General features: G+C 36.6%; 7 protein-coding genes across 12 annotated transcripts in view; 6 read left to right on the top strand and 1 right to left on the bottom strand.

The window, feature by feature from the left end:
* The first annotated feature begins 19682 nt into the window (after positions 1 to 19682).
* Positions 19683 to 24155, top strand: LOC306874046 (short coiled-coil protein A-like). Its single transcript, XM_079423765.1, has 4 exons — positions 19683 to 19880; positions 22312 to 22383; positions 22496 to 22576; positions 22782 to 24155. Exons 1-4 carry the CDS (start codon positions 19817 to 19819, stop codon positions 22922 to 22924), a joined length of 360 nt encoding a protein of 119 aa, XP_079279891.1. The 5' UTR covers positions 19683 to 19816; the 3' UTR covers positions 22925 to 24155.
* LOC306874045 (calnexin-like) lies at positions 24044 to 34917 on the bottom strand. 4 transcript variants are annotated; one of them, XM_079423761.1, is made up of 17 exons: positions 34489 to 34917; positions 33738 to 33911; positions 33494 to 33567; positions 33102 to 33160; positions 32800 to 32941; positions 32637 to 32718; positions 32254 to 32446; positions 31794 to 31983; positions 31416 to 31529; positions 30091 to 30247; positions 29679 to 29894; positions 29465 to 29581; positions 27410 to 27572; positions 27221 to 27327; positions 25104 to 25169; positions 24476 to 24530; positions 24044 to 24251 (listed from the first exon to the last, which is right to left on the bottom strand). In XM_079423761.1, exons 2-17 carry the CDS (start codon positions 33909 to 33911, stop codon positions 24148 to 24150), a joined length of 2013 nt encoding a protein of 670 aa, XP_079279887.1. In that variant the 5' UTR covers positions 34489 to 34917; the 3' UTR covers positions 24044 to 24147. The 4 variants fall into 4 exon arrangements, with proteins under 4 accessions (XP_079279887.1, XP_079279888.1, XP_079279889.1 ...); XM_079423762.1 differs by having other exon boundaries at positions 27419 to 27572; XM_079423763.1 differs by lacking the exons at positions 24044 to 24251; positions 24476 to 24530 and having other exon boundaries at positions 24946 to 25169.
* Positions 34918 to 38381: 3464 nt separating this feature from the next.
* LOC306874093 (N-alpha-acetyltransferase 15, NatA auxiliary subunit-like) lies at positions 38382 to 57199 on the top strand. 2 transcript variants are annotated; one of them, XM_079423849.1, is made up of 20 exons: positions 38382 to 38642; positions 44879 to 44963; positions 45358 to 45462; positions 46321 to 46478; positions 48211 to 48345; positions 49358 to 49511; positions 49697 to 49816; positions 49916 to 50011; positions 50098 to 50204; positions 50288 to 50360; positions 51538 to 51707; positions 51877 to 52029; positions 52120 to 52248; positions 52344 to 52557; positions 52980 to 53173; positions 53342 to 53450; positions 53590 to 53688; positions 53867 to 54010; positions 55082 to 55179; positions 56188 to 57199. In XM_079423849.1, exons 1-20 carry the CDS (start codon positions 38589 to 38591, stop codon positions 56386 to 56388), a joined length of 2598 nt encoding a protein of 865 aa, XP_079279975.1. In that variant the 5' UTR covers positions 38382 to 38588; the 3' UTR covers positions 56389 to 57199. The 2 variants fall into 2 exon arrangements, with proteins under 2 accessions (XP_079279975.1, XP_079279976.1); XM_079423850.1 differs by having other exon boundaries at positions 38393 to 38642; positions 50101 to 50204; positions 56188 to 57187.
* A 148-nt stretch (positions 57200 to 57347) lies between these two features.
* LOC306873514 (ras-related protein Rab-33B-like) lies at positions 57348 to 64813 on the top strand. Its single transcript, XM_079422856.1, has 2 exons — positions 57348 to 57903; positions 63490 to 64813. Exons 1-2 carry the CDS (start codon positions 57691 to 57693, stop codon positions 63958 to 63960), a joined length of 684 nt encoding a protein of 227 aa, XP_079278982.1. The 5' UTR covers positions 57348 to 57690; the 3' UTR covers positions 63961 to 64813.
* Positions 64814 to 70647: 5834 nt separating this feature from the next.
* On the top strand, positions 70648 to 90813 carry LOC306873362 (serine protease HTRA3-like). Its single transcript, XM_079422601.1, has 10 exons — positions 70648 to 71355; positions 75215 to 75314; positions 75576 to 75798; positions 83416 to 83610; positions 83717 to 83749; positions 88320 to 88434; positions 88645 to 88704; positions 89618 to 89675; positions 89868 to 89963; positions 90127 to 90813. The coding sequence occupies exons 1-10, from the start codon at positions 70938 to 70940 to the stop codon at positions 90293 to 90295; spliced, it is 1467 nt and encodes a 488-aa protein (XP_079278727.1). The 5' UTR covers positions 70648 to 70937; the 3' UTR covers positions 90296 to 90813.
* A 15278-nt stretch (positions 90814 to 106091) lies between these two features.
* LOC306873393 (G-protein coupled receptor 26-like) lies at positions 106092 to 108852 on the top strand. The gene is made up of 3 exons (XM_079422655.1): positions 106092 to 107123; positions 107215 to 107328; positions 108205 to 108852. The coding sequence occupies exons 1-3, from the start codon at positions 106453 to 106455 to the stop codon at positions 108464 to 108466; spliced, it is 1047 nt and encodes a 348-aa protein (XP_079278781.1). The 5' UTR covers positions 106092 to 106452; the 3' UTR covers positions 108467 to 108852.
* A 1519-nt stretch (positions 108853 to 110371) lies between these two features.
* The window catches only part of LOC306874419 (carboxypeptidase Z-like), a 10409-nt gene continuing 8229 nt past the window's right edge, over positions 110372 to 112551 (top strand). For both annotated transcript variants that reach the window (XM_079424456.1, XM_079424455.1), the window contains exons 1-2: positions 110372 to 110525; positions 111342 to 111371. In XM_079424456.1, the coding sequence (XP_079280582.1) occupies positions 110390 to 110525; positions 111342 to 111371 (166 nt within the window). In that variant the 5' untranslated portion in view covers positions 110372 to 110389. The remainder of the gene's footprint in view (positions 110526 to 111341; positions 111372 to 112551) is intronic.

The raw sequence follows: 112551 nt of genomic DNA, 5'->3' as shown, positions 1-112551 counted from the left end.
AGTGCCCTCCAAAAGTATTGGAACAGTAAAGACAAAATTGTTCTGTTGGCTGTGGAGTCAAGACATTTACAAATATGATTAAAAGATGAATATGAGACAAAACTACAGAATGTCACATTTTATTATTGGGTGATTCAACACATAGATGTTTTACCAGCTAAGAAGTTCAGCACTTTTAGAGTTTCATCCCTCTATCTGATGTGAGCATAAGTATTGGAACAGTTGCCTCACAGGTCTTTCTAAGTGATCAGCTGTGTCCTGTTGCATTAATTCTTCAGATATTAAAAGCAGGGAATGTGTCGTATCAGTTATATGCATTACTTCTGCATTCTGAATCTTGTATTCGATGATGACACACACAAACCAGGATGAAGACGAGGGAGCTGACTTTGAGAGAAAAGCAAGCAATTTGGATGCTAAAAGAAAAGAGGAAGTCAGTTAGAGCTCTAGCAAAAACAAAGGGCATGGAGAAATCAAGAGTTTGGAAACCACCAGCGACCAACAACTACCTGATCGGCTGAGAAAACAACAGTAGTTGATGACAGACAAATCATAAAAGCTGTGAAAATGAACCCTAAAAGACGTGTCTGTAAAATCACCAACAACTTCCAGAAAGCTGGGGTGATGCTCTGACAATCTACTGTCCTCAGGAGACTTTGACACAGAATTACAGATGCTACAGCAAGATGCAAACCTCTGACCAGCACCAAAAATAGAAAGGCAAGATTAGAGTTTGCAAAAAAGCACAAAGGTGAGCCAGAAGAGTTTTGGAACTGTGTTTATGGACTGATGAGACAAAGATGAACCTTTAGCTAAGTGATGGGAAAGCAAAAATGTTGAGAAAAAAATGGAACTGCAATGATCCCAAGCATACAGCCTCATCTGTAAAGCATGGTGGAGGTGGTGTCATGGCATGGGCATGCATGGCTGCCTCTGGAACAGGCCCTCTCAACTTTACTGATGACTTAATGTATGATGACAGTAGCAGAATGAATTTGGAAGGATACAAAACCATCTTGGCTACCAATATTCAAGAAAATGCCACCAGATTCATTGGGAAGTGCTTCATATTGCATCAGGACAATGACCCAAAACACCCTGCCAGTTCAGTCAAGGAATTTATGAGGGCAAAGAAATGGAAAGTCTTAGATTGCCCAAGTCAATCTCCAGATTTAAATCCGATTGAACATGAATTTCACCAGCTGGAGAGGAGAGTAAAGGCAGAAACTCCCCAAAACAAGCAACAATTGGAATTGGCTGCATTACAGGCTGGAAAAAGCATTTCAAAGGATGAGACCCAGAGTCTGGTGATGTCTATGGGTCACAGACTCACTGCTGTGATTGTGCGCAAGGGATCTGCAACTAAATAATAGCTTTTAATCTTTTATATCTGCCTTATGCTCAACTGTCCCAATACTTATGCTCACATCAATGAGTGGGATGAACTCTAAAAGTGCTGTTCTTTTTATTTGGTAAAATATATAGTATATGTAGTTTTGTCTCATATTCATCTTTTAATCATATTTGTAAATGTCTTGACTCCACAGCCAACAGAGCAATTTTGTCTTTACTGTTCCAATACTTTTGGAGGGCACTGTGTATATATATATATATAGTTACAAATTAAATACTTGTAAAATATTGAAATAAAATATATTTTTAAGTATTATTATTATTATTAATAATATAGCTTAAAACTAAGGTTCTTCTGTGGGTTTTAGGTTCGACAGTTAGTGATTCTTTGGAGTTTAAAAGTTACATGGCAGGTTCCTCTGATCAGAGTATTGTTTACTGTGTTCTTTAACGTACAACATATATGGTTTTCTAAAGAACTGGAAAAGCAGCTTTCTAGAACCCATGACACCTGACTGTAAAGAGCTGCTGTTGTTTTGTTTTGTTGTTGTTGTTTTTGGTTAATTTTAAGAGTGAGAAGTGTATAATGCTATTCATTCATTCATTCATTCATTCATTATTCATTCATGCCCTTTTCCTTTCTTAAACAATATAAATGATAAAAAAAACACACCCTGTAGTCCACGTGTTTGCTTTGAGGAACATACACTTGTGCTAGTTTTCACTGGCTTTATTTTCACAGATTGTGCACTCAGCTATTACCAGCGAGAGCTCTCTGCATTTCATAGTTATCTTTAAAGGTATTGCCCTTGCTCTTGAGCAAACTTTTTTTATGTGGCGTGTGTGCAGAAGATAATACACACATCTTAAGAAGTGACAGAAGAAAGTAACAGGATCAGGTGAGGCCCTGAAGCACTGGCTGCAGTCAGTAAATGATGATAAGGGGGCTGGTAGGTTTTGTAGGTGTGTGTGTGTGTATGAGTGTGTGTGTGAGTAATTGTGAAAAAGTGCTGCTGCCCAGTCTGGTTTGCTGAGTGAGGCTAAAACGAATTGCAAACACATTCATTCTTGCTCTTGCTCTCTCTCTCTCTCTCTCTCTCTCTCTCTCTCTCTCTCTCTCTCTCACTCTCTCTCTCTCTCTCTCTCTCTAGCACATATACACAGATATAGTCAAGGCCAAAAGTTTGTGAACACCCTGTATTTTGCTGGGACTATTCTGGACCTGTTTCTCTGGACCATCAAGATCAGCATTTCTCCAGTTTTAATTGTATATAATAAAGTGTGCCAGACAGACTCTTTTTGTTTTGTTTTTTGTAATTATCTTTGATCAAACTAGCAGGCGTGTTAGATGTTTTTCATATATTTTAAAAACTCAGTCTTTAGATGAGACCTGAGGATGTTTACTGAATATTTGAATTGGCTGAAAATTCATACGTAATTAAAGTTTTTTTTTATTGTTAGTAATTATAAATATGGTATCACAATGGTCTCACTCTTATTTGTCATTTTTGATGCACAAACAAAACAACACATTTCTAAGCAGTTTTTGGTACTGCATTAAAAAAAGGTGCACTGAAAATGAAATCAAGGGAACAGTGTGTTTATGGGAAGATTCTTGTTGGTGAAGAATAATATATGAGATGGCCCAAGAACCAAATGTTTATTTGCCCTCTTGTGTCCATCAAGGAAACGAGTGAGTGAAATGCTCTTGGTGTAAATCTCTCACGGAGCAATTCTTGGAAAAAAGCAGTAGGGCTATTACTTTCAAAATTCTAGGAATATAAATAAGACATCCACCCAGGTTTGGGACTCTCTGTACTCTCTGAAATACTGACACTAGTAGTTGGAACTGCTCTTTAGTGTTTGTGCTATACTGGTTTGTTTTTCTTCTGGATCTTTTACTTGGTCTAACAGCTACAGAACTCAATCAGATCTGAACAAACAGGTGTGGTGAACAGTTCACCTTATCTGAAACATGTTTTACACCATGCACTGTGCTTATAATAGACACAGAACAGCATAACTTCTGTAAACATGCATTTTCTTCTAAGGTTTAAAACCAGGTTGCTACTCATGTCACGTACAAACAATTCAACAACCATTACCAACAACTGCTTTTGTTATGTAACGTTTACAGAGATACGAAGAGTTATTATTGTTGAAATAGAGCTGTTTGATCACCATAATATTTTATGAATATGTAGAAACACTGGAAGCAACAAAACAAAAGCACCATGGAGCGATGTTGCTGTTAAGTCAATCTCTAATGGATTACAAGCTGTAACATTTATGAATCACCCTACAAATATAAAATGTGACCCCTAGGCGCTTCTCCTCCTACAACACCCACGTTCATCAGGAACTATTTTTACTCTTAATCTATTTCCTTCTTCTTGAATCTCTATAAATATCTTGATTATTTTGATTATCTTACAACATTACAACATCTGTTCAAAATTTAGCAGTCAGTAAGGTTCTTTTTACATAAAATTAATACTTTTTTGCAGTAAGGAGGTATTACATTGATCAAAAGTGACAGTAAAAATGTTTATCATTTACAAAAAATATATATATTTCAAATCAATATTGTTCTTTTGAACTTTTGTATTCATTAAAAAAATCAAGAAAAAAATGTTTTCACAAAAATATTTACAATATGAAATGTTTCTTGAGTGCCAAACCAGCATATTATGATTTCTGAAGGATCATGTGACACTGAAAACTGGAATAATGGCTGCTGAAAATAGCTTATAAATAGTAATAAATTACATAATAAATAAAAAACAGTCATTTTTAAACTGTAATAATATTTAAAAAAATATTAGTGTTTCTGATATCATTATAGAAATAATAAATGCAGCAGTGCTGAGCAATAGAGTTTTTTATTTTATTTTCTTTTACAATTTTTGAACAGTAGTGACAACTGCATGAGGGCAGTTAGAGGGCAGAGAGAAATAAAATAAAATTTAAAAAACAAGTTATGTCTTGTTTTCTGGTATAAATATTTCAAAATCCTTAATATCAGAGACATTTTGTTATTTTCAGAGAAATTAAATGAAATTATTGAGTTTTTAAAAAAAAAAAACACTCAAGTTTTCACAAAAATCACCCTACTTTAAGGTTTTTCGAAAAAAAAAAATCCAGATTACTGAATTGAAAACAAAAATACTGAAAGTGGTGTTAGTAGTATTATTTTCAGTACATCAAATGTATGCGTGAGAAAAGGGGATGGACATTGAATCAGAAAAATTAACGAGTCATATGGTCCACGTTTTCTGTGATGTTGGGATGTTGTGAAACATTGTAAATATTTAATGTGGTCACCCATCCATTAGAGTGCTGATGAACAGAATCAATGGCGCTGATAGATTGACTATCCATGAAGAGACCGAAAGAGAGAGAGAACACACAAGAGAGGAAGCATTTTGCTCTCTTGCTTTTAATAATCCACAAGATTAATAGTACTATTGAGGGGCTAGAAGTTTATTTTCACACTGACTCTTTTGAACATGTTTACATGTTGGTGAGGAAAAGCCAGGGATTCAAGCATAAGAGTGTGACAAGATATGGATATGTACATATGAATACATGACTCCACTGAGTAGGTGGTGTGTGTGTGTGTGTGCTTTTTCTTGCAGGCAGCTCCGTGCTGGATAAGTGACTTCCTGTGTGTAGTAACTGACATTTGTGTTAGTGTGTGTGTGTGTTAGGAGTGAGGGGGATCTCTGACTCATTCCCTTGGTATTCAAAAAAAGGATCCAATCTCTCAAGAAGAAGAATTAATGAGAGTTTTTAGGACAAGAGGTTGGAGGACAAAAGGGAAAGGCATGCGCGTAGGGGAGAAAACTACAGAGACGAATTACAAGAAGAAAGAGAGAAGAGAAGCCCTGGCAGGTGAGCTGGCAGTATGCAGTGTCGTGGATCAGTGGAAATGCTCCTAGTCACGCATCCAACATGCAGCCACTTAATGTACAGAGGGAGGGAGGTGTGTGGGTGTCCTAATTTCTGCAGTCATGACTCCACACCGTCTGCTCCGCCTTGTGACCGGCCTTAAATCATGACACTTCCTACAGGCCTTAAAATACTCAAAGAGACAACTGAGTGTCTATTATATTTGCAAAGGTGTCATTATTTTCTTTAGTTGGCAGTTGGTCGATATGTCTTTCAGCTTGGACCTAGTGGTGTGGATGCAGCATCATGCAAAAGCAAACAATTGAACTGTGGAAATGTGCTCTCAGCAGTCAGCAATAATTAATGATTCTATGTGCAAAATTATTTGGCTGGTCCTGTGATCTGTTGGCTCTCATGGGGCAACCAATTTCATGTGAAAGAAAACTCATAAATAAATAAAACTATTTATTTATTTGTTTGTTTGTACATAAATATATGTCTTGTAACACCACTATAGTTATATGCCAAACTTTTATTGTAAATCTACCATAAAGTGCAAATAAACAAACAAATAAATAAATGCTATTGCTTTTATTTATTTATTTGTTTATCGATTTAAATAAATATACATCTAGTAACACCACTGTAATTATTTCCAAAATTGTGAAAACAAACTTTGCTATTGCATTAATTCACTCATTCATTCATACATACATCTTGTAACACCACTGTATTTGACCCCAAACTGTAATTGTAAATCTGACATAAAGTGCAAGCAAGTAAATGAATGAACGAATGAATAAACAAACAAACAAAAAATAAATAAATAAATGCTGTGGCTTTATTTATTTATTTACACATCTTGTAACACCACTATAATTTCATTAATAATTATTATTATATTGATCATATGTTATTGTAAATCTGCCAATAGTGCAAACAAAAAACTAAAGCATTTAAATCTCTAAAGGGCATTCAGGACTTTTAATATGTTATGGTACACATCTGAATCAAAAATATGACAATTGTAAGTCTAAAATTAGAAAATCTTTTTATACATGCATTTGAACAATGAAAAGAAGTGCTATAAAAAAATCAGTTGTATTAAATGTATGTATTTTTCAGCAGCTGCTATTCTAAATCTGTTTCACTGTCGCTTTTACTACAGCCAAAGCATGTTTACAGTGAAGTAAAGACAACATGTGTTGCGCATACACTCTCTGACCTGTGTGGAAATGCACATCGCTCCAGGATCTTGGCTGGAGATTCAATGGCAGAACAGCAGACTGCAGCAGACAGCAGAGGCGAGCAAACGATTGGCCTGTGCTTTTAACCACACTCTTGTTTGCTGCATTTTTCCTCTTTTTTTATTTTATAGGAAACCAAAAATACAAAAAGACTGCATTTATTGCTCCAAAAAAATGTGAAAAACCTTCTCAAATCACTCAGCATTTCAAACGCAGAGGAAAGGCTGCGTGGATATTGATTAAAAAGATCTTAAATTTGAGGCCATACTAAATAAAGAGAATGTATCACATGACATTAAGCATCAAACAAAAAGGATTTGATAAGTATATTGCATTTAATCTTACCAAAACCCCAAAGTCAAGTCAAGTCAAGTCACCTTTATTTATATAGCGCTTTTAACAATGTAAATTGTGTCAAAGCAACTGCACAATATCAAAAAAGGAAAATAGTGTGTCAATAATGTAAAATGAAAAGATTAAAAAAAAGATTTTCAGTTAAAGGCATTTCATTATTGAATTCAGTGATGTCATCATCCAGCTCAGTTCGGTTTAAATAGTGTCTTTGCAATCAGGTCGATGATATCGCTGGAAATGAAATGTCCCCAACTAAGCAAGCCAGAGGTGATAGCGGCAAGGAACCAAAACTCCATTGGTGACAGAATGGAGAAAAAAACCTTGGGAGAAACCAGGCTCAGTCGGAGGGCTAGTTCTCCTCTGGCCAAATGAACCGGCAGTTCAATTCAAACTGCAGCAAAGTCAGATTATAAGGGCTCAACTGATTCCAGTGGTCTTTCCCGATGGCTGTCTAAGTGGCGGGGTCCTCACTGGGGATCTGTCTCTGGCACTCATCCCGGTGTCCTGGTCTCCGCTGACGTTCAGTGCTGTAGAGGGCGTCTCTGGGTGCTGATCCATCTGATCTGGATACGGACTGGATCTGGTGACTGCAGTGACCATCTGGGCTGGATACAGACCGGATCGCGTGGCTACAGTACAAAGCACTACGCAAATACAGTGCCTTCCAATATGAAGCAGAGATGTATATTGCTAACATCAGATTGACTTAGCTTGCAGTTCTCCTACAGTTGTCATCTTCTACAGCAGGAAAAAGAGGTACAGCATAAATGGCAACAACATAACAGAGACAGCTCACATGAGACTGAGCTCTGAGATCTGTCTAGGGTCTTTACCATAGTTTGATTGCACTGGAAAGACAACCTTTTCCCCAGAATACTAAAACAAAGACATTGCTTTTCCCAAAAGAACAGATTTATGCATCTTTTGTCATCTTGTGCTAATCATACTAACTAAAGAAAATTAGATGCATGGAACAGTTCCCAAGATTCAACTGTCCACATGCCAATTTAATTGGCATACAGTATGGTGCGAACTCCAACATGCTTTAAATGTCTGTTTAAAATTCTGTGATAGAATAGTCATAACAAGTTTCCAAGATTACCAAAAAACCAAATGCAGATCTGTGTCAAGTTGGCTACTTACTGTATTCCAAGTAACAGTATAATTCATGATTTTCTTTCTTACTTTGACTTTTTAGCATGGTTTAATGATACTTTTGCATAATTTTTGATGCTTGAAAGTTTTAGCCCTATTTATAGTAATAGCGTGAAAAAGGATGACATTATTTTCTGCAATATGTCTCCTCTATGTTTTGATGGATGACAAAATTTTCATTTTTTGGTGAACTATTCCTGTAATGGGGGTTAAAGAAACCTTAATTTTGAAAACAAAATTTTGTTTTGACAACTTTGTTTTCACATACATGCAGTCACAGTAATGACTGTCCAAACCACTAATAGCAGTTTGGTTGGCCAATTAGCATTGTTATGTTGCAACCAGGTGTTTTCTCACTGACATGTAACCGCTCTGTCTCTCTGTGTCTCTCTCTGTCTCTCTGAGTAGATGGCATTAGATGTAGACCTATGTGGGCAACATGTACCAAAGAGTGTAAAATAAGAACATGACCTCATTGTTTGTTTACTTGGTCAATCTTAGATTAGTGTTTTTCACATTTGACAAGTCATGCTGAGACTTGGACTCCTGGACTGCCTTTGGGCGACTCAATGACTAAGCATATTTTAGTACATACAAGACACAGCCTGAATTCTTCATAAATGAATAAATGAGCACTGAAAGAAAGTGATTAACGTTCAGAAAATATTGACTGTCAACCTCAGGAGATCAAGCTAATACGAGCTTTGTATACTTCTAGCAAAATATGTAAATTAATGGAAGAGTTCGCACAAAAATAAAGAAATTACTAAAAATGTTTGCCTCTCCCCTCAGGGCATCCAAGATGTAAAATTGCTTTTTTCTTCATCAGAACAGATTTGGAGAAATTTTGCATTACTTTCTCACCAATGGATTCTTTTGCACTGAATGAGTGCCGTCAGAATGAGAGTCCAAACAGCTAATAAAAGCATCATAAATGATCTAATTTCTAATATCTAATAAATAAATAAAAAGGGCCAATACTTTCCAAATATGACAGAAAAGACTACTGTATTCATATACTTTGAAAATACAGAGGTGGTTTTATTAGACAAACAAATTCATGTTTACAAGGCAAATACAGTGACAAAAGGGAAAGATTGAGAGAAAGGTGACTATGTGAAACTCATAATATAACACTAGCACTTTACAAAAGACTTCAGGTCTTTGTAAAACATGAAATGGAGTCACTGACATGTGAGTTGGATTTTGGTTTGACCTCCAAAGAATGCACATCAGATGTGTCTGCTTATGTGAGAAGAGGATAGCTTTAATATCATTACTAAAAGTAACCCATATCTTCTGTGATCACTCAAACTCAAGGAAGCCCACAGATCTAATCCATGATCGAGAAATGTAACTAAACCCACATGCATTATCACGCACATATAGTTAGACCAACTGAGATCTGTTAAATATTTTAAAGCCAATTCCATTAGTAAACTGAATTACACAGTAAGATAGACAGGTAAGAAAGACACACAAACACACCTATTCATGCACTCACAATATGTTCATACATCATTTATGTGCACATCTATTTTTGTCCTGTTTAGAGACACAAAACACTGATATTTATATCTAACCTTTTTTTATTATTGTTGTTGTTATTTAAATTAAAGTAAAAAAGTTGTGACGTATTGTCAAGTATGGTGACCCATACTCGAAATTGGTGCTCTGCATTTAACCCATCCAAGTGCACACACGCAGCAGTGAGTAGTGAACAAATGCGCACGCGCGCGCGCACACGCACGCACGCACACACACACACACACATTGGGGGTTCGGTGCCTTGCTCAAGGGCACCTCAGTCGTGGTATTGAGGTGGAGAGAGCACTGTACATTCACTCCCCCCACCTACAGCCGGGGACTCGAACCCGCAACCTTTCGATTACGAGTCCGACTCTCTAACCATTAGGCCACGACTTCCCCTAAATTCACAGACACAAAAGAAAGCCTGTGTGCTAGTACTAAACAGTGTTAGACATTGAAAACTCTGGTGATTAGCTGATCATTTCAGGACATGAAAAGTTGCAGTCAGGACACTGACACACAGAGAGAGGGAGAGAGCTAGAGAGAGAGAGCTCAGATTAAATTCTCCCACTTAAAGTAGACATGTTCACATTTACTAAGGATCACTTCTTTTCTATTTTATACAGTGAATACAATATTCACATCAAGTGTTATAGCTGAATTGTTTTGAACTATGAATCATGTGCTCAGAAGAATGTATACAAGGACAAATCAACTGAAGATTAAATAAAGGACACTTATGACATAAAATCATAAGAATAGTCTAGACCTACTTGGTTTGAAGCATGTCTCTGAGTATGTATAAATGCTTTGTGTTCATTATGAAATGATTATGTAATGAAATCCACTCTTGAGTCAGCTTCCGTGAATGTTTTGGGAGATTTACAGCATCATTATGCTCTGGTACAAAAAAAAAAAAAGTATTTTGGTCTGTGCTTGTATCCATCTGTATGTTTTGGAGCACTTTAACATTCTACTGTTAATTTATATCATGCCTTCTTTTAGTGGCTGCCAATGAAACCTTTGACTAACTGAGTCATGCTATCTATCTATCTATCTGTGAGTACTACAATTTTAAATTAAAGGATGGAATGAGAGACCAAGTCAATTGGAGAAATCAGGACTTTAGACAGAAAGATGGATGATCTTGAGTGAAGAGGTGAGAAGAATGAATTGGACTATATTTATGAGCCGGCAGTGTGGAAGAGCGAAACATGAAGAGGAATGAGTCGAGCTGAACTATGGAACGTGAAACTAGGATTGCAGATTAAGGAAAGGTGAATTTCCAAGAAGGTCATTCAAAATGTTAAGCATCTTTGACTGATTAGAGGGAGGGTTGATAAGATTGTGCTAAACTGTTCTCATATGTTGGTCCTCTTCGAAATGAAAGAACAAATAAGAGAGAATAGCAGTACTGGAATATCAGTCAGAATATTAAGACTCATTGAGAAACAGAGCAGGAGGTTTTCAACCATCAACCTTATTAAACATTAAGTAATTTTATTGTTAATTATTATTAAAACGAATACATTTTGAAATATATAGAATATTTATAAGATAATCCTTCACAGACCACCAGTGGTCTGCAGGAAAAACAAAAATCAGAGTGAAAGCCAGTCTATAGAGCTGGGATGCTCAACCTTTTTGACTCCAAGACCCCTATTATCCATAGCAATATTCAAAGGCCCAATATTTACTTTATTTACTGGATAAGGATTTAAAAATATATATTTTTTACTCTCAATTTTTACCTGTTAAAAATATTTTAGAGCTAGAAAAATATAAATTCTTTATGAAAATTTTTATAAATGTACTTTACTTTTCCAGGTCTAGAAGTCACATTTTAAAATGTAGTCATATTCATATCCAGTCTTTATTTTTTTATGCCTGTTTCGTCTAATTTTAAGTCATCTTGAGGCCCCCTTGGAAGTTTGCTGAGGCCCCCTAGTGGGCCTGGCTCCCTGGCTGAGAACCACTGCTTTAGAGTGTTCTTGTTCATAAGTGCAGCCCAATATTTACTTTTACTTTACTTTTACTTTTGTCATTTAGCAGACGCTTTTGTCCAAAGCGACTTACAAATAAGAAAAAGTAACTAAAACTAAAAAGTTACAACTCTATAAATACTATCTACCCACATATTGAAGAAAATAAAGAAATTAAATAAAATTAACACATGCATATAACAACAACATTTCAATAATAAACATATCAATGAAAAAATTAAATAAAAAGCTACTACTATCCCTTGCCGGTGTCCCTGCCCGGTGGAGTCGCACGGTAGAGTCGATGGTCTTTACACTCTTTACTTTTTTACTTTTGTCATTTAGCAGACGCTTTTGTCCAAAGCGACTTACAAATAAGAAAAAGTAACTAAAACTAAAAAGTTACAACTCTATAAATACTATCTACCCACATATTTAAGAAAATAAAGAAATTAAATAAAATTAACACATGCATATAACAACAACATTTCAATAATAAACATATCAATGAAAAAATTAAATAAAAAGCTACTACTATCCCTTGCCGGTGTCCCTGCCCGGTGGAGTCGCACGGTAGAGTCGATGGTCTTTACACTCTTTACTTTTTTACTTTTGTCATTTAGCAGACGCTTTTGTCCAAAGCGACTTACAAATAAGAAAAAGTAACTAAAACTAAAAAGTTACAACTCTATAAATACTATCTACCCACATATTTAAGAAAATAAAGAAATTAAATAAAATTAACACATGCATATAACAACAACATTTCAATAATAAACATATCAATGAAAAAATTAAATAAAAAGCTACTACTATCCCTTGCCGGTGTCCCTGCCCGGTGGAGTCGCACGGTAGAGTCGATGGTCTTTACACTCTTTACTTTTTTACTTTTGTCATTTAGCAGACGCTTTTGTCCAAAGCGACTTACAAATAAGAAAAAGTAACTAAAACTAAAAAGTTACAACTCTATAAATACTATCTACCCACATATTTAAGAAAATAAAGAAATTAAATAAAATTAACACATGCATATAACAACAACATTTCAATAATAAACATATCAATGAAAAAATTAAATAAAAAGCTACTTCTATCCCTTGCCGGTGTCCCTGCCCGGTGGAGTCGCACGGTAGAGTCGATGGTCTTTACACTCTTTGGTCTTCACACTAAGAGGGCTTCACACGACGACTGCCGCGACCGCGGTATAATAACCTTTATTATACCAAACCAACAAATGATCATTATACAATATTTACCATAATAGAATAGCCAAAACCAACATGGTGACATGAATACACAAAATATACAAGTTAGATTAAGATAAGGTGATTATAATTTCATTACAACAACAAATGCATATAATCTATATCCTGCTAAACCAGATTGATGTCCAAGGGGTTCCCTGTTGATTGTTTCTCTGTTATTAGCAAAATTTGCATTATATTCTGTGATGGCTGATATTTTGAAATGAGTATTTGGAGGTGCAAACTGCAGATAATTAGAAATACCATGACTTCAATGGATCTTACAAAAGAGGTTTTTTTTTTTTTTTGCTTCCGTCAGGCGAGGAAGATGACGTGATAATGTCAAAGAGACCATCTGCATAGATGGCCCTGGCACTCCACCACGATGACAGCTTCTTCCTGTAGTGTCGCCACAACAACGCCTCACACTCCCCTTTCTGAAGCCTCTCTAGGGCCGGCCCTCCCAAATTCTCTCTTACACACTCAAATACATCTCATACTCTCAGCATGAGCATCTAAACACGTTAACAAATCATTATACTGGAAATTAAGTGATGTGCTTTGTAACTAGCATTACAAACTATCTTCATTTTCAGTGTCACATTGTTTTTTTCTGCATATGTGTCTGTATCATTGCATAAAAAGCAGGACCATTTACAAATTTGAGATTCCTTTCTTGTTAAGTATCTTATAAGGGGGATTTCATGCACTACACAGAAGGGAAGTGATGTGGAACATGTCTTCTGTGCCTGGGTTTAGTTGTACTGCATCATTTTGCAGTGCAGGCAGATTGAACCTCAGCTGGATGTCACGCCTCAAAGCACTGGAGCCAGGTTCTGTGCCGCCTCCTCTTCCCCTGGCTTGGCTGACCAAAACGTTGGCACAGGGGCACCTTCACTCCCTGGTGTGTCCTATGGTCTGGACATGCTATGTTAGCATATTATCACTTGTAGGTCACCGGCTATGTGATTTCTGTTGATAGAACTGCTTGGTGGGTAAAAGAAAGAGAAAGGTGGAATTGGTGTGAAAAACAGAAAACCACATGCAGTTGTGTACTGTACTGCCTGGTATTATTAAAACAGAATATAGGCCTAGTATATTACAAAGCTGTTTGATTGGCTGATGTTTTTACCAGTAGGTGGCAACAAGTAACTGCTTTTAAGAGTATGTCATTTAATTAGTCTATTTTTTTTAAACACTTCTTAACTGTTTAGAAATAAAACAAGTGACTGGCTCCATCAGAAATGGCATGTTTTCTGAGTAGGTGTTTCTTTTGAATATGTACTCACATTGGAACCTTTAATAAAGTATGCTCTATAGTTTGAGCATGAATGCAAGTTACTCGATATTACCTTCTTGTTTTTGGAACAGCTATTTAAAAGCTCTTCTTTGTTCACAGCATTGCATTTACATTATAGTTGTTCTGGCTGTACAGGGAGAGATCCTGTCGCAGCACGTGTTTGGTAACACGGTTAATTACTGCTCTTGCACCAGTCAAAAAATAACATTAATTCTCATTGCTCTGCTGGTGTTCCTAAACCCAAAGCTGATTTGGGTCTGTACAGGATTGATTGTTGCTTGTGCTTATGCACAGTACAGATGGGTCGAGCCTCCTTTACAAGCATCAAGAGAGCCACTGCCAGCCGTGGGCATCTGTTAACTTTGCAGTCAGAAAGCAACGAGAGAGAGAACGAGAGACTGCCTATACATCTCCATTAGTGTTTATGCTTCAATCTGCCCCTCTGTCACTTATTGTGCCATTTTCTATCTGTCAAATTCTTATCTCCTGTCAATAAATACTTTTGTTCCTTCCTTCCTTCCTTATTTAGCTTACTTCATCCCAACCTTCATAATCCTCTCTTTACAATTTCCTTATTCCTTCCTTTTCATTCATTCACTTTTCTCAAATTATATTTGTTGATTTGAGCTTAAACTATTTTTTTTTTTTTTTTTTTTACAAATTTTAAAGGAATAGTTCATCCAACAATGGAAATTTGCTGAAAATTTACTGAAGTTATCCAAGATTTAGATGAGTTTGTTTCTTCATGGGAACAGATTTGGAGAAATTTAGTATTGCATCACTTGCTCAGCAATGGATCCTCTGCAGTGAATGGGTGCCGTCAGAATGAGTTCAGAACAGCTGATCAAAACATCACGATAATCCACAAGATTTCCACACGACTCCAGTCCATCAATTAATGTCTAGAGAAGTGAGAAGTTGCGTGTTTGTAAAAAACAAATCATTACATCATTCTAACTTTATATTACTCTTTCTAATATGAATCCATAATAACATTTCCTGCAGTGAAAAAGTCAATTCCCTATTGTCTTTTGATTAGGCTTGTAAATCTTGCATTAACTGTTTCTCTGTCTTGTAAACGCTCAGGCTTCCACAGATGTATATAGCTGTCATATAAAACTCCTAACCTCTAAAAAAAGAACTGATTCATAGATCTTGGCAATAAAAAAAAGATTATTATTTGAAATAGCAACATTTTAAGCTTGAATAAGCTTGGAACATTTGCAGGAAATGATGTGTTGTTCAATTACCTTGAATATAATCAAAGGTAGGCCTACAATCTAAATGAATCACATCAATTAGTCTAAAATAAATTAATAAAAATGACTGTGCTGTCACTTTAAAGATGAATCTATGGGAGCCATATTGTTGTGTAATTGATGTTGCTAAGATTAACAACACTAGCTTCAGCAATTATGTAGTATTTGTAAAGCTGTAAAGATGTTTTTCCCTGACTATAGCTGTCATATTTATTATTAGGGCATTGCACATTATGTTTATGCTTTAAAATTTTACATTTATTAATGCTAGGCTAGGCCTACTACACATTACATACATATTAATATTTTATTTTTCATATTAATTTTAATATTTAATAGACAGAATTAAAAGCGCAAACAAACATTTAACCTAATTAACAGGCAGCTATGATGCATAAGTATGTTTATTTATTTTGACAAGTATTACATCTGTGTTTCATGAGCACAGCTAGAGACCAACAGAGACGATGAAAACTGTCAATTTCTCATGTAATTTATGACAGGCTTTAGTTTAACCAGTAGGAGGCAATTCACACATACTTGTCAGACAATTATCAAAGCTTTCTTGGCAACAGACAGACTTTATTGTTCCTTATAACCAACCGGATAAAGACAATGTGATTATGTACAGATGATCCTTGCCAAAAATATTAATATCATAACATTTAATATTTTATTCCACACAAACTTTATTCCATGCAAAGCCATTCCCTATAGATAGATAGATAGATAGATAGATAGATAGATAGATAGATAGATAGATAGATAGATAGATAGATAGATAGATAGATAGATAGATAAATAGATAGATAGATAGATAGATAGATAGATAGATAGATTTTTGTCTGTAGAGGAACTATTAAAATCATTTACATTCTCACTAGAGCTTGTCCATTTCTCTCATTAAATGAACATTCTGCCAAAAAATGAAAATTTTCTAAAAAATCTACTCACCCTCAGGCCATCCAAGATATAGATAAGTCTGTTTCAGATTTGGAGAAATGTATTATTACATCACTTGCTCACCAGTAGATCACCAGCTCTCTGCAGTGAATGGTTGCCGTCAGAACGAGTCCAAACAGATTATAAAAACATCACAATAAAACAAGTAATCCATATGACTCTAGTCCATCAGTCAATGTCTTCTGAAGCAAAAAGGTGTGTATGTAAAAATAAATAAATAAATACATCCATCAGTAAGCTGTTTCAACTTTAAACCGTAACTTCAGAGTACGAGTTCGTAATCCAAAATTGATTCCTCCAGTGAAAAAGTCTATCCCCTGTTGTCCTCTCATATCAAAAGCAACTGACATATTTGTTCGGAACTATTCTGGACTGTTTTCGCTTGTAAACAGTGCTTGATTTTAGCATATTTCTTTCCTGATTCAGACAAGATAACTTTATTGATAAAGGACCAGTATTTTAACCAAAAGCAACGGTTTGAAGATAAAATGTCATAATGATAGGTTTGTTTATTACAAACGCAACACTTCAAATTACAACCCGAATTCTGGAAATGTTGGGACGTTTTTTTAAATTTGAATACAATGAAAACTAAAAGAATTTCAAATCACATGAGCCAATATTTGATTCACAATAGAGCATAGATAACATAACAAATGTTTAAACTGAGAAATTTTACAATTTTATGCACAAAATGAGCTCATTTCAAATTTGATGCCTGCTACAGGTCTCAAAATAGTTGGGACAGAGGCATGTTTACCATGGTGTAGCATCTCCTCTTCTTTTCAAAGCAGTTTGAAGACGTTTTTTGAGTTTTGGTGCTGGAATGTGATCCCATAGTTGCCTGATATGGGTTTCCAGCTGCTGAAGAGTTTGTGGTCGTCTTTGACGTATTTTTCGTTGATGCGCCAAATGTTCTCTATAGGTTAAAGATCTGGACTGCAGGCAGACCAATTCAGCACCCGGACTCTTCTACTACGAAGCCATGCTGTTGTAATAGCTGCAGTATGCTGTTTTGCATTGTCCTGCTGAAATACACAAGGCCTTCCCTGAAATAGACGTCGTCTGGAGGGGAGCATATGTTGCTCTAAAACCTTTATATGCCTTTCAGCATTCATAATGCCTTCTAAAACAAGCAAGCTGCCCATACCATATGCACTTATGCACCCCCATACCATCAGAGAGCCTGGCTTTTGAACTGAACCTTGATAACACACTGGAAGGTCTCCCTCCTCTTTAGCCCGGAGGACATGGCGTCTGTCATTTCCAACAAGAATGTCAAATTTGGACTTGTCTGACCATATAACTCTTTTCCACTTTTAAACAGACCATTTTAAATGAACCTTGGCCCACAGGACACAAGGGCGCTTCTGGACCATGTTCACATATGGCTTCCTTTTTGCATGATAGATCTTTAGTTGGCATTGTCACGAGTCTGCCTGTCCTTCCCTCTCTCCAATCCGGATGCACGCCCTCACCTGGTCTCCCTCAGTCATTAATCATGCACACCTGCACCTCGTCATCACCCTCATCACAGACACTTCATAAGCACTCACCCCAGCCACCACAGTTGTCCGATCTCGTTGCTACCTGCCGGACTCTACTCTGAAGCTCTCCAGTCGATGAGTATTACCTCTGATTACTTACCTTGTGTACTAACCTGCTGTTCTCCGTCCCGTCTTCCTCTCTGTCTTCAGACCCGTCTGTGTGTGATCATCTGTCTGGGATCCGACTCCTCTCCGGTCACGCTCCACCCGCCTGCAAGGCAAAAAGACCCGATTAGCACTGTCACCCAACACCTGCAAGATTCACGACAAAGAAGCTACTCACCCTGTCTCACGATCACCAGCACCCAAGTCCTGTAAATAAAGACACATTATTGCACTTACCTTTTGAGTCCGTCTGCATCTGTGACAGGCATCTGCTGATGGCACGGCGGATTGTGTTTATCGACAGTGGTTTCTGGAAGTATTCCTGGGCCCATTTAGTAATGTCAATGACAGAATCATGTCGATGAGTGATGCAGTGTCGTCTGAGGGCCCGAAGACCACAGGCATCCAATAAAGGTCTTCGGCCTTGTCCCTTACACACAGAGGTTTCTCTGAATCTTTTGATGATGTTATGGACTGTAGATGATGAGATTTGCAAAGCCTTTGCAATTTGACGTTGAGGAACACTGTTTTTAATGTATTCCACAATCTTTTTACACACTCTTTCACAGATTGGAGAGCCTCTGCCCATCTTTACTTCTGAGAGACTCTGCCTCTCTAAGACATCGCTTTTATAGCATGTTACAGACCTGATGTCAATTAACTTAATTAGTTGCTAGATCTCTCCCAGCTGAATATTTTCAAATTTATTTGCTTTTTCAGCCCTTTGTTGACCCCGTGCCAATTTTACCTGTATACCTGTAGCAGGCATCAAATTTTAAATGAGCTCATTTAGTGGATAAAAGTGTAAAATTTATCCTTTTAAACATTTGTTATGTTCTCTATGTTCTGTTGTGAATAAAATATTTGTTAATGTGATTTGAAAGTCTTTTAGTTTTCATTTTATTCAAATTTAAAAAACGTCCCAACATTTCCGGAATTCAGGTTGTACATTAATTGATGGATCAGAGTCATACGGATTGCTTTATGTTTTTATCAGGCTCTCATTCTGACGGCACCCATTCACTACAGATGATCCACTGGTGCAAGTGACATAATGCTACATTTCTCCACATCTGTTCTGATGAAGTAACAAACTCATACATCTCGAATGGCTTGCGGGTGAGTAAACTTTCAGCAAATTAAAATTTTTGTCTGAACTATTCTCTAAAGACCCCATGAAATCAAGTTTTGTCATTTGAAGTCCATGTCTGTTGTCATTAAATGGAGATACATTGAACTGAGACTAATAAAGAATTGCTATCCTATGGTATTAACAAAAAGCAGCCTTTGCATAAGTATTTGCTGTCGGTGTTTGAGTTTAACTCTATTAGAATCAGAAACTATCCTGTCAAAATTTCTTATGCCTGCAGCTTAAAATGAAACAAGAACGAAAGCACCTAGAGTGCCAATCAATGAATCACGGCAAGTCGTTTCAGTAGTTTGTAGTAATACTTCAGGCTTTTTACAACACTGATCAAAGTGCAAACCAATTAAGTCGGTGTAGTTAAGCACTGCCATGTGGTTTTGTTTGTGTGAGGCCATCAGACACTTCCTTTATTTAATGTGTCACACTGTAGCACAGATGAAATGAGACAGATGGTGCGAGAAAGTTAAAGTGTGGGGGGGTCTCACTGTAATCTGAGAAAGTGAACGACTGAACTTTGGATCTCTCAGCAGGCGTCGCCCTAAAGTCTGCTTCAGCTTTGTCACCTGAGTAACCACACAGGTTTGGTTGGTAACCGTGGTGATGGTGAATAATTGAGAGGGTAAGGCCGGGCGAACTACACAGAGTTTCAGGAAGAGAGAGAGGGCAAGAAAATAAACTTTTCAAAAGACATTTAGTTGAACTTATTTAACTGTTGTTTTGCTAATAAGCATTTGCGAACATGGAGGGAGACGCGGATGAAGATGACGGCACTTTTACTAACATCTCACTAGCTGATGATTCAGGTAAGACTTGCCTTGTCTTGTCTTAAAGCTAGTTCGCTTTGTCCGGGAAACAGTTTAGTGATAGAACTGGGAAATGTAGGCCTACATGAATAGATTATGCACTCTCATTATGGTAGAGTATATTAACACCAAACTTTGCATTCAATCTTTTGGTCAACTTGTTTTCTTTCAGTTAGCACAGGTTTTGTATTGCTTTTTTGACATTTTTGGTTATAGGCATCACTGATCTGAACTTATGCACCTCAGCTGTTGTGTGGAAAAAAAAAAACTGTATTTGTGGTCAAATTTTGGCAAGGCAATGTTCACTAAAAAACTGAGGTAAATAAGCTCAGATCAATAAAGCCTATGATCTGATCAATACATTCCAAAAAAAATATATAAAACCTGTGCTAATTGAAAGAAAACAAGTTAATAAAAGATTGAATCCAATATTTGGTAATAATATGGCATAACAAGAAGCTCATGAGCAATTTTTTTGTAGGCCGGTCATTTCTGATCAGGAACACCACAAAGGTGGAAAAAAAAATCCCTCGCAAAAAGTACAAAAACTATTTTAAAAAAATGATTATAATCATCATCATCATTACTTTGTTTACATAAAGACAACTAATATTAAGTACCAGAATTATTTACTTACATTTTTTAAATGATGCATTAAGTATATTCTTTCAGCAGTAGGCTATAAGTGCAATAACGTAAGTCTCTAAATGATTTAGTGCTGTGCAGCATGTGGTTTTCTTGTCCAAATACAGGAATGAATGGAGTGGCATTGTGTCAACACATGTCAGGAACCTGCATAAGATGCAGTAGGTGTGTGCTTGTGTACAGGGACTGTGCAGAGACGAGCTTACATTTACAGTATAGGCATATGTGAATAGCTACTGCCAGAGCAGTCAGTAAGTAGAACAAAGGCTGCATATTTCAGATGACTCACGTCTACTCTGAGCGGTCATTTTAATGGGATAGTTCACCTAAAAATGAAAAATCGGTCATCATTTACTCACCCTCATGTAGTTTCCAAACCTTTATGACTTTAGTTCTTGTGAGGAACACAAAAGCTGTTGGTGAGTACAGACTGGAGCTGGTTGTCACACTTGCTACTAGAAAAAAAAGAAAAACGCTTTTGAACATTACAACCGCTGTTAACCTGCAAAACAGAAACGGTACATATAACACGTTGACCTTTTGTGACAACATGCTCCAACAGCTGGACATGTTGTCAAATTGAATGGGGTATGTTGATATTAAATCACCTATTATAAACCACAAAATGCAAGTATTAAAAACATATATGAAACAAAATAACATTAAAACTTTGTTTTTGGCACACAAATATTGTAAGTGATGCATTCCCTGCTGAAAAAAACAATAGAACCCTGCCCAAAACACAATAGAAAATGTAATGGATTTAATGGTTATAATGGGAATTGTATTGGTTTTAATGGAAACTATAATAGTCTGCTAGTATGTGATTGATTCTATGAGGTTATTTGACATCAAAGTAGCATACTATCATATGAATGTTTTCAATTGAATTGTAACAAAAATTATTCTAATGAGGAGAAATGTTTATTAAGTTGCATACTGCATTCTTTTTCACATACTATTTAAAAAATAGAAGGCAGTGTGCAGTAACCAGCATGCTTGCTTTGTGCACAGCTTCATATTTATAGAGAGCTTCGTCTCCCTCTGGCGGTGCTTTTGGGTAGTGAGTGCATGCGAGAGAGAAACAGAGAAGCGATGAGATAACGGATGGTCTGTATCATTACCTTGACATCAGCTTTGGAGGCTTAATAATTTTTGAACATCTTTAATAACACGAATCGATTTAGTCTTGTATCAGGTAGGACAGTGTGACTGCATCAGTGTGCTGGTGTGCGTTTAATTAAGTTCTTCATTATCACATGCGATCATGTTTATTTTCTCTCGGCGTTTATTATTATAATTTTTTCTAATTAACTGCCTCTTTACCAGGTTTATTAGATGCTGATTAACTAACTGAATTATGATATCGGGGTATTTAAAAGCTGTTTCTAACAAGTCTTTCAGCACCCAGGCTGCTGTAGCGGCCTGTAATGCAAGAGAACCAGTGGAGGTGATGCTGATTGAATTAAAACTTCATAAAACTACGTTAAAATGTCATGTCTCGAGTACTAATAGCAATATAATAACGTTTTAAGCATGTAATGTAAATGACAGTGATCTTATCTTTCTGTGAACTGTATTTCTTTGTGTTAGGCGATGGTTTGTTGTGTTAGCCAATAGCTAACCGTATCTTGATGCGCTGGGACCATGAAACGGCTTTGTTTACACTGTATTTGCGTGGTACTCCAACTAATAGCATGAAATTACATTTGTACATGCCCAAAAACATATCTACCTGTTTGTTTTGTAAGCATATTTTACATCACATTGATAATATCTCTCACAGCTGACGGAGAACCGACAGTCTTGCGCTTCAGACCAGAGGACCAGTACAGCACCATGAACTGTGAGATTGATGGTAAATATCACCAACAATTTGGTATAATATGTTATATCATGTTGTTAAAATGCATGTTTCTTCAGATTAAGTTGCTTTGGAGCTATTTCAGATGTGCATGTGTGTTTTTTAGGATATATGGAGAATCAAGTTGAGCAAGAGGAGAAGACCAGACTCATAAACCAAGTGTTGGAGCTTCAGCACACACTTGAAGGTCTAAAAGTCTTTGAGTGTACAATTCTATATAGAACTATTGTTTTAGTGGTTAACTGTTGCTGTTTTGTTTTGTAACTTAATATACTCCTGTCATGTTTCTGTTTTGCCTCTAAACATTCTCCTCTGATCCGCTCAGGCTCTCTATATGGCTGCCGGAAAAAGCTGAGGGATGCACTCTAATGTGTTTTGTCTGTTTCCATCAGATCTTTCTGCGCGTGTGGACGCAGTGAAAGAAGAGAACCTTAAGCTCAAATCAGAGAACCAGGTTCTCGGGCAGTACATCGAGAACCTCATGTCTGCCTCCAGCGTGTTTCAGACTACTGAAACCAAAAGCAAACGGAAATAACATGTGGATCACGTCTACTTTATCCATCATCTCCTCTTTCCGGCATTCAAACTACTAGCTCATACATATAAGCCGCTGTTTATTTTGTCTTACAATTTCCTGATGCATCTCTCAGCATGGTATGGGTAACATTTGAATGGACTGAGCTGCTGCTTTTCCCTGTCAGCTAACTGTGTTACAAGATATAACAGGATGCATGATGCAGTTTGTGATCAGATAAGTACAGAGCCGGTGTAATACCACTCCTGTATAATTCATTTAGCAGGTACATAATCAGTCTCAGACCCTCTCATTGACTTCACAACCTTTTTAAATACTAGACAGCCAAAGTCAGGTTCTCTTAAAAATACAATTATGCTGAATTTCAGCTTTTTTGGCTTTCCACTACTAATATTTACAATGTACAGCAAGATTGAACACGGATATGTTCTCTTGAAAGTGCATGACATCCTATAACTAAAGTGCATTATGTAAAAGGCTAAGGATGGATAACCTAAATTAGTCCTCCCTCATTTTGGCATGTGATTTTTCTAGTTTAAACCAGGGTTACTGGCAATTATCTTAACGACAGTTGCTCAGCTGGTGCAGAAAGTATGCAATTTCTGTAATTTCCTGACCCACTGGTTTAAACAAAGTACCTCCTCATATGTTACATTATGAGAGGCCTTTGACTCACCAAATGACTTTGTCACTTTCATACTTGGATTTATCTGAAAAAGTATGACTAGCGCACAAACCCGACGTCTTTTGAGCAGGATCAATTGATTGAAACCGGCTTGCAGTGTGAACTGCAGCATTGTGTTGGAGAGTTTGCTCTTCGTGGTCGTGTCCTTTGGATTGAGGGACTTAAAATGGATGAAATAAATGGATTTTAGCTTTTACTGCTTTCAAAGACTGATGTGAGGTTGAGTCTGTGGATTGATATTGATCTGATTGCTCCAAAGTGTCTGCTTGAGCATCATTTAAGAGGACAGATGCTCTGCTATTTGTGAAATTTCACTTACTATGAATTATTGACATGACACTGAAGCATCTGCCACAACACTACATACTCATCTGTTTAATATTATTTTTGTGAAAAATTTCATTTGTGTAATTTATGTTTGAAAGCACCCGATGTAAAGTACTGCCTGTTCTGAAAGTGTACATTTAATTTTGTTACAATTATGCCTTTAATAAAATACTTTGCCTTTGCACAAACTAATGTTCCTGGTGAAGTCATGTCAAAGGTGCACAGAAATTTCTAGTAAATATTTATTTCCAAGAGCAATGAACAGTTTGCAAACATGTAAACAAAAGGCTGTCCTTGTAAGGCTGAACACACAACCTAAAAAAAGCAGAAAAACAAAACTGTTCATCACTTAAAAAACAACCTGTCTGCTTCCAAAGCTCAATGTTTTCATACATGGTGGTCAGTCTGTTTTCAGTGTGCTTGTGTCTGCTGTTAGAGTGTCAGTGATGACGCGGAGCTGAGATCAGCTCTGACTGCGTAACGACTTTCTTCGATGTCAAAAAAGTAATACTGATTTGCATTCCTAGCACTTCACTGACCTAGATGTTTGGTGAAGGCAGCTCCTGGTTTGGCGGAGCTCTTCTCCAGAGCCTGCTAACAGTGGTAATGACAGTAGAATGCAAGATTAAAAAGTCCTATATCTAAACTCAATTGCATCATTTTTCAAACAAGATACAAACAATAAATACGATCAGAGCGCTTTGATCATGTTAAAAAGCTCATAACTTAAAAACTCAGAAGGAACTGAACCCTTTTTTAATAACTTAAACAGAAACGTTGAGGTGATCATAAACTAGTTTGTCTTTCTAAAATATTCATTGTATATTTCCCTTCACAGTATTCAGACTTACTAGTAGGGAAACACTGGCCCTACTTGAATTGTAATCTAAAAAGAAAAGAATAGGAAAAACGTGGAGTTAAAACTCAGCAGGTCTGACTTTTGTATCTAAATCCCAACTTTAACTGATCAGAACTAAGCGGAAGACTGAAAGAGGGGAGGCGAGGTTCAGTCGGATGAAGAATGACCTCTTCAGGAGAGCGGCTAGGTTTGCCGTTTTTTGCATGCTGAAGGGCATATTGCCGAAAGCATGCAGCAAAAAGAGGCAAAGGAATGAGAGAAGGGAAGAAGAAACGTTGGGAAAAAGTGGATTTTCAGTCCTTCCGTACTCTTCTCTTTCTCACAGCTTTAGCTTCTTCTCCTGTGCTCTGAATTCCTTCACCGGCGTCCTTCATCTGCAAAGACACAAAACTGTCAGTCTAACAACAATCAGTGGATCTAGATAATCAATACAAACTGAAATCTCAAAACATGGCACAATCAGATAGTGTTTCATTACAATTAAATCAAACACTGTGACTTATTCATAATATTATTTCTAACTGTGTTAGCACTGATTTCTATGGAAGCCGTTTCCACTCAAATTAAAAAAAGGTAACTGCAAGTCTTTATCTCAAAATTCTGCCACAATTTAGATTTTTCTCAGAATTGTGAGATAAAAACGTACAATTGCGAGTTACAGAAGTCAGAATTGTGGAATATAAAGTCACAATTGCGAGCTATAAAGGCATAATTGTGAGTTATTATAATTCATAGAGAATGCCAGAAAATGTCTATTTTTCCCCCCTCAGAACTGGACTTTATAACTCGCGATTGTGAGAAAAAAAGTCAGAATTGCAAGATCCAAACTGACAATTCTGACTTTTTTTCCTTGTGAGATATAAACTCAAAATTGCAAGTTATAAAAGTCAGAATTGCAGGATATAAAGTTAATATAAAATATTAACTATGAAGAACATTTAAAAAAAAAAAAAAACTTTTTATTACTAAACATTTAATTGAATCATTAAAATGTAATCTATAAAAAAAAGAGGAAATTGACAAATTTAAAGAGCATTTATATATATATATAACATTTATATATATATAAAAAACTACTCTGAAAACAAATCATGCTTTTATTAAACAAAAGTTTGGTTCAAGTCTGTCAATATTGGAGCAACACTGCAGTTTATAGTGCTGTAGTAATTGGGGAAAGAGATTTGAAGTGCTTAAACTTTTGGAAGCAAAATATGTGAATTTGTTTTTTGTCAGAATTATAGCGTTCACTTTCTAATCTGCTCCATCTCTTTGACACATGCGTGCGCCGACACTCACTCATTGAAGTCTGTGAAGTTAAAGCAGACTCACTTGCCGTCAGGATAATTCTTTATGCAAAATGGAAGTACTTGCCCAATTTTATAACTATAAGATGTATGTTGTGCGCTGAGGAAAACAAATCTCAAAAACATTAAACAGCACACATATCTGAGAATAGGGCAAGAAATGTAGGTTTATCATTTAGTTTGAAGCACTTACTATAAAGCACGTCTCATGTTTAAAGCAACTTTTCCCAACAGTTCATTCTGTGTCCTTTGTTATTTTTCCAGAAGTGTTCGCAACATCAGAGTATAGCAATATAAATGATACTATCAAATTACAGAGGGGGAACTTTGAGCTTTAAAATGACGTTTCATACACAGAGAAGTTCTGCAGGTGCAGTAGTTAAAACAACACTGCATTTGTTTGGTACACGTGTATCGAAACAACTCTTTTTTTTCGGTATGAATACATGTACCGTTACACCCCTACTGGCTGCAGAAGACTAGTGGTGTGTTCACACCAAACGCGAAGCGAATATGCACATCACGTCACTCACGGCATGTTTTTCGTATCACTTGCGCGAATAAAAACATTGCGCGATCAACGATGGTGGAGATAACTACGATCGCTACTTTGTACCTGTTGTGGAAGTCCCATATACGCCAGAAAGCCAAACGCCGACGTGTCTGGGTTCACAGCACCATCCAGAGGCAGATGAGTACTAATCCTGCATTGATGTGTGTGTTACATTTTACTATTGTATATACACTGACATTCTTTTTTTTTTTTTCTTTTTTTTGACAGCAGCATCTCTGTAGCCATGCTAATAAAAAACAACTACCACTACAACTGATTTTATGCTCCAGATACCTATATCATAAATTTCAGGGTGCCTAGGCGGCTACAATAATGCTCTCTTCCATTTTCTGATGCAAACGGACGTGTCAATAAGCTCTTTGCGAGAACGCGTCATGCGAGTTTTACCCTCAAGTTGAAATTTTTTAACTTGTGCGGAAGACGCGAGTGACACAAATTCGCCTCTTTTTGCATCTTTGCATTGACGTTGTATGTAATCTACTTGTGTAAATAATTAAATTCGCGTTTGGTGTGAACACGCCATAAGAGTCAATGCAAACTTGCTTACTTCATCCTCTGAGGGCGTGCCATTTGGTTTACTGGCCTCTTCCTCCTCCTCTGTATCTCCACCATCTTTTCCAATGTCATTGTCCATCCCTTCCCCATTCTCATTACCTGAAAAGCGAGTCAGAAAAGAATGAAATTATGTATAACAACTATGCAAAAAGTACTTAAACAGCAAACAAGGATAAATCACTTCTCAAACCAGCAGCTTCAGTATCTTCCTCTGCTTTCGCTTCATCTTCATCTTCATCTTTCCCTTTCTCCGCCTCGTCTTCTTCCTCCTCTTCTTCTGCTACCTCCTCTGGTTCAGCTTTGGGCTGATCTATTTTCTTATATACATAGTCATCATCCGACTTCTGCAATACATATACAAGTGTGTGAGCTGAGAATGTTCAAGAAGCAGTTGGCCAAGAGGACAGAGACGTGCACCATCCTGTTCATATCTGGTGACAAACCTGTATAACGCTTCAGGGCAGGTCGCTGATTGCCTGTTGCTATGCTACCAATGATAAATACACATTAAGAGGATTTTGTACTTGCGAGCTAATCCTAAACACCCTAATCTTTAGCAATATATCAAATGGGGTTAGCATGGTAAACCAGATTTATCAACTGTGTTATGCTCAGAAAATAGCTGACTGTAATGAGGTCCGTTTAAGTGGATCTCATCACACAGCAAACACACAACACAACAAATACCGCATTTAAGCCAGGATTCTCAGAGTGACCAACACTTGAGATTAAGTATGACAGTCATGGCCATATGCAGGGTATTAGAAATACAGAGGTCCAAAACCCAGCTTGCTTCATGAGTTGGGGGGGGTATATGGCCCCTTGAATTTTTTTTTTTGATTTCTCTGATCTACATTTTAAGATGTCTGGAGGACAAAAATTTGGCTAACAATAGCTGTCTTTTAAAAATTTGTATCTGGTGTCAGTGAAGTAAAAAATACTCATGGTCATGAAAATCAGCATTTGGGTTTGCAATGACAACATTTGAATATGTAAATAATAACAGAATTCTTGTTTTTAGGTGAACTATCTGTTTAAATTAAGAGAGCAGACCGGCCATACACATATCAGTATACAAAGGCTGTAGACACATTTTTTCTTAATAGGCTAAATGCTAACCACATCCTAGAAACACACTTTTCAAAGCCACATGGTTTACCACATTCTAGTTTAGGTCTGAGGATGATTAGTGAATTTACAGAAAGGCTATCAGGAAAATGTAACTAAGTTCATTAAATTCATGCACAATATGCACAAGAAGTTGTTGTTAATCTTATGCTTAATATGCTGATAACTGTACTGGTTGTGTTGTTCCATCTCTGGATATTGCTGTTGGTGGTTTAAAACTTCTAACATAACACAGGTGTCAAATACACAATGTTTACTTACTTATATCTTACATTTCACTTTTTGACCAAAGCATCATGGTAGAATTTACTCTCAGTTTCTGTAAAAAGTAATGGTAATGCTCGACTTCAAGCACTGATATACCGCTCTGCGCTGTACAATATCTTTGCAGCACCAAAGTACAGCTATTATTAGGCAGTTATTTCTGGACCTCTGGGATCTCAATGGTGGGTACTGCCATGAACACTGTACCTCTTTTCTAAAGACTTGCTAAAAAAAAAAAATTATATTTCCATCTTGGATGCTGATTGGTTGATACAGCATTTCAGCCCTAAAATGCCTTGCTTTAAAAATTTGGACTGAATTTTCAGTTCAGGAAGTACCAGTTCTTGTCAGGCAGCAATGAAACGAAACAAAACAAAATAAAATCTAACCAAACAAAACAAAGGTTTGGGGAAAGCTTAGGTTTTCTTTAAACATCTTGCACTAGCTTGTACTGTATGTTCTAGCACATTTTGGTGCAGTGTTACAGCAGTTCTCCTCAGGATGAATCATTTGTGTGGTCCTTATTTGTAAGTTACTTTGAATAAAAGAGTCTGTTAAACGAATACATGTAAAATGTAAATGCAAGGCAAATGTCTACAGTTAATTGTGCATGTGTTTGTTTTATTCTGTTTCTCTTGTTATCTGCTTTGATTATGGTTATTCAGGACAGAATCTTTCTGTTGTGATGAAAACAGATTATGTAATGAATTATTACACTGTACTCACACATCTATATGATTCACAGCAAAACACTGACAGCCTAAATATAGCTGTACACCAGGCCTGCTATATCAAGTGTTTTATTCTGCATTCAATAGATCTCCTCTGTGGGGTCAGGACGTACCTTTGGCCAGCAGAAGAGCACAGCCAATCCAATAGGCAAACCAACGGTAAGGATGTAAACCACCCACAGCCAGGGCCTCTCTTCCGCAGCCAGTGCCAACTGACTCAACACTCCCGGCTAAGATAGAAAGAAACAGTCTGAGTATGTCAACCAAACTAAAGCCCAGTGAGCAATGGCGCCCAGAGCAAAACGTGGGCGAGAGACAAAGGCATACCTCATTGGCACTAGCCACCAGTTTTTTGAGTCCCCAGCTGTCTGCACCCCAGCGGTCCGCTACTTCCTTTTCTGAGGTAATTATGAAATTGTCAAAGTAAATGTCAGAGGTCATAGACCACAGCTCAAGACCCACAGCACTGAATGACTCCATCCTAAACGGGTGAAGATCCTCAAAGTAGTCAGGGTTTGCAATCTTCCGTGGACTCCACACACCCTGTTAACAAAGACGTTGAATATAAATATATGTTTGTGATACTTAAAGATCTTTGGTCATTGTATCCAACTCATTAATTCAAATTTTGGCTAAAACAGCTGCAGTTAACAACAAAGACAAGCTGAGTGTGACATTTGTTTGTACGGAATTAAATATTGGCACTTCAGCAGCATTTCCAGACTCCAGATGTTAATACCTGGTAGTTGAGGTTGTCTATGAGAGGAGCTTTCCATTTGCCCTTATACTGAGGATTGTTGATCATGGGTGGCTTCCATTCACCACAGCCAGGAGCAGCTGAACATGCTGGATTTGGCACCTGAGGAGCCTCCCATTCTCCATCCATTTCTTCATCCCTGAGATAGATGGGGGTGAAGAGAACATTACTGATGAGTTGCTATAAAAAAGCTGAAATGAAAGCATAGGGTATTACATAGTGTATTACAAATGATTGTCTACCAATACTATGAGATAAAAAGGGGCTAGACTGAGGCATATAATGTAATTCATGGAATAACTGCATAATAATAATGTACTTGGCGTTGTACAAAATTTGCAGCACCAAAGATAACTGACTTTCTCATTTGAGCTGCCTCAGGGGATTTTTCTGTTCACAAAGGCCGAGCATGAATTCCAGCACAATGCTTCTATTTTAACGGCAAGAGTGTGTAGCTATATCATATTTGACAATTGTGTAACAATAGAAATGCAAATATGATAAATGCAATGTAATTTCTAACTGAATGTGACAAGACCAAAAACATCACAGGAGCAATTTTATGCATACAATTAGGAATGAATGTTTGCACATGGTAAATGTTCAAATTCACTTCTAGAAAATTAAATTAGTAAAACTCAAAGTTTCCATCCTCAGGGCTACACTAGGACATGGTAAAACGTGGCTTTGACTCAACTGTGTTTATAGGTTGTGGTTAGGACAGTCATTTAGCCTATTAAAATAAAATTATATTTACAAGAAGTTCAGATGCATTACTTTACAATAAATTCTACTTCTTGAACTTTCTTTATTTGTCTCTTTATTAATTCTCTTAATTTTCTCTTTTTAATAAGAAAGCCCCAAGTGTCTCAAATTTGTATTTTTTTATGTCCATGTCTGGTCAGTGTTCAAAAAGGGTTATTTCACATGAAATTTCTCATGACCAACTGTTTATTTTCTTCACTGATAAAAATACAAAAAGACTAATAAAATGCCCAGGAAATCAATTGGAAAATGTTGCCCCTTAATGAAAAAGTTCATTTCTTTCACTTTTGTGAACTGACCACTGCACTGACTGAATATAAAAAAAGCTTTGGGAGTCAGCTGTCCACGCAAGGCCTAAACCTACCAAAGCAATTATTGATATATTGATAGATAGATGCATACATTATTATTTTAGGGTACTTCTGTACTGAAATTACATTCTTATGAATATTTAAAGTGGCAAATAAATTGATTCTCATTAGAAGCTCTTTGTTGTGCACTTCCACAAGCCTCTGGATTAAAAGAAAGACTTTATTTCTCACCAGTCATCAGGCTTTTCTGCAGTGGGGTCAGACACAAACTCTGGCTCATCATCCAACCAGCCATCAGGCTTCACTGCATCAGGATCAGGCACCTTAGCTGGGGCATCCTCATCCCTAGATAGATAGAGAGAATGGGTCTTGACATAGCACTGCTGCTATTTTTTTAAAGATAATATAACTTCATAAATTCACATGGTTCCCTATTTATATGAATACCATGTCTGTCACTATGACTATGAAATTAAATACATAACCGTGAAGGTAATAGTTACAACAAAGTACTGTTTTACGCAAGTAACTTTGGCAAGTAAAAATACACAAGCTATCAAAAAATGGCCAAGTTCATTCTTTGCATTTTGACTTATTCATAGATCTCACCAGTCTTCAGGTTTGACTGCTTCTGGGTCAGGGATTTTGGCTCTCTCATCCCAGTCCTCTGGCTTGGAGTCTTTGGGATCGTCAATCTCTTTTGGAGGGTTCACAGGCGGAACGACATCTGTCAGCAGACTTCCCCTGCTAACACTGGATTGGTCTATAAACATCTCATAGCTACTGTCTGGATTTAAAACTGAGAAAAGGACAAGAAAGTACAAATATTTATTTAACAATTTACCATCAAATAATTTAATAAAAACATTTTTGCATGCAGGCAAGATTTCTTTAATGTCACATTTCTTATATAATATGGTTGGTGAAACAATTTTTAGATTTCACCACCAGTTATTGCAATTGATTAATTTGATTATTTATTATAACATTCATTATATCTGTATAATAACAATAGTGTAATGAGTTTCCACATGCTTTTCATTATAGGAATATAAGTAAGTGTACACACCAAGTGTATAGAGGTGAGTCTTTTTATCTGTGAAGATCTTCTTCAGATCAATATCTGGTCGTTTGGCATGTTTTTCTTCCACATCTCCATTAAGAGGGTTTTTATGTCTGAAGATGAAGTGCAGTTTGTAGTCTTCTCCACATTTGTCCGGCCCAAACATGATGCTGTATGGTGTCCGGTCTTGAAACTGCTCCTGTGAGTCAAAAGACACACACATCACTGCTAAAATATGCAATATCACTTATTTCCTTTACAATAGTAATTTTATATCATATTGCTGTTCAGATCCAGTATTTTACCATTTCAATTTCTATAAAATCTGTTTACTTTGTATTTTATGTTATGTTTTTACAAACATCACGTAAAGCAGTCAATGAACACACCAGGTCTAAATCTTCTGAGTCTGACAATAACTTGATGTAAGCGCCGCCACAGTCAATTCCGTTTTGAAAGTTGACCTCATACCTGCATAGATTGGTTTTTGTTAGAATGCACAAGCTTTATTTTTCACATATCACAGAAATTGCATCTAAGAATCCCACTCACTGTACGATAAGGGGCTTGTCATTAAATACGAAGGGTTTGTTAAGCAGAGCAGCGATGGCATGGTGCTTAGCACGAGATTTCAGAACCAAGCCCAAATCACCAGGCACCTTGTTTTCCTTCAGGGGCTCAACCTCCCATTTACCTACAGGCATGAAAAACATATAGAAACATGTGTTTGATTTTTTGTTTTTTAAAGGATCACAGTTTTTAAAAGTGGGGTTAATGATAATATATATTTTCGGTATTATTTAAAATCGGACAATCATAAAGCAACACTGAAAAATCACAAATGGAAAACTAACCGTCGTATTTTGCAATATCTTCATCAGCTTCCTCTTTCATTGTTTTAGACACCTGCCAGCTGCAGACAATAATAAAACATGAAAAAGCTAACAAATAATTAAACAATAAGTGAGAAGAAACCATGCAGTGTGAACAGAACATGTAGGCCTATTCAAAATACATATTGTGATCATTAAATCATCACTGATTGGACAACACTCTGTGGACTGCTATCAATATTCAATATACAATCAGCTATCAATATTTTTGGTCAGTTTACCCGCAGAAAAGCTGTAATTTTATCAAATGTGTATATCTGCTAAATAAAACTGTTGTCAACGTTGAGAAGTACGGTTAAATAAAGGTGATCTCAAAGGAAACAAGCCATGAAAATCCGATAAGATTCACAAACCTGCTCAAAGACTCATCATCAAATGTTGCAGTGAAGTACACGTCTCCTGTTGGAACTGGGGTCTTGTATGTTACCTATGCATGTCAAAAAATTAATATTTAAAAACGACATGAAATAGCTCATAACCCAAGCTATTTAGCTTGAACACTGATCATGGATAACTCTACTGATACATATTCTGCTTTTTTGGTGAGCAATGTGCATTACAGCAAATATTTATAAATTGGAAAGAGTGGTGACTTACCTCAAAAGACACATTGGCGTCTGCTTCAGTGCTTTCTCCGCTGTCTGTCTCCATGTCCACATCTCCATCTTCCACTTGAGCCTCCTCTACATCATCCAGCTCTTCTTTCTGGGCCCATGTTACCATGGAGATGGAGAGCAACAAGACACACGTCCAGCCCCACCGCAACTTCATCTACAAAAAAAACAAAACACATGAGCAACAGAAAACACCTTAATAAAAACAAGCACCATCAACAAGCACCAAATGGTATATTTTTCTTTTTATTAGATTTTTTGGGGGCGGAACGTCTTATCTTATAACACGCTGACTCCGATATTGATCGATAACAGTTACATCTGCCATCAGAAGAGGAGGAGCTTATTGTTTACTATTTCTATATTTTACCGCAAAACTTAATGCTTTATTAAATATCGACAGTTGAACAGAACAGCAAGTAGCAGAGGTTATGCCAAAAAAAAATTAAAAATACGAATAACAGGAAATCTTCAAAAATATTTACGTTAAATGCCATATTTTGCAATTAACGTTAATCAAAATCACCTCCAGTTCTTCGGCTTTGGGTTTCCTAAAATTGGGTTTCCTTTTATAGTATTACTAACAATATATGACATTATAATAACGCCCTCTGGCTAGCTGCGGTACCGTTAGCTGGGTGATGACGATGATGAAGAAGAAGAAGATGATGGCTGTCTGCATGTTCAACGCTTATAGTGTTTAGCAAAAAAAAAAAATGTCTTTGTTCACTCACCTCCTCCGGCTGAATTGGCAATATTTCTGTTAACTGTAGCTTAAGCGGATGGGTTTGTCATGCAGTGTTTCGGCGCGAAGAGTGCGCTATGAATGAGAGCGATAGCCAGCGTTATCAGAAGCGCAGGATGCCTCTGACAACCGCCCCTCTGCGATAAAAAACACTTCCGCGACACCTGTCAAAATAAAAGTCCCGTTTATTTACACAAACGCTTATTTGCCACTGCACTGCATGATATAATCTACTTTCACATCTCAGGCCAAAGTAAAAGTCTCATTCATTTATCTAGTCATTTTCTGAATTCGGAACCGCATTCTAGCATACTGCTTTAATTATTTTAGAAATAGTAAGATTAGTATGCTAGTATGGCAAGCCATACTAATACGGTGTTCCAACTGCTCCTCTCTGATAAAATCCACTTCCGCAATCCGCATCACCTATCAAAATAAAGGTCCCATTAATTAGTACAGTCTTTTCTTTTATATACCTTTTACACACTGACACTTGATCTTCTGACTACTGTAATTAAAAATAGTTTTATTATCTTGAATGTTTTTGTGTATGTTTTCACAAAATAAAATCCTCTTATGCATCTCTTGTTTAAAAAGGTCTGTCTTATTACAGACATTTTTATAAGCACTGCATCCAGCATACTGCTTGTAATTAATATGTTAGCAAGACATTTATATACATACACCAGTAATGATATATATATATATATATATATATATATATATATATATATATATATATATATATATATAAAGATCAATATGCATTTTAAGTATTTCCAATTTGAAGTGTCTGAGTGATGTTGAATGTAGACTATTTGTGATTTCTGTAAGGTTAGTAGGCAAGGAAACGATATTGGATTCAAGTAAATAAATAGGCTATATATTACATATTATTGGGGAATTATCATATTCATAGCATTAAGATTTTTTATTTTATGAATGATTTTATACAAAACTGCACTGTTTTTATTTTATTTTATCTTATTCGTTTTTTTTTTATTATTAAAATAAACAAAAAAAATTACAGTACGTACAAAGCAAACAGAAAAGAACAGTATGTACAAAACATACAAAATACCTTTCAATAATAAACTACTTGTGGGTTAAAAGACAACAACAACAAAAAACCATATGATATAAAACCTCTTAACATAGACAGAAAGGAGTCACAAACAAAAAGAAGAAGAGAGGGCACACAAATAAAGATACAAGTATATTAAGGAAAAATCTTAAAGATGGCACAAATTCTAGATGTTTTTATAGCTTTGTTGTTAACAGACGTTGAAATTGTATTTAAATACAACTTCAGTTCTTGTTTGAAGATGTTAAATTGGGGTTTACAATTAGTATATTTACATTTATGGACATAAAACTTTCCAATAAATAACAGGAGGTTTATATAAAATATTGCATTAGATTCCCATCTTTAGCACGAAAACCAAAAAGAATGTATTTATAACATAAAGAGAAATCATAAAAAATAGTTTGGTCAATCAAAGCATTAACATTATTCCAGAAAGACTGAACAAAAGGACACTCCCAAAATAAATGAGCTACAGTTTCAGAAGAAAATTCACAGAAAGAACAAGATGTATCAATGTCACTTTTACATTTCTGCAAAAACGGCTTGACAGGATAAAACCTGTGAATTATTTTAGAAGATATTTCTTTAACTTTATTTGTTAAGAAACATTTCTGAGGGAGTGACCAAACATATGCCCACTTAATATCATCAAAAAGGTTGTTCCAATAAGAAATGGAGGAAGAATTAGAAGTAACAAGGTCCAAAAATAAAACTTAACTTTGTGATTGGATTTTTGAACAGAGAAACACATAGAACCAACCACAGTGGATTCAGGAAAGGCGATGAACCACTGTTATTACTACTAAAGAGCATACAGATTTCCAGAGAGATGGCCTTTAAAACTCTATTCAATTCTTTTCTAGATACAGGAAAGTAATATCTTAAAATAAAATCTGAATAATTAAACAAATAGCCATGACTGTCAAACAATTGGTTCACTAACAACACTTCATTACTGAAACAATTGTCCAGAACCAAGGATTTCCTCTTATGTAAAATATTACAGTTGTTCCAACTAAAAAAGTTCTGTGGCAAGAAATTATGCTTATAAGTTTCCAAGCCAAAAGCATTTGGAAAGTTTGATTGGGAGTTTACTAATGGAATAATTACACATTAATAAAAAAATTAATTTTTAAGGTGTTATTAAGAGAATCGAAGTAAATAAAATTTCAGCCGCCCTTATTATAAGAATTTAAAATAACAGATTTTCTAATATAATGAGTTTTATTTTTCCAAAGAAATTTAAGCAACGTTACATTAAGCCTTTAAGCAAAGTCCTACCTTTCAATGATAGATCTCTTAATAACCAAAGATTCAAAATTTTTTTTTTTTTAGTTTTCTCCATAATTGGGTTCAAATTCTCCTGACATCTTAGTTTAGTATCTTTTATTATTTTGATTCCTAAATACGTGACATTCTCTTGGATGGGAATATTGCAGACAGAGGATGCAGCACATTTTTTAACCGGGAGTAACTCACATTTATTAATGTTAAGCAGAAGGCCAGAAGCATTTGAGAAAGATAAAAGAGACGTTAAAGCAATTGGGATCTGAGAGGCATCTCTTAAAAACAATGCCGTGTCATCAGCCAATTAGCTCATAATTAATTCCGTTCCATCAACAGAAATTCCCTTCACAGGACTCTCTTTAATATGAAAACATGAAAATTGGGTAGCTACTAAAAAAAGATATGGGGAGATGTGGTAACCTTGCCTTTAAAGAAAATCTAGGAGAAGTGCCATTAGTAAGTCGGATAGAACTATTCCCATTATGATAAAGCATTTTACATTTGCAAAAAAACTACCAAAACCAAGTCTCTGCAGAGCCTGTAACATAAAACCATGGTCTAAACAATCAAATCCTTTATAGTAATCAAGAAAGAGGATACTATCAGTGGAAATAAGATCTGAATAATCCAACTAATTAAAAATCAGGCGTATGTTATTAGATATATGTCTCTGGGGTATAAAACCTGATTGGCACACATCAGTTATATTATTAAGAATAGATTTGAACCTCTTTGCCAAAACTAAGGCAATCATTTTATAATCAGTATTCAGTAAAGAAATAGGATGCCAATTTTCAATTAAAAGTGGATTTTTGTTAGACTTGAGTATTAAAGTTATTAGTCCCTGACATAAAGAGGAAGGAAGCGTTGTTTTGTCAATACTCTCTAAAAACATTTTATGTAAAAAAGGAGCCAATTCTTGATTAAAAGCTTTATAAATCTCTGCAGTTAGCCCATCGGTACCGGGGCATTTGTTACTTTTTAGATTATTAATAGAGACAACAATTTCTGAAAGACTAATAGGTGCATCACATAGACTACAATCTTCATCACTGATTTTTTTATGTGAGATAAAGAATAAAAAAAATTGGTGGCCGATTCCTGGCAGAATTTAGAAGAGTAAATCATTATAAAATCTAGCACAAAAATCTGCAATTACTTTAAAGTCATCAGTTACAATCCCATCAATACACAGTTGCTGAATCTAATTTTTAACTCGCTGCCTTTCCAGCCTAAAGAAAGCACTGTTTTTATTAAATATATATATATATATAAAACAGCGAAGGGTACATTTGTTTTATTTAATTATAATCTAGCACCTTATTATTTTTTTCTTAATTATTGATTACATACCATTTAAACAATTATGCTTTGTATTTTCCATGATATAATGGGAATATTTTTCTGATGTTGTTGTTTATATTATTAGCGTTCATGTATTCACGGTAAACTGTTTGACCTATAAATGGTGCGCCCCCTGCTGTCAGTGAGGAGCAGCAGAGCAACTTGACCCGGAGGAGAAGCACCGCATCGGCCATTTTGGGCTCAAAGGGGGCTTTTCTGTCACCACGTGAGGGCTGGGTTAGTTAGTCCGACACGGGCACTAAATCGAGCCGAGCGAGGACTCCGAGAACAAGGGAGTAAAAACCGGGGAAGACGCTGCCTCACACAGCCGCACTCATTTCACATGAGCTGATAGAGAGAGAGAGTAAAGGATGCCGACAGTCACTCTGCCTCCCAAAGAAAACGCTCTGTTCAAGAGGATCCTGGTGAGTGCTAATACTTCAGTGCAACAACATCCATCCACCAAATAAAGCCTGCGGGCTACAGTCATGAGTGTGAAGGAGAGCGGTTAATGCAGCACTTTTTAGCGCGTGCAAAACTGAACGATCAAGACTCACTTTCTGTCAAATGGAGGTTAGCTTTTAGCCTGTTAGCTGTCAGTGTGTTGATGTAGTTTACACACAGACACAAAGCTGTTGGAAAGAGACTGTCAGTGGTTGGATGAAAGCACGCGAGACTTGTAGTCTTTGTTTATTTGATTTTTATAAGGCATTAGCACTAACAGTTACGTTTATACGGTCAAGCTGCTCTGTTTTGAGGATGAATGTTGCTTGTGAGTAGCTGAAAGCAGTCTCTGGCCTGTTCATCTAGCTAATCACTTTTAAAGATCCTCTGAATATTTCTGTAAAAATTTCATTTTTAGGCGAGTTTTGATTTAGTGAGCTTTCCGGAGTTGTTTGAGAAGAGAGGGAGAGATGAACGTGTTTCTGCCGAAGGAAACCCTGGAAGTTTAAGTGATGCTCAACTTCAACTACAAACACTGGACGAGATATTAACAGCTAATGCACTGTCAAGTCGTGCGCTCTTTTCACTATATGTAATCATTTAAACTGCTGAATTGATAAGGGATTTTGACAGCTAGTGCTCTTAAAACAAATGACTGTGATTGTGTTTGCTGCATTTGCCTACTTTATCCATGTTTCATAAGACTAGTTTGAACGGCTTTGCATGGCTTTTCTTACTGCAGACCATTAAATATATGAGATTTGGATTGTGGGCACTAATTTGAGATGGGCATAAGTTACTAGACTGCCTGAGAGTTGACACTGACAGCATGATGATGGGCCTTCAGACCACAAACTCGGCCACAACTGTCAGCGCTTACATACTGTCTGTTTAAAAAAATAAAATAAAAGCATCTCTGTTTTTTGCTCAAGGATGCATATAGCTGAGTGTTTTTTGTTTTGTTTTGGGCTATTCAGTTGTTGCCAAAACCAGTCACTTTCTTTTGCTAAATTGGTGGATCTGATGTTTATTTATTTTAGCTGAAAAAAAATCCTATTAAGCTGTTTAGGGTTTGTCATGCATTAGTAAAGATTGTAGTGTTTGTGTTGTGGTTTTGATATAATAAGCTTTGCATATGCAGTCTATTCCATGCAAATGTTATGTTGAACTGCGCTTATAACATGCCAAGTCTACAAAAACATTGATAAATGTCTGTTGATATGATGCACAAATGTTTTAAAGGGCATTTTATGCATTATCATTCTTAGTTCATTTGTCTAAAATGCTAAATACAAAACTGCTAAATTTTCACACAGTAGTAATTTTTTATCATGTAAAAGTCTTTATGCTATATATGAGCTTTTATGCTCATTTAATACATCTGATCTGTATTTGATGGATCACAATGTCATCATGAATCCACTGAATGATTTAGCTGAACTTTAAAGTTGTGGTCAACCATTATGGATTTTTTTAAAGGCCAATGCTGATATAAGCCCATATATCACACTATTTAACTTGCACTACACATTCATAACAATTTATGCAATTTAATATTAATTTGACATTATATGAAATGAGTCAATTTGGAAAAAAAAGAAAAAGAACTTGGATTGCTATATGAGTTGGATTTTGATGTCATTAGTCAACTTTAATAGATTGTTGTACATTATATGTTAAGATAGGACAAGCACCTGGCTTGTTTTGTTATATACACATGTCTTTAATCTTCAAACTCCTGCATGTCCAGCTTTTATCCTGGCAGATACTTGGCAGTTGTACTTGTAGTGATATGTATAACTTGAATGCACTGTAAAGGCTGTGCATCGATCGGCAAAAACAAATGCTGACCAGCAACAACCCGTTGAACATGTCTGTTGCTGTTTTCTGCATCTGTTGGTGCAGTATGAATTGGCCTGAAGTTGATTTGAATAAAAGCATTTGCCAAATGCACTAATGTAAATCTAAATGTAAATGTTTGGTTCTGTTACTATGGTTACAGTGTATAAATATTTCTGATGATGGTAAAGCTGAAGCACTGACCCCCAAAGATGTCATTATTAAAGGGGTCATATGATGCTATTTTAAAGATCATTATTTTGTGTATTTGGTGTAACAAAATGTTGACATGCTTTAATGTTCAAAAAAACACTTAATTTTTCAAATACTGTACATTATTGTAGGTCCTCTATGCCCCTCCTCTCTCAAACGCGTCGTTTTCTACAAAACCCCTCCTTCCGACAAGCACAGTCTGCTCTGATTGGCCAACTGGCCTAGTGCATTGTGATTGACTGAACACCTCAAGCACGCGTCGGAAACTTAACCCCCCTTACCATAATCACGAGCTTCAGCTTTCAAGTTAGTTTTACCATCAGTTCAGAGTCGCGTTACAGACACAGTGATGATGTTCGTATGTATTTGCAGTACACAAGTCGTGGTTAAGACCGTTTCTGACGGGCTGTGCACTCTGATGTGATGTGACCCTGTTCCCGTCTCTCTCACACACACACACGCGTTACGTGCAAAACTCTGAACAGTCAATAGCAAATACTTAAACTAATAACACAACATGCTTAGTCACTGATTCAGAAGCACCAGATCGTCATGGCAAAGTCTGAACTGACCCATTTTTTGTTTTTTTTTTGTTTTTAGAAATAACCTTTGTGCACAGCCAGCCGTCTACTCTCCTAGGTTCACAAAACTGTCATCCATAAAATGCATTGCACAAATTCGAACATTTGGGTTGTGCTGTTCTGTTGTAAACACATCTTAATCAATGATTTCTAACTGCATCTACTTTCGGAAGGCCAAATAAAGTGCTTTCACATAGAAACGCACAGCGTCTCCCTGACATGGCTGCATCAACACTACTGCGTTTACTGAAACATGCCTTCTTTCTTTGCGTGAACTTTTGGGCTGCATTACGCATATATTTCCACATTGTGACGTAGACATGTGGGGGCGTGTTTGAATGAGGCGTTTTCCCCCGGTCTGGATCAGCCTTCTCTTTTAGATAGAATAAATGCTTTTGTGGGAGACTTTGAGCTTTGTAACTCTGCAGATCTTATACATGTACAAACAGCTACATAAGGATGTGCAACACTGATCGAGTACTCGGCCATGACAGCGATGATCGATCGTGAAAACGATGATCGTGGAAAAAAAATAAAAATTCTGATTGTTTAGCTTGCAACAGCATGCGGTTCAAAGTATAGACGTGAAAAGAGAGAAAAGCTTGGCTTTGAAGTCATGTAGTGATGGCTTGGCTTGGTTAGCTACATGCATATCTGATTAATCTTATATAGGATGCGTTGGGATATTAACATTTATTTACAGCTGAATGCGCTGCATATTGCTTTTAGCATGTGTTTAGTAGGGCTGTGCGATTTGGAGAAAATATCTAATTGCGATATTTTTGACACATTGCGATTTGATTTGCGATTTTCAAATTTGCAAAGTCAAGCTTCAGCTCAATATTGTCAATAATGTGCAGCACAGTATGAGTATCATTACCCTGCTGAAAAAAATAAAATAAAATAAAATAGAAACAGTCACAGAAATTCTTACCCCCCCCCCCCCCCCCCCCCCCCCGAGTACTCGATTAATCATTTTTGAAACCTATCGATGATCGAAATAAGAAATTGCCAAAAATGCCCATCCCTACTACATAACACACTAAAGAAAAGGAAAACAAGAAATCGAATCATATGACCCCTCTAACTGGCAGGTGCTACTGGGGCTATGCTAACCAACCTTTTGGTCAGGATTGTCTGAGGGACTCTAGATCATCGCCCGCACGTGGAGCCACAGAGCTGCTTTTTAATGCCAGAGAATTCAAAGGACAGTCACACTAGATTTTGAGTTCAATTCTCTTACATTTTGACCCTCAGTTCTGTACTATTAGTGTGTCTGGCTTTATGAAATCTATCTTGCGTTTGGCATCCACATAAGAGTCAGTGTTGTTATTCTTAACTAAAACTGTTTAATTAAAATTTTTACTTGAAATGAACCTAAAACAAAACAGAAATATTAGATAAACTAAAATTTCCTGAAGCTGTAGTAAATATTAGAGATCCACAATATTTATTTTCTCCACCAAGATTACAGTGCTTTCATTGTTGTCCGATAAATTTTAAAAGTAATTTATTTTGTGTAATGTGTGTTTTTTCCCTTTAAATTTGAATGCGTTTACACATGAGCACAATAGCACAATATACACAATAGCAATAACACTTAAAATTACATTATTGTAATCAGCTTTATGGTTTCATTTGTTTTGTAATGCTTATATGGTCATAATCATTAAATACTATTAAAATAATGTCAACAAAAATACATAAGCACATGTTCATAATTTTATGTAATTATTGTTTGTAGTTTCTTGAATGAAGTCGTTCACTCAGAATTCGGACAGCACTACAAAATGGCTGAAACCCGATATAGTGCACTATATAGTGGATAGGGAGCGGTTTCGGACACAGCTATAGTGTTTGATGGTCACAGACTCCAATTTTTTAGCTTCAGACTTTGATTCTATCCAGTCGGAGGATATCAAACACGTTTGATATTTTCAGCCGATTTTAGAACATATGTTTTCATTTGTCATGCGTCTCCTAGCAACAGGGCGCACGTTTCTGTGTGAGTTCGTTGTGATCGGAAACAACTTTAAAGTCTGGCAGTGTATGATCTTCAGTCGAGTACTGTATGATGCCATGTCACTATTTATAAAGTCGGTAAGTGTATGATACCTAATGTTTTAAAAGTCTGTTCAGATTTTAAAAGTCGTGTGATGTATTCCAGAATCCAGCCTTAACCGTTAGTCGACTATTAAGGGGCAGCCCTAGAAAAATGCTTAAATATCTGGAAAAATATCGGTAAGACCGATTATTGGTCAGTCACAAACAAACTAACAAACAAGCAAATAAAGAAATAATAAATTCAATTGAAACGTAAAATTAAGATGGGATCCAAAAATATATAATAAAACAAAAGCTAACTAAAAATAATAAAAAAAATGCTGTATTACTTCAGTGTTACTAAAATAACACTGATAGGATTACAGTATTTTAAAGTCATCATGAAGTTAAAACAGGCGGTTTAGTTAATTTAATATTCCTTAATGTTTGTGAACCATTTTAGCAAAAATTTATCTGTGCTAGCTTTTTGTTAGAAAAAAAGGCTTTCATAAAACTGTAACAACATGCTTTGCTTCTGAAATGTCCTCTGTCCTATATTTAAATATTTTGTTTCAATATCTGATGTGTAACACATAATTTCAGTCTTTATAATAATCTATTTAACACAAGCTTAAAATAATTAATCTATTAAGAGAAGCTAGATTGTTTCATGGGAAGCTGGAATAGGAGGTGCACATTAACATTTTGAATTGAATTGATCTGAAGTCACTGATTCAGTAGTGCTGTACTGAATGTGGAAGAGCAGATTCCAGATTTGCTGACAGAATGAGGTGATGTTAGCGAGCTCACCACCTGCTGGCTGAGCAGAGGCCTGTGTAATAAAGAGGAAACAGAAACCGCTCCAAATAGAACTGCTCTGAGTAAATTACCATCATTTACAGAGTTTGCAGGGGTGTTGTGAGTGTTTAGGCAACACTCACACAAGGTTAGCCTGCCATGGATTGTCTTTAGAAAGCATTAACCATAAGAAAAGACGGTACTGCCAAGGATTTGCATGTGCAGTTTTATTTAGGAGAACCTTAAGTTAAAATAATACATTTAATATAAAAATCATGAGATTCATCTAAAAAAAAAAAATAGCATTTTTTGAGTATTGAGTATTTCATCCATTGCATTTATTTTTATCAGGGCATTTAATTGTGAAACTGAATATGCCTAGAAAAGTGTTATCAGCTGTTTCTTTTTAGTAACACTTACTTTTCTAACCTTAGTTTGCACCTATCCAAACTTTTTTTGAGATGCGTTACGGCCATCATGTTCAAAATTACCTTATTTTTTCCTTTAAATTGTACATTTCCTCGGTTTAAACACTTGATGTTTTTTTTTCTTTTGATATGTTCAATTGTGAATATAATATGGGTTTATGAGATTTGCAAATCATTGCTTTGTTTTTACATTTTACACAGTGTTACACGGCAGACTTTAACAGTAACAACGCTGGCCGAGATTACTTTTTTCCCTCCCTCTTTTTTTTGTTTATTTTGTTTTGTATTAATGTTTTTTCTCTCATATATCCTCAGAGATGTTATGAACACAAGCAGTACAGAAATGGACTGAAATTCTGCAAACAGATTCTCTCCAATCCCAAGTTCTCTGAACATGGAGGTAAGAACCCTGCTTGGAAGTGTTCATGACGTACTACTTCACTCCTATTTCATTTTAATGTGAATAACAGACACAAATCGAAATTAATTAACCTATTCTAAACAATATTCACTCAAACATGTTCATATACATTGACAAGACTGTTAGGAAAATTAGTTACTGGGCAGAATGACCAGTTAGGCAGTTATAAAAATAGCCAAATATCAGTTTGGCTCGTTAATACTACATAAATACATGCATATTCATATAGTTTTAGACTGCAGTGATATAATCAAGGTTACTAGCTGAAATTGTGTTGACATAAAACATTCCTGTGTGAAATGTGCAGGTGTTTGTTTACTTGGCGCATGTTAGTTTACAGAGGATGAAAAGTTAAAGTTTATGATCTTTGCAGAGACGCTGGCGATGAAAGGCCTGACCCTGAACTGCCTGGGGAAGAAAGAAGAAGCCTATGAACTTGTCCGCAGAGGTCTCCGAAATGACCTGAAGAGCCACGTGTGTATCCTTGGATATAGAGACTGACACACACATTTGAAAGCTTTCAGTTTTAAATTTATACGCTATAGTATGATAATGGTCCCTGTGTTGGAGCAGTTGGAATGAGTTTATTTCCTCATGTTCACAGCAGCAGAATTAACACTTGAGTATTTGTCTCGATTTGAAGCCTGTCACTGCCGATGGGGGAGATGGACCCTGGCCAAGATTCCTGCCCTGTGTCTGACTATGATGTGCAGTGACACCATGAACTGTTTAGAGAGCCAAACACACAGTGCAGTGTTTCCTCGCTGCCAGACAAATGCTTCACATCCTAGAGGTTCGGGTTTCACAGAGAAAAATGCCATGTAATAAATTACTTCATTCTTTTATTGGTTGTTTCTTCATGAGGCACAATTACCACCGTTTTTGAAATGCTTACATTTATTTGAATTGAATTGAAAAAGTTTATCTTCGTGTTTAAGGGTGGGTAGACTGAAGTCAGCTTAATACTAAATATTTTCTTGATATTTTATTAAAGTGGATAGCCTTGATGAAAATAAGCAGTATATGCCAATCATTTAACTTTGCAACACCTTGTCCATATAACTTTACTTATTATTTTTTTCTTATAATCGCTCTGTCGTCCTTCATAGTATAAATGAAACCATGTAGCTGTCTTAATACCTATATTGCATAGGGGATCTTTATATTTGGGGGGTCCTTGGTGTAGTTGACTCATTGAGTCCAGTGGACCATCTAGAAAAAAATGGTCTCCGGCCTTGTAAATTTTTGTGATTATTCTAGGCACAGTATTGTACTGTCATCAGCTCTGTAGTGACTCTGCGAAGTTCCCCTGCTCTCCTTAACGTGACATTTTCAGGCTGGCACGTGTACGGTTTGCTCCAGAGGTCTGACAAGAAGTATGATGAGGCTATTAAGTGCTACAGAAACGCACTGAAATGGGACAAAGACAACTTACAGATCCTTCGAGATCTCTCCCTCCTGCAGATCCAGATGAGAGACCTGGAGGGTTACAGGGTGAGTGTGTACGAGTATGAGTTTAATTTTATTTGCCGAATTACAGGACTGTTCAGAATTTTACAAAATAGTTCTTTTTTTTTTTTTGTTCAATACGATTTTTTTGAAAGACATTAATGCTTTTAATCAGCAAGCATGAATTAAATGATTTAAAAGTGACATTAAAGCCATTTATCAGGACTTGAATTTCAGTTTCAGACTTGGGTTTGTGGGTATTGTGCATAATTTGACTAATTCCCACAGGTTCCACATTTATAATGCAGGCAATTCCTGCAAACATTTATCCACAAAAAAAGTTGAATAAATAAATGAATCCCCACAGATTATCAGATCAAATCAGTATTTTGAAAAGTTTCTGTGAGACTGTAATTTCAGAAACAGCATGAGTGATTCAGCACTACCGCGTCTTCCTTTTTCAAGAGATGCCAATTTCGTACTTGCATGCTGTTTTCTAAGCTCTCACTCCCAAAACGCGCACACACAGAGCCTCTTCTCCGACAGCTCACAAATACTGGATTGAGTTATTTTTTTGTGGTTTGTAGTGGTTAAACGGGCAGATACACACAAAATGATGTGAAAATGCCCATCTTGGTGAATATTCACATAAACCCAGTCGATTATGTCTTGTGAACATATTGGATTTGTGCATTCACTCTTAAAGTGACAGCAGTGCTGTTGTCTGTGTTACTCAAACAAGACAAAGAGAAAATCACTCATTTCTCTTGACTGAATAACTTTAAATCTTAGGATAAATCTGTATTTGAGTGAAGTTTTATTTTACATTTGATTACTTTATTCAATTTCTGTAGTGTTTCTGTACCTGAATACTTATTTTAGACCCAGCTGGAAATCTTAAATCGGTGTTATATTTGGATATTTATTCTGTTGTATTTTTTGTGCTGTTTCTCATAATTTATTTGCTCTTATTTTATTACTGAATGTTTATTGTATTTTTACTTAAAATAAAATAAATTCAATTCAATGTTTCAAAATGTTTCTTGAGCACTAAATTATATTACAATGATTTCGGAAGGATCATGTGGCACTGAAAGCTGAAATAATGGCTTCTAAATTCAGATTTGCCAATACAGAAATAAAATATATTTAAAAATAAATAAAATGGAAAACCGTTATCTTAAATTGTAATAATATTTCACTGTTTTACTGTATTTTTCAAATGAATGCAGCCTTGGTGAAGAGATATTTACTGACCTCAAACAGTTGAACTGTAGTGTAAATTTGATTTATTGTAGAATATGCCCTTTAATATGCTCTTATATATGTAAAAAATATTATTTAAAAGTTAATATTAATTGCATTAATGTAATTAATAGCCCCATATTATTGCACCATGTTGTGGTGAAACACTTAGGATGCATGTGTATGTTGAGCCTAATACAGCAGCCGTGACTCAGCAATGTCCATTTCCTGTCTCTTGAGCTTGCTTCTCTCTCCTCCTCTCTTGTCTTTATTTCTTTGTCTTCTGTGGTATGATAAAGTGGGTGTTTAATGTTTCATACCCTCAGGCTACTCTGATACGTACTTTTACCACTGAAATGAAAGCCTTTCATATGTGGGCTTTGTGCAATATTGCTCCACGGTTGTATTCTGTAGTTTTGAAAGGGATCTAATTTCACCTCTGCGTTCAGCAAGAACTTAAACCTTTTAAAAGCTTTTTTAAAGCCCAACACCAGAGAAATCCCTCGTTCTGACTGTATTGACTCTCTTATAGGAGACCCGGTATCAGCTGCTGCAGTTGCGGCCAGCACAGCGAGCGTCATGGATTGGCTACGCCATTGCGTATCACCTCTTAGAGGACTATGAGATGGCTGCCAAAATCATTGAGGAGTTTAGAAAAACACAACAGGTAAATGCAGACATGAGAAGATACAGCAAGGTTCAAGTTCTTAATCTTGTAGGGTTGTCACAATACACAAATGTTAGTAGTTTATGCCAGTACCATTGAAAACAAGATTTTAAACCCCAATTTCTGAAAGTGAAAACAAGTATCACAACATGGATTGTACCAGTCAGAATAAGTATTATTTATACACATTTATGAATTTGTAATATTTTTGATTTTCTTTGATTAAATTTTTTTATTTTGATGTGCATTTGTTAATTTTAGTAGTTTTTATTACATAATACACAATACGTATTTCTATCTAGTTTTTTGTTTTAATAATTTAATTTAATTTAGTATTTAATTTTATTTCATTTCGTAACCAAGGCAACATTTCTAATTTAAAATTTTCACCTAATTTCTACTTTATCAGATTTTTTTCAATTGTTCAGAAATTGTGAATTCTTTTAGTTAACAAGTAAAAGAATGTTTTAACTTAAACGCTCATGAAAGTTAAAAACCTTTTTGTTCATAAAGACTGTTGTTTGACTAATATTAAGGACAGACATTTATCTTATTGTGTTTTGTGTTTATTACCTGGAAAAATGGAGATTTGATAGGAAAGTGCAGGGGAATTTTACATTCACATCTACTTTGTATCAAACCACAAGCGCTGTTCTCAGAGCATGAAAAAATATCCAACTTCGTATTAAAGTAACTGTACATTTTACATCCCTATTAGCTTTGAAAGAATAAATTTGAAAGAACAGGGGCAGAGGTAACAGGAGTGGCTAATGAGCTATTGTGAAGACGTCAACCTGCCACTCCAGGTCAACAGGCAACACAATGGCACGCGATTGTTGTGGCGTCCAAGATCAGATGCTTACTTCCTCTCATTGGTTTCTAGCGCAAAGGGAAACTACAAGTTGGCACGCTAAATAAAAGATTCCAAACTGTTATATAGTGGAATTAGTTCACTCACCAAATCCTTACAGCATTTGTTTTTTATGATGTTTATGAATGTTTGATTTTTCAGACGTCCCCTGACAAGGTGGATTATGAGTACAGTGAGCTGCTGCTGTATCAGAATCAAGTCCTGAGGGAGGCGGGACTATTCAGAGAAGCTCTGGAGCATCTCACCACCTACGAGAAACAGATCTGTGATAAACTGGCTGTGGAGGAAACCAAAGGTACATCAGTGCACCTCTTTCTTTCATGTTTTTCTTTTTCTTTTTTTTCCTTCTGCTTTTATATTATTTTGTCCATTATGCAGTTTTTCCTATTCACATTTTGCTTGTCTAGCAAATTGACTTCCTGTTTGTGGTGCCCTATGGAAAATCCTCTCTTTTTATTTTCTCGTCTTGTGGATGTGTAGGGGAGCTGCTGTTGAGTCTGGAACGGTTTGAGGAGGCGGCAGATGTGTACAGACGACTACAGGAGAGAAACCCTGAAAACTGGTCTTATTACCATGGCCTGGAAAAAGCCCTCAAGCCTGGTACACATGAAAAATTTTTTGTCTGCATATTTGTATCTCTCATCTTATACACACATTAGTAAGAGTTTAACAAAACACAGCAATTGTGATGTTTTTTAGCAAGTACAGAAGAGAAGCTGAAGATCTATGAGGAGGCCTGGGAGAAATACCCTAAAGGCCTCGTACCGCGCAGATTACCACTCAGCTTCCTGTCTGGTAGGCTGTTCTTCCTCTGGTCTAATACATCAGCTTCTTCTGCAAGTTGTATGTTTATTGAATAAAATTGTTTCTGTATTGTTCAGGAGATAAGTTTCGGGAGTGTCTGGATAGATATTTAAGAATGAACTTCAGTAAGGGCTGTCCTCCAGTCTTCACCACACTCAGATCTCTCTACCAGGACAAAGAGAAGGTGAGGACAGAATCTAATCACACAGAGCATGCTAACTAGGGTTTACATCCAAATGTGTTTTTCACATTTTGCTTTAATTGCAGGTGTCAATAATTGAAGAATTAGTTGTTGGTTTTGAAACGTCATTACGGAGCTGTCGAATGTTCAGCCCAAATGGTATGTTTTTTTTCTTTTTTAAACAATTTAAAGTTTTGGGTCATTATGACCAATCAAATTTGTTTTGAAAATAAAATGTCAATCTGCACTATGACTTGCAGAACACAAAACTCTAGTGCAAACATACCATATTGAAATATTGTCGGAGCAGTTAACTATGTGAACACCCACATTTATGTAAAAAGGTATAGTTCACCCAAAAATGAAATTTCTGTCATTAATTACTCACCCTCATGTCATTCCAAACCTGTAAGACCTTCGTTCATCTTCGAACACAAATTATGATATTTGTGATGAAATCCAAGAGCTTTCTGATCCTGCATAGACAGCAACACAAGACCCAGAAAGGTAGTAAGAATATCATAAAAATAGTCCATGTAATATCAATGCTTCAACTGTAATTTTCTGAAGCTACGAGAATATTTTCTGTTTGCAAAGAAAACAAAAATAACGACTTCATTCAGAAATTTCTTCTCTTTCATGTCAGAATTCGATGCGCATTCAAGAGAGTACCATGATGCCAGAATGCAGATTCCTGCATCAGCAGCACCATACGCATGTGTCGCGGTACTCTTGTGAATGTGCGGTGGAGACTGACATGGAAGAGAAGAAATTGTTAAATAAAGTCATTATTTTTGTTTTCTTTGTGTACAAAAATATGTAAAATGTAGAAGTAAATATGTAGACATTTTGCCAGACCATTTGTTGTTCCTGGCAGTGTGTAGCACCTTCTGCTCTGTATATCCTTCAGAAGGATCCCAAAAGCAGCTAAAATTTGTATTATCAAGCTCCCTGATAATATCCTTCTGATTTTTACAGTTTAAATCAACATAATGCTGACTTTTCCAAGATGATGTTGAAGAACACTTTTAAAAACTGTTCTTATTTACAAAGTATAGTTTAAAAAAAAATTATAATGTACATATCTATTTATCTATGTCCTATTAATAATAATACAATTTAATTTTTTATATAATTTAATTATAAAGAAAGATGTAAGGTTTAAAGGCACAGCACTGAAAAAACTGGCTATTTAAATCTAAGAGGCAGAAGGTGGAAAATGCTTGCATAAAACTACTAACTATTTAACATGATGCTTTTAATGCTGTAGTGAGCTGCCTAACATGTATCAGCGGATTAGCATTACTTGATTGGTTCTTTTGATGTTTACATATAGATGATGGCAAAGAGGAGCCGCCCACTACGTTACTCTGGGTGCAGTATTTCCTGGCTCAGCACTATGATCAGATCGGCGAGCACGCCATGGCTCTCGAAAACATCAACGCTGCCATTGAGAGCACACCAACTCTGATAGAGCTCTTCCTCATTAAAGCCAACATATACAAGGTACAAAACCATTACTATTTTGTAGATTTATTCAAATTGCAGTATGCTAATTATTGCAACTACTGAGCAGTGTGGGTAATTCAAAGAAAATTAGAATAATTAGCTGGGTTCGGTGATTTGATTGTCATATCCTGGCTCCATTGGGTCCCGTTTGTATTTCCTCACTCAGCATGCTGGGAATATCCGGGAAGCAGCTCGTTGGATGGATGAAGCTCAGGCCCTGGACACAGCAGACCGTTTTATTAACTCCAAATGCGCCAAATACCTGCTTAAAGCAGGTCTGATAAAAGAGGCTGAGGAAATGTGCGCCAAATTCACTAGGGTAAGGGAAGTGTGTGTGTTCTTTTGAGTACATAGTACACAATCTTCTCATAGGTGTTTTGTGTGTAACGGCTTTGTTCCTCTCTCTCAGGAGGGAGCGTCTGCGGTAGAGAATTTGAATGAGATGCAGTGCATGTGGTTCCAGACTGAATGTGCTCTGGCCTATAAATCCATGAAGAAATATGGAGAAGCACTCAAAAAATGCCACGAGATTGAAAGGGTCAGTAGTCTTTGCTTTGTCAGTATATTATGGTATTTGTGTGTTGCTTTTACCTCCTTATCATACTACTTCCTTCTTTCATCTGTTCATTACAGCACTTTGTAGAGATAACAGATGACCAGTTTGACTTCCATACGTACTGCATGCGGAAGATGACACTGCGTTCCTATGTGGACCTGCTTAAACTGGAGGATGTGTTACGTATGCACCCATTCTACTTTAAAGCCTCACAAACCGCCATCCAAATCTACCTCAACCTGCATGACAACCCGCTAACGGATGACAGCAAGGAACTACAGGCTGATACTGGTAATATAACATAAATCTTTAGAGACCAGTTTCTATCATGGAAAAATAAAGGTATTTGCGACTTTTACCCCTCACAGTTCTGACTTTTTTTCCTTGTAGAATTGTGAGGGGGAGAAAAGTAAGAATAGTGAGATACAACTATGACACAAGAATGGTGGAAACAACAAAACTGAATTGCAAGATGAGGTGTAGACTCAGTATTCAAAGAAACAAAGTCAGATTTTGAGATGCAAAGAGTTTTTTTGTTTTGTTTTTTTCACAGTTCTGAGAAAACAGTCCAAATTGTGTGATGGAGGAAAAAGTCATAATTACATTTTTTTTTTTTTTTTTTTTTATTCCATGCCAGAAACGGGCTTCCATACACTGAAGCAAGCCTGTATATGTTTAAAGTGTGCTTATTGTTGCTTGTGTTTTCTAAACAGGGAACCTGACTGACAAAGAACTGAAGAAGTTAAGGAATAAGCAACGGAGAGCACAGAAGAAAGCACAGCTGGAGGAAGAAAAAAAGAATGCAGAGAAAGAGAAACAGTTAAAGAACCAGAAAAAGAAAAAAGAGGATGATGACGAGGAGATCGGTGGACCTAAAGAGGAACTTATACCAGAGAAACTCGCCAGGGTGTGTGTTTGTTTTAAGAGTAATGTTTGTGAAAGTGGGGATTTCTGTATTTAAAAGGCTTCTAAACAATTTGTCTCTTTAGTAGGAACCCAAGGGCAAATTCAAAGAAGCTCAAAGACTTTTATTGTGCTCGGACAAAAATGTTTCTCTTTCTCTTTAATTTTTAAGGTTGAGAACCCATTAGATGAAGCTGTAAAGTTTTTGACACCCTTGAAAAACCTGGTGAAGAATAAGATAGACACACACCTTCTGGCCTTTGAAATCTACTTTAGGAAAGGTATATACTAAGTCTAATAGTTTTTCTTTTTTGATAATGTTTCTCTTGGATGTAAGAAATTATCCGTTGCTACTTCCATTACATTGCAACTTGAATCGATGCATAATTTGAATGTTCTTTGTCCTCACTTTCCTCACAGAAAAGTTCCTGTTAATGCTGCAGTCAGTGAAGAGGGCCTATGCAATAGACCCGGACCACCCTTGGCTTCACCAGTGTTTAGTGCGCTTCTTTAAAGGAGGTGAGTGGACCCAGGTTGCCTCTTGCTCTTAGCTTAGTTAGTTGTTTTGTTTTATTTGTTTTTTATTTTATCAATTGGTTACGATGTCTTATTTGTTGTTTATGACACCAGTGTTGTTTATTTTCACCTCAGTGTGTTGTGATTGGTTGGTAATGTGTTGCTATTGATTGGCTGACAGTGTCTGAAAGTAAAGACCTAGCAGAATCGGTCAGCATGGTTCTCAAGCAGGAAATCTCCAGGCTGTTTGGGGAAAGTAATGCTAAGAGCTTCAACCAGGCCTTCCTCACCAAGCACTTCTGTTCCATCCCTCATCGAGTAGCAGGTGTGGATACTCAACATGTTATATGCACTAGGGCTGAACGATTTTGGAAAATAATCTAATGGCGAATATTTTTTTTTTTTACCAAAAAAAGTTACTTTAAAAAAGTAATTAGTTATATTACTAGTTACTTCTCACCAACAGTATCATTATAAAATAAACTAATTACCAGGGAAAGTAACTGTTACTTTTTTTTTTTAAATGTTCAAATATGTCAAATAACTTGGATGCTCCCAATTTTAAATATATATAATAATAAAATAAATATAATAATATTTATCATGTTGACTGAACTTAGGTCTGGTGGTGGTGCTTAAGATATTGTTTGTCATTTAGAGTTTCTATAAAAAAAGGGGGGAAAAAACTACAGATAATACTACTACAAATTCTACTACTAAGAACAATATAAAACGCTCTAAGGATTAACGAACTGCTGGATTCATGAATATTAATCAGTTGTCTGCGTTCGCTCGAACTGATTCGCTGAAATTAAAACGGAGGATAATAGGTGAGCGCCAGCCAATGAGATTGCCATTTGCGCATTAGTCCCGCCCACTACCAGAAAACCCGGCAGTTCTTAAAAGCTGAAGAATTCCAAAGGAACTCTGTTATTTTGACAGGAAAATACAACAAAGGATATAATTTACATGTAGCGCGTCGATTCTGCATGATATGTAAGACCGCAAACTGCAGACTTGGCAACATAGCGTGCCAACTTGATGCTTCCTCTGAAGACTTCTTAGATGTGTTTGACTTGAAGCAACGCTGCTAGACCGATCGTTGTGTGTCATCAAATACTGCGAGAGCTATAAGAGAGCGGACGTCTCCGTATTCTTTCTCTCGCCGTACTTTGATGTCATACACCAATCGATCTTCAAGTCAAACACACCTCTTTACTCTCGCGTGTCACGTGACGGTGTAATCGCAGCCTCTGCGGTTGAAAAATCGCGTTTTTTCATGCCGCGATATTATCGCAAATGCAATTAATCGTTCAGCCCTAATATGCACTCAGCTTTTTTTGAAAACTGCTAATTTTTCAAATTTCAATTTAACCTGTTTTCTTCCTTTTAATAGCTGCCAAAATGATGTTCTACTTAGACCCTTCAACACAGAAGAAAGCGGTGGAACTGGCTGTAGCACTTGATGAATCACTGAACAACAGAAACATTCAGGTACATAATGGGCTACATGACTTTTAAAGGATTAGTTCACTTCCAGAATAAAAAAATTCCTGAATTCACTCAGCCCCACGTCATCTAAGATGTTCATGACATGTCTGTATTTCTTCAATCGAATAGAAATGAAGGTTTTTGACCTCAATGGCAGCCAGTGAGTTGAAGGTCCAAATTACAGTTTCAGTGCAGCTTCAAATGGGTCTATACAATCCCAGCCGAGGAATAAGGGTCTTATCTAGCGAAACCATCGGTCATTTTCTTAAAAGAATAAAAATTATATACTTTCTAACTACAAAAGCTTGTCTTGCACTAGCTCTGCAATGCGCATGCATGACTTCACGCATCACGTTGGAAAGGTCAAGCAAGGTTAGTTTTTCGTGTGTGTACTTCAAAAAGGTAGGGTAGGGTGAAAAACTCCATCTCATTTTCTCCTTCAACTTCAAAATGGTCCGTTATCATTGTTTTAACTTTTTTGTAAAGGGCGTTTGACTTTGCAAACACGGGGTTAGTACTTCCACCTACCTTTGGTGTGACCTTTCCAACATGATTACATAATGCAAGACGAGCATTTGTGGTAGAAAAATTATACAAGTTGTAAAATTGTTTTTAGAAAATGGCCAATCGGTTCACTAGATAAGACCCTTATTCCTCGACTGGGATCATGTAGACCCCTTTGAAGCTGCATTGAAAGTGCAATTTGGACCTTCAACCTGTTAGCTACCATTGAAGTCACCTATATGGAGAAAAATCTTGGAATGTTTTCCTAAAAAACCTTAATTTCGTTTCGACTGAAGACAGAAAGACATGAATATATATCTTAGATGACATGGGGGTGAGTGAATCATCAGGAAGCAGAAGCATTTCTTTATTTTGATTTATATATTTTGATTTGTTTAGCTTTTCTTCAACTCATGAACCCTCTGAAGTTACGCAACTTATTACCCTCCAATTGGGATGCCCTGGTGTATTACATGCTTATAATAGAGTACTACTTTATTTTTGCAGATCTGTACAGAGGTTTTGGAAAGCCTGCGTGATGGCAGCCTTGGAGAGGCTAAGGAAACCGCAGAGTTATACCGAGCGGAGTGTTATAAGATCTATCCCTATACGATGGCCTTCATGCCCCCAGGGTACGAGGAAAACATGAAGATTGCGGTCAATGGAGATATCTCCACAGAAACCGAGGAGCTGGCCAATGATATGTGAACATCCGAAGAGGGTGAAGGACTGAGGGAGGAGGTGGAATGGGAAGCGGTGCGGCATCGCCACTGTCAAACACCCGAGACGGTTGCCAATGACTATTGCGATTCTGTGAGGAACTTCCTGCGATCTTCTACACCCCCAGAAATTGCAGTTAGGACTGACAGACAATGACTGTGTTTTGGAGTGGAGGAAGAAGAGGAGGGGTATTGGGGGGGAGAAGAGAATGAAATGCCCATTTTACTTTTTTAACCTTGCTGATGACTACTCTCTAACTGAAAACTAGTCAAACATGCATCCCATTTTGAAATACAGTATGTCTGAATGCAAACTTTGTGCAATGGCGAGAGCAAATCCCATAGTCAACAAACCAAGCAAGAGAAGCTCACTCAAACCCATCTTTCCCCTGTTTTAAAGAGTAATTTATATGAAAAATAAAAGCTTAAAAGGATGCGTGGCTTGTTGTGCAAAAGATCTATTTTGAGTTGGTGTGAAAAGGCAGCTGAATCATTGGACTCGTTTAGGGGAGAGACTGGGTGTGGACAGGAAGTGATGTCATAATGGGGAAGCAGCATGTGTAGAGGTTCCTTATTTCATATCTTTGAGATGGAAGAGGCTGTATCCAACAAACGACAGTAAACTGTGATCAAGAGCCTGTGAAGTTGACAAAAGAAAACCTTTTTCCTCCTTTATCCTTCATTTTACCTCATTCTATCTGTTTGATCCAAATGGGTTACAGTGTTTAAAGAAGAGTTTGTTGTATGATAGATTTTTTTGTAATAAAAAAATCAAACCGTGAGAGCACACATTTGGCACCAGTCAATGCACATCACCGTTTTTTCTCATTGATGGTATTTGTAGTAAAACTGGTTATAGAAATCCTTTTTCAAAGCATACTTTGCCCCTCCCCCCACCACTGAAGAGGGATAACTGGGCTGTTTTGATTTCTGTCCAAGGTGGATGTCAGACTTCCCTTTTTAAAAACGGTTTCTTATCCCTTTTATTGTATGCATAATTGCATGCATGAATTCATGCATAAAATAATTGTTTTATGCATGAATTCATGTATGCAATTATGAATTCATGCATAAAATAAAAGCAAGCGTGTACTTTAATTACCTGCTTTGACATCTTATGACGGGTTGCTTTGAAAACAAGTCCTGGTTTCTCTTATTGAAGGGGAAGTTCTTGTAATCAGTAGCCCTCCCTCAGTCATGGGCATGTGAGTAGTGTTCCCTGGAGTGCTCTGAACTTTTAGCCTCATTTTAACATCCATTTCACATGTTTGTTTCACCACTGGAACGGTAGATGGATTCGTCTTTAGAGAGCTCCACTTCATCGAACGGTAACCCGGCGCGCTGCCGTCGTACCTGTAAGATCATTGTGATTGGAGATGCCGGTGTCGGTAAGACATGTCTGACTCACCGCTTCTGCACCGGACAGTTTCCCAGCAGAACGGAGGCTACAATCGGGGTGGATTTTCGTGAGAAACTTCTTGATTTAGAAGGCGAGAAAATCAAAGTAAGTCTACTTCAAGATATTCTGGTTTATTGAGAAAGATGTTTATTTTTAGCATGTTAGAAAATGTTGCTTGGATACATAAAGCTAATTTAGGCAGTGCAATAAAATCTTTGCAAAAACGCGATTTGTCATTTATCCTGAATCGGTTCTTTCGAACAGCTAATTTAAAGGGAAAAAGACGATTCAGCATTTATAACGTTATATATATCATGCAGTAATTGCGTAATCTCAACATTTCTTGGCTGGAGAGTTTTCTGCATGTTGATTAACTTTTCACCACATAAACCGAATACATAAATTATCTCACCACCGGTTTACTCATCGTTCAAATGAATTAATTTTTTTACATGAAATGTTTATTTATCCGTTAACTGATATATTGGATTTACCGGATCTGTTGTCTATTCAATAACCGTAATTTTTTCTTTACTTCTGCTTTAATTTGTAAGTGGTAAGTTAGGTAGATTTATTACTTGTGAATTCCATTGAGGAACAAGAGCAAAACGTGGGATTTCACCGTGTTGTAAACATATTTTTTGACCTTCAAAATGAGGAACAGGGGCGGACTTACTCATTAGGCAAAGGTAGGCGACTGCCTTGGGCCCCCAAAAGCCAAGGGCCCCCTAAAATGCTTTTCATATACGAGATGCGCATTAAGCGCGGACACACGAACGGTTGCGGTTTACCACGACGACCGTCTGCGTGTCCGAGTTGAACGTGCTTCTTGTATATCCTTCTTGTAGAAAATGAAAAATATTATGCATCTGAAGCTGACTACCACACGTTTCAGTCACTATTTCATATTCACCCGTTGTCTGACAACAGAAGCAGAAAACTATACCAATGAAAACAGTTTTATTGAGAATTTACAGTGGTGTGAAAAAGTGTTGGCCCCCTTCCTGATTTTTTTGCATGTTTGTCACACTTTAATGTTTCAGATCATCAAACAAATTTAAATATTAATCAAAGATAACACAAGTAAACACAACATGCAGTTTTTGAATGAAGTTTTTTATTGTGAAGGGAAAACAAAATCCAAACCCACATGGCCCTGTGTGAAAAAGTGCTTGCCCCCTAAACCTAATAACTGGTTGGGCCACCCTTAGCAGCAACAACTGCAATCAAGTGTTTGCGATAACATGCAATGAGTCTGTTACAGCGCTGTGGAGGGATTTTGGCCCACTCATCTTGGCAGAATTGTTGTAATTCAGCCACATTGGAGGGTTTTCGAGCATGAACCGCCTTTTTAAGGTCATGCCACAGCATCTCAATAGGATTCAGGTCAGGACTTTGACTAGGCCACTCATTTTATTTTTCTTCAGCCATTCAGAGGTGGATTTGCTGGTGTGTTTTGGATCATTGTCCTGCTGCAGAACCCAAGTTCGCTTCAGCTTGAGGTCACGAACAGATGGCCGGACATTGTCCTTCAGGATTTTTTGGTAGACAGCTGAATTCATGGTTCAATTTATAACAGCAAGTCTTCCAGGTCCTGAAGCAGCAAAACCATCACACTACCACCACCATATTTTACTGTTGGTATGATATTCTTTTTCTGAAATGCTGTGTTACTTTTACGCTAGATGTAATGGGACACACACCTTCCAAAACGTTCAACTTTTGTCTCCACAGAGTATTTTCCCAAAAGTCTTGGGGATCAAGATGTTTTCTGGCAAATCTGAGATGAGCCTTTGTTCTTTTTGCTCAGCAGCGGTTTTCGTCTTGGAACTCTTTCACACAGGGCCATGTGGGTTTGGATTTTGTTTTCCCTTCGTAAAAAAAAAACCCTTCATTTAAAAACTGCATGTTGTGTTTGCTTGTTATCTTTGATTAATATTTACATTTGTTTGATTAATTGAAACATTAAAGTGTGACAAACATGCAATAAAATAAAAAATCAGGAAGGGGGCCAACACTTTTTCACACCACTGTATGTTGCATAAAGCATTCGTATTTGACCATGTCCATGTTGATTAGAGTATTAAAAACTTGAAAAGTATTAATTTAAGGTACATTTAGAACAGATACAAATTTTCATTTTACCTGATAAAGTATCATTTATGAGCTGAGCACTGCCTTTTTGCAACCATTACCGGGGAAATTGCTATATTTCTGACGTTCCAAAAGCACCTCCTACTGGCAGAGAATGAATGTGCATTTTCAATAATACATACATAAATCCGTTTTAAATAATATAATAATTTATACTTCTGACTCATCCCTTTTCTTAAAAAAAATGGTTTAAAGGTTCAGTTGTAAGGTTTATAATTTATTTATTTTTTTGTTAACTTGTATCTCAACGGTAAATCAGTTGCTGTTTTGTGGTCTACAACATGAAAGAATAAAAGTGTCTGCTAAATTAATAACTGTAAATCTAAATGTAAATGAAAGAATCCCTTTATAACACGTACATGAAAAATGTAGAAACATTGGACACAACTATGGGGCACCATTGTGCAGCAGGAAGCATCACGACAAAAAAAAGAAACCTCAAGGTTGATCTAGGTAAATGTGTGCAAATGTATAGGGCCCCATTCCTATATTTGCCTGGGGTCCCCAATTCACTAAATCCGCCCCTGATGAGGAATTAGACTTTATTAGTCCTAAGCACAAACAACAGCTGCTTATCTATTTACATTCATGCTTATTTTAAGAATATGTCTAGACTTGACAGGAGTCGATCATTTTCTGCTTCTGCAAAGTCAGTGCAGAACCTGGTTGTTGGTCTGTCTTGTGTGAACATCTTACTGTCATGTTTGTATGCATATGTTCCTCTTGTGATATGGATTAATCACATTTATACAGAACTGAATTTTGACCTTGGACCACAAAACCAGTCATAAGGGTACATTTTTGAAATTGAATTTTCTACCATTTTATTTTATACCATTTGAAAGCTGAATAAATTAGCTTTCCATTGAGCTATGGTTTGTTAGGATAGGACAATATTTGGCTGAGATATAACTATTTGAAAATCTGGAATCTGAGGGTGCAAAAAAAAATCGAATTATTGAGAAAATCGCCTTTAAAGTTGTCCAAATGAAGTTATTAGCAATGCATATTATTACTAATCAAAAATTAAGTTTTGATATATTTGCGGTATGAAATTGACAATCTCTTCATGGACATGATCTTTAGGCTACTAAATATCCTAATGATTTTTGGCATGAAAGAAAAATCTATAATTTTGACCCATACAATATATTGCTGGCTATTGCTACAAATATACCTGTGCTATTTATGACTGGTTTTATGGTCCAGGGTCACATATATTAAAAACCCTAATAAATTTCATTTAAATACCCTCAGGTCAGGCAGATATAACCATATATGGAGACAGGGGCGGATTTAGTGAATTGGGGACCCCAGGCAAATATAGGAATGGGGCCCTATACATTTTCACACATTTACCTAGATCAACCTTGAGGTTTCTTTTTTGTCGTGATGCTTGCTGCAGCACAATGGTACCCCATAGTTGTGTCCAATGTTTCTACATTTTTCGTGTACGTGTTATAAAGGGATTCTTTCATTTACATTTACATTTATTAATTTAGCAGACACTTTTATTATTTCATGTTGTAGACCACAAAACGGCAATTGATTTAACGTTGAGACAAGTTTTAACCAAAAAAACCCCCCAAAATAAATTATAAAATGATAAACCTCACAATTGAACCTATAAACCATTTTTTTTTTTTTAAAGAAAAGGGATGAGTCAGAAGTATAAATTATTATATTAATTAAAACGGATTTATGCATGCATTATTGAAAATGCACATTCATTCTCTGCCAGTAGGAGGTGCTTTTGGAACGTCAGAAATATAGCAGTTTCCCCGGTAACGGCTGCAAACAAAGCAGTGCTCAGCTCATAAATGATACTTTATCAGGTAAAATGAAAATTTGTATCTGTTCTAAACAACCTGGTCTCATAAAAATACGTACCTCTGTGCACTTTCTGTGCGACACCGTTTTATGTGCCTTGCTGCACGTTTTGCCGCAGTTTCAAAGAGAAATGTCCACTGAGTGGCGCTAAAACACAAATACGTTAAATACGTGAACCCTGGCACGTTTTTATTATGTTGATATAGGTACGTATTGCTGTGTTTTTCTTATGTTGATAAAGGTACATATTGCTGTGTTTTTCTTATGTTGATATAGGTACGTATTGCTGTGTTTTTATTATGTTGCTACAGCGGCGGTTCAGAATTCAAATATCCGGGGTCTGTCCCTAAAAGTTAATACTCTATCATGTTGGAAATATGCCCTACACCAAACCCATCCCTAAACCTACCCGATAGTGTTAACAAATGCAAAACTGGTATAAAAACGTATTTGTTGATGCAACCGTGCCATTTCAGCTTCCTTTTATGCAGATTTGAACTGTTTTGTCGAGCTGTAGTTACACGGGATTCGAACCAGAGCTCCTCGCCTTCTAAGTACGGCTCCGTACTCTGTGAGCTACTGAACAAACTTACCGTCTATGAAAACTAGATACGAGGCTGGATATGTGCAATGCTAACATTCAAAAGCATCAGTTTTCAAATCTCCCAGCATATTAATATTGTTTTGAAGTCGTAACATGATATTCTTAAAGTAATTGTGCGAAAAATACGCTTTAATCAAAACTCTGTAAATTTGTGTGAAAAGAGTTAAAGGTGTCGGAGTTTTACTGCCTCTAGTGTTTGTTTCTTTAGGAAACTGAAACTGCAGTAATATGCAGTTATTGGTACGTATTTCGTGTCTCGCTAAAAATTGCACCCAGGTACGTAAATGCCATGAGACTAGGTTGGTTCTAAATGTACCTTTTTAAATTAATACTTTTCAAGTTTTTAATACTCTAATCAACATGGGCATGGACAAATATGGGTGCTTTGTGCAATATATGTGTATTATTAGTGAAAACATAGTTAAAATGGAGCATGAAGAGCAGACATGTTTCATAGGTCATAGATGCTTTTCAAAGAACTTATGTCTATTAGACACATGAAAAAAGAACATAGAAATACCAGGTTCCTATTACTTCTCTTTGCACTGAGCAATTTACATTTTCACAGGACAGGTCAGCTCACTTCTTCTGAAAATGCAAAATGTACATTTATTATTCATTATTACATTTGTTTGCCTCTCCGTGCCACATACTGTATTTTGATGCAGCTAAATTCTCAATAAAACTGTTTTCATTGGTATATTTTTCTGTTTCTGTTGTCAGACAACTGGGTGAATATGAAATAGTGACTGAAACGTGTGGCAGTCAGCTTCAGATGCATAATATTTTTCATTTTCTACAAGCAGGATATACAAGAAGCACGTTCAAGTCGGACACGCAGACGGTTGTCCTGGTAAACAGCAACCGATCGCGTGCTTAATGTGCATCTCGTATATGAAAAGCAGTTTAGGGGCCCTTGGCTTTTGTGGGCCCAAGGCAGTCGCCTACCTTTATGGAGTCCGCCCCTGAATGGAGACTCTTTCAGTTTTCTGTGTTTCTGAAGCTCAAATGGTACAGCATGGCAAGGTCATGAGTTAAATTTTCAGTTTATTTTCAGTTTACAAAAAAAAAAATATACATTTCTTCATTTTGTCAAACCTCAGGTACAGCTGTGGGACACGGCTGGTCAGGAGCGCTTTCGTAAAAGCATGGTGCAGCACTACTATCGCAATGTGCATGGAATTGTCTTTGTCTTCGATGTCACTAACCCCAATACTTTCTGCAATCTTCCTATGTGGATGGACGAATGCCGTCAGCACTCTCTTGGTCTGGATATACCCCGTGCTCTCGTTTGCAACAAAGCCGATCTGGTCACTTCGACGACCACTTCTATGTTAATCGATCAGGCTCGACATTTAGCTGAAGTCCACGGAATGTCTTTTTATATTACTTCAGCCAAAAGTCGCAAAGGGGACCTGGTAGACAGCATCTTTGTGACATTGGCACAGAGGTTGAAGAGCCAGAGAAGGGAGAGTGTGAATGAATTAGTGTTACAGTGCAGATCTGAGAGCTTCAATATCCCAGCAAAAGTCATAACACAGGAGACCAAGAAGAAATGGACCTGCTTCTGCTGACAGATGAATGAAGAGTTATGTGCTTATTTCGGTATGTCCACTTAAAGAGGCACAGTAAATAACAGTATGAACTTTGAGGATAACAGATCAATGGTCTTGCGTAAGTGTGTGTGTGATGGTATGAAGGCTGGTTTAAATGGCAATTGCTGTTTGGATCTTTATCTGGCTCTCTTGGTTTGGTAGATAAGGTCAAGGTTACTTCAGACAACATATTTTGTATTAAGCAATGCCTTATAATGAAACAAACAGCAAGAATGTGAGATTTGATTTAATTTCCAGTTTTTTTCGGGGCTTTAAAAGAGTTGCTGTTGATTTTGATCCATCAACTTTTTTGCAATCAACAGCCTTGCCAAGAATAATGTTGGCCATTAAATGAGGTTGATAGTAATCAGTTTGCTCCAAAAATAACTTGTGTAGATGTCCAATTTTCAACCACTTTCAACCCCTTTGCTTTATCCTGGAGTTATGAGACTACCTTTTTTCCTGACAGCTGAATCTTCACTTGTACTTGCTGCTCTTTGTGCTGGGTCAAAGCTATAGTGACTAACCATATCCACATCCATGTAACACAATTTAAATATACTGTATACAGGTAGCAAAATATCTGTATGATTCAATAAACAAAATATTGAATATTTTGTTTGACTTAATCCTAAACTCAAAAAAAAAAAAAAAATACTTTTTCCCTCTATCTTTCTCTCCCTCCCTTACTAGCTTGTACTTATTTGAACAATGACTGAGACTTGGTGTTATGAGCACTTCCTCTGTCTGATTGCATCTTCAAGATAAATCGCTTTGGATAAAATCGTTTGCCAAATGACTAAATGTAAAATAAAAAGGTTGTTCTATTTGGCTTATTGTTCTTTTTCTGCTTTCAACTTTCTACTCAAATTATTGGATGGTTGGGAATCAGTGTTTTTATGATTTATTTTCTTAATCCTTGTGCTGTGTTGAAAATCCTTTATCTAATTTGGTTTTGCTGGTCGAAAAAAAAAAAAAAGACTGGCCTTTTAAAAATTTCTTATTTTTTTTAATTTCTCATGATATATTATCACCAAATCCTGTATTCAATCTAATAGCATTGCAATAATATTACATTTATAAAATAATACAGTTATATATATATATGTATAATAATGAATAACACAACACCTCTGAGAACAAATTACTCTTAACTGTAATGTAATAACATACGTTAGTCTAGCACAAGATGTAGGATTTCAAGGCGCTTTAGAGTAAGATAGGTTGATAGGGATCCAATAGATGTTTTATATCACCTTGTAGATACCCAATCATGCCGTGTTCAAATGAGTTAATCACTATTGATGTTAATGCTTCTGGTCTAAAGTTCCTGCACCTAGAGTCCTTAAAAACACAAATGCCCCCTCCCTCTTTCCTGCTGAGTTATTGTTTCTGTCCATACAAACATGAACCTTGTACATGGGTCTGGGTAATCTCCTTGAAGCCAGCTCTCTGTGTAAATCATGAGACATAACACGATATTCGTTGAAAACCTTTGCACTCGGGAGCAACTTGTCCATCTTGTTCCTCAGGGAGATGGGTAGAACTAGCAGGATGGAGCAGACAAGGAGCTGGAGCGAAGACGAAGATGCCGTGAAGCCAAATGGGAACTTTGGAGGGGGTGGAGCTAAGAGGCAAAGCTAATTCTATCTGAGACTGGTGGAAGAGGAAAGATTTCAGAGGGGGGAAAGTGAGAATTAAGTCCTGGTCTTTAAAACCCATTAATTCCATCTCCTGCATGGACCTGGCGATTAGTTTGGGGTCTGGGATGAACGTGGAATCAGGCTCTGGATCTGTGGTGGGCATAGGGTCTGGGACCATAAGGAAGTCTTCCACAAAATCTTCCAGTGGCTAACCCCCCTGATAAAGGGCAAAAGTTGTCCTCTGGATGGAGGGATACTGCTGCTAAATTGTTTCATGAACAGATTTCAGGAGGAGCACATTCAGATAATGAACTTAATTAGCATGATATTAAATATACAGCCAAATGACCTCTGTCCCATGATGGTTTTTCTGGCATCCCTTCTCCACCCCCAAACAAACAAAAACACTAGAGTACCACAAAGCAGCAAACCAACAGTAAATAAGAACTCAGTTCTATTTTTATTTGATTGACTGAAAACAGAAATGAGTATCTAATCAGGAAATTCAATTCAGATATGGAAAAAAGGAAAATCTTTAAAAGATGGTCACAATAAAAGATGTTCCAGTAAACATGGTGGAGCCAAACTTTCAGCAGTTGGTGAATACATTAAAAGCCTTTGGTCACTGTGATCATACAAAGCTATTTCAGCATTGGACCATTATTTAACTACACCCATATCAGTTTACTTTTCTGCATAGCTACACAATAGTTGAACTCAGAGAGTCATTATAAATTAAAAAATATAGTTTCAGTAAAGTTGTTACATCAGAGTGCCTCAAGCTGGTGTTCTCTCATCATACCTGTTTGAATCTTGTATGCCAACTCATAAAATGTTGATGGTGCTGGATGCACATTACTTTTAATTAACCAATTTAAAGCTTTTTTTTCTGAGAATGCACATACAAAGAACATACCTGCTCTATTGCCATTAGTGACTTTCCAGATTTTTTTGTATCTCTGTAATTTAATGCTGCTATCTCACACCTTTTGGACAGTACTGATCCAGATTCGCCAGCCATGCAGGAAATATATACTTTTCTGTCTTTCACTTTCTGGAACAAATTCTAATCAGTTGTTCCAAGCACAAATGTAAATGACTTTCAGGCAGTATGTTTATGCATTGATAATATATATTTTGGTTGTTAATGTTTAATTTAGTTTTTACTGAATGCATAACATGTTGATTCAGATTATGCTAGCGCTGAGATATGTCAAGCCTTTGAGATGAAAGACATCAGAAATTCTAACAAAATGGGAATTCAGGCACAAGCTTTGGAAACTCAAAAAACAAATCTGTTGAATAAAGACAAACATCCACAGTCATCACACATTATCGTTGGTGTGGAGCTAAGCTTGTGCTATTATACTCATGATATTTAGGGTATCACTTTGTCAAACAATTTAACTACAGATTATAGACATGGCTAATTATTGCAAATTATGGCTAATGTTGAGTTTTGTTATATTTATTTAAAGGGATTTAAAAAAATGATAAAAAATATATAAATGGATTTAGGGGAATAAAAAAATAAGAAAAATAGTTGGCCACAAAGAACTCGAATGTGCTAATATATTATTTACAGGCTTAAAGGAAACCACATTCATTAACTTAATTCATAACATGAACACATTTGTTCTTAGTCTTATGCCTATATACTGAAAATGGCTCTGTTAACGTTTATTGTCCTGTCATTATGAATTAGTTTACAATATCCTTTTTCCATTTTGACTTTTGGCTGGCACTTCCACTCAACATGACTGAAACAAATCATTACGAATAATCAACTTGATTACAAATGAATTTTTCATGCTCTTTTTTTTTTTTTATCCAAATCATCCAGAATTGACAAATAGGCAGAGATGGGCACAAATACATCAAAATGTATTTAAAATAAAAATACAAAATACTGTGTGGAAAAATGTATTTAAATACAAATACAAAATACTGTGTATTTTGAAAATACACAAAATACATTTGAAATTGGCCATCCAGTGAAGTAACACTATTAAGGCCTGTTTACACCAAGAACAATAATTATAAAGATAACTATATTAGTGTATTCTAAGTATGCAATGCAGTTGTGTCATCTGTCACTTTAAATGCTCAAGCTCTTTAATGCAGAAATGATTCCGATTGGCTGTCAATGTTTTTATCATTCATCATTTGTTGTGCTGTTATGGTTATAGTTGTGGTGTGCTACAGTGGCGGCTCGTGGGTTTTAAAATAGAGGAGGCACACTAATTGGTATGGTGATCCCTGCCGATTAATATTATTAACTATTTGCTTAACCACTTTAAAATGGCTTTTTTGTTGCTTTTAGTCAGAAAACGTAAAGAAAAGGACTCATACAGCAATATAATATAATTTCACTTACCTGGCCTATCACTTGAAGCAAATATCCATCCCTTCTTAAAAGTCTGTGTTAAAAGAGAGCTGCCTGTTGTGCCTTTTAATTAAGCCGAATGTTGTAGCCTATATCCAGTGTTCTCCCTTTATTTTTCATTTGTATATACACTGTTTGAATGACAGCTTGGTAAATCTGTTGGCGATCAAAATATTCAATATCGCTACTCATCATAAACTTACTTCGTACATTATCAGCTCAGCGGGAGACGTTCAAACTAATATCAGGGCCACGTTCAGCCCCCCAAAAACGGTGCAAAACGTTTAATAAAGATTACAGTGAATTATGTACCAGGTTTAGTGGATTAGGTTGGGAATAAACAAATATACTCATCAATAAACTATTTATTTTGCACATTGTATAACATGTTTCTGACCAGAATCATAGTGCCATTATGAGCATCCATGCTTTCAAAATAAATTTGAGATAAAACTTTCATACACTTATCTATCATGTATAATCATTAAAATCAAATTTACTAAACAGGGTAAAAAGGTAAGGTGCGATTATAAATTAGTTAAATATATGGACATTTTTTTCTCTGTAAAATAATATTTCCATCTTCTTTTTGTACATAGCACTCTTAGTGCAGTTTTTTTATCATGTCTATTTGTGAGACAGCGTGCTTATCCAGGTTTTCAATGTATTTTCTTTGTTTATTATTTGACCTAATGACTAAATCTTGACTGTTTAACTTAGTATTTGTGCAATTCAGTAAACAAGAGAATTATACTGATTCATCTTTCTACTTTTCCTTCAGTCAACATCTGAGGTGAATTCAGATGAGTCAATTGTCTTACTGAAGCTTTAATTGTCATGATAATTCCCACCTGCTAACCACACAGACATCTTTATTCATTATATTAAGACATTATGAAAGAAAAGAAAAGTACCCTACTGCCAAACAGATGATTTGTTTCTCTAATTATGATTTTATAAAGAAGTATCATATCAGCGCCATCTTCTGGTATAAATACAGTGAAATTCTGGGTTCTTCATAACAACCCTAGTGAAAAATAAATATACTGAAATGCAAAATTTGAAATGCATTTAGTTAATGCTAAGTATTCTACAAATACATTTACCTATTTATGTACTTTTAATAAAAAACCCTGCCATTGTACAGTTTGTATACTAAACTGGTATAGGCTAGACTACTTAAAGTCTGCTAAATTGGAATACCTAATTTTGTACTTAATGCACTTTAATTGTGCCAAAGTATAGTTAAAGCCCAACTAAAGATATACTGATAGGATTGTGCTAAAGTGGAACTATTGCTACTTCTACTCTTCAAATATCTTGCATTTAAAGACCAACAGTGACAAAATCCTCATCAACAGTGACATTAAAACACATTTTAGGCTTAATATTAAGAAATGTGCATTGTGTACAAAATTATTCCAAATAAGGTTTAGTTAAAATGTTTATATGAGTAAGTCTTGAGCAATATGTCAGTAAATAGCTGGGCATTAACTAGGTCATATGACGCAAAAAAAAATATCCTTGTGTATTATGCAAGAATAATCATTATGTTGTGTTTTGTGTAGGGCTTTTCATTTCCATACAAAATAAAATACTATGGTTTGCCCTTTATTTACCAGGTATTTATTTGAAATCTAAGTGTTATCAGTACCAAGTCATTTGCAGTGCAATGTTCGCCTCTGGGTGGGGTAATTTCTCCTTTTTGTGTCCCTTTGTAAGCTATGTTACCTTTGATTTGTGCTGCCTTGTCTGATATTATAAAGGGTTGATTCAGTAGATCAGTAACAATATTACAACATGGGCTGCAATATAGTCTATGATATATAACATATGATAGTGTGTATTGGTACATATGGAAACAAAGCATGCAAAGCTATTCACATACATGGGTTGGACAAAACAATATGAACATCTTTATTAAGGTGCATTACCACATTTTGCCTGCCTTTAATACAGCTTCTGAATAATCTCCAGTCGTCTATACCACCTGTCAAAACATTGGCCATTTGCTTCAGAGATGTTGATGAAGCGAATCTGCTTCCCACTCTTCTCCCCACAGTAGTTTGATAATATTTAAGTCAGTTAATTTGCTCATCTTAGTGCTCTGACTGTCCATGTTTATAATCATAACACCATCTTTGCTGCATTTTAGCATGGGCATCTGATTAAACCAATTGCAGCTCTTTCATGGATGTTGGTTTTGTGAGGCTGAGTGGCTGGAATTTGTGGAAACAGGGTTTTAATACAGGTGAATACTGCTCACTGTTCTTGGCTTAGCCTATTATGTCTTGTTATGCTTTGACTAGAATCATAATCATAAAGACTATTGCTCTATAAAACACCAAACGTTTAGAACAGACAACAGCAGAACACAGCTGAAAACGATTTATTCTACACTGACATACAACCTGGAGAGTAGCTATAGACAGTGTAAAGGTAAATATAAGATAAACTTTGTCCAACCCCTGCAGTAGGTGCTCACGCCAAAATAAAAAGTATTCAGGCTACTTTAGACACAACGATTTCACATCCACTTCATGAAATTTACATCTGCAAATAGTGTTCTTATCTGATGTGCTTTATTTGTAATAGAGAGACTATGTGTTCTGCTCCTCTCTCACACCTCGCACTTTGGGAGTGTAAATAGCCTTCATAATTAGTGGAGTGGAGGGAACAAGTGCGCGTCATCCGAGTGCGAGAATCAGGGAATGATTATCCTATATTTAAAATAAATGATATAGCATAAAGAGCACAAGGAAGAGCATCCGTCTCGGTTTTAACCTCAGTAATTTTAATATCAAACGCATACACGTTATTAGCCTACATCAGCGCGTGATTATCTCTATCGAACAGTCTGACAGAGAATTACAGTCGTAGCTCATTGAACAAACTAGACAACTAAACTGTACTGGGAAACAGACGGAATGCAGGTAATTCTTTTTATAGCTACAGTGCTCTTTACGCACGACCTCGTCGTGGCTGAGCCGAAGACGAAATGTCCATCCAAGTGTGATGTGAGGAAATGTCCGAGCCCCAGCTGTCCGAGCGGGTATGTGCCCGACCACTGCAACTGCTGTCTGGTGTGCAGCCTGGGCGAGAGCGCGCCGTGCGGGCGGAAGGATGATGCTCCGTGTGGCGACGGGCTAGAATGTAAATTTCCAGCCGGTAAGCGACTTTCCAAAGGAGTTTGCCAGTGTAAGACAACGAACAGAGTGTGTGGCAGCGACGGAAAGACCTACGGGAATGTGTGCAAGATGAGGGCAGCCGCGCGTAAAGCGCAACAGCGAGGGCTCCCCGAAATAACCCAAACGCACAAGGGTCCATGTGCACCATCAAGCTCAGGTCAGTCACTGATCACTTGAACTACTTATTTTATGCATGTGCAATAGACTTTTGACATGTATGTCATGTACATGTCCATGCTAAAACCGGTAGGCTAAGTAAAGATGGAAATGTATTTAAAACATTTATTTTAAAAACCTAAATAAACATACAGTTTTTGTATATATGTTGTTTTAATAATGTTAAATATATAAACAAAATATAGGCCTGTATTGCTGTCAAGTTAGCATATATGGTTATTACAAATACCATATTAAAATCATCATATAGGGGCCTACATTATTAACTTATGTACACATTTTACTATGGGGATTTTACATGCTATCAACGGCTTTATCTGCCCAGAGAATGTATGTGGGTCATTCCACGAAATTGGTGCCTTTTGCGTCCCTAAGAAATAATCAAACATAGATTTAATATAACAACAAATAAATGTGCAATTTAAAACATAACAATACAATGTATGCTTTCTTCAATATTACATTAAAAAAAGTCAATTAAAAATGATTTTAACTGGTAAGGGTAAGGTTTTTGACCTTAAGTGAGACTTTTCTTTTTCAGCAGGACATTTAATTTGCAAAATGAAGGCAAAATGAAATAAAAATTACATTTGCATATTGTTCTACACTGAACAAAATTATAAACGCAACACTTTTGTTTTTGCCCCCATTTTTCATGAGCTGAACTCAAAGATCTAAGACTTTTTCTATGTACACAAAAGGCCTATTTCTCTCAAATATTGTTCACAAGTCTGTCTAAACCTGTGTTAGTGAGCGCTTCTCCTTTGCCAAGATAATCCATCCACCTCACAGGTGTGGCATATCAAGATACTGATTAGACAGGATGTTTACTGCACAGGTGTGCCTTAGGCTGGCCACAATAAAAGGCCACTCTAAAATGTGCAGTTTTACTGTATTCCTCACATCTCCTTCGCATAGAGTTGATCAGGTTGTCCACTCCTCTTCAATGGCTGTGCAAAGTTGTTGGATATTGGCAGGAACTGGAACACGCTGTCGTATTCGCCGATCCAGAACATCCCAAACATGCTCAATGGGTGACATGTCCGGTGAGTATGCTGGCCATGCAAGAACTGGGATGTTTTCAGCTTCCAGGAATTGTGTACAGATCCTTACAACATGGGGCCGTGCATTATCATGCTGCAGCATGAGGTGATGGTCGTGGATGAATGGCACAACAGTGGGCCTCAGGATCTTGTCACGGTATCTCTGTGCATTCAAAATGCCATCAATAAAATGTACCTGTGTTCGTTGTCCATACGCCTACCCATATCATAACCCCACCGCCACCATGGGCCACTTGATCCACAACGTTGACATCAGCAAACCGCTCACCCACACAACGCCATACACACTGTCTGCCATCTGCCCTGTACAGTGAAAACCGGGATTCATCCGTGAAGAGAACATCTCTCCAAAGTGCCAGATGCCATCAAATGTGAGCATTTGTCCTCTCAAGTCGGTTACGATGACGAACTGCAGTCAGGTCGAGACCCCGATGAGGACGATGAGCATGCAGAAGAGCTTCCCTGACAGTTTGTGCAGAAATTCTTTGGTTATACAAACCGATTGTTGCAGCAGCTGTCCAGGTGGCTGGTCTCAGACGATTTTGGAGGTGAAAATGCTTGATGTGGAGGTCCTAGGCTGTTGTGGTTACACGTGGTCTGCGGTTGTGAGGCCGGTTGGATGTACTGCCAAATTCTCTGAAACGCCTTTGGAGACGACTTATGGTAGAGAAATTAACATTCAATTCACGGGCAACAGCTCTGGTGGACATTCCTGCAGTCAGCATGCCAATTGCACGCTCACTCAAAACTTGCGACATCTGTGGCATTGTGCTGTGTGATAAAACTGCACATTTTAGAGTGGCCTTTTATTGTGGCCAGTCTAAGGCACACCTGTGCAATAATCATGCTGTCTAATCAGCACCTTGATATGCTACACCTGTGAGGTGGATGGATTATCTTGGCAAAGGAGAAGCGCTCACTAACACAGATTTAGACAGATTTGTGAACAATATTTGAGAGAAATAGGCCTTTTGTGTACATAGAAAAAGTCTTAGATCTTTGAGTTCAGCTCATGAAAATAGGGGCAAAAACAAAAGTGTTGCGTTTATAATTTTGTTCAGTGTAAATAGTCTCATTGTTAAGCACTGTTTTTGGCATAAGTATGCATTTTTTCTATAAAATATAAATAATTTTATTGGTGTCCCCCGATTTAATGTCAACCCTGTTACCCTAAAAAAAACCTTGTAAAATAATGTGTCAAGTGACATCACTTCTAGGAGGTCACATCATCTCTCAACCAAGATTCCAACACTTAAAGCATAAGCATGTTTCTCTCACTCCTCTATAATGTTCTATTTTTGCTGATTTATGAAGCTTAACTGAGGAGGGGCTACCATGCAATGTCAATTCTGTTACCATTTTTAAAATGTAAATTACAGTTATTTCTTACAATCAATATCTACAAGCAATATAATTTCAAAGTATACACTATGTGCTTTTGTCAACTTTACTATTAGCTAGCAATTGGCAAATTGGTTTGAAATCGTCAAACCTCTTACTGTCAACCTGTTACTTTTTAGAGTAACAGGTTTTGACATGTGGGTAACAGGGATGACATAGATTAGGTGTCACCCTGTTTTTAAAGATTGTTTGTGTAAAATTCAAACACTTTAAAGGTCACCCTTGGTATATTATTGAGCTAATGCCTATATCATTCATATATGAGTTCTAATTAAACTATAGTAACACTATGTCGGTAATAGGATCGACAAAAATACCAAAACATGAGGTAGAAAAATAGTCATAAAATAATCAATTACATAGCCTGAGATGGCACTACAATTTCTTGTCATTTTAAGGTGTCTTCATTTCATGGGTATTTCAAAAATATTGATTAAACTTATTTTATTTTTCACTTTTTCCAAGTGGAAAAGGCACTAATTTCATAGAATGACCCATGTATATGAAAATCATTTATCACCTATAGTAGCATAAATGGCATAAGTATTTCATATAGTACATTTCCTTATGGGTAGAGTTGGTGCTGCACTGTGGATTTGGACTAATAACTGAAAGTAGTAACCAATCCTATGTTCAATATCAGAAAATGACAGTATTTGACAGTATTTCATGCCATAAAGTTGCAGTAGTTTGCTAAAGGCAAATATGTTTAAGACTCCAGTCAAACTGTTGGCATGTATAAGGGTTTTTCTCTTGGTGGTTGCCATGTTGAGATTAAATGACAACAGTCATGTCTGATTTTGTCTGATTGAGACTTCTTGGAATTTCACAGTCTCCACTAGTTACTTAAACCTAAGTGCTAAGTGCTAAGATTTTCATACAAGAAAGAAACATCAGTGTGACTTTGGATGTTTAGTGAGATGTAGACTCTTAGTTCCTCTTATACCAGTGCCAACTGCAGTTGGAGTCAGAGAACATAAACACCATCTAAATGCAGCTGATAGCTTTGGAAAAGAGGAAACAACTTGGGAAGAATACCATCTGTGTCCAGCCCACAGAATCTGAGGGAAGTATTAAATGTGACACACCTAGTCACAGATGAGCAGATTTCCAAATTATTACAATGGATTTCTTATATCTGTTCTTTGTTATATGCTCAATGGGTGTGTCGCTAGCTCATGAACCTAACAGAACATTTAGTTCCGAGTACTGTGGAGGCCACTGATAGTTACAGTTAAAGAAAAGTGTTCTATTTCAATATCAAACTATTAAAAAAATCAAACTCTCGATAATTAATGAAGACCGCATTTATTTGACTATATCTGGCATATTATGTACTATCATTGACATGAATGGTTCTTTCTGCTAGTATAGGTCCTGCACATCTAAACAGCCCAAGATACAAGTTTAACTTCATTGCTGATGTGGTGGAGAAGATTGCCAATGCTGTGGTACATGTTGAGCTCTTCCTCAAGTAAATATACCATTCTGGTCTTCATGATGTTGATTTGGTAATGTTTGTACTGGCGATAGCTATAGAGGTGAATATATTTGTCATTTTTGCACCTGACTGAAGACTCACAAGAATAGGTGTTTTTTTTATAATCTAATAAATAATGTAGCAATCAATGTTATTATATTCTGGCAACAGTTGATTTTTTACTTTCACACACTACTAGAAAAGAAATATTCCCCTAATCATGCAATAACCACTGATTTCAATGTTTGTGTCCAGCCATCCGTTGTATGGCCTTCATGTACCTCTGTTAAGCGGTTCTGGATTTATAATGACACAGTCCGGTCTGATTGTGACCAATGCTCATGTGGTTGCTAGCAGCGCACCAGTTACAGGCCGTCAGCATCTACGAGTGCAGCTACACGATGGCCAGACATACGAGGCCTCCATCAGAGACATTGACAAGAAGTCTGATATTGCCACTATCAAAATTAACCCAAAGGTAAGAATCATATCTCAAGCATTAATGACTTTGTGTTTAAAACTGTTCAAAACAACTGGACCAATATTTATTTTTAACATTTTATTGTGTTTCCCTGGTGTCCTTTATTTTATTGTACTGTAAATGCGGATAAAGTCTTAAGGCTGAAAAGTTTTCATCTTTAACCTTTCTTGGTGTCACCATATTTCTTTACATTGGATTTTCCCGACACAAAACCAGAGTAAACATCCAGAGAATAAAACCTCAGCACAAATCATCCAAAAATGGCTACACCTTTGACTCCTAAATCCCATGTTTATGACTCTAGACGTCTAGACACACTTGGACATGTTAATGGTAGCCTGCTGCACATGTTGACCTACATTTGTGTGAGAAAATTCAAGAGGTGCTGTGTTGTAAGAGGTGTTTTGTTCCCTGATGCAAATGGATCTGATTATGGAGATGCGTAAATGGTCTAGTGCAAAATCTCTATTACCCATTTTTGATTTAGAGTATCAAAGAAAAAATATTCAGAGTAGGGACTGCTGTTGAAACAAAAATTGAGGAATGTTCCCACGTCAGAGTCTGGATTGCTTGCAGATATTTAGTTTCAGTTTATAGCAGCTCATGTAATTTCCTCATCTTTTGCTCTCCAGCCTTAGACTTTTCCACACTGCACCCAATTCTGATTTGTTTTTCATATCTGTTCTTTTGGACAGACTGCCCATATGTTTTTGCAAGAAATAAAATTAGTTCAGTTTGCTCTGGCCATGTCATATGTTAGCCAATTCAGTGATGGAGTGGCGTAAGATCTTATGCCAGCAGTTTATTAGAATGAAACAAAGACACAAGACACTGTGCTAGACACATTTTTTCATGTCATTACATTGTTTAGAGCATATGAAAAAATCTGAAAAAAAACATTTTTGAAAAATTATATTTTATTCATATTTTATTCTATGTCCTCTGAAGAGGACACTAGGACGCAGTTTTTCTAAAAATAATGGCATGAATAGACATCAAAAAGGCAAAAACAATGGGATTTTTGTTTAAATCATCAATCAATTTTTAGGTTTCAGGATTTTTTTTATATGTAACACCACGCCAGCAGAGGGAGCTCCTGGCCACCACATTGCATCTTTGCGAAGTATTGCCAGTTTACCCTGTCTTACCAAGCGTTTGTATCACTGTCTAGTTCTCCTGTTTCTCTTGACTTCTCTTTTGGATTGCACTTTTGCCTGTTTGGACTGCCTCCCTGTGTATTGACCTCACTGCTTGCATTGCTGACACTGAGTTTGGATTTGTGGAACTATTTAATAAACCCTGCATATGGATTCTACTTCGGCTTCCACCTCAACTCCATTACAGAATATTTTGCCACCAATGAATTCAGTGGAGGTTTCTCAGCTCCAAGCAGCTTTCGCTTATGAGAGCGAGTTGTTGCAAAATTACAGGAACAACTCAACAAACTACAATCCGCAAATGACCATTTAACCCACTACATTCGATCGCTTCCTTCGCCCTCCACATCAACGGTAAGACTGGCGTTGCCAGATCAGTTTGATGGTTCAGCAGGACAATGTCGGGGGTTTATTCGTCAAGTCCGTATCTATGTGGAAAGCCAAAGGGATCAGTTTTCTTCTGAGGGAAGTAAATGCGATTGGGCTTCAGCGGTTTGGGAGATGGATTCACAATTTTGATCATCTTTTGAGTATCTGTTACAACAACTTAGTGAAGTATTTGAATATCCTGAGGGGGGCAAGGATATTTCTACGCAATTGCTTCACATGTCACAAGGGAACCGCACAGCTGCAGATTTCGCCATTGAATTTAGAACTCTTGCTGTTCAAAGTTGATGGAATGATGTTTCATTGAAGGCTGTGTTCAAACAGAGTTTAAATTTGTAGCTTCAGGCTGAGTTACCCTGCAAGGGTGAGGATTTAACATTTTCTGCATTCATCACCATGGCCATCAAGATTGATAATTTGCTGAGAAACACACCCAAGAGAAAATCCACTGGACAGCCATATTGTTTCCCTCACTGCACCCTCTGATCACCAAGAACCCATGCAAATAAATTATGCTCATTTATCTGATGAGGAGAGAACTCGACGCCGCCAACAGAATCTGTGCTACTACTGTGGTGAAACAGGCCATCGTAACATCGAGTGCCCACACAAAGCCCGAAGGTCTGTCTCTGCTACCAGCCGGGTGAGTGTTGATCAATTCTCTCTACCAATCTCAAAGTCATTTCTCATTCCTGTTCAGCTAACTACTAAAGATGGTCCTATTACTTTGACAACGTTGACTGACTCCGGTGCCGCCTTGAATCGGATCAACAAGGATATCGTCAAGAAGTACCGTTTAACCACACTACCTTGTGTGCCCACTATTTGCATCACCGATGTCAACAATAAACCCATTGAGGGAGGTCTTACCAGACAAACTGCACCTGCTCAGTTACAGACTGAATTGTTCCACAGAGAAAGCATTTCTTTCTATAGCATTGATTCACCCCGATATTAAATCATCCTAGGATACCCCTGGCTATCCGCTCACGATCCTGAATTATCCTGGAAGCTTGGAGAATTGACTCACTGGTCTGAATTTTGTCGAAACCATTGCATGCCTGTCAATATGCCTCAACCATGTCTTGCAACATCTGCTGAAGATCCAGCTTCTGCCTCCAGTTTTAAAATCCCTGCCTACTATCAGGACTTTTCAGATGTGTTCAGCAAGAGCAAAGCTTCACAGCTCCCACCTCACCGTCCCTGGGATTGCACCATCGATCTTCTGCCCAATGCCATGCCACCCAAGAGTAAAGTATATCCACTAGCACACCATGAATCCAAGGCTATGGAAGATTACATTGAAGAGACTTTGAACCTTGGTTTTCTTAGGCCCTCTACTTCTCCAGCAGCAGCGGTCTTCTTCGTTGAGAAGAAGGATGGAGGTCTACGACCTTGCATTGATTACCGAGGTCTCAACAATGTTGCTGTAAAATTCCGCTATCCTCTTCCACTTGTTCCTGCCTCATTAGAACAGCTTCAAGAGGCTAAGATTTACACCAAGCTAGACTTGAGGAGTGCTTATAATCTCATTCGCATCAAAGAAGGGGATGAGTGGAAGAAAGCTTTTCTCACCACGGGAGGTCACTATGAGTACTTGGTGATGCCGTTTGGGCTAGCCAACGCCCCAGCTGTGTTCCAGTCATTTATCAATGAAATCTTCAGGGACATATTGAACCAGTATGTGATTGCCTACATAGACGACATCCTTATATATTCCAAGTCTGAAGATTAACACATTGAACATGTTCGAACCATCCTCTCTCATCTTCAAGAACACCAGCTCTTTGTGAAAGCAGAGAAATGTGAATTCCATGTACAGCACACCACTTTCTTAGGATATCACATAAGTCATCATGGAGTCGAGATGGATAATTCCAAGATTCAGGCAGTTACGGAGTGGCCTCAGCCATCAACAATTAAGGAACTTCAACGATTTCTAGGTTTTGCGAACGTCTATCGCTGTTTCATCAGAAACTACAGCATGATTGCATCACCGTTGACGTCTCTCCTAAAGGGGAAATCATCCAAGTTGAGATGGTCAAACGAAGCCACCGCCGCTTTCACAAAACTCAAATCAAGCTTCACTTCGGCCCCTATCTTGAAACACCCTGACCCTAACCTGCCATTTGTACTGGAGGTGGATGCTTTAGACTGCGGAATTGGGGGAGTACTATCACAACATCATGGTCATCCAGCTAAGTTGTATCCATGTGGTTTTTTTCAAGGAAACGTACTTCTGCTGAAAGGAACTATGATGTTGGTAACAAGGAGTTACTGTCCATGAAAGCTGCAATAGAGGAGTGGAGACATTGGCTGGAGGGAGTCAGTCATCCGTTTCAGGTTTTCACAGATCACAAAAACCTTGAGTATGTAAAAAGTGCCAAAAGACTAAATCCACGTCAGGCCAGATGGTCATTATTCTTCTCAAGATTCCAGTTTACTGTCACATATCATCCAGGAAGCAAGAATAGTAAAGCAGATGCCCCCTCCAGGTGCCATGATCCTCCCTTCCAAGAACATTCACCAGAACCTATCTTGCCTCCCTCAGTCATTATTGCCCCTGTAAACTGGGACATCATGGAGGAAATTCAAAGGACCACTCAACAAGATCCTCCGCCTTCCAGGTGCCCACCCAACAAGCAATATGTTCCCCAGGTACTACGACAGCGGGTCATACAATGGATCAATACATCCATCAACTCAGGCCATCCAGGTATCTCTCATACCATCAAATTGATCCACAACGCTTTCTGGTGGCCAGCAATGAATAGAGAGATAACAGATTACGTGAAGGCTTGTCAAATTTGTGCACAGTCTAAGACCCCAAAGGAACTTCCATCTGTTCTGCTGCAGCCACTACCTGTTCCTCAACGTCCATGGTCCCACCTGTCAATTGACTTTGTGACTGATCTGCCCCCCTCCAAAGATTTCACAACCATTCTGGTCATCATTGACAGATTCTCCAAGTCTTGCCGCCTCATTCCCCTCAAGGGTTTACCCACTGCCATAGAGACAGCTCAAGCATTATTTCATCAGGTCTTCCGAATCTATGGTTTACCCGAAGACATTGCTTCTGATCGAGGAACTCTGTTCACTTCCCAGGTATGAAAAGCCTTCTGTTGACAATTGGACATTAACGTGAGTCAGGATTTCATCCTCAGTCAAACGGTCAAGTTGAGAGATTGAACCAGGAGATTGGTAGATACTTGAGATCTTACTGCAGCCGGGAACAAAACTGGTGGGAGGAATTCCTACCATGGGCGGAATACGCTCTAAATTCCCTCACTCATAACTCTACAGGACTAACCCCCTTTCAATGTGTGCTTTGATATCAACCCCCATTGTTCCCATGTTCTGGCGAACCCTCATCTGTTCCAGCAGTTGATGACTGGATACGTCATAGCGAGAGGGTGTGGGACAGCACTCATGTTCATCTTCAAAGAGCTGCACGAGTACAAGAACTCCAGGCCAACCGAAGAAGGCGTCCACATCCTCGCTACCAACCGGGACAAAGGGTCTGGCTCTCCACCAGGGACATCAAGCTACGTCTGCCGAGAAGGAAGCTCAGCCCAAGGTATGTTGGCCCATTAAAAATTTTAAAACAAATAAATGAGGTCACATATCAGCTTGAGCTTCTTGCTAACTACCACATCTCTCCATCTTTTCATGTCTCGCTCCTCAAACCAGTCCACCCGAATGCCGACCTCAACGCTGAGTCCCAAGAGCCACCACCTCTGCTGGAAATTGACGGATCGCCAGCTTATAGGGTGAATCTGTTGCTGGACTCAAGGCGTAGAGGGGGTCGGCTTCAATACTTGGTGGATTGGGAGGGCTATGGACCAGAGGAGAGATCATGGATACCTGCTTCTGACATTCTGGACCCGTCACTCATAGATGAATTTCATCGAGCCAGGCCCGACTGTCCAGCGCCACAACCACGGGGATGTCCACGTAGAGGGGGGTTAAAAAACACCACGCCAGCAGAGGGAGCTCTCGCCTGAGTTTTGACCGTGAGCTATTCCTCTGCAGTTACTTCCTGTTTGATGGCCATATTTACCTGGCCACCACATTGCATCTTTGCGAAGTATTGCCAGTTTACCCTGCCTTTCCAAGCGTTTGTATCACTGTCTAGTTCTCCTGTGTATGACCGGTTTTCCTGTTTCTCTTGACTTCTCTTTTGGATTGCACTTTTGCCTGTTTGCCTGTTTGGACTGCCTCCTTGTGTATTGATCTCACCGCTTGCCTTGCTGACACTGAATTTGGATTTGTGGAACTGTTTAATAAACCCTGCATATGGATTCTACTTCGGCTTCCAACTCAACTCCATTACATTATACTAAACTTTGTTTAAGGATGATTCTCAACTATCTTCTAAAATATATAACAAAATGATTTGATATACCATTTTGTTTTATGCAATATGTGTGTAAAAATGTCCATAAACTGGTTTTCCAATTAAACACAGTGTATCTATACACTGTATCTAATTTGCATATTAATGCGTTGCTGTTGGGACAGCATGTTAAAAAAATTATTGGCATAATGGGAGTAATAATTGGCCAGAGTTCATAATATCTAATATGTCATAAGTAAATTGATATATTATTTATTTTCCTATTCAATTGTTATGTCTCCCAAAATGCGTAATAAACATGCTTTTAGTCCTGGTGTCCTCTACAGTGGACATGCATGAAATGATGTCCTGTTTCATAACAGGAAGTCATATTTGAATTTGAAATCCCATAACATTTTCCTGAAATGTTGCTTTATGACAAACAATTTGAAAATTATTCAGATTTAAATGACAATTACAAAATATAATCATATTTCCATAAGGATGTAAAATTTTTCACTAAATTAAATTTAGCCATCTTTAAAGACCTAGGAGAGAGGGTGTGGTCATGGTGAAACTTCCAAACATTTAGTATCTCTAAAAAGCCCTTAATGCGCTCTTTACAGGACTTAAAACTGTGGCATGTGAGGTCTCAGAGAAATTCACTAAAATATAATGTCCACTACAGAGGTAAAAAGAGCATACTTTTTTTTGGCAGTTGCGAAACAATTACTTATGCAAAGTAAGTACCTACTCAAGAGAATATGCTATTTCAGACCTAGCCAAGGGCTAATATACACAGGAGTAAACTAGATTAACTAGACACAGCTGGAAAACAATGAGACTAATGACAAGAGGAAAGGGCCAAGAAAAAAAAAAGAAAAAAACTATGGACAGGAAGAACATGACAGTGTTATTAATTAAGCAATATTCCATGAGCAAAAGTTGTTCATATCCCCATCCCAGTTTGGATTTCGATGTTTATTCTCTAGTGAATCAATGTCATGGAATCACGGTTACATTTTGATTAGAATTTGCAAATCAAATCAACGTTGATATTTTGACGCTGTTTCAACATCTTATTTTTCAAAAGATCTTGTTGAAATTTAGTTAATGTGAAAACATTCAACATTACACATTGAATGTCAGTCACATGCTGGCTGGGATTTTTTGTTTTTGAACAAATAATAGGTAGCTGGCTCTGCACTCCTTTACCTAAATTCAGTACTTCAGACTTATGTGCCCTCTAGAAGCTTGCGTTCTGCAAGTGCACATCACTTTATTGTGCCATCCCAAAGAGGCACAATATCACTTTCACAAAAATGTTCCCTCCTGGTGGAATGACCTGCCCAACTCAATCCGAGCAGCTGAATCCTTAGCCATCTTCAAGAATTGGTTAAAAACGCATCTCTTCCATCTTTATTTTATCCTCTAATTCATTTAATTCTGAAAAGCACCATAATACTCTTACTATTTCTGCTGTATAAAAGCATGAAGATATGACATTTAAATATATGTTACTCCAAATATAGCCAGTTACTTGTTTTGTTCACTGCTCAATGAATCTTTTGAATGACTTACAAAGATTTATTGGCTTATTGCCACCTATTGGCGCAAACTGCAACCTGCAGGAAGTGTCAAGGAAGAAAAAATCCATTAGTGGTGCACAGATTGACTGAATCATATTTCAGTTGATTTAATCTGCATCAATTGTTTGTGTTTTTTTTCTTGCAGAAAACGTTATCAGTGTTATCACTGGGTCAGTCTGCTGACCTGAGGCCTGGTGAGTTTGTGGTTGCCATTGGCAGTCCATTTGCGCTTCAGAACACAGTCACAACAGGCATCGTCAGCACAACACAGAGAGATGGAAAAGAACTCGGCATCCGTGACTCTGACATGGACTACATCCAAACTGACGCTATTATCAATGTAAGACAAAAGAGAATGCTGTTTGCAGGCTACAGCAAGTGTTTAAAAGATTGTTTTGGCTGAATTTGACACTCTCTTTCTCTTTTTATTCATCAACAATGGGAAGTATGGAAACTCAGGAGGTCCGCTTGTTAATTTGGTGAGTGCGAAGGAAGTTTTAAATCTGGTTAGACACTGGTTAGATACATTTAACCCTCTGGTTGTGTTCGGACTCCGGTCACGCCTTTTGTGTTACCGGTCAAAAATGACCGGACTCCAAACAACTGCTTATAAATCTGTCATTATGCTATATTATCACCAAATATTGGATTCAATCTTTTTGTCAACTTGTTTTCTTTCATTTAGGACTGGTTTTGTGTTTCTATTTGCTTCTGTTTAATCGTAGGCCTCATTTATCCGAGAGTAGGTACCTCATTTTTTGAGTGAAAAAAGCATTTTTTATGAATAATTTTCACAATATTAAACAAAAAATTATAAAAATTTGCACTATTTCTCACACTAGTGTACTTTAATGTTTAATCAGGAAGTTTGCTTTTAAATGCTTTTATTTTGTACAAAATTGCAAGAAGTCACACTCGTGGTGTTCCCGGTCAAAAATGACCGGACTCCAAACAACTGCTTATAAATCTGTCAATATACTATATTATCACCAAATATTGGATTCAATCTTTTTGTCAACTTGTTTTCTTTCATTTAGGACTGGTTTTGTGTTTCTATTTGCATCCGATTAATCGTAGGCCTCATTTATCTGAAAGTAGGTACCTCATTTTTTGAGTGAAAAAATAATTTTTTATGAATAATTTTCACAATATGAGAGAAAAAATTATGAAAATTTGCACTGTTTCTCACACTAGTGTGCTTTATTGTTTAATCAGGAAGTTTGCTTTTAAATGCTTTTATTTTGTACAAAATTGCAAAAAGTCACACTCGTGGTGTTCCCGGTCAAAAATGACCGGACTCCAAACAACTGCTTATAAATCTGTCATTATGCTATATTATCACAAAATATTGGATTCAATCTTTTTGTCAACTTGTTTTCTTTCATTTAGGACTGGTTTTGTGTTTCTATTTGCTTCTGATTAATCATAAGCCTCATTTATCCGAGAGTAGGTACCTCATTTTTTGAGTGAAAATTTTTTTTTTTATGAATAATTTTCACAATATTAAACAAAAAATTATAAAAATTTGCACTATTTCTCACACTAGTGTACTTTAATGTTTAATCAGGAAGTTTGCTTTTAAATGCTTTTATTTTGTACAAAATTGCAAAAAGTAACACTCGTGGTGTTCCCGGTCAAAAATGACCGGACTCCAAACAACTGCTTATAAATCTGTCAATATACTATATTATCACCAAATATTGGATTCAATCTTTTTGTCAACTTGTTTTCTTTCATTTAGGACTGGTTTTGTGTTTCTATTTGCATCCGATTAATCGTAGGCCTCATTTATCTGAAAGTAGGTACCTCATTTTTTGAGTGAAAAAATTATTTTTTATGAATAATTTTCACAATATGAGAGAAAAAATTATGAAAATTTGCACTGTTTCTCACACTAGTGTGCTTTAATGTTTAATCAGGAAGTTTGCTTTTAAATGCTTTTATTTTGTACAAAATTGCACAAAGTAACACTTGTCAAAAATGGCCGGCCATTGAAAGTGAATGGGGAAGAATGAAAGAAACAACTAGTGTTCAGGAGCATGTTGTGCTTGCAAACATAAATGCCTTGGACCAGTGCGTGCATGTATACTCACGCTATCACACACACACACACACACACACATCTATGCATACAAACTATTGTATTACACCTATTTCATCCTACCCTGAACTGTATGCAATATGCTTTTATGAATCTCATATTATAACTCTCTCTCTCTCACACACACACACACACACAATGCACACAAATGCTCAAACTGCCTTGTCTTTGGCCTGCATTGACTTCAAAATAATCTTTTTTTTTCCATCCCTCGACCAGAACGTTACATCAACTTCAGCTGGGTCCTCAAAATCAGAAGATTGCTTCTTTTCAGTTGTTGCAAGGTTTTCAGCTTGTCCAGTGATATTTTTATCTTCCAATATATCTTGCAATGCATCGTCACTGTAAAATTCTTCTTCAGTTGTCTCTTCCTCGTGTAAATGACAAGCAAGGCACTGTGAGGCATTTGTATGCTCTAGCATTTAATTGTAAACTTTTGTTTACTCTGAGAGAACACGAAAGCCTCTAAACATATTGTCATAATGTTTTGTCTAGTACGGAGCCGCTTAGAGCTCATGGTGGTGGAAAGATTTCGGGGTGGGTGAAAAAAAATCGGGGTGGGAGGAAAAAATATTTTTCAAATCTTTTGCGTTCCCTCGCAAAACTTTGCATTCTCTCGCAAAGATGTTTGCGTTCCCTGACAAAACTTTGCGTACATATTTGCAAGAGAACGCAAAGTTTTGCGAGAGAAAGCAAACATCTTTGCGAGAGAACGCAAACATCTTTGCGAGAGAACGCAAACATCTTTGCGAGAGAACGCAAAGTTTTGCGAGAGAAAGCAAACATCTTTGCGAGAGAACGCAAACATCTTTGCGAGAGAACGCAAACATCTTTGCGAGAGAACGCAAATATTTTTGCGAGAGAACGCAAACATCTTTGCGAGAGAACACAAAGTTTTGCGAGAGAACGCAAACATCTTTGCGAGAGAACGCAAACATCTTTGCGAGAGAACGCAAGCATCTTTGCGAGAGAACACAAAGTTTTGCGAGAGAACGCAAACATCTTTGCGAGAGAACGCAAACATTTTTGCGAGAGAACGCAAACATCTTTGCGAGAGAACGCAAACATTTTTGCGAGAGAACGCAAACATCTTTGCGAGAGAACACAAAGTTTTGCGAGAGAACGCAAACATCTTTGCGAGAGAACACAAAGTTTTGCGAGAGAACGCAAAGTTTTGCGAGAGAACGCAAACATCTTTGCGAGAGAAAGCAAACATCTTTGCGAGAGAACGCAAACATCTTTGCGAGAGAACGCAAAGTTTTGCGAGAGAAAGCAAACATCTTTGCGAGAGAACGCAAACATTTTTGCGAGAGAACGCAAACATCTTTGCGAGAGAACACAAAGTTTTGCGAGAGAACGCAAACATCTTTGCGAGAGAACGCAAGCATCTTTGCGAGAGAACACAAAGTTTTGCGAGAGAACGCAAACATTTTTGCGAGAGGACACAAAGTTTTGCGAGAGAACGCAAACATCTTTGCGAGAGAACGCAAAGTTTTGCGAGAGAACGCAAACATCTTTGCGAGAGAACGCAAAAGATTTGAAAAATATTTTTTCCTCCCACCCCAAATTTTTTTCACCCACCACGAAATCTTTCCACCACCATGAGCTCTAAGGGGCTCCGTAGTCTAGAATATGTGGTGAAAGAAAAGATTATTTTTGAGGTCAATGCAGGCTAAAGACAAGGCAGTCTGAGCATGTGTGTGTGTGTGTGTGAGAGAGAGAGAGAGAGAGAGAGAGAGAGAGAGAGAGATCCTTTTTTATTCATAAAAGGATATTGCATGCAGTTCAGGGTAGGATGAAATAGGTGTAATAAAATAGTTTGTATGCATGGATGGATGGGTGTGTGTGTGTGTGTGCGCGTGCGTGTGTGCGCATGTGTGTGTGTGATAGCTTGAGTATAAATGCATCCACACATGCAAAGGTCCAAGGTCTTTGTTTGCAAGCACAACATGCTCCTGAACACTAGTTGTTTCTTTCATTCTTCCCCATTCACTTTCAATGGCCGGCAATTTTTGACAAGTGTTACTTTGTGCAATTTTGTACAAAATAAAAGCATTTAAAAGCAAACTTCTTGATTAAACATTAAAGTACACTAGTGTGAGAAACAGTGCAAATTTTCATAATTTTTTCTCTCATATTGTGAAAATTATTCATAAAAAATGCTTTTTTCACTCAAAAAATGAGGTGCCTACTTTCAGATAAATGAGGCCTACGATTAATCGGATGCAAATAGAAACACAAAACCAGTCCTAAATGAAAGAAAACAAGTTGACAAAAAGATTGAATCCAATATTTTGTGATAATATAGTATATTGACAGATTTATAAGCAGTTGTTTGGAGTCCGGTCATTTTTGACCGGGAACACCACGAGTGTGACTTTTTGCAATTTTGTACAAAATAAAAGCATTTAAAAGCAAACTTCCTGATTAAACATTAAAGTACACTAGTGTGAGAAACAGTGCAAATTTTTATAATTTTTTGTTTAATATTGTGAAAATTATTCATAAAAAATATTTTTTTCACTCAAAAAATGAGGTGCCTACTCTCAGATAAATGAGGCTTACGATTAATCAGAAGCAAATAGAAACACAAAACCAGTCCTAAATGAAAGAAAACAAGTTGACAAAAAGAATGAATCCAATATTTAGTGATAATATAGCATAATGACAGATTTATAAGCAGTTGTTCGGAGTCCGGTCATTTTTGACCGGGAACACAACGAGTGTGACTAGGTGAAATAAAACCCACAAAAAATTACGAAAATTCTAAAAAAATTTATGAGAAATACTTGTACCCTATGTGCGCAAAGTCAGTAAGTTTGAGTCCAATGCGATAACGTTAACTAGTATTTTCAGGAAAAAGAAAAAAAATTTCTGGTGAATTTGACCCGAACACAACCAGAGGGTTAATAGTGCTAACTTTTTACATGATATTTCTGTCATTTTAGGATGGTGAGGTGATCGGAATAAACACACTAAAAGTCACTGCAGGGATCTCTTTTGCAATTCCATCAGACCGAATCAATAAATTCCTTAATGAATCTAATGATAAAGAGCAGAAAGGTAAGCATCAAGCACAGAGGTAATGCACTAATTGCAAACGTTTACATTGTTGTTAGCGATTCCAAAATGAATGCATCAATACAAATATTATCCTGCAAAAAGTGCCACCTCTTACTGCCAATTAAAACAAAATGGCTACAAAACAAATATACATTATGTGTGAAACAGTCCTGTCTTTTACATACTTGGTGTCCTTTACTTTGATTTCAGTCAAACAAAGGGTAGTCAGGACAAACTTCACACAGTCTCAAGCTATGAAGACTGCCTCAGGTGAGGTAATTGCTAGCAAATTTCACTTTGCTAGCTAGCAGCTAGTCATCTTGCCAGCCTGATGACATCAAACATTCAAGCTATAACAGAATAAATGTTTAACTGGTCCATCATGAAGTTAAATTACCGTGACAGGAACTAAAGAAGTTTAGGCCAGAAAGCTAAACTGGGTTGTTAACTTTTTATCAAACTTAATATAAAATTGCTTTGCATGAATTTGTCCCAGTAATCTTCTGTTAGCTAACTGCAAGTCAATACAACTCTTTGCTTTAGTGTTTAACGAATAAAAAGGCTCTTATTTGTTCAGTGCAAATATTTGTGCTAAGCAATTGTTTGTAAATAACACTCGGGCCCAGGGTTCTACAGTTACCTAATGGTGTGTTCAAGTCCTCCTGCGAGTTTGTATTTATGAGTTGGGAAGTCATGATTATGATGTCAGATGCATTCAAATCACTTTGGTTGAAGCAAGATGCTGATGTGCCTATATACTACAAAAAACAAACAAACAAACAAACAAAAAAAAACAGAGCAATATTTTTTTAACTCTACTATAAAAGACGACTAAAGATGCACATCAGGTGTGTTTTTCCTTGTCATTCAGTTTAAAACTTCTGCTAACTGAATCGTTATTTATTATTTTGTAATTGTACAGTGTTATCATATTTTATAAATGCAGCTTTAAAATGATAATTTTATTAATTTGAACAAATTTACTACCAATACAGACGTTCCATCCATTACGGTCACCATGTTTTCTTAATGACGTGCCCCGAACCTGGAATCTCGAGGCTTAAAAAAGTCGTATTGGCTATAGTGTTTATGTGCATTCAACTCGTAAATACCATCTTTCTGATTCATCTTGAATGCACCATGAAATTGTACACATTTTTAAAACTAATCATTTCTCTTCCAGATGTAAAAGTCCCAAAGAAAAGATTCATTGGAATCAAAATGGTCACTTTAACAGAGAAGTATGTTATTTCAATCAATCATCAATGCTTTTTGTCTCATTTAATAGTCAAATTCCAAAAATAAAGCCAACATAAGCTGAATTCATTGCTTAAATATCTAGGTTCAATCAGTAACCTTTCTTAAAAGGAGTCATCTGTGTCTGCTTTCTTTTCCTCAGAACTCAGGTTTTCTATTTTTCTTCTTTTCCTCAGCCTAGTCCAGGGGTTAAAATGGCATAATCCAGACTTTCCAGATATCGGCAGTGGAATTCTTGTCCATGAAGTTGTCCCAGAGTCCCCAGCTCAGAAGTATATCTCAGCCAAAAAATAACTTCTGTCCATCTCAGATTCTTCTTAAAATGCATTTTTAAGATTTAATTTTAATCATGCTGTTATGTTTCGACAACATCATGCACTGATTTACCCAAAACAAATCACATATCATTCTCCTTTCATTGGTTCATTTTCACAGAGGTGGGCTCGAAACAGGTGATATTATAGTGAAGCTAAATGGCCATCCTTTAGTCAACACTGGAGAATTACAGGAGGCAATTCAGGAAGACATGCCCCTCCTTCTGGAAGTGCGACGTGGGAATGATGACCTACTATTTAACATTGAGCCTAATATCCTCATGCAGTGACAATGTCAGAGATGGGGAACCAGAGGAGTGATCAGAAGGACAAGCACAAGTGAAGCAGAATGCTAGAGACTTGAGTTTCTACAGATGAATGAATTAAGAGGAGCACATGTCATTGCATCTGGGTTTCAAAGGACAAATGGAGGAAAAAAGAATTATGACCAGAATTATGAAAAGAATTACCGAACCAATTACCTACCGAACTACTTCTGACCATTTTTAAAAAATTGTCTCGTAAATTGAATGTTTCCTTCAAGATTGAGTTGGACTGACTGAGAGATCCGTAATCATTTAAAAAAATAAAATAGGCAATTTGTCGATACACTTTATACATCGGCTACTGAATGTTTTTTGGCACATGAAGTGTATTATTTTAAATTTATATGGAGCTGTTGCGTACAGGAAATACACCAGTTACAGTGTTCTTTGCACACAGCTTTTGTCAAGTCAATGGCTGATATTGTTTATTAGTTTTATTGAAAACATAATATTTGTAAAATAAATGTGTATTTTCAAAGTTGACAAAGTGTCTGACACTGTTTTACAATTTACAAGGACTTTAATGATTGTAATCAAATGTTTAGGATTTTCAGAATTATTTTACTTATTATTTGCATCACACAGTGAATTCTGGAGCAGGAACAGGCAGAAGAAATCCAGACTTCGTGACATTAGTTCTGTCCTGTAACATCCTACGCATAGAGGAATAAAAAAACAGCAAAAGTTACATTTATTTATTCATTCATATTCCAAAGTGATGACAGTCTTGTGGGGATTGGCTTTATAGAATGTTATGCCAGTAGACGACGACAAGTGAAAATCTTTGTGAGTGAGTCATTTGAATCATTCACTCAACCAATTCATTCAAAAAGAAAACTGTTTAGATGGTTCATTGTATCATTTACTTAACCGTTTTGTTCAAGAACACTGAATCATTCAGGAACAAAACACCACTGTATTTTGCTTGTTTGGCAATGGTGGCTTTGGTTGGAACTATTTTTGGTTTGGTAACAGACAAAGCAATAATTGGTTCATTTTTTCCAGTCCTCTCAATGGCAAAGTTGAATCAGTAGCGTAAGAAAAAAAGTTGTCGAACTTGTGCATTACATCATGCTTTTCTGTTTATTGCTGTTGTTGTTGTTATTATTGTTGTGTAAATATGCATTAGATGGGCATCTTTGTTTTGCTTGAATCTCATGAAACGTAAAAAAAAGAAAAAAAAAAGCGTCTCTAGACCTAGCTTTTTATCCAGTTTTTCGGTGCAAAAACACATTCTGTGTGAACTGTGGTGTGTTTTCAGCATTAAAACGATGCATTTAAAGCTAGTGTTTAGCATGGGTGCATGGTTGGCCATATGAAAAGAAAAAAAGAGGAATTAGTTCTCTTTGAGGTGGGACTGGTTGAGGATGAGTTATACTTCAATTCCTGGAACTGTTACTGTTTTCTCTCTCGTCACCATCCTAAATCCTTACAGACAGATGTTATGAAATAGCTTGCTGCAATCCATGACTTCCTCTGTTTCCAATAATTCACAGTTTATAGTTTCTTAAAATATATTTTGAAGAATGTTGTCGGATAAGATGTTCTCAACAAAAATTGTAACCTACTTTCCTTTTAAGGTGATCTCAGACATTCAAGAGCAGTGTTATTTCTTCAAGGCATAATCAAAACATAGCAAAGCCTGCAGTGACTCCACCGCTGTCCTGGAGACAGGTAGGTATGATTGGCACACTGGTGGAATGTGACACTTATCTGTGCAAACAAACACATCTTATCTACACAGAGAGCACAAACAAATTATAACACACTTGATTTAGTTTTTTCAAACATATTAGCAGTGGTAGCAGAAAAAATACAATAATGTTAGGTGCGAGTTTCACATGGTCACTCTAGACACTATTTCACACACAGTTAATTCTGAAATATTAAGTAAATAAAAAAATAAAATACAAAATTGGCTTGACCCTCAAAAGATGATAAATGTCAAACACTGTGTGTTAATAAATTGTATTATTTGGAAGGATACATAATACCTGATGCATCCTGTCTTGAGTGGATGATTCATATAAATTCAAGTTCTCAGGCAACCATTTTCTGGAAGTAGGTCACGTCTGAACACATGTCCACTATCTGACTCACACGCCAGTTCCTCTCTACTCTGTTCTGAGGTCATTTAGAAGTAAAGTGTTTGTGTATCTTCAGCAGTTTGTTGTTTACTAGTTTGAGAAGTAAAGACAAATATTTATACACTGAAAATCTTTAAGGTTATGTTTATAGAGTAATTTTGACATATTTGTGCTTTTTGACGGGCTGTGAGACTGTGTGCATTTCATAATTTAGTAAAGCATTAAGCAAGATGATGTAAATAGCTCATCTAAGGACAAGAAGAAGACTTAACTAAGTGTCTAATTTTTATTTCAGGAGTTGGCAAGGCTGAACATTCACAAACATTCTAGCTTTGCTAACATCAGGGGCGGATTTAGTGAATTGGGGGCCCCAGGCAAATATAGGAATGGGGCCCTATACATTTTCACACATTTACCTAGATCAACCTTGAGGTTTCTTTTTTGTCGTGATGCTTCCTGCTGCACAATGGTGCCCCATAGTTGTGTCCATTGTTTCTACATTTTTCATGTACGTGTTATAAAGGGATTCTTTCATTTACATTTAGATTTACAGTTATTAATTTAGCAGACACTTTTATTCTTTCATGTTGTAGACCACAAAACAGCAACTGATTTACCGTTGAGCTACAAGTTTTAACAAAAAAACTGATAAACCTCACAATTGAACCTTTAAACCTTTTTTTTTTTTTTAAGAAAAGGGATGAGTCAGAAGTATAAATTATTAAATTATTTAAAACGGATTTATGTGAGTGGATTTTTGTATTGGTCTGAACAAAAACTGCAGACTGGATTATTGAAAATGCACATTCATTCTCTGCCAGTAGGAGGTGCTTTTGGAACGTCAGAAATATAGCAGTTTCCCCGGTAATGGCTGCAAACAAAGCAGTGCTCAGCTCAAAAATGATATTTTATCAGGTGAAAATTAAAATTTTATCTGTTCTAAATTTAAATTTTTAATACTCTAATCAACATGGGCATGGTCAAATTTATGTCATTTATGTCAATTTATGTCATTTATTTCAAATTTATGTATTTATGTCAACAACATACTGACCTGCACATTTATATTTATATTTTTTTATCTTTTATTTTATTCTTTTTATTTGTTTTTCTACTTTTCTTTTTCTTAATATTTGTCTATACAATTGCACTGTCCTTGGAGCGGACCTGACTTACATTTCACTGCTGGTTATACTCTGTATAACTGTGTATGTGACGAATAAAAATCTTGAATCTTGAATCTTGAAATATGGATGCTTTATGCAATATATATGTGTATTATTAGTGAAACCATAGTTAAAATGGAGCATGAAGAGCAGACTTGTTTCATACGTCATAGATGTTTTTCAAAGAATTTGTTCGTCAAAATAATTATTAATGAAAAATCTAAAATATTAATGAAATATGAAAATATACTTTTTTAAATTAAACAATTAAACCTAAAAAAGTAAATATAATCCATCACACATTAACAATAGCTTAATATAATATTGCTAAGCAAGATGATGTTGAAAAATCGTTTGTCAATGGCAAGAAGAAGATTTGACTAGTCCTCATTTTGGTTCAGGAGGTGGCACGGTTCATTCATGCAACATACACAGCATTGCTGACAATATGCTGGCTGGCTGGTGAGGATGTGCACACAACTTGAACTTCATAATTTAACTTTCACATTTTTCCTATTACACATACTATGTTAGTGAGTAAAATCTTGAATAACGTTGAGAGTTATAAGGATGATGTAGTATTCTTTTTGGCTGCCAACACATTTTCTCATATATGTGTCCTAGTTTATTTTGGAGCAAGTAAAGCCAAAGCTGTGACAAAGCAGTCTGAAACCTCAAGACCTTAACTGTGGACTTGATCTGAACTTCAGAAATCTTTTGTCTGGTTGTTTTGGTTGTGGGATTATGCCATTATTGTGGATTTTGGGGCAGACTTCAAGAGTAGTTATTGTATTTTAGATTTAAAAAAAAAAAGTGTTTATTGGTATAAATTCCTAAAATATACTGGACTGCTTTTGACCTAACAGGTTAATACCAGAGCCATTGCACAGCAGAAGCACACATGCTTATGGCACATCAGGTTTTTACTGCTCCTGTGAGGACACAAGTCTGAGGCCAAACAGCATCATTTCTCAACCCCACACACTCCTCCTCCCTTCTACTCTTTCCTGTCATTTTTCTTTAATAAAAGGCATAACCTTTTCTTGGCAAAAGTTAAAATAGGGTTCTTTGACCGCCATTTCCTACAATCTTGGATAAAGTTTAAGGTGATGAAGGCAGACAGATACTTTCTGTCTAGTCCAGTTTGTGAGGCTATATTACAATTAGAGATGGTAGTGAGCACCCTCTGGCGGAACAAACCAAACAAGCTCATGCCACATGCACCTATATAAAAGAACATTGCAGATTGTTTGACCCTTATTGACCCTATTGTTTTAAGTGCTGTTTCATTCATATATTTACAAATCTTTTGTAACAGCAATGTGTGTACTGCGTGAGTGCACTTGTTCAATGTTACTGCATGTTTTGACAAGAAATTCGTTGAAAGACTTTTTTCACTTTACTGTAAACACTGGCTGGTTCCAGCTGTGACTGATTTACTCAAGCTGTCAATAACTATAAATATCTTCCCTTCTTTTTGAAGCCAGTACTGTTGACCGACCACTAGATGATGCTGTTTGTTTGGACATAAGTTAAGTCCTGCTCTGTGAGAGACGTGGCACAGAGCTGCATCTACTTGCTTGTGTTTATTCTAGTATGATAGTCTTTCTCAGGATGGTTATGAGTACCAAAGTTGTTTTTCCATCAGATTTTTGAAGAATTCTCATCTTCAAATGTCAGCAAACATCAGCAAATATGTTCTTAATCAACATTTTTCGTTTTGTAGCTGAAACATCTAGTAACAAGTAACAGTCCATATTCACAATATTGCAAATATTAATCCATCTGTTGATTTATTGAAAAGTCCTTCTCTCTGTGTTGTTTAGTTGTTTAATTTTTTAACATCACTGCACATTCCTAAATTTCTTAGCTTTCAAATTAATTAAATATGTAAGGTATATATTCTCTGAAAAGGAGTCTTATTACCATATGCAATTTTGTCTCCAATATGAACTTGTTTAGAAATTTCTACTGAAAAACAACACTTAATTAATGATTAAGGAAAAAAAGGTGCACAAATATGCATGGTGATATATTTTAATACTGACACTGCATGCCAGATCTCCTTCATATGTTTAAGTCCATGTCCCAACAAACTCTCTCTCTTTCACACTAATTGTGTAACAGAATATGCAAGCCAGAGGTCATCTATATGTTCCTGTCATTTATAATCCAGTGATTATAGGTCTCTTTTTTTCTTTCTCTTCCTGTTACTTTTGCACCATTGAGCATCACTCACAGAAACATACAATTACAGATTGAGTTGTTCTAGAGGGGCCCTCCTACAGAGGCTCCTTGAGTGACCATCCATCTTCTTTTCTTCTGGTCATGTCCTGGCCAGGATTTCTAAGTTGCCTAAAATGTCTGAGCTTTGGCTTTGTTTTCCTATTGTTTTCACACAGAAAAGTAGTTTGACCGATAGCATGCTGGCATTGTACATAATCAGTCAAGGTGTGTGAGAAAGTGGGATCTACAGAGAACTGTCAAAGCAATGCAAATAAAAATACAATGTATGAGGACTGTAGAGAGCAAGTCAAACGATGCCAAATCCTGTACAGTTTGGACTATGTAGAAATACCGATCAGGACATGTCCAGGAAAAAATAGGACGTATGATCACCCTACCTTAACATGAATTTTTTTCTTCAAGCGGTACAAAAGCATTGGGGATTCATACCTCTGGAACACATAGCAGACAAAAGCGGTTAAACGCCGGTCACAGAGACACTGGCATCTGCTCCACTGTCACTTGGCCAGTACAGATTATCTGTTTCCTGCACACTCTGTGCTAATACTCACGTTATGACATTTGGTTTTATGGATAAAAAAAAAAATAAGATGATTTTTAGATGATAATTAAAGTTGTTAAACTCATAGCATGTTCTTTATATATATATATATATATATATATATATATATATATATATATAAATGTATTGGAACCAGTGATGTTGTATGCACTCAAAAACCCCAACCTCAAAAGCACGGATACGTTCATATATTTATGGGATGATGTCATCCTCTGAACCACTGAGTCTGAATGTCAGTGAATTTCCTTTTTGAGAGGCAGCATGCACATTTTATCATACTGTATCTAGCTCATCTGTGGCCATACTGCAGCATTTAGAGATTCTTTGTGTCATTTCACTTGATGACTTGCCAGAATTTGTAATGGCAGTCACACTCTTTGAAAGCTTTTGTCTTGATGTCAAACAAAGAAGATTTGCTTTTATTGGTTTGTTTGCAAGCTTGATGCGAACTACCTCTGTGACTCAAAATATAGGTATATTACCTTTAATGCTCTTCATAACACCAGTTAAAATCATCTGATTGGTCAGTTATTAAAACTTTATGCTAAAATAACCACTGAGTATAAACACTGAATCTTTTGGTCGATCTGCCGGGTTCATGGCTGTGATATGTAAATGACCCATCTGTCAGAGAAAGACATCCACATGGCAACTACATTTCAATGAGTCCTGAGTCGACCCCAAAAAGCCCACAAGCTATCGATGATATTTTGTTGTCTCACAGTATATACTTGATAGATGTTAAACTTGCTGTCTGTAATGCATGTTAGTCATACAGTGATTATGTGGTAAAGGTCACATGAGGAGACAATACAGGATCAGACACAAGAAACTGTGCAATCAGGGATAATCTACAAATCAGGAACAGATAATCATTCTAATCTCTGGCATTGACAGTTGAGAGATTAGTTACAGCTGCTACTAAGCAGCATTAAAATGGCGAGACTAACTATAAGGTAATTTCACGATTTTATTAACTAAAGGTGAACTCGATTAAAACTATATAGGGGCTGAATTGTATGTGGATGAGTTTGTATTTGTGTCTGTAAGCTACATCTCAGAGAAGAGCCTGATTCATGTTGGACTGCTGACTAATGCTTCCTTTAGGCATAGACTGTCATTTGTAGTAGTGATGACACTGCTTACAAAAGACAACTAGTTTATGAGTTTGAGTTAGATCTGCTCACATTAGTTTTTGGATTTAATGTAATCCATGTGGCAATGTAATATATGACATAAATTGCCCTGTATAAAGTGATATTGCCATGTAAGGCGATAAATAATTCTTTACAGATCTTAAAAGAGACATTTGTATGACACAATTTAGTGCACCCACGTAAAAACCGTTTTTGACTGATGAAAGCATCTTATTAGTTGGCTTTATGTAGGCTGCAGGTTTCTGTTTGTAGTTTAGGTCTGTAATAAACATTTGGAAAATTATATATTAGGCTACTGTTTACACTAAACAACATTAAAGGCCAGAATCCAGGAAGTGTAAACTGATTTAAGACCGGATATAAGTATAAACTAAACACTTGAGGGATGTACAGTATACAACTATCTTGAACATCAAATGTAGTCCAAGACACCTGATCTAGACTATTAATATGTCCCTTTATATTTGGATTCTTCCTTTTACAGCAGTTTTTTTTTTTCTTATTTATTTTTCTCTTTTGTCAATACTACCCACAATTTCCAGATGTTATTTGTTTTCAACAATTGAGGCCACCCTGTGGTGTTCTGATGAAATTCTAGACAATAGGCCTGGTTCGCTGATCATTTTGTATGAATACACAGAAGGTGTGTACACTACACACATACTGTATTTATTATGTTCCTTGTACTGTTGATGATTCCGATTTCTTCTAAAAGATAATTAAGATTAAGATCTTACATTTTTTTAAACACTTTAAGCTCACCTAGGCAGCATATTTCATCAACAGTAGGGTAAAAACAGTAATAATTTGAAATATTATTTTTACAATTTAAAAGAACTATTTTCTGTTTTAATATGTTTAAAGGGTTATTTATTCCAGTATTGGCAACATTTCTTATCATTATCAATGCTGAAAATAGTTGAGCTGCTTTAATTTTTGTGGAAACCGTTATATAGTTTTATTTTAGGAATCTGTAATGAATAGAAATTTCCAAAGGACAGCTTTTGTTCAGTAGAAATCTTTTGTACATTAGAAATATCATTGCTTTCACTTTTGATCCATTTAATGCATCCTTGATCAATAAATCTTTGTTCTTTCAGACAAACAGATCTTACTGAATCTGAAGTTTTGAATGGTGACAAATTACATTTTTGATTTTTTTCACACAAAAAGTTTATTTTTTCATCAATATGTTCACACTGAAATGTATTAAACTACACTTTTGTGCAGATGTGGTTTCAGTCGGTTTTGCATCAGTATACATTTTAGTGTGAACATATTGATGAAACATTATTTTTGTGTGAAAAAATAAAAAGCATTTGCACAAACGGTTAGTAAATGTCTATTTGTATGTTGTTGTTCACTGTTGAATTTTCTTCATAACCTCAGAGGAACCGACTTTTAATCACTCACTCCTTCAGAGATCTATTTCGGGAGGCTGAAGTAAGCACATGTGGCCATTAATGCAGCCCGCCTCGCTAGAGAGTTTGCACACAGACTGATAAGGGAGAGGGAACTGCAAAGAGTGCTTTTGCACAATTGTACTCTGGCAATTACTGACTGAATCCCAGCTCCACAGAGACACACTAACACTATTACAAATGGAGCATCTAAGCCAAAGTAAATCACCTTTCAAGCTAATCTGGACACATATTATGTAAAACCATTATGAGAAATGAAATAGCAAAGGTGATGGAGATGATGAAACCAAGTAAATAGGGTGTGTTTTATTTTCCTGGCTGAAAACTGGCAGTGTTTGAAGACTTCAAAAAGCAGACACATTTTCTAGTACTCACCAAGATTAAAGGCCTTCCAAAAAGCATATTATGTTTTCTCACATACTTTTTCCACATATTTTCTCTCTAATGCTTTTTATGAAAGTATTTCTGTCTGTCTTTCAATGTTTCTGTTGTCCTTTTGTGTCATTCTGCATTATCTCCTTTTGTCCTTGTCCAGGAACGTCTTTCCAACTGCATTCTTCACATTCGCCCAATTAATTCTACTCTACAGATCTGCCAGCAGATGGAAAGAGGAAGAGAGCACTTGCTTTGTTTTTTATTTATGTCACTGCAGCAGTAGCCGTCTCTCAGAACAGCAGGTGCTTGTGGGTGATAAGAACTACCTGTCAACTGGTTCACTCTCACCTGTCACACTCAGACCGGTGTGGAGTGCTAGAAACAGTCCGACCGCTGCAGTGTGTGTGTGTGAGTGTGCACATCGAATGAATAAGACATGAATTAAATAAAATGAAAGCAAATAATGATTGCTTTAATTAATACCTCAATTCAGGTCCATTTCATTAGTTGTTTTCATTCAATTTTAGTTTCATTAAATAATTAAAGAGAAAAGAAATCAAACATTTTTAGTTTCACGGAGTTACAATAAAAATGAACATTGTAGTTAATGCATTAGTCAATATGATCACTATTTTACAGCTTATATTAACCTTTGTTAACTTATTTTAGTTCACAATGCACTAGCTAATGTTAACAGATAAACTTTGTTTTATGTATTAGTGAATGTAGAAATTAATATTGAATATTGTTAATTTATATTTAATGAATATTGTTTAGTTGTGGTTCATGTTCACTACACTTAAAAATAAACTTTCCAATTTGGCTGTGATGCCATAGAAACCATTTTCTGTTCTAAAAGAACCTTTCAGTGAACAGTTAAAATAGAACCATATTTTCAAAGTATAGAGACAGTTTTAAAGAGCCTTTTGTGCAATGGAAAGTTTCCATGGATGTTAAACGATCTTCATGGAACGACTGATACCAATAAAGAACTTCTAAGAGTGCAACGTAGTTAAAGCTGCAGTCCGTACCTTTTCTGTGTTCAACATTTACCAAATTTATATAATAAGCGAGTACACCATGAATCCATTTTCCAAACCGTGTTTTTGGCTTGTCCTGAATCACTACGGTACAACTATAATAAGTGTTTATATTCGGACTATTTAGACTGGTTCGGGTAGGTACCGCTGCGGAGTAGCCCAGTACCTGCGTGATTCGCCATAGACATAAACAGTGAGAAGTAGCTCCGGCCACTATGTTCTTGAATAACAACTTCGGTCTATCGAGTTTGCTCATTTTGTTACTAAAATCGGATACTTTTATGGTGATTTTGTGTCTTCTGAAAATGAAAGCTCTATCATCATTTACCCTCATGTTGTTCTAAACCTTCAGAAGATATTTTGAAGACTGTTGGTAACCAGTTTCAGTATATGGACAAAAAATATAATGCAAGTCAATGGGAACCAAAAGTGTTTGGTTACTAACAATCTTCAAAATATTAGTCTTTATAGATTATTTACTCAAAATAATCTTTATAGTGCATTATTGTATGTGGACTGTAAGTATTGTAGACTATGGAAGGAGCCAGCACTGATTACAGAGGTGCTGTTTGCAATAAATACATTACTGGGGGGCTTACACGATTCCATTATAAACAAGGCAAAATGAAGCTAAGTGGCTTGTAAAAACAAGAAGAGATGGTTTAAGGCAGGGTAAGAATGGCTTTAATCACACGGATTAAATTAAGAGCCTAAGTAAATAAAAATGAACTGCAACTTGCTGTTATGAATGCATATAGTTGTTCAAGTAACTGTAAGTTATGCTGAAATTATGCTAATAAAACACGCCTTTCTGCTGTAAAAAAGGACTAAATATTATGTGCTGTAATTTCGACAGATAATTAAGTGTTGATAAAATCTTACTGTACAATGTCAATAGATATTTAGATAGGAAACTTTTGACTTTGGGATGTGTTATTTAGTGTATACTCATAAGTCATAATAAGTTGGATTTTGAGTGAACATGTCCCCATCCATTTGAACACACACACAAGTGGAAAGTTTAAATCAAAAGGGAATACAATTTAATTGCAAAACTGAAATTCCAGTCATTTTCGTGTAATGAGTGGCTAACAAAGGAATTAAACAGGAACTATCACCCACATCAGTGAACTCCTTCAAACCCCAGAGTGCTTGAGAAGCTGGAAAATTAATGGGATTTTTGTGTAGGAGTAGCGTATTTCACAACAGGCTTTGGGTTTACTCCAGGCTAGCCTGGCTCGGGGTCCACTTTCACTCAGTGTGATTAAATCTTATTTTGTGTTATTTCATCAACATTATTCTTGCGAATTTACCCTCTGAGATGATACCAGTCAGCCTCAACTTTCAGGCATAAACCATCTGGAGGTGTTTTCAGCCACCATAGTCACACAAGATGTTAATCAGCACCCACAACATTATGTTGCAAACAAAGCAGTTTTCCTGAGAAAAAACATGTATTACAACATATAGATGCTAACACTATCAGTTAGTGACAGAATACATCCTATAGCTGTCGAATACTAAACTTGAATAATTTATGGAAAGTTTTTATTGCCTCTTTCTTTACATTTTATTACTTGGTATTTTTACCTGCATGTTAGATATCGGATCTGTTAAGGTAATTTAGAGCTGTCGCCTGTGGGAAAGATGCTGTTTAGAGCATCTAATAAATATGACACGTGATGAACAATAAAGAAACCCTTTTATAAACAGTAACAGAGGAAACTGTTTCTCATCCTTCCCTTAAACTTCTCCAAACTGGACGGGGGGAAATTATGGATTTAAAGCATTTGAAACTAATACTTACCATCAATATTTAATCTTTAAAACACAATTACACATTGAGTAAACATGCCTACACACGTGACAAAACACAGAAGAACAACAAGAACTGCACGCAATGAGCCCAGTTCTAGACTTAGCTGAACTTTCAGCGACAGCAGTTGCAGTGAATAATTTACAAAAGCCTGCAGTGCAGAGGAAAAATGCATGTTATTTTAAGGGGTTTGTGTACCTAAATATTCAGATTTTAGTATTTGATAAGGAAAATGCAGTCCATATAAAATACACAGTATCCTATGTACACTCTTAAAATCACAGGTTCTTTATTGGCAGTAATCTTTCCTTTACACAAAAGGTTCTTTACAGTGGAAAAGGGTTCTTCAGATTGTTAAAATGACTTTTACACTAAGAAAAAAAAGAACACACACACACACACACACACACACAAACAAACAGGTTCTTAATTGCACATTAGATGTAATCTTTGTTCATCTTCGTAAAACAAATTAAGATATTTTTGATGAAATCCAAGAGCTGTCTGATCCTCCATAGAGAGCAATGCAACTGACACGTTCAAGGCCCAGAAAGGTAGTAAGGACATCGTTAAAATAGTCCATGTGACATCAGTGATTCAACCGTAATTTATATGAAGCAACGAGAATATTTTTTTTTTGACGCGCGACTGACAGGAAAGAGAAGAAAATAAAGTTGAAATAATAAAGTCGTTATTTTCTATTTTCTTTGCGCACAAAAATAGTCTTGTAACTTTTACGGTTTGCTGTTGAACTACTGATGTCACATGGACTATTTTAAAGATGTTCTTACTACCTTTCTGGGCCTTGAATGTGGTAGTTCCATTACTGTCTATGCAGGGTCAGAAAGCTCTGGGATTTCATAAAAAAATATCTTAATTTGTGTTCTGAAGATGAATAAAGGTCTTATGGGTTTTGGAATGACATAAGAGTGGGTAATTAATGATAGGATTTTCATTTTTGGGTGAACTATCCCTTAAATGTTCTTTGAGGGAGTACGGTAATTCCACAGAGATTCAGTTTAATGTATTTGCAAATTCACATTACAATGTCCATTTCATTTATTTATATAAATTAGAGCCATTTACAACATTACTAAATCAACTAGTCCTCCACTATACACAATATCTTTTAATGTTATTGGGGAACCCCCCCCCCCCCCCAAAAAAAAAAAACCATTATGGCTATTGATCTTAAGTGAACACACATTATTTTACATCTATACATGGATGAAAAGAGTTTGATCTTTTTCAAATGCTAGCCAGCCTGCTGTGTGTGTGCCTGTGGTGCAGGGAAGCTGGAGAGGGTGGATGGTCAACCTGTCTTATCATATTAACATAACTGAAGCAATAGCAGAACCACCAGTCTTCTCTTCCTCTTGTTCTTATATGTGTTTTCATGTATATTTACATTACTAGTTTTAATACACAAAGAAAATGAAAGTCTGTTTACAGTAAATTCAAACATAATTATAATGTCCCTATCATACCTTTGATTAATATGGGGTGTAATACTGGAAGTCATGCGGTTTACTTTGGTTAGATACAGCAGTCTGTTGATTCTATGACATTTTATTAGGCCGCTTAATTTGATAAAGACATAAATATAGCAGCAGATGTGATCCTGGATCAGACCAAATGTGAGTTTATTACTGTTGTTGATGCAATAAATGACAATATGGAGTGTGTGTGTGTTATGTTTTCCTACTATTCCCACAAGGATGGTAAAAGCTGAAATCATCATTGGGGAAACCAACCAATCATTTGTCATGGGAAAAATGGCTTATTAAACATAATATATTTTTCTTAATGCAAATGCAGAAAGGGCAGTGATTAGAAAGTTTCATTATCTTGGTATAAAATGGAAATGGGCATTCCTCACGATGACAGAAAAACAAATGTTTTTTGGAGAAACTTGTTTACTGTAGCCTACTTTGTTTATGTGGGGGAAAATTGGCTAGAGGTGTCCATGTGGATGTGATTCAGTCTTCTGGCTCACAGTGTACAGTACAGTACACCTCCATATGCAAAATAAACAACCTCAACCTGCCTTAGACATCCTGTTATGTAATCTCTCTCTTTTTATATATGAAAATAGACAGAGGGAAAGAAAGAGCAAGGTATACCCTGACTGTTGACATCTTAAGTGGCTCTGCCATCAGCACTTTATTGCGTAACGTCCTCCCAGGGTCTGAAAATGTGAACACAAAAAGGTTTCCTTCTTTACTTCCTCTGCACATTTTGAAGAGGTTTTCCATCAACACACCTTAAAATAAATATGATCAGAGCTAATAACTAAACACATGATGAGAGCATTACATCTATTAGGTCAGTGTGTGGAAGAGCCTCTGAACATAGAGTGTTGTAATCTGTTTTATTTTTTTCCACCAGCTTAATCAAAACAGAGACATTTTTCAGCTGTATTCTGTGTCACAGCATAATATAATATACAGTATGATTACACCATGTTGTGTTACCAAAGCTTAAATGAAGTGATAAACTTGTTGGTATCACTTTGCCATCAAATTAGAATACACAGTCACCTGGCTCTGAATACAGAGGACTCTTATTTGAAATCATCTTAAAACATAATGGACGTTTTCTCTCAGTTGTTAGTGAATAATGTTCCAATTGCCTTTTTTTTTTTAATAAAGAAAATCCTTAAGAGTAATCTTTAGTCTCACTGTACACTATAGTACACACACCAGCAGCCGCAAAATACCACAGTGGCAGGTATGTTTCAAAAATTATCCTCAGTGATTAAAGAAGAAGAAGAAAAAAACCTCAAAGATGCAAAAATAAAGAGTCCAAAATAACTTTACAAGTTGCCATGGTAATGATGAAAAAATAGTCCTGGCTTTACCTGCTGAGGGCAGTCGTGTTTGCATGTGCTTGTAAAATAAACACATGTTTCACATTTGTTCTCCCAAGAAGAAAAGAAATGCAGAAGGAAATGGAAAATGTTGTGCACCTATATCAAAAAAGTCTTTACTGTAATTTTTACTTATGTCAGGAGAGGCTATGCAATGTAAAAATTACAGTAGCCTATCTCTTAATTTTTCACTAATCAGTGGCTAACTTTTGCTGTTTATTTCCACTCTGTTACTTCTTTATTTCCAATTTCCAGTTACACAAAAGTAGTTAAACAATTTAAAAAAAAAAAAATTGTATGTGAGTTTATTTCTTCATTGGAACAGATTTTAGTGGATCCTCTGCAGTGAATGGGTGCCGTCAGAATGAGAGTCCAAACAGCTGATATAAACATCACAATAATAGCCTGCACAAGTAATCCACATGACTCCAATCCATTAAGTATGTCTTGTGAAGTGAAAAGCTGGATGTTTGTAATACAGTAAACAAACCCATTGTAAGATGTTTTTAATTTAAGACCGTTGCTTCCATCTCAATCAGGAGAGAAATGTACATATATCAAGCACCGTTTACATGTGAAAACAGTCCAAAACAGTTCTAATATGAGGTGAATTTTGATGTGAGAGGACAACAGGAGATGGACTTGTTCACTGGAGGAAGCGTTATTATGGATTATGGACTGGTATATTTAGGCCAGAAGCGAAGGTTTAAAGTTAAACCGCTTTAATTTGGATTTTTTTTTCTAACGGCATCTTTTCGCTTCTCAAGACCTTCACTAATGGGCTGGAGTCGTGTGATGCTTTTACTCTCGCTATTGTGTATATAATCAATCTTCTGTATTTTCTGGGTTATTTACATTTTACGCAAAAGGTACTGCGTAACATGAATTCTTTTACTTTTTGCAACTTCCTTGGGCTTAAAAGAATTCATATCTTCCATCGACAATCTCTCCCTCTGGCCAAACTGCAATTTGTCAAGCAAACGTCACATGTAATAAACTGGCTGCACGTGAGCCGGGAGCGCTCAGAGAAGAATAATTAAATGCGCATGAGCACGCGCTCCGACTGCGCGCTCTCAATTCACCTTATACTGTCGAACGCTTTGTATTATGGTGCCTAATTTAAAATCATACAAATATTAACTCCGTAGATGTGGACGACAGGATTCAGTTGGTTTAAAGGTGATGATGCGACGATAATCAAATCAGTCAAAGATCTCTTCAGCACACTGGACAGCACTCATCGACAATGACCGACACTTAACGGCGGTCATTTTCACCAAAGCAGAATGGAAAGCAGCAAAGATGAGCCACCGAGGACCCAAAGGGAGATCACGGACAAAAACTCACAACAAATCTGCTGCTATTGATTTTGGACAGAGTCATGAACTTATTGGATATATTTCTAGAACTACTCATCGTTGTAATTGCAGTGGTGTCACTCGTGGCGAACTTGCTGGTGTTATTATGCTTCACCTGCAGCGCACAAGTTCGTGCACAGGTGCCAGGGATCTTCATCGTGAACCTCTCATTCTGCAACATCCTCATCGCTGTTCTCAACATGCCTTCTACCCTGCTTGGGGTCGTTAAACACCAGAAGCCTTTCGGCGACCACTTTTGTTATACAGTGAGCTTTATGGATACTTTTCTGACTACCAACACGATGTTGAGCATGGCAGCTCTCAGCATAGACCGCTGGATAGCCGTGGTTTTTCCTTTGACTTATCCCAGCAAAATGAAACTCAAGAATGCCGCGCTAATGGTCAGCTATGCCTGGCTTCACTCGCTCACATTCTCGCTCACTGCTCTCCTGCTGTCCTGGGTCGGTTACAGTCCCGCGTACGCGTCTTGCGCCGTGCACCTGAGAGAAGATGCCGAGAGCCGCGGTCACTTCATGGTGTTCACCGCGGTCTTCCACGCGTGTACCTTCGCCCTCTCGCTTTTCATCCTATGCTTTGCCTATCTGAAAGTGCTACAAGTGGCGCGCTTCCATTGTAAGAGGATAGATGTCATAACGGTGCAGACACTTTTACTACTCGTCGACATTCACCCGAGGTACGTCTAAAACATAGGCAGCAACAATTACAATATTTTAGTACATATTATAAGTATGTGTATTCGTGACGTGTTCTTTGAAACTTTTTAGTGTAAAACAACGGTGCTTACTGGAGCAGAAGAAAAGGAGACAGAGGGCCACTAAGAAAATCAGCATTTTCATCGGGTCGTTCGTCCTGTGCTTCGCCCCCTATGTCATAACACGGTATTGCATTATGACAGTACATTTTTTAGTAGAATGGACGGAGACCATAAAACAATACAAATAATTATCTGTTTGATTCAGTATTCTGTTGTTGATAGTCACATGATGCGAAATAAATATTGTGGAACATCAATTATACCAAGACCAGTGTTGTAAATGTAATAGGTTACAGACTGCAAGTTACCCTATAATGTAATAAGTAGTGTGATTAATTCAGTTTTATGAATTCAGCAATTTATGTAGTAGAATGGAGCGCATAAAATAATACACATAATTTTAAATATTTTGCAAATACTTTTAGCATGATACAGTGAGAAGTTATGAGAACAGATATTATTTAAATAACAATAGTATGTTTTTATATATAGTACAGGGAAGACCGGGGCTAGTTGTCACATTTTTTTTTTTTTTACTAGAGGGAATATTTCTCAGAGTTATAATAATACATAATAATTTATTATACATAATAATTTAAACATACTCTCCAATGTAAACAGATATTACAGTATTTCAATCGCAATAGTAAATGCACTGTATAATAGTACAAAAGAGACTAGTTGTCACATTTTTTATTCCAGTGAATATTTTTCAGAGTGGTTTATTTTTGAAGACCAATATATGTATATTTACCTTAAAGCACTGGATACAATAAAGCTATTGAACATTGTTAATAAAAATACATTGTTGCAAGAATGCCCTATTATATAATATGATTATTAAATAAACTTATTTATTAATTCGACTACTACTAGGTGCATGCTAAAAAACACCAATTTATTGTAATTTTTTTACAACATGGTCATATATGTTCAATTCATTCAATACAATGCCATATTAAATGTTTCTTTATTAATATAGATGTTTCTTTTGTCCTAGACTGACTGAACTGGCTCCTTCAGTAAAAATCGACCGTTATTGGGGGATCATGAGCAAGTGCTTGGTGTACAGCAAAGCTGCATCTGACCCTTTTGTTTACTCCCTCTTACGGCAACAATATAAGAAGGCCCTTTTTGGAATTTGCAACAGGATTTTGGGACGAAACTTGTACACACTTTCTGGTCAAAGCAGTCCCTCAGGCATGGAAAATGAATGTTATTCACAAAGGGTTAACAAGCTGATGGAGGATAACTGTCACTAGAGCAGGTGAAAAAGGCTGACAACTGACACCCTGAGAAATATGTGCTCAGCATTGGACTGGTTAGTCAGTGGCTAAATGCCACACCAAACTGCCTATAATTTCTGAAATAATGATGTACACTGTATCATTTCTGTCTGTTAAAACCATGGTAGGTCAAAATGTTTGCCAATCACTGGATTTTATTTGATTGAATTCAGACCATGAAGTTTTACACACTCAACTGTTATAAATGTATGACTCTTTATTCACAACATAGTACTGTAATATGTATTATAATGTACATTCTGAAATAAAATTATAGTAGAAGAGTAAGAATTGTATAGGTATTTATCATTGTAAGAAGTGATCACCTGAACTTACTTTAAAGAGCTAACCTGATTAATCCCATAACATTTAGTTTTGTTGTGAATTAATGTATTTAGGTTGATTCAGTGCTAAAGTGCCCATTCAGTCCAGAATGTGATTTTATTTATTTTTTTGAGGCGGACACTTCCACTAACTCTACCCTTAAACCTACCCCTCACAGAAATTTGATTCTGATTTGATTTGATTGTATTCTTTTCATCTGTTGACCTACCGGACTGCCCTTTTGGCAAACTCTGGTTGCAACAGTCATTTATCTCGTAGAAGTTATATGTATTTTAGAAGTAAATTACAGCTGACGGTCACATGATGTGAAAGAAATATTATGAAACATCAATCATACCAAGACATACTGAAGTGCATGACTCATTTGCATTAAAATGCAGTTAAAGAGTTATTTCTATAAGTTGGTAACCAAATGCCAAGTTCTTTCATGAAACTCTAGATGGCACAGGCTGATGGGGTTTTTAACGTAACTGATGATATTCACAGCGTTAAACGACTTGGCACAAGCTGATTGGTTCATGTTGCTTATACAGCTTACTGGTTTTCATTTAAATGGCTGGTTAGCATCCACTTGAGCATTTTGCAGCGTGCATTCAGAAACCCTCCACCTTCCCTGCTCCACCTGTCTGCTACGGGTTCTTTTATATGCTATTTGCAACCCCTCTACGTTTTGCAATATGGACCAACGTAGACAGGGTACGTTTTTATATGAGACTGGGTTGCTATTTGTACAGCAGCAGTATGTAAGAAGTGCCAAATACATTAACATTGTCATATCCATTACCGTGCTGAAATCTACAGATAGTTGTGACAATAGAAATACAGTCAGCTTGAATCAGTTATTCATACAGTTTAGGTTAATCGTTTTTACAGTGTATGTTTGGAATTTTATAAAGATGAAGTCATAAAGAAATGTGTAGGTGTGTAGTGTTGTACAAACACATTCCCAGACATACTACATTCACAATGTAAGCATTGCCCTTTGACCACTGTGCTCTTTGACCTATGACATACTAACAACAAACAAGAAAATCCGTTCAACTGAAAACAAAAGGAACTTTTTGCACTTATAGAATTTAAACTGAAAAGAGCCAATTCTGCTCCATTTATCAGCTTTATAACAGCTCCAGTGATGAATGGAGTGGATTATTATTCAAATCATTGACTGTTTTTGCATATTGTGTTAAGTTCCTACATGTCTCATGTAGGCTGCTGCATGTCTCTGAAACAATGAAGAGTGGGGCTTTACATGACCAGGTGGACACAGGCCTTTCTGAAAACCATCCAGGCAAGTGAATTTACCTCACACTGGGAGACTGGGAGTTCTTGAAGATGACAAGAAACTAACAAACAAAAAAACCCTCTGGTTTTGAAGTAAGTCTATGCCACAAAGGGGGTAAATGGGAAGTCATACTTTTCTAAAGGACTGTAAGACACAGCAGAAGAGCGGCCGCCTACCGTGGAGAAACTTTTTTTGCTGTAATTTGATCATTTGGCAGCGCTGCTCGTGCAGGCTCTCCTTTAAGCGATGGGGGTAGCGGGACTTTTCGGAAGATGAACAACTTACGTCGTAGCGACTGCCACATCACTCAGTTTATGGACAGTAAAATGCTTATAGTTTTAATACTTTTAAGCTCACTGGCAACATGCTGGAGCGTCCCAAGATGTACTCCGGAAGAAGCAGCAATGGGTAACGTTAAACATTCATTCAGTGTTGCACCAACTGTAGCAGGCTCATGCTCAGAGGTTTACAATATAGCTTCACTGCTTAGTCAAAGTCTTGAATGCTCTTTTGAAATCTCCTGATCTGAAATCATTTTTTTTTTTTTTTTTTTTTTTTATCTGTGCCTGATGTTTAAATGCTTAAAAATTAAATGCCTAACATTTCGAAGAATATTATTATTGCTGTTGCTATTACTATTATTAGCTTATTACTATTATTATTATTAGGCTATTATTATTACTACATGTTGCGACAATATTATTAATATATGATTTTACTCCCTGTTTTAAAAAGTAGTTTTATGAAGTAGAAAAAAAAGAGAAGTTCCCAGTACTTTTAAATACTGTTTAGAAAGCCTCCCAAGATGCACCTTATGAAACTGGTTAGTTGAATGCCCAGAAATGTAATCTAGGCAACGGGTCGTTGCTTTAGGCGACTAAAAAGCAAAAATATATATTTTTAAAATATTAACATTGGCAAAAAAAACAAACAATAAAACTTTTAAAACACCATTCATGTAAAATATGGAAATAGTTTAATAAAGAATGAGTGGGTGTGTACAAACGTTTGATTGGAAATATAAATCCTCAGAGGTCAAATCGTGTTTTGCTTGTTTACAAATGCACGCACCAGTATGTGATGATTTGAAACTGTCATGCAATATTCGATCAGAAAGATGACTTTCTTTCCACTGTACTCTACTGCCATCTAGCATTCAGACGCCAGAATTTGCAACGGTATCAAAACATTCTCTATGAATAGTTTATTTTTTATTTTTTTTAGGAAGATGCAGAGCACCTGCAGAAGAGATGCGTAAGTATTTCTTTTTATTCTGTTGTGCATACTGGGCCAGATTATGGACTACCAAAATATGCAATTGTTATATTTTGTTGCTTGGTTTTCTCAAATTTTACAGTGCAAAAAACATCTAGTGTTTCACAGCTCTATAGCCTGTAAGGTATGGGGGAGAAAGGAAATCTCAATACCAAACATCACTGCAAGATGGGACTTGTCTACATCACTGTAGAAAGGGAACGACATGATATATTCTCAAAGACCTTAGGCTAAATTAATGAAAGATTTGTGTTAGCATATACAAAGTCTATCATTTCTTTATAGGAGGGCAAATTATTAATGTGAAATATTAAAAGAATAGTTCATTCAAATAGTACAATTTACTACTGTTAGGCCAAGATGTAGATGAGTTTGTTTCTTTGTTGGAACAGATTTGGAGAAATTTATCGTTACATCAGTTGCTCATCATTAGATCCTGTGCAGTGAAGGGGTGCCGTCAGAATGAGAGTCCAAAAAGCACATAAAAACATTACAATAATCCTCAAGTAATCCACATTACCCTTGTGAAGAAAAAAGCTGTGTTTGTAACAAACAAATACGTACATTATTAAGGCATTTTGAACTGTAACTTTTGGACAAAATCCATAATAATCCATAATAATATGAAGTCCAGTGAAAAAGTCCATCCCTTTTTGTCCTCTAACATCAAAATCCACCAATATATTTGTTTAGAACCATTTTGGACTGTTTTCACTTGTAAACAGAGCTTGATATGTGCACATTTCTATTTCTACTTTTTACTGAAGAAAGCAATTTGATAGAGGACTCATATTTTAATTGAAAGCAATAGTTTGACATTAAAAAAGTATTTCTTACAAACACACAGCTTTTCACTTTACAAGACGTTAATTGATGGACTGGAGTCATATGGATTACTTATGGAATATTTTTTATCAGCTGTTTGGACTCTCATTCTGACAGCACCCATTCACCAGAGATGATCCATTGGTAAGCAAGTGATGTAATGCTAAATTTCATTAAATCTGTTCTTAAGAAGCAATACTCATTATGAGTGTCGCATACTGTTATTGTAAGGAGGTACTGTATTTATTACTAAATTGTTACAAACAGGCTGAATACGTGAAACATTTGTGCATTTCTTTCTTGAAACTTTAATATATTTCATATATTTGATACA

Source organism: Barbus barbus, assembly GCF_936440315.1.
Source record: "Barbus barbus genome assembly, chromosome: 8".
Classification (NCBI taxonomy): domain Eukaryota; kingdom Metazoa; phylum Chordata; class Actinopteri; order Cypriniformes; family Cyprinidae; genus Barbus; species Barbus barbus.
The sequence above is the reverse complement of the archived record's forward strand: the minus strand, read 5'-3'. Positions and strand labels throughout refer to the sequence as shown.

What these genes read in the sequence shown, in the direction of transcription:
- LOC306874046 (XM_079423765.1), top strand. Translation starts at nt 19,817, where the DNA reads ATGGAGGGAGACGCGGATGAAGATGACGGCACTTTTACTAACATCTCA. An exon ending in CTCACTAGCTGATGATTCAG is followed by an intron (nt 19,881 to 22,311) that starts GTAAGACTTGCC and finishes TATCTCTCACAG; the next exon opens with CTGACGGAGAACCGACAGTC. An exon ending in GCTTCAGCACACACTTGAAG is followed by an intron (nt 22,577 to 22,781) that starts GTCTAAAAGTCT and finishes TGTTTCCATCAG; the next exon opens with ATCTTTCTGCGCGTGTGGAC.
- LOC306874045 (XM_079423761.1), bottom strand. Translation starts at nt 33,911, where the DNA reads ATGAAGTTGCGGTGGGGCTGGACGTGTGTCTTGTTGCTCTCCATCTCC. An exon ending in AGATATTGCAAAATACGACG is followed by an intron (nt 32,942 to 33,101) that starts GTTAGTTTTCCA and finishes TCATGCCTGTAG; the next exon opens with GTAAATGGGAGGTTGAGCCC. An exon ending in GACAAGCCCCTTATCGTACA is followed by an intron (nt 32,719 to 32,799) that starts GTGAGTGGGATT and finishes CAATCTATGCAG; the next exon opens with GTATGAGGTCAACTTTCAAA.
- LOC306874093 (XM_079423849.1), top strand. Translation starts at nt 38,589, where the DNA reads ATGCCGACAGTCACTCTGCCTCCCAAAGAAAACGCTCTGTTCAAGAGG. An exon ending in TGTGCGCCAAATTCACTAGG is followed by an intron (nt 52,030 to 52,119) that starts GTAAGGGAAGTG and finishes CCTCTCTCTCAG; the next exon opens with GAGGGAGCGTCTGCGGTAGA. An exon ending in AATGCCACGAGATTGAAAGG is followed by an intron (nt 52,249 to 52,343) that starts GTCAGTAGTCTT and finishes TGTTCATTACAG; the next exon opens with CACTTTGTAGAGATAACAGA.
- LOC306873514 (XM_079422856.1), top strand. Translation starts at nt 57,691, where the DNA reads ATGGATTCGTCTTTAGAGAGCTCCACTTCATCGAACGGTAACCCGGCG. An exon ending in TAGAAGGCGAGAAAATCAAA is followed by an intron (nt 57,904 to 63,489) that starts GTAAGTCTACTT and finishes GTCAAACCTCAG; the next exon opens with GTACAGCTGTGGGACACGGC.
- LOC306873362 (XM_079422601.1), top strand. Translation starts at nt 70,938, where the DNA reads ATGCAGGTAATTCTTTTTATAGCTACAGTGCTCTTTACGCACGACCTC. An exon ending in TAATGATAAAGAGCAGAAAG is followed by an intron (nt 88,435 to 88,644) that starts GTAAGCATCAAG and finishes CTTTGATTTCAG; the next exon opens with TCAAACAAAGGGTAGTCAGG. An exon ending in CCAGAGTCCCCAGCTCAGAA is followed by an intron (nt 89,964 to 90,126) that starts GTATATCTCAGC and finishes TCATTTTCACAG; the next exon opens with AGGTGGGCTCGAAACAGGTG.
- LOC306873393 (XM_079422655.1), top strand. Translation starts at nt 106,453, where the DNA reads ATGAACTTATTGGATATATTTCTAGAACTACTCATCGTTGTAATTGCA. An exon ending in CTCGTCGACATTCACCCGAG is followed by an intron (nt 107,124 to 107,214) that starts GTACGTCTAAAA and finishes GAAACTTTTTAG; the next exon opens with TGTAAAACAACGGTGCTTAC. An exon ending in GCCCCCTATGTCATAACACG is followed by an intron (nt 107,329 to 108,204) that starts GTATTGCATTAT and finishes CTTTTGTCCTAG; the next exon opens with ACTGACTGAACTGGCTCCTT.